This window comes from Myotis nattereri, assembly GCF_964212035.1.
Source record: "Myotis nattereri genome assembly, chromosome: X".
Lineage (NCBI taxonomy): Eukaryota > Metazoa > Chordata > Mammalia > Chiroptera > Vespertilionidae > Myotis > Myotis nattereri.
In genome coordinates, this window is record NC_138078.1 from 106,239,037 (window position 1) to 106,383,215 (window position 144,179).

Below are 144,179 nucleotides of genomic sequence, written 5' to 3' on the forward strand. Positions count from 1 at the left end.
CCACAACATGAGGAACTGTATTAAAGGGTTGTGGCATCAACAAGTGAATCTAAAAACCAAGTGAATAAAAAATCTGATGAACAGAGTAAACTGGTGAATATAATAGAACCAGGGACACAGAAAGGGAGTGGACTGACAATTCTTGGGGGGAAAGGGGTGTGGGGGTGCAGGAAGAGACTGGACAAAAATCGTACACCTATGTATGAGGACAGTGGGAGGGGTAAGGGCAGAGGGTGGGGTGGGAACTGGGTGGAGGGGAGCTATGGGGGGAAAAAAGAGGAACAACTGTAATAATCTGAACAATAAAGATTTAATTTTTAAAAAATAAATAAATAAAGGGTCGCGGCATTAGGAAAGTTGAGAACCACTGCCCTAAAGACAGATTTTGCCTACATTAATTCTACAGACATTTATTGAGCCAGCCTTGTGTTGGCACTGCAAATACAAGAAAAGAGGACTTCCCTTAAAGATTTCACAGTCTAGTTGGGAAGATACATACATGAATTCAAAGATATAGTCAAATCCTCTTTTATTATTTATTATTTATTTTTTATTGCTTAAAGTATTACAAAGGGTATTACATATGTGTCCATTTTATCCCCCCGCCCTAGACAGTCCCCCAGCCTCCCCTATCCCCCAGTGTCTTATGTCCATTGGTTATGCTTATATGCATGCATACAAGTCCTTAGGTTGATCTCTTACCCCCCTACCTCCTGCCCCCCAACCCTCCCCGGCCTTCCCGCTGCAGTTTGACAATCTGTTTGAGGCAGCTCTGCCTCTGTATCTATTATTGTTCAAAAGTTTATAATGGTCTCTATTATCCATGAATGAGTGAGATCATGTGGTATTTTTCCTTCATTGACTGGCTTATTTCACTTAGCATAATGCTCTCCAGTTCCATCCATGCCAAATCCTATTTTAATAAAAACTCTGGCAGACACAGTCTCTTCTTCGTCTTTCATCAAACACGTATTTACTCTATTATACCTATTTCTAACTAAGTACATGGAACCTAGTTAGAAAATAGAGACACAAAATCCAGTAAGGCGGAATCACTGCCCTTAAGGAGCTTCCTATATCTAGTTGGGGAAATAGACAAATCAATAATGTGTTGTTCAGTGTGATGATTGCGAGGTAGAAGAGGGCATAGAGGGGATAAAGGGTGATGGAAAAAATAAAAAACAAATGAAAAAATACCGTGTGTCATCTAGCTGGGGAAATAGACAAATCAATAATATGCTTCTTAAGGGCAGTGATTGTACCTTACACAATGCTTTGAACGCTAGGTATGAGATATTATCAGAGTGCAAAGATAGAACCATTATCTCTGCCTGGAGGGGCTGGAGAAGTCACCTCCAAAGACCTGTCATTGGATGTGGGACTTAAAGGATGGTTAGGAATTTGTTAGGTTAAAAAACGAACATGGGCCCTAGCCAGTTTGGCTCAGTGAATAGAGCGTGGGCCTGCAGACTGAAAGGTCCCAGGTTTGATTCTGGTCAAGGGCACATGCTGGGGTTGTGAGCTTGATCCCAGTGGGGGGCGTGCAGGAGGCAGCCAATTCTCTCTCATCGTTGATGTTTCCCTCTCTCCCTTTCCCGGCCTCTGTGAAATCAATTAAAAAAAAAAACGAACATGGAAGAAGACCACAGAGAGAAACAGAAGACAGATAATGAGGTATTATTTATCAATACTATCATATGTGTTGTATTTGATCCTTCATTCAGTGACAAATAATTGAGCACATGCTTTATGCCTAGCACTATGCTAAAGTGCCAATTCTCTGAATTTACTAATAAGGGTACCAACACACACAGACTTCCCCAGAGCCACACAGATAGTAAGAGATAAATTCAAACCCAGTTCTGACTGTCTACTAAACGTGCATTTTCCATTCCACCACCCCGCCTCCCAAAACTGGATTATATAGGTATACAGTCATATTTGAGAAATGATGAAATATCTGGTTTGGCTACAATAAAAGGGAATGTAGGAGGGGGTGGGAAGTGGTAGCAGAAAATCTGTGGCATGTTACACTAATTTGCATGCTAACATTTACATATCTGATCATTTGCATTCAATTTTAGGAAAGGAGAAATAATTTTTGTTCCTTTCCAAGAAGATGCTGGAACAGGTACAAGGATAACTTTCTAACGTTTTTAGAAACTTATGACCCCACAATGTTGAGGGGCAAAAAAACCCCCACAAGGAATTAAAACTGATTCTCAACACAACCATTTTTTAGTTGCAATTTCTGTAAAGCATCATGAATATTTATTACCTACCTTTCCAGACAATAGCCAGAACCCAAGCAATGCTAAGGGAACAGCTGCCTGAAGCAAATACGGAGAAGAGGACCAAACAAAACTGACAACCTTCATGTTACTAGTACCCCGTAACCATATTGTGTTTATGTTAATTTCTTGTTTGTAGTCCAAAACCCCAAATTGCCCAAATCACCATATATCTTGAAAATTTACTTATCAAATTAAATCTCATTAAATGATCTGAAAATAAGTTAATAGTGTTACAAAATTGAAAAAAGTGTTTTGCAATCAAGACTGAGTTGTTGAGTAGTGCACACCAATAGTCGTTTTATGCGGTTTCTATTATGCCTTCAAGGCAGCAATTGAAATGACTTATCTTAATGATCATGGAAAAGAACTGTAACCTGTACTGAGATTTAAGCCATTGGCTTTAAGTTTGTAAATGTTAATGTTTGAGCAAATATTTAGTTTCCATGGAGCACAAAGCATTATAATTAATTTAATGGCTTTTAATAAGAACAACTAAAAACAGAAATGAACTGTAAGCATGGTACTTTCATTTTATGTAATTTAACATAATTGACAAAAACTACTAATACTTATGTATTTCTTGAATTTATATAATACTTTATCCTTTCATACACGTCGTACACGTCATAAATTATGTATCAATTTCCCTTTTAGAAACTGAGTTTGTACTTCTAATTATTTATAAAACACTGAGACATTTGGAAAAAATTATAATACTATCGATAAGCATACAGTTAGCCCTTTGAAGGCTGAGCTGTTCCAAACCTTCAGAGGATTTCCTTTCCTCCACAAAAAAAGTGGGTTGATATAAATATTAATGAATGTATTGATTCATTTTTAATTTTTTAAAAATATTTTCATAAAACAGAAATGAAAGGATTCCCTAACTTCCTAAAGCAGGTTAATCTCAGTTCAAAAGTAAATAGTATGCCTAGTGTGGAAAGAGTATCTACTAACTCCATTATTAGTAGTATATTATCTTTAAAATTTTCACTGAATTTATTGGGGTGACATTGGTTAATAAAATTACATAGGTTTCAAGTGTACAATGCTATAATACAAGTATTGATTCACTTTTGAAAAAGTTATATTGAATTTAAAATGGAAAATAGGGTGTAGAAAAGACCTTAATGTTCTGAATCATTTCTGGTTTTAAAAAATCGAATATATTACTATTTTAAATGTTCCCAGACCAACTTTTTTTTTAATCCTCATCTGAGGATATTTTTCCCATTGGGAGAGTGAAAGGGAGAGAGGAGGAGGAGGAGGAGGAGGAGAGAAACATTAATGTGAGAGAGACATATTAACTGGTGGCCTCCTCCATGTGCCTCACTTGGGGGCATAAAGCAAACCCGTAACTGAGGTACAGCCCTGCGACCCTTCGTTCTCGAGGCCAATGCTCTAACCACTGAGAAAAACTGGCCAGGGCTCCCAGACCAATTTTAAAGAAGGAAGAATGCTGGACGACCGGTTCTAGTTTTGCACATACATTCTGCGCACCCGAGGAGCCCGAACACATAATCACATGTTGCTGGGAGGCAGGAGAGGCTGATACTCATATTTTGGTTTAAAGGAAGTACTGCCAATACTTTCCAATCTGTTATCTATGCCTCTCTCCTTGGTGGGTTTTCTGCTCTACTAACATGATACCTTATACTGATCCAGAATTATTATGCCATTTTAATGAGCAGTACCTGCTTCAATTAAGGTAAAAAAAAAATTGGAAAGGATAAATAAAACTAGAATCTATTTCTCAGACTTGAAGAAAAAGGATTTCATTAGCCTTTAGCAGAAGAGAAAGACTTTTTGTAGGCTCAACAATAAGGTAAGGAAGAAAGGAGAATTAAGGAAGCAAACCAGATAAATTCTTTCTATTGTTTGGCAGAATGACCTGACAAGTGACCTCTCTGCAGACACTGAATTGTTCCTAATGATGTGAATAATTTACTCCAGCGTCCAAAGGAATAATTTAGGGACTTTTATGCTTCTTAGGATCAGAGTAAATGATTAGAGAGCAGACTCAAAGAGAAGCCTGAATAAGGGATCTTTGTTTGGTGTGATCTGTTCCGGGGCATTTTCTCCAAACTAGCAAATCTCCACAGCTGAGTCTCAGGTTTCCCTTACCTTCCTTTGTCTCCCTGTCAAGCTCTCATCGTGGATCAAGTCCTGAAAGCTTGGATTTTGCATTGCATTTGGTTAGCAGAGTTCCTGAACTTGCTTGGTCAGTCCTGGCCCTACTTTTGCTATCTAGGTGTGATGCTTTGAAGACTCACTTACACCCTACCTGCCATTTGACCTGAGCCAGTACCCGTTTGTTGACTTCCCTTCTCCAGGAAACTGACAGCTGAAAGGGACGCCACCCTCCTACATGGCACCAGTTATGGTAATGTCACTGGAATGCATCATTTTCTGACATATTTGCAAATCCACACTTAAAATTGGATTACATAGAAAGAGAATTGTAATCCCCAAATGCCACATGGTAAAGTAACTTTATAGAAGGACATTGAAAAAAACACACAAAAGATTAGGGCAAGTCATTTCACTCCTGTGGGTCTGTTTTACTTATCTGTAATGTAAGAGATATGATATATAATGTTCCTTCTCACACAAAAATTCTAGAATTTGCATTATCAAATTACTTTAGTTTTAAATGTGATGCTTCAGGAGACCTTATTATTAAATTAAGTTAAAGAAACTGTCAGCCATATGCTAATTGCTATCAATACATTTATTTTAGAATATATTTAACTTGCTTAAAACTGTTTCCCTCACCCAATGATTTCTGTGACCCATAATTCAGAGTTCATCAGGTAGAAGAACAACTTGTGCTGTATTTTCTGGAAAATTTTATAAATTGTCTCTGTCTATATCCTGCTTAGAGGATAAACTTGAAAATCTGTTGTTTTGTATTTGTAACAAACAACTGGTTTGACTAAACTTTTCACTGAAATTATTCTATAATTTAATACCCTGTGGAATATAGCCTGGAAATAAAACACCCCTTTCTTCCAATCTTCATAGTAATAAAAAACTATATTATTAATCCTAGATATCACCTAAAATATTACTAAAGAAAAAGATGGAATTATATTCTTCTTGCTGCCATTGGCATAAATTGGCATGATTTAATCCTTAAACCAATATCGTTACGTGATTACTTAAACCTTTCTAAAAGTATCCAAGAAGAAATATATATATATTTTTACTATCGGGTTCTATTTCTAACTTATCTGATTTGTTTAAAATGTTTTGCCATGTTTAAAACTCTTTTGTGGTCAATTGAAGCACTTTGTCCTTTCAATGAGAGAAGCAAACAAGGAATCATGCAGGCCCTGCTGACTTCTGAGTTTAGTTTGTTTCTTGCAGTACAGATCCTTCCTATGCTTGTTTTCTGCCATCACATGTCATATCCTCATAAGTACGGTTTTCCTGTGCTAAACTGCCTAATTGTGTCCATCTCTCTCTAATACCAGCTTTATTGGAATATAATTCACTATACCATTCAGTGGTCTTTCATGTATTTGCAGAGCAATGCAACCATTAACACAATCTATTTTAAAACATTTTTATGACCCCATAAGTAAGAGAACCCCATCAGCAGTAATTCACCTTTTTCCTCCAAATTTGCCTCCTGCCCTGTCCCCAGTCCTAGTCAACAACTAATCTACTTTCTGTCTCTACAGATTTTCCCTTTTTGTACATTTCATGTAAATTGGATCATACAATATGTAGTCTTTTGTAACTGACTTCTTTCACTTAGCACAATGTTTTTAAAGTTCATCCATATTGTAACACTGTCAAATTCTTTTTAAAGTCACATTTTGCATATTTAGTAGACACAAACTCAAATATGTATAACATTTTAAAATTTGACTATATTTTCTCTCTCTCTCTCTCTCTCTCTCTCTCTCTCTCTCTCTCTCTCTCTCACACACACACACACACACACACACACACACACACACACACGCAAATAGTACTCCTAAACTTACCAAAATCTGGCCTAAAGTCTTTGGGAATCAAGCAAACAGAATAGGCTTGACATGGCTGCTTCTTTAGGAGCTTGATTAGTGGTGTGGAAATTATGGATAATCTTCATGAAGTTTGAAATATGCTCTACACTTTATTCTTAAAGATCTTCAGTATACCTTTAACAGACCCTCCTCATAGGAAACCTCCAATATTTGAAATTGCATTCTGATGAAGGTTTAGGTTGAATATTTCCTCCAAAAGAATGGCTTTAAAATCAGACACACAAAAAGGTGAAGTCAAGCTATGTGCACTCATCTACCTTGCCCCGTAATTTACAGGCATGTTCATTTTTCCTCTGAAAACAAAATGTGATGTGTGCCAGTTGGTTATATAAACCTCATGGGAGGGGGGTTAATATGGCTGTATCTAAAGTGACTAACGTGTTTGTAAGGTAATTTGAATGCTTTAGCAGACATTCAGACTGATATTAACCTCTGACGCTTGAAAAATATTTCAAAGTGCCTATTCACGAAATTAACATTCATGTGCTATACATTTGTCCATTTCAAGTTGGAAACATGAAAACATCCCACACTCAGTAAACAATGGAAATAACTATTCAAATATTTATATTCTGGATCAAAAAAATTTGAGAATTTTCCAAGTCTACCAACATTCCCCAGGCCTAGTATTTTAAGTATAAATTTTTTTTAAAATCATACTTAATTTTTTAAAACTTTCATGTCAGTGGCTATTAAACTGAATTTTAACAAGATGTAGCATATTGACTAAAATAAGGAACTGAGGATCAGTCCCAGAACCTGAAATATCATGACATGGAACAGAATTATCATATAAAACAGAAATGGAAAGAAAAATAGATTGGTTCCTGGAAACAAACTGACACATTAAGAAACAATTAAATAAATAGGTACAGAATTATACATTTAGACAATAAGAAAACAATTATGCAAATTGAAATATATTTTTTTATTTATTTAAATTTTTATTGCTTTCAGAGAGGAAGGGAGAAGGAGAAAAAGAGAGAGAAACATAAATGATGGAAAGAATCATCAATCAGCTGCCCCCAGCACACCCCCTACTGGGGATCCAGACCACAACCCAGGCATGTGGAATCAGTTTAGCTGAGCTTGCATACCGAGCAAGCTCACTGGGTAAGACATCCTGGCCTCAACCAATCACAAGCACACACACACACACACACACACCTCCATGGCTTAAATGTTCCAATCAAAAGACATAGAGCAGCTGAATGGATATGAAAACAAGACCTACATATATGATGTCTACAAGAAACCCACCTCAGAATGAAAGACACACAGAGACTAAAAGGAAAGGGATGGAAAAAGACATTTCATGTAAATGGAAATGAAAAAAAGCTGGGGTAGCAATATTTAGATCTGATAAAATAGGCTTTAAAACAAAAGCTATAATAAGACACAAAGAAGAGTACTACATATGACAAAGGGATCAATCAAACAAGAGGATAGAAACCTTGTAAATATTTATGTACCCAATATAGGAGCACCTTGTTATATAAAGCAAGTCTTGATGTATATAATTGGAGAAATCAACAGTAATATATTCATATTAGGAGATTTTAGCACCCCATTGACATTAATAGATAGGTTTTCCAGACAGAAAATCAACAAGGAAACCGTAGCCTGAAATGAGATCACATAGATTTAATTGATATTTACAGAGCATTTCACCTCAAAACAACAGAATATACATTCTTTTAGATTATACGTGGAACATTTTCTAGGCTAGACCACATGTTAGGACACAAAACAAGTCTCAATAAACTTTGGAAGATTGAAATCATATCAAGCAACTTCTCTGACCACAATGGTATGAAACTAGAAATTAATTACAATTAAAAAACAACAGCACTGAAAAACACACAAAGACATGGAGGCTAAATAGCATGTTACTAAACAATGAATGGGTTAACAATAAGATCAAAGAAGAAATCAAAAGATACCTTGAGAAAAATGAAAACAGGAACACAAGTCAAAATCTATGAGACACAGCAAAAGCAGTCCTAAGAGGGAAATTCATAGCATTACAGACCTATCTCAAGAAACAAGAAAAATCTCAAATAAACAATCTAACTTTACATTTAAAGGAACTGGGGAAAAAACAATAGCAAACAAAGCCCAAAGTGAGTAGAAGGAAGGAAATAATAAAGATTAAATTGGAAATAAACAAAATAGAGTCTAAGAAAACAGTATAAAAGATCAATGAACCAATATCTGGTTCTTTGAAAAGATAAACAAGATTGACACACCTTTGACCAGACTAACCAAGAAAAAAGAGAGAGAACTCAAATAAATAAAATGAAAAAGGAAAAGTATCAAAAGACACCACAAAATTTGAAGGAATATAAGAAAATATTATAAACTACTATATGACAACAAACTGGACAATCTGGAAAAATATATAAAAATTCCTAAAACATATAATTTTCCAAGATTGAATCAAGAAGAAACAAAAAAAATCTGAATAGACCAATTACAACCAATGGAATCAAAGCACTAATGAAAAAAAATTTTCCTGCAAACAAAAGTCCTGGACCAGATGGCTACACAGGTAGATTTTATCAAACATTCAAAGAATAATTTATATCTATCCCTTTTTAAATATTCCCAAAAAATCAAGTGGAGGGAAAACTCCTAAACTCATATTAGGAGGCCAGATTTACCCTGATTCCAAGACCAAATAAAGACATTACAAAGAAAGAAAATTATAGGCCAATATCCCTGATGAACATAGCTGCAAAAATCATCAACAAAGTATTAGCAGACAGAATTCATCAATACATTAAAAAATCCCACCAAGATCAAGTGGGATTTATTCCTGGGATGCAAAGTTCGTACAATAGCTGCAAATCAATTAATGGGAAACATCACATATAAACAAAATGAAGTTAAAAATCATATGGTCATATCAATAGATGCAGAAAAAGCATTTGACAGAAATCCAGCATCAATTTATGTTTTAAAAAACACACCTCTCATCAAAGTGGGAATAGATGAAGCATATGTCAACATAATAAAGGCCATATATGACAAACCCACAGCTAACTAAAAGCATTTCCCTTAAGATCAGGAACAAGACAGGGATGTTCACTCTCAACACCCTTTATTCAACATAATACCAGAAATCTAGCCACAGCCATCAGAAAAGAAGAAACAAATTGGAAAAGAAGTAGCAAAACTGTCATTGTTTGCATATGATAACATATTGTATATAAAGAACCCTAAAGATTCCACCAAAAAACTATTAAATAAATAAATTCAGTAAAGTAGCAAGACACAAAATAAATACAGTCAAACCTCAGTTCTCTAATGTCTCTCATCTCAGACAATTTGGTTCTCCATCAAATTGTTCACAGAAAATATGTCTAGATTGTCAACCAAAACTTCGGTTTTCTACCTGACAACCCTTTCATGCTGATACCTCAGCATGACAAAAAGCGTCTCTCGGGCAACAAAGGAGAGAATGCTTTTATGGCTGGAAATCAATGATTAGCACAATTTTAAAACATAAATAGGCCATCAAGAGTGCTAATGTTAAGGGTGTGATAGTGTGCACAAAACAACAATGATAGGCAACTGAAGAGATAGAAAAACTGTTGTTGATTTGGATAAACGAAAATGAGTTAGCCTGTGATAACACTTGGGAGGCAGTGATATATGAAAAAGCAAAGATGCTGCATGTTGGAAGTGATTCATTTAAGGCTAGTAGGGGTGGTTCAATCAATTTAAGAAAAACAAGTGTTTATTTATAGATTAGACGTGAATTTTATATAAGAAAGGTTAAAATGGGATCATGTGTGGGTCTGGAACAGATTAATTCAATTTACATGATTTCTAATGGGAAAAAATGTTTTGTTTTTTCAAACAAATCGCTCCTTGAACAGCATTCCAGAACGAATTAAATTCAAGAACCGAGGTTTCACTGTATCAAGAAATCAGTTGCATTTTTATACACCAATAATGAAGTATCAGAAAAGAAAACAATCCCATTCACAATTACATAAAAAAAATACCTAGGAATAGCCCAGCCCGCATAGCTAAGTGGTTGAGCATCAACCTATGAACTAGGAGGTACGGGTTTGATTCTTGTTCAGGGCACATCCTGGGGATGTGGGCTCAACACCTAATGGGGAGCATGCAGGAGGCAGCGGATCAATGATTCTCTCCATCATTGATGTTTCTATCTTCCTCACCCTCTCCCTTCCTCTCTGAAATCAATAAAAATTGATATATTTTTTAAATACCTAGGAATAAATTTAACCAAAGAGGTAAAGGACTTGTTCTTGGAAAATTATAAGACACTGAAGAAAGACATTGAAGAAGATACAAATAAATGGAAACATATAACATGCTCACAGATAGGAAGAATTAACATTGTTAAAATGTCCATATTACCCAAAGCAATCTATAGATTCAACACAATTCCTTTCAAAATACCAATTGTGTAATTCACAGAACTGGAACAAATATTCCAAAAAGACCACAAATATCCATAGCTATCTTGAGAAAGAGAACAAAGTTGGAGGTATCACGCTTTCTGACATCAAACTATACTACAAGGCTATAATAATCAAAACAGCATGGTACTGGCATAAAAACAAACATATAGTTCAATGGAATAGAATAGGGAGCCCAGAAACAAACCCACACTTATATGATCAATTAATATATGACAAAGGAGACAAGAACATACAATAAGGTAGAGACAATCTATCCACTAAATGAGGTTGAAAAAATTGGACAAAAAAAAATGAAACTAGACCACCTGGATTAAAGACATAAATGTAAGACTCAAAACTATAGGCAGTAACTTCTCAAACATTTCTCTTAGTAATATTTTTTTCTGATATATTCCCTTGAGCAATGGAAACAAAGAAAAAATAAACAAATAGGACTACATCAAATTAAAAAGTTTTCATACAGCAAAGAAAAGCTATCAACAAAACAAAAAGACAACCCACTGAGTGGAAGAAGATATTTGCCAATGATACAGCCAATAAATGTTGATATCCAAAATTTATAAAGAACTCATACAACTCAACACCAAAAAAAAAAAAAATCCAATTAAAAATGGGCAGAGGACCTAAATAGGCATGTATCCAAAAAGGACATACAGATGGCCAATAGACATGAAAAGATGCTCAATGTCACTAATCATCAGAGAAATACAAATTAAAACCACAATGAAAAAAAACACCACAATGAGATAGCACCTCACATCTGTCAGAATGGATATATATATATATATATATATATATATATATACACACACACATATATATGTATGTGTATATATATATATGTATATATGTATATATATATATATGTGTGTGTGTGTGTGTGTGTATATATATATATATATATATATATATATATATATATATATATGGCTAAGGGTCCATCCGACCGGTAGCTTTGACATGCAATAACCACCAGGGGGAAGACACTCAACGCAGGAGCTTCCATGACGCACTGGCCATTTAAAATAAATGGCACTGAAGACCTGGTGCCGACAAAACAACACCTGGCTTCCCCCAAATGGGACACAGGCCCCCACCACCACCCCGGAATGACACCCCACCAAATCACAGCCAATGCTGCCAAGACCACATGGTGCAAAATGCAGCCCACAGCCCAGCCCAGCCCGGAAATGGTCACTGTGGGTGATGGGTAATGATGTCAAGTAGCAACGCCCAGCTTCCTCTCCCTAGCAACTAGCCTCCTTGCAGTTTCTTCAGCCCAGGAACATGAGTTGCTTTATAGCCAGGTGCAAATATTTTACACTTTAACCAAATGTCTGTGAAGCATTTTCACATGCCTCATCTTATTTGATCCTCCCAGAAGTCCTGGAGTAGGTAGATAGGAGACTAGGTAGAATCCTATTTTCTTTTCTTTAGCTGGAACATGGAGATTTAGAAAGTTTAGAAACTTGATCCGACTGAAAAAAAGTAAGAAATGGTGGACCTTGAAAATGACTTCAGGTTTTTTCACTGCACAGAAAATAGTCAAGCACTGCTGCAGTTAAATATTTTACCCTTTGTTCTCCCTGCGTGATCTACAATAATAATCTGCTGCATGGTGATATTTACTGTACTGCTGTGTTGCTGACAATTACCTAAAAGACAAGTTGGGGTGCTTCACTGGGCTGGAAAAAGTTTAGCTAAATCAGAAAGCAGGACTAATTAAGCAAGTGTATTCTATATATACACTGAGTGGCCAGGTTATTATGACCACCCCATCAGTACTTCATTGACACTTCCAAAAATACTGAATATTGAAAACTTCCTAAGCAAATACTCTCAAGGTTTTATTATTATTATTTGCATAACTAATTCACTTCATTGTACTGATGGGGTGGTCATAATAATCTGGCCACTCAGTGTATAAAAGGCTAAGTTGACTTGCACATGTGTGATACATATAAAGCTCTCAGTGGTGCAAATCGCACTAATGTGTTTCAATCTGTCATTGTCAATCATGAATTTGGTTGACACTTCTATTATAGAGAAAGGGTGATAGCAATATTAAAATGTTTCTTCTAATTAATTTCTTTTCAATGTGCACGAATTCGTGCACCAGGACACTAATCATCAACAAAACAACAAACAACAAGTGTTGGTGAGAATGTGGAGAAAAGGGAACCCTCATGCACTGTTGGTGGGAATGCAGATTGGTGCAGCCACTATGGAAAACTGTACGGAAGTTCCTCAAAAAAAATTAAAAATGGAAATGTCTTATGACCCAGCTATTCCAATTCTGTGTGTATATCTGAAGAAACCTAAAACACTGATTCAAAAAAATATATGCACTCCTATGTTCATTGCAGGGTTATTTATGATAGCCAAGTTATGGAAATAACTCAAGTTCCCATCAATAGACAAGTAAATTAAAAAGTGTAGTATAGCTTAGCTGGTTTTGCTCAGTGGATAGAGCATCGGCCTGTGGACTGAAGGGTCCCAGATTCAATTCTGGTCAAGGGCACATGCTGGGGTTGTGGGCTTCATCCCCAGTAGGGGGTGTACAAGAGGCAGCTAATCAATAATTCTCTCTCATCATTGATGTTTCTTTCTCTCTCTCTCCTTTCCTCTCTGAAATCAATAAAATAATATATTTTAAAAAAATTGTGGTACATGTATACAATGAAATATTACTTGGTCACAAAAAAGAATGAAATCTTACCATTACAACAGCATGGATATACCTAGAGAGTATTATGCTGAATAAGTCAGTCACGGAAAGATAAATACCATATAATTTCACTTATACTGGTATGTGGAATCTAATGAACAATATAAATGAACAAACAAAAGAGAAACAGCCTCATAGAGAACAAACTGATGGATGCTGGAGGGGTAGAGAGAGAGGTAGGGGACTGGGTAAAAAAGTTGAAGGAATTGAGAAGTACAGATTTGTAGTTACAAACTAGTCATGGGGATGTAAAGTACAGCATAGGGAATATAGTCAATCATATTGTAAAAGGTATGTATGGTGCCAGATGGATACTAGAAATATCAGAAGGAGCACTTTGATTGTCTAACCACTGTGCTGTACACCTGAAATTAATACAAAATAATATTTAATATGAACTGTAATTTAAAAATAATAAATAATAAATGATATTCAAATGACACTCTATAAGTAATCATAGGAATATTTAAATAAGGTTGCATTTTAGAGCCAGGGCCAAAAAGAGAGACATAGTGCCACCACTTGGGCACACTGCAGCTTTAAAACTATGGACCAGTGCACTTCCATTAAAATGACATTTCTTGACAAAAAAAATTCTTGCTGGCCCTTGCCAGTTTGCCTCAGTGGATAGAGCGTCAGCCCGCAGACTGAAGGGTCCTGGGTTCGATTGTGGTCAAGTGCATGTACCTTGGTTGCAGGCTCATCCCCAGTGGAGGTTGTGCAGGAGGCAACTGATCAATGTTTCTCTCTCATCGATGTTTCTAACTCTCTATTGCTGGAAGCCAGTCCATCCTTGCTGCTTGACACAGTCGCTGCAGAGAAGAAACATCTGCACAGCATATGTTTCAAGGGACCTGGCGTATATGGCATACTGTTCTTAATATGTTTGCTCACCTTCTTGGCGCTAAGTGTCTTAACCAAGGTCACCTCTCCGAGAAAGGTTGTTTCCCCAGGTAGGGATTTTTCCCTGAAGTTAGGGAGGGAATAAAACCCCTTAACTACATGCCAGCAGGTAGTTAATCACTTTAACTACCAACAATCACCCTTAAGCTACATAATCTTTACTCCCTGGAATGGAGATAAGAAATGCCCTAACCTTTGGAATAGAAATTGACAGGATTAAAATCAACTTGTATAAATACAGATGTAACAAGACAATAAAAGACAGAACCTGGCTAGGCTGCTGATCACCTGAACGCTGTCTCCGTGTCATTCCTTCTTTGCCAACTCCGTCCACACCTTTGGGAACCCCTGGACCTGCTGAGGTTGAACCCCAACACTCTATCCCTATCCCTTCCTCTCTATAAAAAAAATCAATAAAATATATTTTAAAATATATATTTTTAAAAATCTTGCTGAATTATGGCATCCTAATTGTTAGTGATGAATGAAGACTTCTATTAAAGTTTTTATGTAAGCTTTTTTGAATAATAAACAAGAAAGCATAAATAGCATATGTATAGGATTCTTAATTTTTGACTTACTCTAAATTCTACAACTTGAAAAATAAACTAAAATAGAATATGATACATATATCCAATCTGGAAAACTTAGCTTGCAGAGTCCCTTCATGCTAAGTCTGTAAATTTAAATTTAAAAGCAGTGCTGGCCAGGTAGCTCAGTTGGTTAAAGCCTTGTCCTAATACCCCAAAGTTCTGGGTTTGATACCAGAACCCTGTCAGGGCACATACTCCAATCAACCAATCGATGAATAAATGAGTGAAGCAATAAATTGATGTTTCTCTCTCTCAAATCAATCAGTAAAAACCTTTTTTAAGAAGTAGGTGGGCCAAAACCGGTTTGGCTCAGTGGATAGAGCGTCGGCCTGCGGACTGAAAGGTCCCAGGTTCAATTCCGGTCAAGGGCATGTACCTGGGTTGCGGGCACATCCCCAGTGGGAGATGTGCTGGAGGCAGCTGATCGATGTTTCTCTCTCATCGATGTTTCTAACTCTCTGTCCCTCTCCCTTCCTCTCTGTAAGAAATAAATAAAATATATTTAAAAAAAAAAAGAAGTAGGTGGAAGCTCATCATCGGTGACTTACAGGCACCATAAAGGATAGAAAACTGAAATACCATATTTAATGTATCTAGAAATTTTGTGTAAAGAATTAAAGAAACTATACCGTGGGCCAATTATTGAAAACTTGTCATCTCATTTTGGAGTCTATTGTAAATGTCCATGGCATTGTAGTTAACCTAACACCATCATGTTGAAATCTGTATTGTTGAAACTAGTATTTTTGTGCTGACCCAAACCTGACCCAGTACAAAATCTGTCACAACAGAAGTGTAATGTTTCTGAAAGCATGATTGCCCTCTCACTTCTTTTTCACCTTCCTGTGCCTTTCATGAGGTTTTCCAGTTGGTTAATCATTAATTAATATTTAACAAGACTTTTTCCCAGTGCCAAGCCCTTCTCTGCTTGTCTAGCCTTTAGGCCTTATATGAACTGTTCCACTCTTTCCTGTTGAAGAAGTCCTAACCCTGACTACAGGTTAATGTCTCTGAAGAAATTAATAACAGCAAATGAAGTGTGTGTGGGGGGTCGTTTATAAGAGCATTCACCTTTTCAGGCATTTTTCCTGAAATGCATGTAAAGTGGGATGTCATTGAACCAATTTTAAATTGATTTTGGAAATTTCCAAGCACACATTTCCTGAACAAAATGGTTCCTACTGGAACAGGGAAGATTTTATTTAGACTAGTCTTCTCCAGCTGTCTCACAAGCCAATCTCTAGCTCTGCCTGGAGAAACCCTCAAACTCGGGCCCTCTGGACCTGCAGTGAGTCAAAGGATGGAAATGTAGATAAGGAGGGGACACCACTACCTGTGTTAATGAAAGAGGTCAGCTATGGCTTGGAGGCAATCTCGTGGGCTAGAAGAAGTAAAGGTATTCAGGCAACAGGAGCCTGTGTCCAAGTTTTCTCTGGTGAAAGGAGACAGATGAGAATTGATGTCCATTTCTAGTCAAAGAAGTGGAAGCACTTTAGTTCCACCATCGCTTCCCACCGCCACCTCTTCCTGCATGGACATACAGACCGCGCAGGTGACTTTGGTGAACAGTTTACTGAGCACGAAGCTAAACACTTGAGAGCCCCGTCCCATCCATAATCTGCTCCCCAGACCGCCCAAGGAAAGGGAGAATTGCTGATGTTTTCCCTCTGGGCTGACTGGAGCCAATAAAACTACTAGAAATGTCCCTTCCCATACCGAGATTCTCTTCAAGATTTCGGGGAGAAACTGTACCCTCCATAGACTTAAATAGGGGTTTGGTGGCATTCAAACTCTCGTTCCCGACATTCCCATCTTTTCATTTATTCCACAAGAATTTTTTGAACACTGTGGACTTTTCTGATCTCATAGCCAGGGAGAAAGAAGCAGGCGCGGGGGACCAATCTCAGATCTCAGATCCCAGACCCAGCCGCACGGTTCCTGTCCCCATCGCCGCTGCCCGGCGCCCGGCGCGGTGATTATTCTCCCAGCTCTCCACCCAGCTGATGTGACAGGCTCGCGGCCCAATCGGCTTCCTGGTTCCCAGGCCGCCTGCAAGCACCACCCGAACCAATGGCGACGGCCCAGGGGCGGAGGGGCTGGCTGGAGGGGAGGGAGTGCTGGCTTTAGAACCGCAGCCGCAAAGATTCCGAGAGGCAGAAGTTGTCTGAGCGCGTCGGTCGGCGGCAGTCGGGCCGGATCCAGTGCTCTGCGACTTTAGGTAAGTGCTTCTTCGGCACCGGAGGGCACCAGGGTAGGGGTTTGCCGGGGCGTTGGCAGGAGTGGGTCCGGGTAGAGCATCTCCTGGAACCTCAGAAGGAACGTGCCTTGCCCGGGGTGCGGGGAACAGAGGGGGGTGCGGGGCTGCAAAAATCTCTTTTCTAGCCTTTTGGTGCCAAGGCGCTCGTTCCCGTCAGGGATGGGTGGGAGTGACAGTGTTCCCCTCGACCAGCACCCGCCGCAAGCACGTTTTCTGCTCTTCACTCTACAGAGAAGGTTCTTTCCCAGTAGTTGCTTGACTTGTTGCCAACCTTGAGCTGGAGTCCCTGACGCCAACACTTGCCCTTCTTCCCTAACGTGGCCATGGCCCCGAAGTGGAAATCGAGCTCCTAACTTCCCTCTGTCGTCCTTCTCCAGCTACTGCCACCACCCCGCACCCCCCCGCACCCCCGCCCCGCTCCGGATTCAGGAAATCCCGGAGCCCACAGCCCGCGACGCCTCCGGCCCCCGCTCGCCCGCCTCGGGTGACCTCGCGGGCTCGCGCCGCCCCTGGCGCTTGGGGGTACCGTGTCCCCGGGAGGGGACGAGGCCCCGGTGGCCCGCCGTCCGCCTGCTTGCCGTGCCCTTAGCGAAAGCGTTGTGATCGCACCGCGTCTCCCTATGAGTAAGCACTTTTTCTCTTTCAGTAGCCGAACATCTCCCAAGCCTGGGGCAGTACCTTTCTGCTCTCCTCTCCCCCGACTCCCGCCGCCCGTCGGCTCCCTTCAGCAGCTCCTCTGGCTCTGTAGCCCGAGCGCGCGTCGGGACAGAGGCAGCCGGGGACCTCTCGGGGTGCTCTGGAAGGCACAGCCCCAGAGGCTGTGGGAGGAGGGGGGTACTATTCCTCTCCCCGCATCAGCTGCACTTGCCGGTATTTACTTTTCTTCACCCGCTATCCTGAAGCGCTCTAATGAGAGGCTGGGGGACCCCGACCACCCCCGCCCCGGCTTCTCCCCAGTCCCCAAGTTGCCGCCGCCGCCGCCGCCGCCACCGCCGCCGCTGCTACTGCTCTCCTTAGAGGGCGGCTCCCTTGGCCTCACTCCAGGGCCGGAGATGATCCCAGCCCGGGAAGTGGAGTGGGATTAAAGCCGTACACGGTGCTTCTTTCTCTTCACCTGCTGTGCATTACATCCCTACTGCTGCACAAGGTTGAACTTAGTTAGATCTACCTGAGTTAGAGAGCCTCTCCTTTTCGGATCAGATAGACAGGATGCTCTGGGTGCCTGGCCTGCTATGACGGATGGGGGATGGGGAAGAGAGCTTGGCTGGTCACACAGTAGGTAGAAAACGTAGGTGAAGTTAAAAACTACTGAGCGGTAAGCACTACTCCGCTTAACTGGATGTCGCAATGTGATTGGAAGCCTAAGTTTGATCCTGGAGATGTAATTTACAGCGAATTCCAACGAAGTGGTGGGAGTCCCACCCATGCCAGTGGCCATCACGTGCCCAAAGTCTGATACCCCTAGGGTAATGGTCACATGACTTCTTTTGACTTTAAGATTGGAATGTAATGGCTGAAACCCGAATTCCAAAAATTACAGCCTCAGAGAAGGGGAGGGGAGTAGCCTCTAGTCAAGGGAATTCTACTTGAATTTGAATGAGGGGCAAAGAAAGGGAATTTAGTGGTCAGATTTTATCCAAAATAAAAACAGGAATGGTTTTAAAAATAAGGGTTTGAGATAAGTTTGTGCTGGGACATATAGCGCCGCCCCTCCACCCATGAGCCTTCAATCTAGTGATGGCTTTTCTAAATTTAAAAAAAATTTCTTACTAATTATTTTCTAGGAAAATTGTTCTTTTATTCATACCCTATTTCACCTCTAACTGATAGATTTGAAGCTATATCTTATAATGTTAAAAAAAATAAGGCTTTATTCATATTCCTGGGTCTGGCCTATATTCTAATTGTAGAGTTCTGTTTGAAGGTGGTGGATTATCTTTTGACTACAATTAACCATCAGTTGGTTTCCAGAAGGGAGGAATTTGGGGGGCTGGGAGGAAAAGGGGAAGGGATTGAGAAATACAGATTGGTAATTACAAAATAATCACGAGGATGTAAAGTACAGCAAAGGGAATATAATCAATAATATTGTAATAACTATGTATGGTGTCAGGTGGGTACTGGAAATATTGGGGGAAACACTTTGTAAAGTATATGGTTGTCTAACCACTATGCTTTATACCTGAAACTAATACAGAATAATATTGAATGTAAACTGTAATTGAAAAATAAAAACTAATAAAAGGAAAAAAATTAAATTAACCAGTTATTTCTGGTTCGGAATTAATTGGATCAGAAATCAGGAACAGCCCTGGCTGGTTTTGCTCAGTGGATAGAGCGTCAAGCTGACGACTGAAGGGTCCTGGGTTCCATTCTGGTCAAGGGCACATGCCCGGTTGCAGGCTCATCCCCAATGTGGGGTGTGTGGAAGGCAGCTGATCAACGATTCTTTTTCATCATTCATGTTTTTCTCTCTCTCCTCTCTGAAATCAATAAAAATATATATAAAAAAGAAAGGATTTCACTTTCAAAAAAATCAGGAAAAAAACAGTGGACACAAAATTTGACAAGTTAAGTTGGTTGTGTCTTTGCCTGTCAAAAGTTTGGTAGAATAATGAGAGGGCGCAGAAACAACTCCCATCTTGACCAATACCCACCCTTGTGGCCCAAATTATGGTTGCTGTAGGAAATACGTGGCAGTTTTGGTGTTCAAATTATATATTACAGAGTATAGAAATGGGCAGAGGAATCTCTGAGGTCATGAGGTTAAAAGCTTTACTTATTCACCAAAATGGATGCAGCCTTGAAAACAACTAGGGCAGCTAAAAAGGAAACTGGGAACATTAAGAAATTTAAGCTTTGTATGCATTAGCCAAAAACTCTTTGTCCACTGCAGCAACCTCTGATTGACTCCAGCACTTCATTTTCCTGCTGTGCTTGGGTTTCTGAGCCTAAAAACTAGAACTACTTTAAGCACATATTTCTGACCCCAAGGGCTAGCCTTGGGGCACACATTAGCTGGAAAACTCCACCTGCAGTTACTGGAGTTCACTACACAAATAGATAACAACCCTCCCCCACCAGTGGAAGTGAGGTGACAATATAATTTTAGATTGAATTTCTTTTTTTAATTTTTGTATTGATTGATTTTAGACAGAGACATCAGTTTGTTGTTGCACTTCTTTATGCATTCATTGGTTGTTTCCCTATCAAACCCGCAACTTTGGCAGATAGGGATGAGCTACCTGGCCAGGGCTCTAGACTGAGCTTCTAATAAATATTTAACCTTAAAAAGGACAGTACAGCCTGGCTGGTGTAGCTCAGTGGTTGAGCGCTGAACCAGGAACCAAAAGGGAAGATAATTTGGCCATGGTGCTTGAGCACTAAAGTGATTATTTTTGGTGAAACTGACAGGGAAAAGGAAGAAAGTCCACTTGCCATTCATTATTCCATATTCTGTCATAGGCATTATTTCGACTTGCCTTTCCAAGGAATTTACTGACATAATATTCTTAGCACATGTGATACATTCATGAATTTGCTATTGTGTTTGATATAGCATAATCTAGGTGGAATGTGTGTTAAACTGTTTGTTTTTGCTATTTAGTACAGATTCCAAAAGTAGCTGGTATAAAATTACAAATGAACATCTATCTATACATGACAACTTGGGTATCTGTTTTTAGAATCATTTTGTATTTGCTCATATGGTAATTTCTCTTCGTGAAAAGTAATCCAGGGGGTGGAAAATTTGATCTGTGAAAATAATAAAACTCGGTTTAGAAGAAAACAGCTAGATCATGTTCTGAGTCTGTATAAATTATTCTAAGGAGTGATGTAACATGTAACGTATGTTCAATGTGTTGGAAGTTTCAAAAGCTTTTTGGATACATTACAACGTTGGAAGCTCTTTTAGACACCAGTGGTCACGACTAGCTGTTTTTAGTTATGAGAGAACTTTGGTTAAAGTTATGGCTTGGCTAATCATGAAATGTCAGCCTCAGGAAAAGATCGGATAATACTTGAGCCATCTTGTAGGTAGTGATGGAGGTGAGGCAGTTTCAAAACATTTAATATGTTTAATATTGAATTTGCCTTATTTTTAGCACTTGAAGGACAAATATTACTGAGTATAAACTGCTTTAGGGATGAAAAGCATTGCTGGTTAAATGAAAATGAAAATACTGGAGGGGGGAAGTATGTGGGAATTGGCTTCAGAAGAACTGGATTCTAGACACGGCTCTGCCACTGACTCATAGCTTGACCTTGAGAAAGCCACTTAAAATTATTATATTGATAACTAACATTGAGTACACACATGTGCCAGACACCATGAATTTTCTCATTTCTGAAATGAGGGCATAGCTCAAGATTTTTGGTTTCCTGGAATTTTTTTTTCAAATAGTTATAGTCTGGCTTATTTTAGTTATATCTATCACTTGAATTTTCAACTTTCAATGCAACTTTATTGAACCAAGTTAAATAACTTCTGGCAAGTTGATGATCACCACTGGCTTATTCTAGGATTAATGTTAGTTCTTTAAAATATAGAGGTACCTTTTATATCATTCCGTAACAAGGATTTTTTGGCACATTAAACCAACTGATTTTACATTATGAGAAAACTTAATTTTTTCTACCAGTGTAGAAATTTGTTTGATAGTAAGGAGGTAGTGTTGTTAATTGAAAAAGGCATTGAGTGTGGAATCCAGGGCCTTTTAGTCCTCTACAGTTTGGACAGATAGCCCATCTTAAGTAAATCTTGGAAGTTCTCTGTTCATATCTGGATTTTACTTTATTTGTTAGCCATCTGTTTCCAATCTATGTATTTCACAGGCATGCTGAAAGGATAAGTGAGCTATGTAAGCCTTGGCTCTTCAGCAGACAGGTGCTATATAAATTCAAAGTACTGTAGTAGTATATCATAGAAACACTAGAGCTTTAATAAGAGTTTATAGAAATGGTAGAGTTCTCATCACTTAAGTCTTGCCACATTTGTACTTGTCTGTAAAAGTTCTCCAGCCATCCAATTTCACGAGCAAAGGAGAAATAAAGCCAGACATATTATAATGAAAAATAAGAGAAATGGTTGATAACAAGAGAATAAAAACCTATACATAATACTTTCTTATATTTTTAGCCTCTCTACTGTGCCAAGTAGCCTGTGAAAGCCATTAATGTGATGGTGGCTTTTGCAGGCTACCACAGGTGGTAGACCTTTCTCAAGGACTACTGAACAGTGTTTTCATGTTCATTATTAATCACTACAGAATCTATTGGCTAATCATGCTTCATTCTTAGTTTTGTGATTGCCTGTAACAGGAGGTTTTGTGTAAAATTGCTCATGAAAAATCAAGTGTTTCTCCTTATAATTGGGAGGACAACATGCAAGTATGCAAAAATGCATAATGAAGATAATCTGTATATTTAAGGGTCTGTGCCATCATTAACACAGAAAAGGTGAAAAGTTAATATAAATCTTCATTTGAAAAACAAATGTGTTGGGCTAAATGGGTCATTGTCATTCTTTTTATAGATGGGCCATTTTCACCCATTATCCTCAAATCTGTTAATTTGAAATTCATTTTTAAAGTTTATTATAATTTTGCCAATTATATGATGGTTCTTTAACTGTTGCTCTTTTGAGTTATGCATTTTTCCTTTGATTAAAATTATGTTTGATGACATTTGTTAATATATCACTTTTAAAGTAATAGTAGTTAATTAAAATTAAATTGAGTTGCCGAAACCGGTTTGGCTCAGTGGATAGAGCGTCGGCCTGCGGACTGAAAGGTCCCAGGTTCGATTCCGGTCAAGGGCATGTACCTGGGTTGTGGGCATATCCCCAGTAGGAGATGTGCAGGAGGCAACTGATTGATGTTTCTCTCATTGATGTTTCTAACTCTCTATCTCTCTCCCTTCCTCTCTGTAAAAAATCAATAAAATATATTTTAAAAAAAAATTAAATTGAGTTGGTGGAAAAAATTAAAATTTAAAAAAATGAAATAAGCAGAAAGCCCTGGGTTAAAGGACTTTAAAAATAACCTGGTATCATAGGACTAGTTCTGAAAAATAGCTTCTTTTTTTGCTAACAAATCTTTTTTTTTTTTTTTTAAGTCTAAGCTCTAATTTCTACCATCTCTGGTTTAAAATATTGACAGCAAAATTTTTGTTATCTTGTAAACCATTCACTGAAAATATAACTGATTCTCTTAAACTGACACACACACACACACACACACACACACACACACACACATATATATATATATATTTATAGAGAGAGAGAGAGAGAGAGCTTTTACTTTCTTTTAAAGTTTTTTTTAAAATATGTTTTTATTCCTTTCACAGAGAGGAAGGGAGAGGGACAGAGATACAAACATCAGTGATGAGATAGAATCATTGATAAGCTGCCTCTAGTACACCCTGTACTTCTAATGAGCAACCTGGGCATGTGCCCTGACCGGAAATCGAACCCTGACCTCCTGGTTCATGGGCCAACTCTCAACCATTGATCCACACTGGCTAAGCTAAAGTTTTTACTCTTTATAAAATAAAATTGGTGGGGGTAGTATCATAACTTTGAATATTGCTATTATTGCATTCTATATTATATGCTCTGATTACATAGTGTGCATGCAGACATTTAAAGCATATATTTTATTGATTTCAGAGAGGGAGGAAGAGAGAAATAGAAACATTATTGATGAGAATCATTGACTCTGCCTCCTGCAAGTCCCCTGCTGGGGACTGAGCCCACACCCAGGCATGTGTCCCAACCAGGAATCTAGGCATCAAACTGTGACCTCTCCTGGTTCTTAGGTCGAAGCTTAACCACTGAACCACACCAGCTGGGCCAGATTGACATTTTCTTATTCACACTGAATGATACATTGTCTTTTGGAGATGAGTATAATTTGTAAGCTTTTTTCCCGTATTTCTTAATTTGCTTGCACATTTTCCTTTGCCATTTCTTAAGGTCCTTTTTGGTATTTTGGGGACTTATATTTCAGGTCAGGGAGAATTACCATTATAGACTGAACAGTGTTTTCTCAGAGGTGAAAATGACAGGAAATGGTTCCTGGGGTATATTCTGTTGCTATAAAAGTCAGTGTGTATGATTTAGTCATCTAAAGGTTACTAAAGTAAACGAAGACACTGCAAAAGTGTCCTAAGTGGTGCATACTTAAGATGTTTTTAATCACTTTACTTTGGATTAAAGAAATACAAGGCCATTATAAAAATCTTAAAAATGTAACAGGGTTTATAAAGAAGAAAATTTAAATTACTCAAAATTGTACCACCTACCACTTCTTTATATGTTTTATCTATTTCCTGTGTCAAGAGAAAGTTAGGTATTTTTACAATTGGTATCATATGGCACATACAGTTTTATCCCGTTCTCTCACTTATTGCATTCTGAACATGTTTTCACGTAATCAAATATTTTTTTAAAGTTTAAAATCACTGGGTGGTAGTCTATATAATGGACATTTCATAATCTATTTTACTGATTCCAGGTTGTTGGAAGTTTATGTTATTTTCATATCTTCTAGAAAGGGCTTCAGGGAACTTCCGTGGGCAAGAACCATTTTGCGACTGATTATTTCTTAGAGATAAATACATAGAAGAGAAATTGCAAGAAGTTTTGTTTTTAAACATGAATTCCTTTGACAATCTCTGGAAGTTAAACATTGGCTTAAGCAAAAAAAAGCCTTGATTGCAAACAGTGGCACTAAAAGAAAAAAAGGCCATTCTTTATATAGCGTGTCATACTGACCAAACTGGACCTGGTTTAGGTAAAGTATATGCCTTGGAAATATTTTGGTTTCCTCTGATCTAGTTAACAGGTGCAAAGCAGGATGAAGTAGAATCCTGTGCGGTATACAATCATAGGAAGCTCTATTTTTTGAAACGGAACTCTTAGTGGAGGAAGGGAGACAGGTTTGTTTTTCAGTCTCCTGTAGATTTCAAGTTGCTATAAAACTTGGTTCAAGTATATGAAGCTTAGCCCAGCCAGCATGGCTCAGTGGTTGAGCGTCGACCTATGAACCAGGAGGTCATGAGTTTGATTCCTCAGGGCATATGCCTGGGTTGTGGGCTCCATCCCCAGTGGGGGACGTGCTGGAGGCAGCCAATCAATGATTCTCATCATTGATGTTTCTATCTCTCTCCCTCTCCCTCTCTGAAATCAATAAAAATAAACGTTTTTTTAAAACGTTTGTGATCATACACCTTCAGTATTCTACAGAAACTTTTCATCCTGGAGTTGGTTAAATGACTGTTTGTTGATAGGCTTCTTTAATCTCCGGCTATTGATCTCTTGCCATCACTCAATAAACTCAAACATTTTATTTCATTCAGGTTGCTTAAATAATATTACTAATCAAAAATTCAATTGTGGTAAAAATTCTGATGCTGCCACTTACTTTGTACCTAGTTTCAGTATATGGTGACTCCCCAAATTACAAACACTTGTATTAAATATTTTGTTTACTCCAATGGCTCCTTGTACACTGCATATACCTCTCTAAACATGCTGCTTCACAGACCTGCCCTGACGTGTTTCTCCTCCCTGCAGTTCAGCAGTCTCACTAAGGACCATGTTGGAAGGTTTGTTCGACCTGACAACTCTCTCAAAGTCTAACCACCTCCTTTTGTCTTTTCAGGGGAGTCATATACATACTATATTTCATAGTCAGAATGAATTTTAGCATAAAATGGCTTTGTTATTTTATATCTCTGTGACATTGAGGAAGTTCTTTTAAGTCCTCCAAACCTCAATTTCTCCATTTATAAAATGAGGATAATACCTCTTGTCACATTGTTGGCCTTAGAATCAAATAAGAACATTTATAAGGAAACATGCATATTAGTAGGTACTTAATAAATGTCCCCATTTACAAGTCAGTTGTTGCCTTAGATATGATCTCTGTTAGGTGTGTACATCTATCTACCTCTTCATTGTTCTCTTAATTCAAACCCCTTTTCCTTAAGAGTTACCACATAAGATAAATAAGATCGTTTATTATTTTTTCTGTTTTATAATGGCATTGTGAAAATACTGCTTTCAATTGCTTTTCATTGTGAATGTGAAGGATTTTTAACAAAGTTCCAGGTTGGCTTACCTCAGAAAGCTGTTCACCATTTAATTTATTCTTTTGTGAGGACATGCCATCCAAGTCTAAACAACTGGCCCTCAAAGGAAAATTGGATATGACTTTTAATACATTGCAGATACCATTATAAGTTCATTGCCATTATCTAAAAGAGGCTATATTAACAAATATAGCTTAGATCAGGATGAAAAGTAATACTTTTGTGGGGAGGAAAAAATACTTTAAGTTCTTAAGTGTTTCTACAATAGTAGAAATTGTTAAAATGTGAATGTTAAAAAGTTTACCTTTAAAAAAATGGGAGAAAAGATAAAATAAATTAGTGAAAACATAAAAATGCTGGAGATGGCAGGTTATAAATTAAATTAATAGCTTTCTAAGATGACATGTAGCCTTTAGAAATGTATGAGTCCAAAACATATTAATCATAAATTTATGATGTCCATTATTTCGTCCAGTGGAAGTTTTCAAAGGAAAAAAACCAGGAAATGATAAAGGACATTGGCACATTCAAGAAATATTTTGAGGGGGGGCGGTCAATTGGGGAAAAGGGAGACACATGTAAAACTTCAGACAATAAATAAAATAAGACATTTTGAGCAGTTTGTGGGTCTCCGGTTTACAGCTACAGTGAAATCATTTTTTCTTTTTTTTTTTTTTTTTACAGTGAAATCATTTTTGCAAGTGTTTATGAATAATTTAAATTTTGTTTTTTGTATCATGGTAATTAAAAAACAAATATAGGCAAGTTATCATTAAGTGTAGATAGCAAAAAAGTAGTATTGATAGGTTTACATGTTTAAATATATAAACTAACCCATGCATTTGGTGTCTTACCCTAAATCCAAATATTCTAGTATTACTTTGATCCCTGGGGGAGAGGGACAACTAAAGCCCTGGCCGCTGTTTTCTCAGTGGTTAGAGTGTCATCCTGTGCACCAAATGGTCGTGGATTTGATTCCCAGTCAGGGCACATACCTGGGTTGTGGGTTCGATCCCCGGTTGGGGTGTGTGCATGAGGCAACCGACCGACATTTCTCTCTCACACCCATGTTTCTCTCTCCCTCTCTCTTCCTCTCTCTCTAGAATCAATGAAAAACATATAGGGGAATTACAAAACAAACCAGAATATATTCATAAGGGCTAGCAGAAGGGGGAAAACTTTCTTTTTTAAAAAATATATTTTATTGATTTTTTACAGAGAGAAAGGGAGAGAGATAGTCAGAAACATCGATGAGAGAGAAACATCGATCAGCTGCCTCCTGCACATCTCCCACTGAGGATGTGCCCGCAACCCAGGTACATGCCCTTGACCGGAATCGAACCTGGGACCTTTCAGTCCGCAGGCCGACGCTCTATCCACTGAGCCAAACCGGTTTTGGCGGGAAAACTTTCTTAACCACAGAAAATTTCTGTAAAACCAAGCAGAAGACTGATATGTCAAGTCAAGTACCTTGAAATATGTATTATGTAAAAGAAGGCTTGTAAGCCATTTATAAATAGATGTAAAACTCTGGAAAACTTAAAAATATTACCACAGTTCTCAAGTATATATTGAGATAGTGCAAACTGAAAATGGAGTAATAGTTAGCCAAGGATAGTAACACAGACAGCACCTTAGTCTGTGGAATGATTTCATCTATTCAACTAAATAAAAGTTTAATGAAGTCGGTTAGGTGCTAGAGCTACAAAGATCGATGATACTTATGCGGTCTAGTAAAAGAGAAAAACACAAAAGTAATGTTCGATTTCATGAAACCTAAAAATATCCTCATATGCAGAAAATGAAGTTAAATATGGCCTCTACTTTTTTCCTGCACACCCTCTCACCCACGCTCACACCCACGCACACTCCCTCGCGCCCTCTCACCGCCTCTTTTCTGAACATAAAATAATTTTTAAATTTAAACCTTGTGCCAACAAAGACATTCATTTATAACCCAATATAATCAAATCTAAACTAAGAACAAATCAAATTTAAACATTGTTATTTCTTTGCAATAATTATCGCAGCCTAAAAAAGTGCCCACAATGAGTTAATTTTACTTAAATAGAACATTGCTCAGCCTATAAATGAAGGTCAGCAGACACCAGTGTCTTGGAATAAAATAGCCCTTTGGCAAGAAAATGAGCCACACCCCACTTCGTTTTTACAAAAATAAAATTCTTTCCAGCTTTACTAAATTGTAAATGTGTGCTCAGCATGTACTTCTGCAGTAGTTGGCTCTGCAGCTGTGGAAATATCCATGTATGCAGAAGCTCTTAAAAACATTGATTCACCATTGACTTGTACATGTAGCTCTCCTATTTTCTGTAGTACAGTATTCTGTTGTTTCATCTGACTCACAGATAATATTGAGTAACTACAGGTCTAGCTATACCTTAATTTCCAGCCTTGAACTTCTTGAATGTTACAGAATTTAAAATGAGCAGGAAAACCCAGGATTCCAAATCTGATCATTGTTTCATTTTGGTGGGAGAGAATTGAATGAATGTACTGTGCTCGGATGTACTATGTCTGCTGTGCTATATGGTTTTCTTCAAAGACAATAGTATTATATTCCTGCCATGTACCATAGAGACAACCGTACTTGTGGGGGAAAAGGAAAATAAACCCTGCAGGGAGGCCCCATTTTCCTATTTTGCTCACAGTGCACCTGACACACACCAGGTCTCCCTACATACATTTGAAAGAGTGAAAAATAAATGGTCATGAATAGTTTTTTGCTGAATAATAAGTTTAATTCTCTTCTATGGATGAATAATATTCCACTGTATAAAGATTAAATTGTGAAATACTAATCAGCAACTCAGTAACCTATGAGTCCCTTGAACACAATACATAATGATGCAAATCTATCAGAAGACTAAGCAAAGCAAGTGGCTTCCTTGGTTTTCTTTCTCTTTTAGTTACTTTAAAAGGATGGTCATGTGTAAATGGTATGGATTGCACTTTAATTGTAAGAACTGCTTGACTTTAGAGTTAAAGAGGAAATTGGGACATACTAGTCTTTTTTCACTTGACATTTTTTAACTTTTTATTTTTTTAACTTTCATTCTCGGTTACAGTTGACATTCAATATTGTATTAGTTTCAGCTGTACAACATAGTAGTTAGGCATTTATATAACTTACAAAATGATTCCATTTATATAACTTACAAAATGATAACTTACACCTGACACCATGTATAATTGGTACAATATTATTGACTAAAATCCTTAAACTGTATTTTACATCCCCATAACTAATTTGTACTTATAATCCCTTCACCTTTTTCATTCAGCCACATAAGCCTCCTCCTATCTGGCAACCATCAGTTTGTTCTCTGCATCTATGAGGTTGCTTCTGTCTTGCTTGTTGATTTATTTTGTTTTTTTCGGTTATAGATATTAAGTGAAATCATATGGTATTGGTCTTTCTCTGACTGAGTAATTCTACTTAGCATAGTATCTGCTAGGTCCATCCATGCTGTCACAAATGGTAAGATTACATTCTTTTTTTATGGCCAAGTAATATTTCATTGCATATATATAACACTTTATTCATTCCTCTTAATCTATTTAATCTATATACATTTAAAATAATTATTGATATGTATGTAGTTATTGCCATTTTATTGTTTTCTGATTGTGTAGTTCTTCTCTGTTCCTTTCTTATTCTCTTACATGTTGTTGACTTTCTATAATGTTGTACTTCAATTTCTTTTTCTTTATTTCTCATATAGCTCTTGTATATTTTTAGTTTGTGGTTACCATGTGCTTCGTATATACCAAGCTATGTTTATAGCAATCTATTTTAAGTTGATGGTTGCTTAAGTTCTAACACATAATCACCACTGTTTTTACTCACACCCTCCTTATATTTTTGTCATTACTTTTTACTTCTTTTGTTTGTGCATGTGTGTTTGTGTGTATCCCGTAATTTCCTATTGTAATTACACATGATGTTCCTACTTTTGCCTTTTAACCTTTGTACTAGCTTTAGTGTTGGTTGATCCACTGCTTTTATTATGTATTTGCCTTTGTCAGTGAGAATATTTTTTCTGTGATATTTTTTATTCATTTTTTTTTCTTAAAGAAGTCCCTTTAGCATTTCTTGTAATACTGGTTTAGAAGTAATGAACTACTTCAGCTTTTTCTTATCAAGGAAGCTCTTTATCTCTCCTTTGATTCTAAACCATAGCCTTGCTGCTGGGTTGAGTTGTCTTGGTTGTAAGTCCTTGTTTTTTATCACTTTGAGTATTTCATGCCAATTCCTTCTGGCATGGAAAGTTTCTGTTGAGAAATCCCCTGACAGTCTAATGGGAGCTCCCTTGTAGATAACTAATTGCTTTTCTTTTGCTGCTTTTAAGAATGTCCCTTTGTCTTTAACCTTTGGCATGTTAATTGTGTGTTTTGGTGTGGGCTTCTTTAAGTTCATCTTTTTTGGGACTCTGCACTTCCTGGACTTATATGTCTTTTTTCTTCCCCAGGTTAGGAGAGTTTTTCAGTCATTATTTCTTCAAATAGGTTTTCAATTCCTTGCGCCTTCTTTGGACACCCCATAATGCAAATGGTATTATGTTTGATGTTGTCCCAGAGGTTCCTTAAACTATCCTCATTTTTTAAAATTATTTTTTGTTTGTTTTTGCTGTTTCAATTGGGTGTTTTTGATATCTTGTTGTCCAAATCACTGATTTGGGTCTCTGCTTCTTCTAATCTGCTGCTGATTCCATCTAGTGTATTCCTCATTTCAGTTATTGTATTGTTTCTAACTGGTTCTTTTTTATGGATTTTATCTCCTTTTAATGTTACCTATTTCTTTATTAAAGTTCTTACGGAGATAATCTCTTCTTCCCCTAAATTCATTGAGCATCTTTATAACCAGTGTTTTGAACTCTGCATTTGGTAGATTGCTTCTTTTTCTTTGTTTGTTTATCCTCACCCAACAATATTTTTTCCATTGACTTTTTAGAGAGAGTGGAAGGGAGGGAGAGAGACACAGAGAGAAACATTGATGTGAGAGAGACACATCAATTGGTTGCCTCCCACACGCACCCCAACTGGAGACCAGGGATTAAGCCTGCAACCGAGGCACATGCCCTTGACCAAAATCAAACCCACGACCTTTCAGTCTGTGAGCTGATGCTCTAGCCACTGAGCCAAACTGGCTAGGGAAATTGCTTCCTTTTTAATATTTCCTATTTCTTTGTTGAAGTTCTCACTGAGATCATCTATTCTTCCCCTAAGTTCATTGAGCATCCTCATTAACCAGTGTTTTGAACTCTGCATCTGGTAGATTGCTTGCCTCCATTTTGTTTCATTCTTTTTCTGGAGTTTTGTCCCATTCTTTAATTTAGGATATATTTCTTTGTTTTCTCATTTTGGTTGCCTCCCTATGTTTGTATGTATTTAGGTAGAGCTGCTATGTCTACCAGCCTTGGCAGAGTAGCCTTATGTAGTAGGTGTCTTGTGGGGCCCCAAAGTGCAGTTTCCCTGGCCAACTGAGCTGTGTGCTCCAGGGGTATCCATTGTGTGGGTTGTGTGTGCTCTCCTGTTGTAGTTGAGCTTTGATTGCTGTTGGCATGTCAGTGGGTGGTATTGACCCTAAGGCTGACTGACCGTGAGGACTGGCTATAAATTTGGCAGAAAAGCTGTTTTGTGGGGGTTGACCCCCACAGAGGGGGATTTGCTTTAGTGGGGCTCAGGTGCTTGCTCAGTTGACCCTTTGGGTATGTCATTTATGGTGCTAATCAAATGCTGCCTGAAGCCAGCCACCTGGTGTGTTGGTTCTGTGGCCTCTTGGGAGGAGCTCCCGTGCAGGCCAAGGTCAGCCCCTGCTGTGTCCAGCCTGGGGCCACCTGGTAGGAGCTTGAAAGTGACTTTGGTTGGTAGCTGCTTGTGCAAGGCTTGGAGACACTTGAGAGTGGTTATGCTGTGAACCAAGGCCAGCTGCCACTCGTGCCAGTCTTGGGGTCTCTTAGCAAGAGGCACAGGGTATGCTGCAGCCAGCTGCTGCTTGTTTGGGGTTTGTGGACCTTTGAGAGATTTTAGGAATGTCCACAGCATTGGCCCAGGCTGGCCCCCTTTTGTGGGTTAGCCATCCAAAGAGGTTTTGATCTCATGTGTGTAATTGGGTGGGTCTCGGTCTCAGAGATCACTAGGATGGGGTGAGAGCTGGGTTAACTGGGTTAATGGAGACTCAGATTTAGTACCTGCCTGGGCCTGAGGGTGTGGTAGCAGATTGGTGGGGTGGGGGAACTCAACAAAGGGACAAATGGCATCCTGAGCACAGGAGAGAGCTGCCCCGCCACCCTTCGCCCTTAAGCTGGACGATTCAGTTCTTCCCTCTCTGTTCCTGAAGCTTTTCAAACTACTGTCCCTTCACTGGAGCTCAGGGTGACTGTTTGTGAGCAAGTGAGTGTGCATGGACCCTTTAAGAAGATGCCTGGGTCTGCAGCAGCTCTCCAACTCACCCAGATTGAGTCCCTGCATATTTTCACAGCCAACTATTGTGGGGACTCCCTTTTCCCCACTGGTGGTCTGGGCTAGGGAGCCTAGTGTGGGGATGGGACCCCTCACTCTTCAGTAGGGAACCTCAGCAGCTGAGATATCCCTCCCAATTTTTACCTGCCAAACATGGGTGTGAGACCAGCCTACTTCACTTCCCCGCTCCTCCTACCAGTCTTGACATTGCTTTTTCTTTATATCCTTAGTTATAGGAGTTCTATTCTTCAGGTGGTTCTCCAGGGTGGTTGTTCTATAATTTAGTTGTAATTTTGCTGTAGTCGTGGGAGGAGGTGAACACAAGCACAGTGTTTACCTACTTTGCCATCTTGACCAGGAGCCCTTTTTCTAGCAATTTTATTAAGTTGTAATCTATAGACCTAACTGGTTTGGCTTAGTGGATAGAGCGTAGGCCTGCAGACTGAAGGGTCCCAGGTTCAATTCAGGTCAAGGGCATGTACCTTGGTTGCAGGCACATCCCCAGTAGGGAGTGTGCAGGAGGCAGCTGATTGATGTTTCTCTCTCATCGATGTTTTTGACTCTCTATCCCTCTCCCTTCCTCTTTGTAAACAATCAATAAAATATATATTTTTAAAAAGACATAATCTATATTCCATACCACTCATGTAAAATATACAGTACAGTGGATTTTAGTATATTCACAAATATGGTCAAACATCCCACAGTCAATTTTCAAACATTTTCATCACTTCCAAAAGAAACCCCATACTCTTGAGCTATCACTCTCTCGAGCCCTCTACCTCCTCAGTTCTAAATAACTACTAATCTACTTTCTATTCCTATAGGTTTCATGATTCTGGACTTTCATATGAATGTACCATATAGTATGTGGTCTTTTGTGTCTGGCTTCTTTCATTTAGCACATAATGTTTTTAAGGTGCATTCACATTATGGCATGTATCAATACTTTATTCCTTTTTGTAGCTGAATAATATTTCATTGTATGGATATAACATGTTTGTTTATCCATGTAACCATTTATAGACATTTGGGTTGTTTCCACTTTTTGGCTATCTAATCTAATGAAAGAGAAACATGCAAATTGACCTTACCTTTGCTATCCCCAAGCCACGCCCACCAGCCAATCAGAGTGACTATATGCAAATTAAACAAACCAAGATGGCGGCCGGCAGCCACGGAACGGAACAAGCAGGAGGCTTGGTTGCCCCAGTGATGGAGGAAGCCAAGCTTCCAGCCTGCCCTGGCGGGCTGTGACCTCTGCTAAAGGCAACAAAGTTTCAATTATAGAAGATAAATAAATCCCAGATACCTGCTTCCAGCCAGCCTCCACTGGGAGCTTGGGTGGCTGGGGGCCGTGGCCAGCCTGCGAACAGCCACCAGCCCCTCACCTAGGCAGGCCAGGCACCTCAGTGGGACCCCCACCCTGATCTGGGACACCCTTCAGGGCAAACCAGCCAGCCCCCACCCATGCACCAGGCATATAATAAAAGGGTAATATGCAAATTGACCCTAACAGCAGAACAACTGGGAATGACTGGTCACTATGACATACACTGACCACCAGGGGGCAGACGCTCAATGCAGGAGCTGCCCCCTGGTGGTCAGTGTTCTCCCACAGGGGGAGCTCTGCTCAGCCACAAGCCAGGCTGACAGCTGCCAGCACAGCAATGATGGTGGGAGCCTCTTCCACCTCCTCAGCAGCGCTAAGGATGTCCAACTGCAGCTTAGGCCTGCTCCTCGCTGGCAAGTGGACATCCCCCGAGGGCTCCTGGGCTGCCAGAGGGATGTCTGACTGCCAGCTTAGGCCCGATCCCCCGAGGAGTGGGCCTAATTCAGCAAGTGGGCATCCCCCAAGGGGTCTCAGACTGCGAGAGGGCACAGGACAGGCTAGGGGACCCTCCTGAGTGCACAAATTTTTGTGCACCGGGCCTCTAGTTATGAATAATGGGAGATGTTAATATTAAATGTCTAACCACAGGTCAGCTAATGAGTTAGAGGTGGTACTGACAAGATAAGTTTATTTATCACTACTCTGCTATTGATGTAAATCCTTGTTTTGCTTGATTCTGAGCAATATTGATTTCTACACTCAATATAGCTATTTTTTATGGTTTCCTCATGCTTACTACCTTATTATCTTTAACTTGTTCCTAGTACCTTTGTTCCTAGTAGTCTTTTTACACCAGTGATGGCGAACCTTTTGAGCTCGGCGTGTCAGCATTTTGAAAAACCCTAACTTAACTCTGGTGCCGTGTCACATATAGAAATTGTTTGATATTTGCAACCATAGTAAAACAAAGACTTATATTTTTGATATTATTTTATATATTTAAATGCCATTTAACAAAGAAAAATCAACCAAAAAAATGAGTTCGCGTGTCACCTAGGACACGCATGTCATAGGTTGGCCATCACTGTTTTACATGAATAGTGGAAAGCCTATAAACGTTTTATAATCACCTTTTGTAAACCTTATTTTATAGTAGATGTTTGCAAACTTCTTGTTTAAACACAGTTCTTGAACACCTACTCTAAGAAGCAAAGGTAAGCAGGATTAAGTGCAGAAGTAAATGATAAATGCTTTTAAACGCAATGGTTTTAGTAAAACCATTAGTGGGCAAACTACGGCCCACGGGCCGGATCCGGCCCGTTTGAAATGAATAAAACTAAAAGAAAAAAAGACTGTACTCTTTTATGTAATGATGTTTACTTTGAATTTATATTAGTTCACACAAACACTCCATCCATGCTTTTGTTCCGGCCCTCCGGTCCAGTTTAAGAACCCATTGTGGCCCTCGAGTCAAAAAGTTTGCCCATCCCTTTAGTCCATCTAAAGCAGCGGTTCTCATCCAGTGGGTCGCGACCCCTTTGGCGGTCGAACGACCCTTTCACAGGGGTCACCTAAGACCATCGGAAAACACATATATAATTACATATTGTTTTTGTGATTAATCACTATGCTTTAATTATGTTCAATTTGTAACAATGAAAATACATCCTGCATATCAGATATTTACATTACAATTCATAACAGTAGCAACATTACAGTGATGAAGTAGCAACGAAAACAATTTTATGGTTGGGGGTCACCACAACATGAGGAACTGTATTAAAGGGTTGTGGAATTAAGAAGGTTGAGAACCACTGATCTAAAGCATTATTGAAAACATCCAGTATATTTATTTTTAAATTTTACTTTAGAAATATGAAATATATGCACAAAACAAAATTAAAATGGTATAAAGACATAAAGAAAATAAGCCTGGCTGGTGTGACTCAGTGGTTGAGCATCAACCTGTGAACCAAGAGGTCACGGTTTGATTTCTAGTCAGGGCACATGCCCAGGTTGTGGGCTCAATCTCCAGTAGGGGGCAGGAGGCAGCTGGTCAATGAGTCTCTCTCATTGATATTTCTATCTCCCTCTCCCTTTCTCTCTGAAACCAATAAAAATATTTAAAAATAAAAATAAGCCCTAACTGGTTTAGCTCAGTAGATAGGGCTTCGGCCTGTGAACTGAAGGGTCCCAGGTTCTATTCCAGTCAAGGGCATGTACCTTGGTTGCGGGCACATCTCCTGTAAGGAGTGTGCCAGAGGCAGCTGACAGATGTTTCTCTCTCATCAATGTTTCTAATTCTCTATCCCTCTCCCCTCCTCTCTGTAAAAAAATCAATAAAATATATTTTAAAATAATATTAAAAAAATAAAAATAAGCCTCCTGACCCTAATCCTCCACTTCCTTTCCCAGGAGGTAACTATTAGTACTAGTTTCTTATGTATCCATTCAGAAATGATACTGAATACATTCAACACTTTACATTTTCAGAAGAGATTGGTGTTTTACATTTAGAAAGTGATGTGGCATTAAATTTGAAAGAGACTTTACCTTTTGACTTTTTAGGGATTATCATAGGATGGCAAAAAGAACCTTCAGCTCTGGCCCATGTGACTCACTTGGTTGGAGTGTCATCCTGTGCACTAAAGTGTCAAAGGTTCAATTTCTGTTCCGGACACATACCCAGGTTGCAGTTCTATCGCCAGTTAGGAGGCAACTGGCCGATGTTTCTCTCTCTCTCCCCTCTCCCTCTCCCTTCCTCTCTCTAAAATCAATAAAAACATATAATTAAGTGATAAAAAATAATATATATGTCAGTTTGTCAGTTTTAGATCATGGCTTTTCTTTCCAGTACCCCTGACCCCAGGTTCAGCTACATAGCATAGATCAAAATAGCTAAAGACACCTAGAACCCAACTCTGCCACTATCTTCTGAATTCATGTACAGAGAAATTCCTGGCTGCAGCCTTCTTGCTCTTATGGGCAGTCTATACCTTGTAGGCCCATTAGGAAAGGATAGATAAGCTTCTCTGAGAGAGGAGGGCTGTAGTTCAGTCAAGAAAAGATACAATTTCTGGGAGACCCAATTAGAACTTCCTATATAATTTAATTCATTTAATAAGCCTATATTGGTTATCAACAGTGTGCCAGGCACTGGAATCACTAAGATAAATGAAACAATGTCAACATTTGAAGAGCTCAGAGTCTATTCTAGCCACTAATGTTTTACAGATCAGGCAACTGAGTTCTAACTGATTTTGATTTGCCTCAGCACACAGTGCCTAAGACAGTGATAGAGGACAGGATCTCCTGATACCTGATCCATCACTCTTCTCGGCATAAACTTAAAAACCACGTCCAGGTTTCAATTTTGTTTAATAGGAATGAATGCCTCTTAATCCCTGAATCAACTGATACTGACTGGTGTTTTCTTTCAGAGGTTAACAAAAATGGCAGATGCCACACTATTAAAGTTGACATGAACTCCCTGAAATTCATTTCATCTGTAACTTAAGCAGCTTCCAGTTCTTCCATAGCTAATGGAAATTCATTAGCAATAGCTTTGCAGTGGCAGATTCTTTTTCTAGGTCATATCTTTAATCCAAAGGACTCCTTATGCTGACAAAACTGCAGCCCTAATTATTCATCTTAAAGTTTCCTATATTGTAATGCATCCAAAAGATATAGAAAACTCGAATTCTAATACAGTATATTGGATATACGTTATAGGACTTATCACTTCTGAATTCTTCTAAACTGGATTTTATATCACTCTGATAGAGTCAGTATTTGTATTATCACCAAGAAAAAAATTTCCATTTCATTCACGTACTCAAATACGTACTGAGTGTCTACTATAGGTCAGGTACTATTCCAGGCACTGGGGATTATACCTGTGACTGAAACAAACAAAAATGATCACCCTCATGAAATTTACATCCTATTAAGGGAAGATAAAAAGTAAACAATGATATAATATGTTCTATGGTAATGTGTTAAGGAGAGTATTAAAACAGGATTGAATGAATAGGGAATGGGAAGAAGAGCATTGCCATTTCAAATCATATGGTCACAGAAGATTTCACTGAGAGGGAAGTATATGAGGCAAGACATGAAGGAGGTCAAGGAGTGAGCCATGGGAGTAACTAGGGAGAAGTATCACTTAAACAAGTAAAAGATATTTCTAAAACCAGATATCTAAATTGTCATGCACTGATGGATTTTAGACCTGAAGTTCTCTTTATATAAGCTTTTTATTTTGATACTAGTGGCCTGGTGCACGGATTCATTCACGTTGAAAGGAAATTAATTAGAAGAAATATTTTAATATTGCTATTTGTCCTTTCTCTATAATAGAAGTGTCAACCAAATTCATGATCAACAATGACAGATTGAAACACGGATGTGATTGGCGCCAGCGAGAGCTTTATATGTATTGCATATGCGCAAGTCAACTTAGCCTTTTATATATAGAGAATAAACTTGCTTAAATTAGACCTGCTTTCTGATTTAGCTAAACTTTTTCCAGCCCAGTGAAACACTCCAACTTCTCTTTCAGGTAATTGTCAGCAACATAGCAGTAAATATCACCATGCAGCAGATTATTATTGTAGATCACACAGGGAGAACAAATGGTAAAATATTTAACTGCAGCAGTGTTTGACTATGTTTTGCGCAGTAAGAAGACCTGAAGTCATTTTCAAGTTCCATCATTTCTTACTTCTTATCAGCCGGGTCAAGTTTCTAAGCTTTCTAAATCTCCGTTTTTCAGCTCATGAAAAGAAAATAGGATTCTACCTAGTCTCCTATCTGCCTACTCCAGGACTTCTGTGAGGATCAAATGAGATGAGGCACAGGAAAATGCTCCACAGACATTTGGTTAAAGTGTAAAATGTTTGTACCTGCCTATAAAGCAAGTAGGGTTCCTGGGCTGAAGAAATTGCAAGGAGGCTAGTTGCTAGGGAGAGGAAGCCAGGTGTTCTCTGTGACATCATTACCTAGTGCCCACCTGGGCTGGGCTGGGCTGTGGGCCGCATTTTGCACCATGGGGTCTTGGCAGTGTTGGCTGCGATTTGGTGGGGTGTCACTCCTGGGTGGTGGCAGGGCCTGTGTCCCACTTGGGGGAAGTCAAGTGTTGCTTTGTCGGCGCCAGGTCCACAGTGCCGTTTCTATGTAAATATCATGCCAGCTCCTGTGTTAAGCGTCTGCCCCCTGGTAGTCAGTTTGTGTCATAGCGACTGATCAGAGGGACACTTAGCATATTAGCCTTTTATATATATAGATTGAACAGAAAGAAATATGTTTTAGCCAGATCAAATACTCTAGCAGAGTCATGTCAGTAGTTATGTCCATAATGGAATAAAAATAAAGTTTAAAAAGTAATGTTTTGGAAAGATTAATTAGAATCATGTTTAAAATATAATATGGAGTTAATGCAAGTAGATTTTCTTTCCTTTTACCTATGAATTTACTTGTAGTATATTCTTTAATTCCAAATTACATTTTTAAACTTTTTACTTTGCTATAATCATAGACACATTACTTGTCAGAAATGACACAGAGATCATATGTACCTTTTACCCAGTTTCTCCCAATGGTAACCTTTTGCAAAATTATAGAACAAAATCAAGATATTGACATTGATAAAGTCAAAATGCAGAAGAGTTCCATCACCAATAGAATCCCTTTTGTTACCCTTTTATAACAGCAAACACCTGCTTCCTCTTCCTCCTGGAAACCACTGGTCTGTTCACTACTTGTATATTTTTGAATATGTAACTTTTTGAGATTGGCTTTTTTCACTCAGCATAATTTTCTGGAGATTAATCTAAATTGTGTATATCAATTCTGTCAAACTCGTGGCCCACCACAACAAATAAGAATATTTTTGTGGCCCAGTCAATATAACAGTATGTAAGAAACATTTTAATAAAAATTTTATAACTTGATTTTTACACTATCCTATTATACATAACTAGTGGCCCGGTGCACGAAATTCGTGCACATTAAAAGGGAATTAATTAGAGGAAATATTTTAATATTGCTATTTTCCCTTTCTCTATAATAGAAGTGTCAGAGATGAAAGAAAATTAGTAAAATGTATATGAAAATCTTCCTCCTGTCAACGTCTGGGTGCGCCATGGGACCCAGAGTCAAGTCCCCACCCACCTGTACCTTGAAATCGTGTGAGACCCAGACCTGGCTGGCCCCACCCCCATCAAGCCCCACAGGGCGGTGGGGGGGGCGCAGCCTCAGGTCCCCCAGCACACCCTCAGGTCCCCTGGCCTGGTGCCAGGGCAGGGGTTGCGGCCTGAGGTCCCCTGTCAAGCCCTGCCGGGTTGGGAGCACAGCCTCAGGTCCCCCACCCTGGCCCGGCACCACACAGCCTCTGATCTCTCGTTATGGCTTGTTATGGGAACCCCGCCTCTGCTGTGGGTGTAGCCATCTTGTGATGGCATGACAGTGTGAGAGTTAATTTGCGTATTGCCTCTTTATTATATGGGATTATTAATAACAAACTACAACATTTGCTAATGACTGATTACTATAATCATGGTGCATTAATTTCCCTTACATGCCTTACATTCAGGCTCACCATTTCTCTCCACTAATACTAGCAACAAATATTTTAGCAGCCGATTGTCACATCATTAGTCTTGGACTGACTTGTTTGCTGTGCACAACAGGAAATATATCACTTTGGAGAACAAGAAAAATAAGTTTGCATTATGCTTATTAATTTGTGCAGTTATTCAGTATCTGGTAAGTTAATGTTGAAGAAAAAATATTACTTTTTATTAAAATGTTTTATTATTTTATGTTAACAGTGACTCATTTATTTCATCTCTTTGTAAAAGGCGAAAGATTTATGCGATCTGAAGAGAAACCAGAGTATTATTTCAGCCCTTTGTATTCAACATGTCTCTATTGAAATAAACCTACATTTCTATGAAAATTGAAGTTTTTGTTTTTATGTGGTCCACATAAACTTAAACCTTGTTTATTTGGCCCGTATTAGCCTTTGAGTTTGAAATGCTTGGGTGTATATCAATACCTTTTTCCACTTTAATGTTGAGTAGTATTCCATATTGTAGGTATACCACAGTTTATTTAACCATTCACCCATTGAACGATATCTGGGCCATTTCTAGTTTAGGCTATTAACACATTGTTTGCAGGTAGTTTTTATTGTGCGCTTACAGGTGACGCGGGCCATTTTTGCTAATTTTTTGCGCAAATGGCAACATTCAGTAAAATTACGATAACTTTAGTTTACGTATTTATACATTACCCGCATTCTACCGCTAGTCTATAAAAAATGTATTAATACGTGTCCCGCGCTCTACTACACTGGTAGAACGTATAAATACGTAAAACGTATAAATACATTTCCCGCATACAATGTGTTAAAAATAAAGCTGCTATAAACATTTGTGTACAGGTTTTTGTGTGAATGTTAGTTTTTGTTTCTCTGGGATTAATGCCAGAAGAGTGCAATTGCTGGGTGTATGCAAGTTTCATGTTCAGTTTTATAAGAAATTTTCAAACTGTTTTTCTACACCGACTGTACCGTTTCATCTCCCGCCAGCAATGTAGGAGTAGTAGTCTTTTCCCCATCTTTGTCAGCATTTTATATTGCTATTGTTTTGTCTTTTTAACCATTCTGATAGGTGTGTAGTGATATGTCATTTTGTTTTCATTTTGCATTTCCAGTGCCTAATGATGTTGAACATCCTTTATTGTAGATAATCTTTTGTCAGATATGTGGTATACAGCTATTTTCTTCTACTCTGTAGCTTTTCTTTTGATCCTCTGAACAAGCTCTTTTACAGAACAAAACATTTATTTTGATGAGGCCCAATTTATTAATATTTCCTTTTATGGATTGTCTTTTTGTTGTATCTAACACTTCTTTACCAAACCTGGTTCCTGAAGAATTTCTCAAAAATTTCTTCTCAAGTTTTATGGTGTTAACATTTCACAATGTGACCTATTTTTGAGCTTATTTTTGTGTAAAGGTATGAGGTTTATCTCAACGTTATTTTTTTCCTTATAGTTGTCCAATTGTTTCAGCACCATTCCTCCACTACTGTGCTTTTGCATCCTTGTCAAAAAGCAGCTGAGCATAAATGTGTAGGTCTATTCTGGCTTCTCTGATTTGTTCTATTTCTCTGTGTCTATTGTTCTGCCAATACCATACTGTCTTTTTTAATATAGAATATGTTTTTATTGATTTTTAGAGAGAGAGGAAGGGAGAGAAACATTGATGAGAGAGAAACATATCAATCAGTTGCCTCCTGCACGCCCCCTACTGGGAATGGAGTCCACGACCCGGCATGTGCCCTGACTGGGAATCAAATTGGTAACCTCTTGATTCATGGGTGGAAGCTCAACCACTGAGCCAAACCAGCTAGGCCCATGCTGTCTTGATTGCTGTAGCTATGAGTGATTCCACCCAACTTATTTTTCAATATATTTTACCTGTTCTAGGGATCTGTTTTTTTTCCCCCACATAAAATGATCTATGATTACTAAAAATTGTGCCAAGATATTGATAGGAATTGTATTAATAAGAATTTTGAGATTGCATATATAATATTTATTAAGTTAATATGGTAATTCCATTAAGGAAGATAATTTCATTTCTTCTATTGCCTCATGGTAGGTCATATTTTCTAAAGTCGTGCCTATTTTTATGATTTTTAAATTGAACAAATATTAACTGATTGTTTCTCTTCAGATACAACTTTGATATCTTTTTCAATTGCCAAACTTGAAGCTTTTCTCCAAAAAAGAATGGCACATTCTTGATTTAAGTATAGAAGTTTCAAGTTCTAAATTATTCATCTGTCATTTGAAATTGATCACCCATTATATTTCTATTTACAAGAATCCTAAACCTATTGTTCTGCCTTAAGGAAAGTATGGTTACCTCCTCTGTTGTCTCAAACACATGCATTTTCCAAAATAGCAAAATATAATATTCCACTAGCATTGGGATTTAGGGCACTGGCGTTTGGGATGCATTTGTTATTAATGAGCAGTAGGTCAAAGTTTTTAAATTAAAACTTTTGTATATTCTCATGCTTTGATTATGCAAAATAACATTTTTAAAATAGCAAAAATAATCTGGCACGGTCTTCATGGCTCAGTAGTTGAGCATTGACCTATGAACCAGGTGATGCTTCGATTCCTGATCAGGGCACGTTGCCCAGGTTGCAGGCTCAATCCCCAATGTGGGGGCATGCGCAGGAGGCGGCCAATCAATGATTCTCGCTCATCATTGATGTTTCTATCTCCCCCTCTCGCTTCCTCTCTGAAATCAATAAAAATATAGGGTGTCCCATATTCATGCAAGATTTGCATTTGAATTGAAAAGCAAATCTTGCGTGAATTTTGGGACACCCTATATATTTTTTAAAAAGAATCTGATGAAGCTCTTAATTTCAAAAGTACTCTTGGAAACTCTTAACTGTGGGGAAAAAAGGCAAAAAGAACTGTTTAATGATTCGGGATTAAGACACCAAAAAATACATTTTGGCTCTTTTTTCTATCCTGTTTATATTATAAACTAGAGGCCTATTGCACGAACAGATTCGTGCAATAGGCCTTCCCTTCCCCTCACCGCCGGCACCGGTTTTCCTCTGGCACCCAACACCCAGGCCTTCGCTCTGGCCGGAGCCACCTTCAGCGCCTTCGCTGCTCTGCTTCATGCCTACATATGCAAATGCCATCTTTGTTGGTGGTTAATTTGCATATCTTGCTGATTAGCCAATGGGAGGCATAGAGAAGGTACAGTCAATTACCCTGTTTGTCTATTATTAGATTAGATTGGCTTTTATTTCTTTAACTAGGGGCCTGGTGCACGAAATTCGTGCACTGGGTGTGAAAGGGGGGGGGGAGAGTGTCCCTCAGCCCAGCCTGCCCCCTCTCACATACTGGGAGCCCTCAGGCGTTGACCCCCATCACCCTCCAATCGCCTGATCGGCCCCTTGCCCAGGCCTGATGCCTCCGCCAGAGGTGTCAGGCTTGGACAGGGGACTCCCATCTCCCCCCGATCACTGGCTCTGGCCCCCGCCCAGGCCTGAGGCCTCTGGCCCAGGAATCATGCCTGGGCAGGGGACCCCCATCTCCCTCTGATCGCTTGCTCCACCCCCCGCCCAAGACTGACGCCTCTGACCCAGGCTTCAGGCCTGGGCAAGGGGACCATCCTATCCCCCCAATCCCCAGCTCCGCCCCCCACCCAGGCCTGATGCCTCGGCCAGAGGAGTTGACCCTCATCACCCTCCGATCACCAATCACCGGATTGGCCCCTTGCCCAGGCCGGAGGCCTCCGGCAGAGGTGTCAGGCCTGGGCAGGGGACCCCCAGCTCCCCGCGGTTGCAGGCTCCGCCCCTGCCCAGGCCTAATGCCTCTGGCCTAGGCGTCCGGCCCGGGCAGCGGGGACCTGCAGTGGCAGCGGGGGGCGCCGCGATCGTGGGCTTCGCTTTAGGCCCAGGCAAGGGACCCCTAGCTCCTGGGACTGCCAGCTTCGACCGTGCCCAGCTCCCATCGCTGGCTCCACCCCTACTTCCTGCTATCACTGGCTAGGGCGGCAAAGGCACCTGATTCTCTGATCATGGCTGGGGGGCAGGGCAAAGGCGGCCCCAGGGCCGCCTTTGCCCTGCCCCCCAGCTCTTAGCTCCCCCCTGGGTTTCTGATCACTGTCAGTGGCAGGGGGCTTCTTCCTGCTTTCCCTTTCGCCTCCCTGCATTGTGCCTACATATGCAAATTAGCCGCCATCTTGTTGGCAGTTAACTGCCAATCTTAGTTGGCAGTTAACTGCCAATCTTAGTTGGCAGTTAATTTGCATATAGCCCTGATTAGCCAATGAAAAGGGTAGCACCGTACGCCAATTACCATTTTTCTCTTTTATTAGTGTAGATAAAGTTTACAGTAGTTTGTATGGAAAATAATATAATAAGTAATAATACAAGAATAAAGTCTTTCGAGTACTACTTTTGCCCCACCTCGTATATCACTGGTGGCCTATAACATTGGGAATATGGTATTAAGGGGTTAGACTTAGGAAACAGGAATTTGAAAATCACAGTGCAGTTGTACTACATGAAATACAATTAGCAGAATTACTTCTCAATAATGAAAACTTCCCTAAGTTATAGCATATGGTTCATAGTTTCAGTATAATCATTACAGTGAAATTCGCTACCACTAATATCAGCAATGTGTTTCATCTCCATCTACTCCTAACTTTGTTTAGGTAATAATCACAGCTGCAGCAAATGTACAGGTATGTATCCTGTGACTGAAAAAAAAGTGTAATTAAGGAGGAAAGCAATACAGGGGTGGGCAAAAGTAGGTTTACAGTTGTTCATATGGAAAATAATACAATAACAAATAATGCAAGAATAAATTCTGCCTTAGATGGAAAATAATACAAGAGTAAACTCTGACTCCTGTCCTCACAACTGTAAACCTACTTTTGCCCACCTGTGTATCATAAACATATCTCCATTTCTTGCTTCACATACAAGTTATCTGTATTTTTTTTTTTTAATTTGGTCTCTGAGATACTTTTGAAAGCTCATTCTCTAAAGCAGTGAAGTCTTAGAGCCAGTGAGTCTAGGACAGCCTACCTCATCAGAAGAACCCTGCTAGTGGCTTTAGCCAATTTCTGAGATAACATATTACCAGGGAGAGGGGTAAACTGGGAAAGGTAAGAAGTTACTCTTGCATGGATGACTTTTTGCAAATAGTATGATTTTTAGTAAGTGAAGGCCACAAAAGCCACTTGACTTGTGGCAGGATTAATTATAATGAGACTTTATTAGCTGCATTGTACCCCATATTAGCTGCACTGTACCCGCCTCCGTCTGTGGTTTCACTTTCCATGGTTTCAGTTACCCGTGCTCAATTGCAATGTGAAAATATTCAGTGGAAATTTTCATAAATAAACAATTCATAAGTTTTAAATTGTGCACCATTCTGAGTAGCGTAATGAAATCTCACACTATCCGACTCCATCCCACTGGGGGACGTGAATCATCCCTTTGTCCAGCATATCCATGCATATATGCTCCCCGCCTGCCAGTCACTTAGTAGCCATCTCAGTTATCAGATCAACTGTCACAGGATCACAGTGCTTGTGTTCAAGTAACCTTTATAGTAGGTAGCCAAACACTGTGTCACAATGCCTATGTCATTCACCTCACTTCATCTGATCACATAGGCATCACATCTCACCACGTGGGCATTGTTGTTTGAATAGAAAGGGGATTTTACACTTTATGACCCTATGTTATTTTTGCTGCAAGTCTTAAGGATAAATCTACATTGTGTTCAGGATTCTGTGTTGGGCCAAACTTAACAATGACCATTATGTGTAGAAAATAGCAACCATTGTTGTTGAATTAAACTATCTCCGGAGATTAAAAACATTTAAATTGAACTAATAAAACCTTAATGGCAACATAACCAAAGACCAGAGAAGAATGGGTAGAAGTAGAAAACATTGCAATTGTTGAATTATACTGGCAAAGGAACACTAAACCATGTAAAAGGTGGTTACTGTTTACTTGTCTAAAAAAAAATTCAAAATGTATTCAAACACACAAATTTGAATTTTTCAGCTTAGAACTTCAAGTGGACTGTTCGTGACAAACTCCCAATGAAATGAAATGGAATTAAATTTGTGTTGTGTTTTGAAAGTGTATATATGTGTTTGCAAGAGTTACATGGAAGTGAATATTGGCAATCTTAAGGATGTTTTATTAGACAATGAGGCAACAATTTTTTTTCTGGGAACATGTCACCACAGTAATAGCGGAAGTAAAACAATATTTCACATGCAAACATATCTGAACCTCTTCATGAATGCATTTAACACTTTGAAGTGATGGCAACATCTGGTAACAAGTAGAAACCAGGGTCTTATAAACTATGGCTTCATGTTACTACTTCATCTGAATTAGTCATTTAAGTGGTTTTATATGTCTTCTTAGGAACTGACAAGGTTAATTTTGGACTAGGGCAGGCAGGCAGGAAATGCTAAAGCGGCTCTTTCTTTTGAAGGTTTGGTTATTCCTTATGAGGTCAAAAAGCAGTAGTTTTAAAGTTAAGAAAGGTAAAGCAGTGAAATCTCGACAACTAAGTGAGACTTTTCTTTCTTTTTGTGTGTGGCAAGTTTGAGGAAAACTCTATAAATTTCAAAGTTCTTTATATATTCCACCCCACTTCTTTTCTCTGTGCTTTTATTTTCTAAAAGTGAAGAAGTTTTAAAAATCATTTTCACTGCCAAATATTATGGATTTGGTGCCACTAAAAGCCGTGGGCAAACTACGGCCCGCGGGCCGGATCCGGCCCGTTTGAAATGAATAAAACTAAAAAAAAAAAAAAGACTGTACCCTTTTATGTAATGATGTTTACTTTGAATTTATATTAGTTCACACAAACACTCCATCCATGCTTTAGTTCCGGCCCTCCGGTCCAGTTTAAGAACCCATTGTGGCCCTCGAGTCAAAAAGTTTGCCCACCCCTGCACTAGAAAGATGTAACCTATCATTGGCCAGATTAGCTCTCAGAAATCATCCTATTTTGTAAAGTTATTCAGTTGGACTAGAGTAGATGCCTTTTCTATTTATTTTATTTGCATTAAAAATGCTAAAAGTTTGCTCTCAATTATGTAATAAACAACTATAGCAAGTAACAGTGAGTTTAATTCCTTTAGGATGCTATGTCATTACCACGTATTCATTTAACAGATACTTACTATCTACTCTGTGCCAGGCACTGTTGTAGATGCTTCAGATAGATTGGTGAACAAAGCAGACAAATCACTGCCTTTGTAGAACTTAATAAATATAAATAATAAGACAGAGCAATTTAAAATCATTTAATGCTATCACTCAGCTTTTCACGAGTGATGGAGTTAAGTGAGTTTTAAGAACTGTTGCACATTTTCCTGAAGTTTGAATAGAGAAAATTTGACAATTAGTTTGGAATATATGGCAATAAGCTAGAAGCCAATAATTAAAGTAAACATTTGATTTTTAAAAAATTTTAGGTTTTGATTACAGTTTGATTTTGATTCTCACTTTAATTTTTTATCAGTGGTCAGCGTTATCATTAGAGTCCTTAAGTAACTGAGGAATGTTACAAGTTTAACTTGTGGGTTTAGTCGTTAGCCGGGCTTAATTTGGGGCGGGGATGATGGTGAAAGGGTGTACTAGCTCTGGAAATAATGTTAAAGTATGGCATTTGTGAATGTCTTCTGTCATTTGAAGAATTATAGAATACTTAATGTATTTAATGTTCACTGTGGAAAATGAATGTTCTGCTCAGTTATTTTTGCCTGTGTGACTCAAAGGAGATGACATGATGGTTCCTGTCCTGAAGTGAAATGAGACGATGGGCTGTGGTGGAAAAATGATGTGGTCATGCCCATATTTGCTCACATCTCTTATTCGTTTCCTTTTATAGAGGAAAACCAGTCTCAATTCTTATTTTTTAAGTTTCCTTTTTGTATTTTCTTTTCATACCATTCCCCTTTCTTTTTTCTTAAGATTGCATTGCAATGATTTTCAATTCAGTTGGCTCAAGCTGTGCTTTGCAATAATATAAGTACCCTGTAGGATGTTCATAGTGGAGGCATTATACCCATTTTAAGGAATTGATTATTTATATGGACACAGACACACGCAGCCCCTTGAAAACCTATTCTAGTAATTGTATTCTCAGTTTTGAAATTTGTTAAACCCTACAGCCTTATGGTTTTTTTTGTCTCTCTAAAAGCGAATGACTCCATCATATATATCACTGTACTAAGCACCAATTCTCAAAAAGAGTGTGGCATATGGGCCGTTGGCAGTCAAAATTACTTGCATAATAACACTCAAATGATACTTGATTTTTCACTGTGTTGACATTTGCACTGGTGATTAAAACTGCTGGCGCCTTACCATGCAAGGGAGTGGCACCACACTGTATTAGTAGTCATTGTATTCAACACCTTACCCTCCCTTTTAGAAAAAGACCTTACAAAATGGGTTTCACTTACGAATGTTCTTGATGAAGCAGGATATACATCTTTTGAGGATTCTGTGTGATGAAATGGGAAGTACATTAAAAGCATTTCTGCTGCACATGGATGTACAATGGCTATCTTGAGGAAAAGCACTTATGCAACTAGCTGCATTTTTAAAAATATAAAGCCTTTTTTACATAAAAGATTAAATGACACATTAACTAATTATTCAGACCTGAATATATGACAGATATTTTATCAAAAATGAAGCAAGTGCCTGTCACTGCAAGAAAAATAACAGAGTATTTGTTGCCAGTGATAAAGTTAGAGCTTTCAAGGAAAATTTCAAATTTTTGCAACTTGCGTCAGCCACCAGGTGTCAATACTTATATTTTTCCAATGAGATCCATGGTGTTTTTAATGAAAGCAGTTTATTTGATGCTGTAAAAAGAAGTGTGATGACATTTGGAAGATCTGCATTAATCAAACAGTATTGTTCCAAATGCCCAGTGCATGATGTTACAAAATCAAGCAGAAGGAAAAGGTCCCTTTAGAGTGCAAGGTAGACCAATGGATTTTTATGTAACAGAGAATGAAAATTTCATTACTTGGTACCCAGTTCCACATTGTAACTAACATTAAATAAACTTCCACTTCTCGGGTATTGGCATAGTATTAAAAAGAAACCCATAATTATCTGAAAAGGCTTTTAAAGTTCCTTTTTCAACAACATACTAGTGGGAGACCATATTTTCTTCATGTACTTGAACCAAGCAATATATTGTAGCAGATTGAATGCAGAAATAGATATTAAAACCCAGCTGTTATTGTATTAAGTTAAACAGTAAAGCAACAGCAAAAATAAACAATACTACATTATACTCTTGTCACTAAATTTTTATAAATATAGTTATATGTTTTATTTTAAAATGTTATTTATATTAACATGTAATGGGTTTATTTTTGTTTTAAAATAAATAGCTTTACAATTTCCTAGTTGTAATTTCTAATATGATGTTACATCGATAGATCTAACGCACATATCAAAAAACTCTTTGGAGTCTTCAGGTCCTGAGGCCAAAAAGTTTAGGAAGTACTAAGTTAGTAGGGTGTTTTATTTTTGCTTTTTTGTCCTTTCCTATTTTCTTTCCTTTCCTGTCCTTTTTAAAAAATGATATAGAGCATATAAGTTATTACTTTGTATTATTTTATTAGCTATGAACAGAACACAGATGTCTTTTCCCCAGTTTCATTGAGATATAATTGACATGTAACCTTGTATTAGTTTAAGGTATACAACATTATTTGATATCTACGCTAATAAAAGAGAAACATGCAAATTAATCATCACTCTGCCACTCCGCTATACCCACCAGCCAATCAGGAGCAAGTATGCAAATTAACCCAACTAAGATGGTGGCAGCCACAGAGCTGGAGCCAGCAGGAGGCTTGGGTTGCCCCCCGGCGATGGAGGAAGCCAAGCTTCCCACCTGCCCTGGCTGGCCCTGGGCTCCGCTCAAGGCTACAAAGTTTCAATGATAGAAGATAAATAAATCCCAGACACCTGCTTTCAGCACTCCCTGTCCTCCGCTCAAGGAGGCACTGAAAAAAAGGAGAGGCCGGGAGCTTGGGTTGCCGGGGAGCATGGCCAGCCTGAAAACAGACCTCAGCCTCTCACCCAGGCTGGCCACACCCCCATGGGGTGAGGGTTCCCACTAGGGGGCTTGACCAGCCTGCAAACAGCCATCAGCCAGCCCCTCACCCAGGCTGGCCAGATAACCCAGTGGGATCCCCACCCTGATCCGGGACACCCTTCAGGGCAAACCAGCCGGCCCCCACCTGTGCGCCAGGCCTCTATCTATACAAATAAAAGGGTAATATGCTAATTAGACTGGGAGACCTTCCAGACATTCTTCTGGACAAAGCCGTGGTGGCAGGGCCGAGGTAGAGGTGGTTAGAGGCCAAGAGCGGAGGGCAGTTGTGCGTGATCAAGGCCAGGATGGGACAGCAGTTGTGGATGACCAGGCTGATGGGGGACGGGGCTGATGGGGGACGGGGCCGTTGGGGGTAGGCAGGCCAGCAGGGGGGCAGTTAGGGCCGAGCAGGCCAGCAGTGGGGGGGCAGTTGGGGGTGAGCACACTGGCACGAGGGGCAGTTGGGGGTGATCAGGCTGGCAGGGGAGCATTTGGGGGTGAGCAGGCCAGCAGCGGGGGGCAGTGGGGGAGAGCAGGCTGGCAGGCAGAGTGGTTAGGGACAATCAGGCAGGCAAGCAGGCAGGTGAATGGTTAGGACAGCCGTGGACAAACTACAGCTCGTTGAAATGAATAAAACAAAACAAAACAAAAAAAGACCGTGCCCTTTTATGTAATGATGTTTACTTTGAATTTATATTAGTTCACACAAACACTCCATCCATGCTTTTGTTCCGGCCCTCCGGTTCAGTTTAAGAACCCATTGTGGCCCTCGAGTCAGAAAGTTTGCCCACCCCTGGGTTAGGAGCTAGCAGTCCCAGATTGTGAGAGGGATGTCCGACAGCCGGTTTAGGCCCGATCCCTGTAAACCGGCAGTAGGACATCCTTTGAGGGGTCCCAGATTAGAGAGGGTGCAGGCTGGGCTGAGGGACACCGCTCCCACCCCTGCACAAATTCATGCACCGGCCACTAGTTTTTATATATTGTTAAGTGATTGCCACAAATAAATGTAGTTAACATCCACCACCTCATGCAGTTACAATTTTTTTCCTTGTGATGAGACATTTTAAGATGTATTCTCTGAGCAACTTTCAAATACACAATTTAGTATTGTCAGCTATAGTCACTACAGATGGCTTTTAAGCTAAGTTTCTTGCCGCATATATAGTTCAGTTGATAATTTTCGAAGAACTCTTACTTCAGCTTACCATCTATTTCAGTCTTTTGTTTTAATGATTAGGACAAGGTATAATTTAATATATAATAAGGCATTCTATTCTAAAATTTTGACAGATTTGATTACTTATTACACAAATACAGAGCTAATAGAGACTTACTAGGGAGCCATCCCTTGGAATATTGAAATTAGTATAGTTTTTGGCTTGTCTCCCCCTTAAAAATGGAAAAAAATTACATAAACGAGATCTACTTGATTGTTAAAACTGCCGCATCCATGCAACAGAGTCTGTGTTTCCAGTACCATTCCTGCTATAAATTTCCTAAACTTTCCAGGATAGTCCAAAATTACAATAGTGATTTCCTGCATGTTAATTCAGTACCTGTTGTATGTTAGAACACTTTGCTTCAGTGCTTTACTCACTGTGGGTGTTACCTATTTGTTTGCTTTATAAATCATGAAGATGGGTAAAATCCTGTTTCATTAAAGGACAATAGATCAGTGTTGTTGAGGTGTGTCACTAAGCACGTGGGCGAGGCCTCCACTATACATGTCACACATGGAAAGACTATACCCGGTACTGGGTGTGGTGGGGAGCATGACGTTTGAATGAAAGTTGGAAGAGTCATTAAGAATACTATATCTAGATCTTGTGTTCTAACTGTATATTACACTCATGTGTCTATGAAACTCATGCAGCACAGGGTGTGCCTCTCTCCTTCTGCCCCACCCTGAGGGGAGTGTGTGTTCACAGGTGCATGTGTGTGTGAGGAGAGAGAGAGAGAGAGAGAGAGAGAGAGAGAGAGAGAGAGAGATGCAGATAAAACATGGGTTTGCTTCCATTGGCATTCCTCAGCATTCATCATGATGAATTTGAAGTGCAGTGTAAAAGTTGTTTTCATTTTGTGGCCTGCGCATAAAAATTGAAATGTATCACACAACCCTCACCACCATCTTCTATTCCCAAACCCGTTTTCATTACCCATAGTAAAAATAGGAATTCTGTTCATACACAGAGTCACATACATGCACATACACAAATACTACCCCCCGACCCCTCACACCTCACGTACCTCAGATGATGAGTGAAACATTTAGAAGGTTACAAAATGGGACACAGATGGAAACTGGTTGAACTACTGATGTGATAGAACAGTCTTTCAGGAAATGTTGTAGTGGTTAATAATTAGAAGCTATGCATTTGTGAAGGGAGTAGCCATTCCTAAAACTCTGACCACAATATTTTGTAGTTTAAATGAAATCTCTTATGTTACGGTAAACAGATTTTAAAATCAGTGACTTGGTGTTGACAGATTTCACTGTGATCAAAGATTACAGAAAGCTAGAAAACCTATACATTCCAGATGACCCAGAAAGGGAAAGTCAAGGAAGCCATTTCTAGGTAGCCTTATCATTGAAGAAGTTAATAGCACTTGGGACAGACCCATCTAAGTGGTTTGAAGTGACAAGTGTGGCTGAAGAAAAAGTAAGGCTGGGAAAAAAACCCCACATCTCTGGTCCAACGCTGATACCGTCTTCTTACCTGAGGCAATTGCCCGTGCCCCAGTTTTCTCTGGAAAATATATGATGGTGCATACATACACATCCTTCCAGGTAGCTCAAAGTGCTTGGGAGTCACTTACTGTCTCCTATATCCCCCGACAGGCCACAGTCAGTGCTAGGCTTGTTTTACAAATGGTGAAACTGGCACTTGGGAAAGAGGGGGGCTTCACACAGCGAGTCAGCAACAACAACATGGAAAAAACACGTCGTCTGGCTTCTGCCGCTATATTCCTTCCGTTCTGCATTGTGTTCCCTTTTAATATTTTATGGGGCTTTTGTGATTGATGAAATAAATTAAAGTGCTCCTATTAAGGAGATAAAATGTAGCCCCAGTGTCTGCTAATGGCGGTTAGTGATGAGGGCCGGAGAACACTGCCTCCTGACCTGGACTGTCTCGAGCCTTTTTACAAGCGAGTGCAGTGTGAGTTGCCTCCTTATTCTGGAAATTCAATATATTATCATAAAATGCTTCCCTGTGTTTATTTTATATTATTTATAAAGGACTGGAGTAGCTATTATCTCCCTTTCATTCCTATTAGGAAGACAGAGCAGATGATATTACGAGTGTTCTATCCAAGTAGATTATAATCATGGCTGCCACTTACTGAGCACCTTGCTGGAGCCAGATGCTCTTATGTACTTGTATCGTCTCATCTAATCATCAGAGCAACCCTGTGAATTACCTCCATGTTTATGGATATGAACATGGGACTCAGAGACGCTAAATAATTTGTTCGGGATCACACAGACTTCAAATTTGTCAGAGTCCAAGGACCCTGACTCTCCCATTGCGCTACATTTCCTTTCGAATGATGTTCAGTGTTAGACATGGTCTCCTGAGCCTCGTACATCACTCCTGTTGATTTTCTGTTCTCTCCAGTAAGGGCCCTCCCCACAAACCAGTTGCTTAATTTCGCAATTAACTGATTAGATACGTTCAAAAAGCAAATTTCAGTAAGAATAGCAGTGATCAGCCCTGACTGGTTTGGCTCAGTGGATAGAGCGTCAACCTGTGGACTCAAGGGTCTCAGGTTCTTTCCAGTCAAGGGCATGTACATACCTTGGTTGCGGGCGCATCCCCAGTAGGGGGTGTGCTGGAGGCAGCTGATTGATGTTTCTCTCTCATCGATGTTTCTAACTTTCTATCCCTCTCCCTTCCTCTCTGTAAAAAAATCAATAAAATATATTTTAAAAAAGAATAGCAGTGATCATATATCAAATGCTTACCGTGTGGCAGGCTATGATCTAAATGTTAAATCACTTAAGCATCGCAACAATGTACAAAGTAGTTGCTGTTATGTGAAGTAGTTACTGTTATTCCTGGATGAGAAAACAGGCACAAGAGCTTAAGCAACTTGGCTAATTTTTTCATGCCCGGCTAGAAAATTGTGGAACCAGGACTTAAACCCAATCTGGCTCTAGAACTTAGTTCCTATATGCGATGCTGGTAGAAAATAGAGTTCCTGCCCGGCCAGTGTGGCTCAGTGGCTGAGCGTGGACCTCTGAAGCAGGAGGTCACAGTTGATTCCCCATCAGGCACATGCTCGGCTTACAGACTCAATCCCCAGTGGGCGGTGTGCAGGAGGCAGCCGATCAATGATTCTCTCTTATCATCGATGTTTCTCTCTCTCTCCCCCTCTCCCTTCCTCTCTGAAATCAATAAAAATATATTTGAAAAAAGAAAGAAAATAGGGTTCCTAAACTTAACAGCTTACATTTCAACAGAAAACAGGTGTAGTAGATACTCACAATAAATGCTACCACACCTAGCTCATGGAAGGTAAATGCTGCATGAAGATAGGAATAAGTCTGGATCAAAATGAATAATAGAGAACATAAGTGGTCTGAGAGAGTTAGTTTGCCTTTCTAAGTAATGTACTTTACTAAGGTGTAGTGACTTGGGCACTGGGGAGAAGCTGGTTCCTTCCATGTCTTCTAAAATAAGCAGGTCACTTGGCTAACGTTCAGACTCTAAATAGGTATGTGGGTTGTAGCTATTTGACCTGAACCAACTTTAAATTCCCTGGTGTCCTCGCATGATTTCAGTGGTGCTGGAATGAAAAAATTAGCGTTTCTCTAAATGCTGTGAAGTTAGACTTCATTAATACTTGGCAAAAAATACTGTGAGGCCGACAGGAAGGGGATTCGTAAGTATTATATCATTCTTTTGTCAGGGTGTTCTCTTTTCCAAGCAGGAAGTGTTATGACTTGCAATTGTAAAAAGAATGTTGGGTTTCCAGATTGGCGTTCTGAGCGTGGGAGGTGCCTTCTATTAGTGCTGCGAGAAAGAAACAGGTTTGCTCTCGTCCTCCCAGAAGGGTAACTATTTTAATATTACTTCGTTGGGCTCTAACTTTTAGATTACTGAATATGTAAGCAGAAATTTACTTCACAAAGTTTGAAAAATTCTTCTTATGTGTTTTGGTAGTTAAACATTTGGAGACATTTTCTGAATCTTATTTTTCAAGTTGAATCAAATGTAAGAGAAATTTTTGAAGTTTAGAATCTAGCCTGTTCTCTATATGTTGTCTTTGCTTTATTTGGGGGACCATTTTAGCAACTTAGTACTTTTTAAAACTTGGTTTTGATATTCTAATCATATAGCCATATTTATCAAGTTAAATGACCAAAAGGTTTAAGTGACAGAAACTATTACTCTGTATTGCGGGGGGGGGGGGGGGGGCGCGGGGATTTTAAATGGTCTCTGTTAAATGGTTTTTCTGTATTCTATGCAATAGAAGATGAGGTAGCTGTCATGACAACATGTCCTGATTAGACTGGTATTCTATCAACTCTTACAAAATGACTTGTGACAAACAGTTGTCCTAATGTTTTTTTATACTTTACCAAAAAAATGAAAACCATTGGTGGTGACATTTTGGTGGTGTTATTTTATAACATAGTAGTGATAAGTGATTTTGATGTTCACAGAATCACCAGGGTTTTCCATTACATGGTGATCCTGTAAGTTTTATTTCTCCTTATTTCAATATAGCTAGTTATATAAATCCGGAGTCTGAGTTAAGGGTAATGTCTCAGAGTGGTTGTATTAGTATACCTGTATGAAGTAAAAAGTGGAATATGACATAAAATAATCTAGTTTTCAATTAACAAGTTCTATATTTGAGAACCATATAAGCAGCGTATGTAGCACTGCAGAAGGTACTTTCAGTGACTAATAGATAAGTTCTCAACTTAGCTCAAAGTCTAAGCTGAAATTGTATCTCTAGCGATTTCTGAGTTCTACATCATAATATTTGGTTTGAGCATGTTAACTAGCCTGATCCTGCCTTGTGGTGTGTGTGTGTGTGTGTGTGTGTGTGTGTGTGTGTGTGTGTTGCCCTTCGCTTCGTTGTTAATTTTCTAAGGAAAGGAGAATGGAAATACCCCTCAGGTGTGAAGATTAATTAATTTCATCAGCAGCAGATACGTTTGGATATTTTTGGAAAGTGTCAAGATTTATTTAGGAACTATGGAAAGGATTAGACCTTGTTAAAAGGAGAGTGCACTATTTCAAGCCAAGCAATTAATACACCTTAGATTTGTAAAGATGCGGGAAGGAGTAGTAGTATTTATTATCTTTGGGTTTGATATAGTATTCTTCATCACAAGCAAAGGAGCTTTTAGGATGTCATTAAGATGTACATTAAATATCTACAAAATTCTTGTCTGGCAAGAATTTAAAGAATGTCTTCAATCTGACTAAATTGAGTTGAATGTTTCTTTTATTGGAAAAGTTACTAACTTATTTTTAGATAGCCATTGCTTTAAGATCATATCTTTTTTTATATATATAAAGTACAAAATCTGAAAGGAAACTTTACTTAAAATGGGTATTGGATATTCCTCCAGGAAATGACACAGGCTTGGGTGCCCTTTGGGATTTAAGTGACTCATAGGTATCAGTGCTTAAAAAAATCAGTTAGAATCTAGCTTATGATAGATTTTAGAATAAAATAGAAGCATTTCTAGAAAATGAAATACTGGGATGTCTGGGGTTTGCTTTAAAATTATTCAGGATAGGGAAAAGGGAGGAAGGGAAGGGGGTAAAAGAAGACAAGGGACAGGAAGGGAGTATAGAAAAGCAGTTGTGGGAAATTCCTGATAAATGTAGACTTTGGATGATGGGTTTATGGGTGTTTGTTTAATTATTTTCTCTTACCTTGGTATATATTGAAAATTTTCATAATATAAAATTTAAGTATAGCTTTAGTTTGGGACAATTTACATGTATTTCTAAATGTTACTTTTGTCTATAAATTCCAGGCTTGTCAAAACATAATTTGTACATGATTCGTATTGTAACGGTGAAATGCGCTTCTGGATTACCAGAATTGTTGCAAGTAAAAACTGTTTCTGAAAAAATTCTTTCTGTTTGACTTGCAGCTAAATTTTAAGGACAGGTTGCAGACATCTTGAAGAGTTTTGCAGTCGCTTGAAGTATTAATCAAGAGTAGATAGTTAAAACATACTAACAGGCCAATTGCATGGGGAAAATGTGGGAACATTATTATGCCTTGACTATTTTGTTCACAGCTTTCTCTAATAGAGTATGCATTTTTAAAACCATATGGACAGCTATTTCGCCTGCGTAATGTTTAAGTTACGCTCACTTTTCTTATTGCCTCTATCAGAGTTTATTCAACAAACATTTCGTAGGTGCTTATTGTGAGCCAAGATGCAAAGTCAAGGTACCAACACTGCTTTCAAGGAGCTCATACCTTTTTTTTAGGTTGCTTAGTTGTAGATATTCTCTATACACTCCCCCACGCATGACTTTGCAAATAACGGCCATCTCTGCTCCCCTGCCCTTCTTTTTTTTTTTTTAATGTATTTTGATTTCAGAGTGAGGGAGAGGGAGAGAGAAATAGAAACATCAATGATGAGAGAGAATCATCCATCGGTTGCCTCCTGCACGCCCCACACTGGGGATCGAGCCCACAACCGGGGCAAGTGCCCTGACCGGGAATCGAACTGTGACCTCCTGGTTCATAGGAAGATGCTCAACCACTGAGCCACGCGGCAGGGCTCCCTTGCCCTTCTTAATAACCCTTCATACTTCTCAAGCATCCTCAGGGGTTGTCGGAGCGGCATACATGCAGGAGATAACAATCTCTCCTTCGCATTAAATAATAAGCTAATGTTTCATTCTCCTTCAAGTTCTTGGATCAACCCAGGGCAAAAATTGCAGTTATAGGTAGGCTGCTACTTGTGGTTGGATAAAGGGTAGAGTCAGCCTTTAGTCACTGATGGAGCCTTCCCAAGTTTGTTTCTCTATTGATTTGGAATTTGAAACATATTTTATCATGGAAATAGTAGCTAAAGTATTTTAGGTCACTTCACAAATGTCTCTCAAATGGTATTCTATATTAACCTAAAACGTTAGGTTTGTGTGTGTGTGTGTTATTTTCATCTAAATGAGTTGTAGAAACATAGTTGCTAAATATATCCAGACTTATGTTCCATCTGCCAGTTGCTTTAATCTTTAGTCATGAATAGCCTAACAGCATATATAACAATGCCTCATGGGAAAATACTGCTAGTTTTATGTAAGATTATGTAGCAGTGTCCCCTGTATATACTTTTACCAATTTTCAGCTGAAATGTCAAGTAGAACTACCAGATCTAGGCTTGAAAAGCAACCTTGCTGAGGAAAGTGAGCTGTACATGTTGAAGAGTGCTTTCATAGAAGTTTGCTTGTCACGTTGATAACAGTAAGCAATTTTTAATAATGCTGAGGTGCTAGAATAATGAACAGTAAAATCCTTTACCACTTCTTCCTTCTGCTTGAACCTTTCCTAAACTTTCAGAACTAGGAACCCATCACACACGTGTGAAGACATTTAGAATCTGACTCATTTGTTTTGACTTAAGAGTAACAAATCATTAAATTGAGAAAGACATATAACCTCTTAAGCTGTTGCAGTTACTCCTTTTCCAAAAGTCTATTAAAGTTTTCTAGACGGAAACAAACAAAACTTCAAACCACATGCTCCTTGGGAAAAATCAGTTGGTTACGAACTAATCACTAAAAAGGTTTGGGTACCATAGCGATGGCTTATACATGAAAAAGAAATCCTAAAATAAAAGGTAAATCACATAGATACTTGAGTGTTTGGTTATGTTTACAGTACACTAAGTTATTAGCACTGATACAGTGGGAGTGGCTATTCACAGCACTTAACATTTAAGAGGCTGAAATTAAGCAATATTAAGGATAGTGGAGCACGAGCACGTCATATGTAGGAATAAATGTGCCACAAGAGAAATTAAGCATCTGTGCCCTTATTTTTTATTTTTAGTATGGCCTGTTTTATTGTCAGTACCCATTTAACACCACTGTTTTTGAAGAAAGGACTTTTAGACTGTACACAGGGTGGGGCAAAAGTAGGTTTACAGTTCATATGAAAAATACTGCAACAATTAATAAATAAAAACACAAAAATAAATTGTTTTGTGTACTCCAACTGTTAACCTACTTTTGCCCCACCTTGTATATACTCTTTACTAAACCCATTGCCTATATCCTGTATGCTTTGCACAATTATAGTTTTGGTGATTTCAGTTAAAGTATTAAGTGAATCCCTTATCCTTTAATGAAAACAATTTAGTATTAGCTAGAGAGGGGTCACTATCTACATTTCCTGGCAACCATTCATACTTCTGAATATCATGGTCATGTTTGTTAGGAGCTTTTAAATTATCTTTAATAGGCTATAATAGGCATGGGCCTTCTTTCCACAAAGCAGTGGGTATGTGGCGTTTTTGTTTATGTTTTTATGGTAAGAGTAGTTAATTACCTTCTTCACACATACACTTTTGATTTTACATTTGCTGCACAGCTCCATCCTGGGCAAAATCCCTTAACTGCCCTAGGCTCTTGTTTCGTCCCTAATACAATTTTAATAATCATTGGATATTGGGCATGCTGGAAATTATTCAGCCCTCGAAGCTTGGCAGGCAGTTGGAATATTTTTTGAGCCATGCCTCTGTACCCAGCATCCAGCAATGGGTTATTGTGTGTGTACAAGAGAGGAAGATGAAGTTTAGACTCTGTTGTTGGGAAACAACCTTGAAATAAGACTTGCAGATCAAGTGGTTAGACAAATATTTGGGAGCTGTTCATAATAGAATAATCTCTCTTTTCCTAGGGAAGATTATTTTCTTCGACCAAGGCTGAGGATCTGTGTGGAGGAGGCAGGTGAACAGAATCAGATAGGATGGTGGATGTCCCAGCCCCACTGTCCTCACATCCACTTATATAACTAGAGGCAGAAGTCTATAATTAAATTGCTAAATTTTGTGGCGAGATTTTAAATGCTGTGGGAGTTGAAGAAAAAGAGCAGAGCTGGAATCATTGGGAAACATGATTTGGGAGAGGATGAGGCTTCTGCTGAACCTTGAAGTTTGAGTAGAATTTGGATCGGGAGAGAAGAAAAAGAAAGGGGAGAGCATTATAAATGTGAGAGGCAGATACGCAGAGAGGGGGTTATTACTAGGAGAAAGGGAAAGGAGGGGCAGGATGAAATAAAAGGTACTATTGTTGAAAGGTAAAATGGGTTAGATGTGATTAGTAGGACCATTCTAGAGGACCTTGGAATATCATCAGGCAGAGATTAGATGATCTGTTTAGACAGAAGCAATTAAAGCTTCCTAAAATGGGTTACTGACATGATCAAAATGGTTGTAGGCACTAGTTGTGGGTTATTTTTAATTCAAATGATATTTATTGAGAATGCATTGAATCCATACATTACACCAAGTGCTCTGGTGAATACAGGGATGAGTACACTTGTATCTCTAATAAAGTTTATAGTCTTGTTGGTGAAATATGTTCATTCAGTAAGTCTTTGTTGAGGAGGCTATATAGCATTAATGGTTGAGGATACTGACTTTGGTGTCAGGCAGACCTGGGTTTGAGACCTGGCTCTGCCTCTCTATGTGACTTTCTTTATGAAAGTTATTCAAATTCTCTAAGCCAGTTTGCTCTGCTGTAAAACGGGAATAACAATATCACCTGGTTCATAGAGGTTTTCTGAGAAATAACTTGGATAATGTATATAAAGCATTTAGTACAGTCCATGCAAATAATAAGTCCTTCATAAATGTTAGCTGCTATAATATAAACTTACAATGATATGTTATTATAGTGTCTTAATTATTATTATTACCTACTCTGGAGACACTGTGATAGGGGCTGGGAATATGAGGATGAATGGGATATAGTATCGTCTATCAAAGAACTTTGCATAATAGTATTAAATGCTATCATTGTGGTGACTATATTTTCCCATTCAAAAATTGGTACATATGGTCTGAGAGTAAAATGATATTTAAAATTGGCTATAATAGAAGAAAACAGCCAAAACCGGTTTGGCTCAGTGGATAGAGCGTCGGCCTGTGGACTGAAAGGTCTCAGGTTCGATTCCGGTCGGGGGCATGTACCTGGGTTGCGGGCATTTCCCCAGTGGGGGATGTGCAGGAGGCAGCTGATCGATGTTTCTCTCTCATCGATGTTTCTAACTCTCTATCTCTCTCCCTTCCTCTCTGTAAAAAAATTAATAAAATATATTAAAAAAAATAGAAGAAAACACACAATTCTGTGAGAGTATTGGGAGAGAGAATTTTTGTCTCAAATGGGGCAGTCTGAAGAGACTTCCTTAAAGATGCTCTTGAAGAATAGATAGGAGATTGGTGAAGAGCATTCCACAGAGAAGGCCTGAAGGTGAGGAAATACATGGTCTGCTTGGGGAATGGGGTATCTTTATAGAGTGTGATTCAAGAGTACAGTGCATATAATGGGAAATAACATTGGGAAGATTGGCAGGTATCAATATAGAAAGTTTAGGGCCTTGAATGTTGTGGTTTAAAGTTGGGGCTTTTTGGTATGAAATATATCATAGATCTGCTCTTCAGAAAGTTAGCAGTGTCAAGGTTACATTGGAGGGAGACAAGACTATATACATTAGCTAAAAAGGCTTTTGGCGTAAGCCAGACATGAGATGATAAAATTGTATGATGGAAGAATCCAGAATGCTTAGTGATTTATTTCACCCCTTCCTCTTGCTTCTTGTAGCCAAATTTTAGTCCCAAATTTGTAGACCTGGAGACAGAGGAAAGTGGGTAAGGTGAAAAGGAGACCTGGTTTAGCAGGAGAGATTGTTGAAAGTGGGGAAATAATGTAGCAATAAGTTCAATTGTAGACAATCAGACTTTCCTGACTGGAATCCTCCTCACTGAGCTTCCTTCTCCTTTGGCCAGCGGGTCAATTCCAGTTTTTTACTGTAGCCCTTCTAAGTTGGACCTGACTGTCTGCTCCAGTTGTGTCTGTCACAAACCCTAGACACAGTGCTCCAACCACACTGTCTTTCTCCAGCTCCAGAATGGCATCTCCTCTTTGTCTCTGTGCCTAGAATGTCTTTACCAGTGATATCTGTCTCAGGTATTCTTATTTATGTCCTAAGATAAAGTTCAAAAGTTACTTGCTCTGGAAAACCTTTCCTGACACCCACCACTCAGTAAATATGACTGTAATAGCATGAAAGCACTCATATTATGTCTTTGTTTTTCCATCTGTTTTCCCCACTAGACAGCTCCCCAAGAGAAGGGCTTTGGATCCTCGTTTTCTATATCTGCAGCACCCAACACTGCCAGGCACCTACCAAGCCTTCAATTACGGCTTGAGTATCCTATATAATAAAAGCATAATATGCAAATCGACCAAACAGCGGAGTGGCCAGTCACTCTGATGCACACTGACAACCAGGGGGCAGACGCTCAACGCAGGAGTTGCCCCTTGGTGGTCAGTGCACTCCCGCAGGGGGAGTGCCACTCAGCCAGAAGCCAGGCTCACAGCTGGCAAGCACAGCAGGGGTGGCAGGAGCCTCTCCCCGCTCTGCTGTAGGCAGGCAGTAAGAGCTAGGGGTCCTGGACTGTGAGAGCCCCAGACTGCAAGAGGGATGTCTGCCTGCCAGCTTAGGCCCAATTCCCAGGGGAGGGGGGGGGAGCAGGCCTAAGTCCACAGGCAGACATCCACTAAGGGGTCCTGGACTGTGAGAGGGCGCAGGCCGGGCTGAGAGGACCCACCCCCTGCCCCCGTGCACAAATCTCAGGCACCGGGCCTCTAGTAAATAAATAAGTGGGTGAATATGGTAGACATTCAAGTTGAAATCTAAAGTCATTTGGAAACACAGAACTGGAGCTTGAGCAATCATAGTAAGAGTAGGTGAGCTGTAGCTCGGGATGTTATACGCCCATCTGACATGGAGACTAGTGCTGTTGACTTGCCTAACTAGGGAGGAGGCAGGGTGGCAGTTTCTGTTGGTATAGGTAGGTATGTGAAGTGTGGGTGTTCTAAAGCTCTGCCTTTTTTGGATGGAGAAAGGGGATACATACACACCTTTTTTGTAGAATGTTCACATGGCAGTGACTGGTGGTTTTTCTTTTCATTTATAGTAAAATACTGTATTCTTCCATGTTTTATTCACTCTGTTGCTCTCTTCATGATACTAGTGTAAGTACTAGTATGTGTTGCCAGGTCTCTGATTTAAGGAATCAGCCTTGCTTTCCCAATTCTATTTACCTGTCATACCAGTGGTTGGGATAGTCTATGGTGAATCTATCCCCTGCTATTTTCTTTTAGGTGCCTTTCAATTTCAAGGAAAAAAAAATAAAGTTCATGATCAACTCTTAATTATCCTGGGTTGAGTTTTTCAACGTGTGTGCCCAGCCTCCTGGCCCACATGGTAGTGAATGACACAGACTAGTAAATAGATTTCTCAGTCAGCTGCATTCCTAAAGTGAAACACCTTAGGGGAAAACAGGCACCCCCTCCTCATCCCCAGCAAATACCTTTCAGAATTTGAGTAATAGTTTCAGGTATTTATTTGCAGGTATACCTTTCTCAACAAAGATTTGTGTTCAGGGTTAAGTGTAGTTAAATGAGCCAGTGGAGTGGTTTCATAATTGCCGTATTGTTAGTCAAACTCCGTAATTAGGGATGACTTCATAGGCATAAGATTCCTCTATGGGTAACGCCCTAAATTCAAACCCTGTTGTACACCATATCCTTTTATGAAAAAAACAAAAACAAGGTTTTGTTTGCTTTTGTTTTATTGCCTTATTTGAAAATCTCTTTTCCTGTGCCTCAGATGTTTAGGGAGAGAGAGGGTTTGCTTTTTCCCTTTATAGAGGAGGCAGGCTTAGGAGCTAGAGACCCATCAAAGTACTTTGCAGATGAGAGAATTGAGAAAAATTCGGAGAGCCTGGGAGATTTTACTGTTGATTAGTATTTCATTTGGTAAGTTTAAATGGAAGGAAAATATATTTATTTATTTAAAAAAAAAAAAAAAACAGTAGCTCTGTCTCTATGTGTGTCTCTCTCTCCATGTAAATAAAGTTCACTTTTGTGGGGAAAGTCATTTTCTTTTTGCCTGTAAGTCACATACTGTGAATTTGAGGTTGAACTTTTTTATTTAGCAAGTAATATATACTTTTTACCTCTTCACTTTTTATTTTTCATTACTTATGAAAAATGTGCAAATTGTGAGGAATGGACAATATTGACAAGCTGTTAGCTATTTTTAAAAGTGGTCCTGAAATATTTAGAGTAAAATTTGTTTCCTTTTTACTATCTACTGGCCTCTCTTGAAGTTATATTTAGAAACGCCTAATGAAGGAACCAAATGATTCCTGGGTAAAAAGTAGCTGACAGGTTTTCTTTAGACCCATCCTCCTTAAATTACTTTGACTAAAGGCTTATAATTTTTATATATGAAGAGGATCTATTATTCTCTGTAGTCAATAATTATAGGGCAAATGAGATAACTTTTCATAAATCCCATTTAAAAGGTTCTTAGTAGAACTTATGCCTTAAACAGAGTGGGGCAAAAATACATTTACCGTTGTTCGTATGGAAAATAACACAATAGTAATACAGGAATAAACTCGGTTTCACATACTTACAATGGTAAACCTACTTTTTACCTGTACTGTGTTTATGTAACTGCTCACAATTACTTAGCCATTCATTTATTCCCCATTTTCTTTCATTTGTATTTTCTAGTTTTAGCTCACATACTTCAGAGTAGCATTTAGTTATTTACTTTCAAATAATTATAAATAAATACATTTGGATATATTTAAATGAAAGTCTCCTAACTTAAACTATTATGTTATTCTGGACCAAACTTGCCTGGAAATGTTCTGGGTATATACCGTTCCAGTTCTCCCTTTACCTCTTAATGTCTCCTGTGGATGAAAAGTCTGAGAGACGGGTGTAAAGAAGTCACTTTAAGCTTTCATTGAGGCAATTACACAGGACTGAGAAATTAGAAAACTTGCACGTATAGTTTGGGGTTTTTAATGCTGTGTTGTATTAATACATTTTTAAGCATATGGGTGCCTTCAAATCATTTCCATGAGATCTTAGTGTTTCCTACCTGCGTAAAGGGGAACAAAAGTACTGTTTTCCTGGCCTATGTGAGAAGGAATTAACCTTTACAATTTCCAGAGCCTCTTTCCTTCTGTATCTTTTTGTTTTTTTGACAGAATAGGTCTTTTTAAAAATTTATTTGATTTTGAGAGGGGGGGGGGAAGGGGAGGGAGAAGGAGGGAGAGACAGACAGACAGACATCCACATCAATTTGTCGTTCCACCCATCCAGACACTCACTCATTGGTTGATTAGTGTATGTGCCTTGACAGGCCACCGGTCAAACCGCAACCTTGCCTGTCAAACCAACGGAGCTACCCTGCCAGGGCACTTTCTGTATCTTTTATTGCCGCCACTAATTCATTTTGTGTTGAATTGTAGTTGTTTATATGTTTGACTTCCCTAGATTGTAAATACCTTGAGGATAGGAACTAGGCAGCTAACAGATGCCTAAAACATTGGCAAAAATTGTGTGAGGATAGAGGTCTGTGTGTGCTGGAGGGGCATGAAGAGGGAAAGAGACTTCTGGCCTGTTCTGCCCTGCTGACTGCAAAGGGGAGAAGTGGAAGGATTTAGTCAGAAGCCACTGGTCAGCAGGAATGAAGGGTGGGGCAGGCGGTGTTATGTCCAGAACCATCTTTGTCAATTTTCTTCTGCGTGGAAGTGATGTGGTAGTATGAAAATAAAATCAGAAGTCTTTTTTTTTAAAAAAAACCTCACATACTTTAGATTATTCCTGACTCTCAAACTACCCAAACTGGAAAGGACTTTTAGAGATAAAGGAGAGGCCACATGTTTTGGATTTTCAGAGGCAGGCTCACTTTCAGACTTTCTGTGCCCTTGTTCTGTATGCTATAATCCATTGAGATGGGTAATAATTCTGTATTGAAAGCATGCTTACTAAAATGCGCATAAAGAAAATTGGAATAAATCCTCCATAGTATTTTTGTAATCACAAGTGTTGAACCTCATATTAATAAAGTATAGAATACTTTTTAAAAGCATTATCATTGGGTTGCAGCTTAAGAAAAATTTTCTTTCTTTTTATGCTTAATCTATAAAATACCTGACTTCAGAGCTAAGTGAAGATCTTTCTTTACCTTATAGATCCTGAGACCACTCAGAAAAGTGTTTTTACCCAACTTATCTACTGAGAAGTTGTGACATCTTGACATCACAGGTAAGGAAAGTTTGTGAACAGGCAAGTTCTATTTTAGGTTCTTTAAAAGTCTGTTTTTAATTAATTCTTTTAATTGGTCATTATAAGTGTGTATTGCATTATGGTGGAAACTGAGCTAATAGTATAATATGGTCATTTTAAAATTCCCCAAGAATTTAAGAAACCTGTCTTTGAATTCCAGTTCTGTGGTCCCTCCGAGCCTAAGTTATATAATAAGAAAAAAGGCAGTAAGTATATTCACCTCATAAGGCTGTTGTGAGAGTTCAGGGAATGAACATGACTATGAAGTTATCTAATGTAGCGCTTGGTACATAGTTGCTGAATGGATGAATTTATTACAGTACTGTTTTATTGGTGCCTTACCATGTGTCTGAGACTGTGATGAATTCCAGAAATGACAACTGTGGCTGTGAAAAAGACAGATGCGGCCCAGCTCTCTCTTGAGAGCCTCTCTCTACTGAGTATCAGGCTTTAATGTAAAAAAGATGGATTGTGAGTAGTTTTTAAACTTCCAATAAAAATGTCTAACATGGATAAATATAAGTTCTCAAATTTGTATTGTGTACTATAGAGTTTGTGAAATTTAACACATTGAATAACTTTTCTGAAAAGGCAACACATTTAGGGCAGTGAAACTTTTGCTACTTTACTGGTGGATATATGTTATTAGGTATTGTTTGTCCAAACCCATAGACTGTACAACATCAAGAGTAAACCTAATGTAAACTATGGACTTTGGGTGATTATAATGTGTTAATGTAGGTTGTAACAAACGTACCAGTCTGGTGCAGGATGTCGATAATGGAAGAGACTTGTGTATGAGGGCAAAAAGCTACATAAGAACTGAACTCTACTTTGTTCAATTTTGCTATGAACCTAAAGCTATTCTAAAAAGTAAAAGTCCTTAAAAAGATTAAAGGGGGTAAAAAGAGAGGCAAAAAAGCAACACACAATTGTTTTCATTGCCTTGTTTCTAAAAATTGTTAATAGGTTTGTATTTTGGGATTAACCTTGTGGTACACACCCCCTTTATGTATTGTAATTTTTCTGCAAAGGTTCAGATCATAAATATTGTGAGCCAAGAAGCAAAATCAAGAATATTATGTTATTGATATCAAGGATATAACATTGTTTACACAAAATTTTACTGGTGAAATTTAAAATAAAATAATTAAGTACATTTTTTAAAGTAATTCAGGTCTACTGATGAAAAGAATGGAATTTGTGGGAGATAACATTTCACTTAACTGGGGTTCAAAGTTAATGGGCCTTATCATCAAAATTGACTGCAAATGTTTGTTTATCTATACTCAGCCCAGATTTGGCCCAAAGGCCAGAGTTTGCCAACCCCTGCTCTATTGGTGAAATATGTAAAATTATTAGCCAAATCGGAAAGGGGGTAAACTCAAATGATATGTGCATAAAGATATGTTTATTAGCACATGTGTATTTCTATATCAAGGCCAAATGTAATTTGTGCTATTTAAACATCAATGTTAAAGCAGCTTGATGGAAAAATGGTAACTATAAGGTGAAGGACATGTTAATTAACCCTACTGTGCTAATCATTGCACAATGTATGCATATATCAAATTACCAAGTTCTACACCTTAAATTTACACATTATATGCCAATTATATCTCAATAAAGCTGGAAAATGGAAAGAAACAGTAAGATAAATTTAAAAATAAATGGATCATTGGAAAAGTTCTATTTTCCATGAATCTTTGGTCATGTAATTTTGACTTTTAGTTTTGGAAATATTTTTTTAGTAACTTTTGGTAAATGATCAACTTCTCATTTATTTGCTTTCTTTAGCTTGGCTACAGCTACTAATATGGGAATCTATTCAGATGGTATTGGTTTTCTGTTTAAATTATTGCAAAGATGAGAATTTCACAAGAGTACTTATAATATATTTATCACAAAGTTTTTAAAGTCTGAAACCTTTTGCGTTTCTCTTTAGGACTTCTTTAAATAGATGAGATGGCTACCACTCAGATTTCCAAAGATGAGCTTGACGAACTCAAAGAGGCCTTTGCAAAAGTTGGTAAGTTTTTTTTATAGTATAACTATAGTAAAGCAGTCTTTATTGGCCCTAATTAAAGTTATTTCTCTAAAAAATTATATGAGTGGTTAATTTTAAACCTTAGGGCAAGATAGCTAAAATCGATGGGATAAAGTTTTAAAAGCCACACTTAAACTTTATTATTTATAATTATATCTACTATCTATCTAACATGGCCAAAGGTTTTTGGTTCAGGATCCCAGTCCTTAATCAGGGCTGTCGTGGCTCCTGAAATTTTAAACAAATTTTGTGGTGTTATCATATTTGGTGAATCATTTTTCTGAGGAGAGGATTTGGAGCTTTTACGATATTCTCAAAGGGATGTGTGACCCCTGAAAATGTTAAAGGATCATCAGATGCTGCTTTCCCTTTCCCTAATTAGCTTGGCTTTCTTGCTTTTTTCATGTATCTTCAGTGCCTTTGCATAATGCAGGCTGTTCTACCTTCACATTAAATTATAGCATCAATATAGGATGGGAAGGCATAATATGCCATCTGGTTTATCATACTTTAACATCATATAGCAAGTCTTAGAATTTTGCAGCTATGGAAGCAGTTTATATATAGTATTTACATGAAAATCTCAGTGCTCAGGTAAAGTCAGTAGAGATAATGAGAAAATGGTAAGAGCTGACTATTGATGAGTCAATGTGTGCTTAGAGAAGTAAACTATTACTACTTGGTATCTCCTTGATTAAAGTGTATAAAGTTAGATTATAGTGATTTGTTGTTTAAAACAGAATCTAGTCTTGACCTATGCAGGAAATCCCATTAGTGAAAAGTACATTTTTGATCAATATTTTCTATGAAGGCATTTATTAGTAACTAGAGGCCCAGTGCACGAAATTCATGCACGGGTAGGGTCCCTAGGCCTGGCCGGCAATCAGGGTCTATCGGGGCCTTCCAGCTGCCGGCTGGGGCCTCCTTTGTTACACGCTGCCCCATGGTGGTATGCACACGTCATAGCAAGCGGTCAAACTCCCAGTCGGTCCAACTCCCGAGGAGACAATTTGCATATTAGCCTTTTATTATATAGGATGGCATGCCTTGGGAAGAATAATGAGCACCAGCCAGAGTGACTATTCATAATCCCATCAGAATTCTAACTAGAAAAGATTAAATTGTCCAGAATCTAACATGATTTGTGTGTGTGTGTGTGTGTGTGTATGAAAACAAAATCAGCCATAGATACCATTTACTGTAAGACTACTACCCAATCTGATATTAGACTGGTTATGAAAACCCAGCAGGTAAATTCTTGGCTGCAAGATTTTTAAAATCTCATTATTCTATAGAAATCACCTTATAATTGTTTTAGAATTATATTTCATTTGAACTTTGTTTTTTTCAAATTCATCTTTCAGTGTTGGGGACAGCCTAATTTGTTTCTTTATGAATAGAATTTTGGGGTAGGGACCATGACTTATTACTGCTATTTTTTATTCTTCAAGGCCTTGCTGCCTCAAATAAATGTTTACTGTTGAATACAGGCCTTTTTCTCATGTACAGAAATATTTCTGTGAACAATATTTTTTAAAACTTGAAGATAAATTAAATATGTTTACCTGATGGAACTGGAATACCTTTTATCAGTAAAAGAGCTTAATTGTTCCTTAAAAGCTTAACAATATAAAGAGGGTTCACCAATTACCTCCATGGAGGAAACAGGGTTAATTGTACTAAGTGAGGGATCAATTAGAGCTTGGATTACAAGAAAGTCTCATCGTTGGAACTGCTGTTTTAATGTTATATTTAGAGGATTTAGGGTTGGCAAACAGCTTCCCAAAGGCAAGAGATTGGACCATATGGCTTATTGGAGTCCCTACCAGGCATATACATATTCCTAATGTATGCAGACTCTTATTACTCTTACTAGAGACCCGGTGCATGAAATTCATGTGGGGTGGGGAGGGAGGTCCCTCAGCCCGACCTGCACCCTCTCCATTCCGGTACCCCTCAGGGGTGTCCAACTGCCGGTTCAGGGGTTGGGCCTAAACTGGCAGTTGGACATCCCTCTCACAATCTGGGACCGCTGGCTCCTAACCCCTCATCTGCCTGCCGGCCTGATCGCCCTAACTGCTCTCCCCTGCCAGCCTGATCACCCCTAACTGCCTCTGCCTCGGACCCGCCACCATGGCTTTGTCCAGATGGACGTCCAGAAGATGTCCGGTATATTTAGCATATTACCCTTTTATTAGTATAGATATGCTGTACTTAGGAATTCTGGAGTCCAAAATTTCTTCCTGTTTTGCATTTTATTATTTTGTATTCCCCCACTCAGTATCTAGTTCAGTGTTACACACATGTTAGTTTCTCAATAAATATTTAATTGATTGAGTCCCAAGGAATTGTATATAGTCTTTTCATGTAGTAGGACTTTGTCATTATCAACTATAAACCCAAAGGGGCCCTTTATTATGAAGATTTTCATCATGGTGGAATTTATTACTAAAGGTTTTGGCCACTACATTATAGCTCATAAAACTTATATATTTTTTCATCATAATAAAGGCTTATGTGTAGTCTTTGAGAAAAGTGTTTAAAGACCCAGCTGAATCTTTTGATTTTCTTTTAAAATCTTTGTAGTTTTTAGTTGTTGTTAGTTATGGAGCCCTCAGCAATTGTCAAAGTTGTTATGGAAATCCTTTTATTTTTTTCATTCGGGAAAACTTGATTTTTTAAAATATTTTTTTATTCTTTTAAGCACTTTATTTTTTAATTTATTTTATTGTTGAGAGTATTAGAGATGTCCCCCATTTTCTCCCCTTTAGAGGAAGGGAGAGGGAGAGAGGGAAACATCAGTGTGAGAGAGAAACATCCTTTGGTCGCCACCCACAAGCACCTGGGCATGTGCCCCGACCTGGTTTGCTTGGAGCCCGGGACGATGCTCAACCAACTGAGCCACTCTGGCCAGGGAAACCTGATGTCAAAAACAAGCTCCATAACTTATTTTCCTGTCAAGGACAATTATTATTTTGGGAGTAGTGAGGACTACTTGATCTCAGTTCATTTGTGACAAAATATGGAAATCATTATATGATTTTTCCCATCTATTAACAAAAATAGCTTTGATTTTCCTCTTTAGAAATTCAGCAAAATCATAGTGTGTGGGGAAAATCTCTGTAATTATTACCACTAGTCATGTGTTTTGTTCAATCAACTTATAGTGCTTTGAAACTCTTTACTAGCAATAAATAGAGTATTAGGGTTTAAAGTTCTCCTTTCACTCACTTTCTGCACCTGCTTAGTGTTAAGCTCCCAGCAGTATATTTTCATTTCATTATTTAAATTTTCTCAACATTTGTTTCCAGTATTTCCCACTGGGATGGCAGAAGCCTTGGCTCTCACTTTGTTCCTACTTCATGATGTTTCTGTTTGAATTGAAATGCTGCAATGCTGCATAAGTTCTTCCTAAAGAAGAATAATTTAAAACTTTCAGAACACTTAGGAAGTTAATATTTACCAACTAGAATGTCTTTTACATTCTGATTTTGCTAGATCATTTGGATGATTACTTGGAATAAAGATCAATTTATGGAATGTAAGTCTTTTCTGATTGGCCTTTAATCCTGCAAACACATCTGACTTTTTCTCTCCTAAGCAATCACTAGCTACTGTGCTTTTAAAAAAAATGAATTCAGCAGTTTTGAAATAAAAGAATAATGGGGTTTCTTAAATGACTAGGAATAGTATGGCTATATTCCTTTGAGGTTGCACACCAAACTAAGCCAAGAAATGTTGGTTATGGTGGTTGTAGCTATAGCAGATTTTCTCATCTCAGGAAGTTGAGTTGTTTCAAGTTACTTGATATTCTCTAGTATATAAAAACCACATCAGGGTGATGCCACAAAAAAACATGGTGGTTTAGTTTGATTTACTTTTAGTATTCAATAAAACTACACCAGTGCATATTTGTTTAATTATGACTTAAAAAATAAAACTATAGCCCAACCAAAGAAATAAACTGGCCAGTACTCTTTCACGGTGCCATCTGGTTAATTACAGATGGAATATTAGAAATGGAGGTCTTAGAATCGCTTGAAAAACCATGTTTTGACAGTATGGAAGATAGAATAAAAGTGTGTAAAAAAAAAGTCATCAAAGACAATAAAAATTCTGCAAATGCTAAAAAGGTGTGTGAGTATGTGGGGGGGGGGGAGAGCAGGAGCACATGTGTGTGAGAATGCACTCATGAGAGCATGTGTGTAGCTGTGAACTAGTATGTGTTTTTAAGGTGGGAGAATGGCAGCAAGTGGAAAATGATGGTCCTGCTAGAAATTTTGAGTTGGAAAAGAATTGCTAGACAACACTTTTGATTGTCTGTCTCAACTCTCTAGCCTTGTTCAGCCTTCAGCTGTACTTGACCTCCACCTTAGGGGATCCACTATTAGTATGAACTCTTGGGTAGGAACCTTCATTCTACCTTTAGCTGGGACGCATTAAACTACCTCATATATTTGCTAAACTGAGCTACCTCAAAAGGTATAAGCTGGGAAAGGCAAAATTCATGTTCAGCTAAGCATCTGGAGATGTTTAGCAGCTGCCTTTTCTAAAGTTTTAATGCCAATGAAAGCTTGACTTTACTGCTTAGATTTTAGGGTGGAATATAATCTAAATTCTTCTGCACAAGTCTTTTGGCTGAGTATTTTAAATGAACATATTGTGTGCTTTCATGGACATGTAAGGTCACGTGTGTATGTGTGTAAATCCATTATTGTTACATTCCTTTTGTCTTTTTTAGTGCAAAAATTTTGTGGAATATATTGGTTAAACTAAATGGAACTTTTAAACCAAGCTTTTCGGAAAGGAAGTGCATCTGCACTTGATTGGTTTTCTTCTTTAAGTCCTAAAGAGCACTGTCCAGGGTGGGTTAGTAAAGAGGTTGCATCTGTGTGGCAGATGAGGACCCACATATGCATCCTCTTTACAAAGAAAGATGCTAGATTTAGACAGAGACAAGGATGGTTAAAGCAACACACACACACACACACACACACACACAAAACCTGGGGGTCAAAGGGAATCCCAGTCTTCCTTACTGTCAGGTTTATAAGACGAAGTAGCACCCCAAAAGATGCGTCTGAAGTGATAGATTGCTCCACATACCACCTGAACATGGGCAGTGTAAAACAGCAGCTAAAATCAAAACCACTTGAATTCTGGCTCAGCTTTCTCCAGACAAGTACTTAAAATAGCTTAAATAACAGGATGCAAGGGGAGGGAAAACATTTCCTTTTAAGGATATGCATTCTTGGTGTGATTCAAACTTCTGCAGGAACATGGCTGCATAATAAGTTTATTTACTTTAAGGTTACTTGGGGGAGGGTGTTGGGAGAGTTAGCTGGCATTGAAAATAATACTTGGTAGAAGAGCATAATGAGGTTTCTTTTCAAACAGAATGCAGATGTGAACCTACATGTGTCACGAAAGAGAGAGGAGGCACACAGAGAGAATCTGTTGTTACAAACAGTTGGTTCCTTCCTGATAATTCAGTAGCCTGCGTGAAAGATGAGCCTTTCTGGTGCCGCATGGGGGCCTCTTAGGGATTATTTTTTAAGTTTAGTAATTTTTCTTTAAAAATCAGAACACTTGCCCTGACTGGTTTGGCTCAGTGGATAGAGCGAAGGCCTGCGGACTGAAGGGTCCCAGATTCGATTCCGGTCAAGGGCATGTACCTTGTTTGCGGGCACATCCCCAGTAGGGGGTGTGCGGGAGGCAGCTGATTGATGTTTCTCTCTCATCAATGTTTCTAGCTCTCTATCCTCTCTTCCTCTCTGTGGAAAATCAGTAAAATATATTTTTTTAAAAATCAGAACACTTGGTCAGTTTATTGAAATTTAGCTCTACTCTCTGTGAGAACTTTGGTCAGTGGGTAGGTGGAGTTTCTTCTTTCCTGCCTCCCATTAAAGTGTACCCATACTGTCCAAATTTTCTGGACCAACGAGTTGAGACATATGCTTACAGAAACATTGAGAATACTCTAGGCGATATAGGTCATATGATAGTATCTACTTTATTGGGTGGTTGACTATATGTTGCTGGAACAGAAGTCTTCAAAATGCAGAACCTGTCTGACCCCATGCCAATGTATAGTTAGTGAAGAAGTGGGAAATGTGTCAGAAAAGGGTTCCAGAGTACTTACACCTTGAATGAGAACATCAAGGATGCCATTATGCCAGGCAGTTGTGATTTTAGTTTTTAGTTGTTAAAACTGTTTTCAGTCTAGGTCTGTGTATTTTGGGTCAGGTTATTATTAAATCTTACGTTTATGTCAAACCCAGAAAAGGAAAAGTTCACCATCAAACTTAGTTCTGAGCTCCTGCTTAATAATGTCACTGATGATGGGAGCTTTCTAAAATGCCACTGTTCTATCTCATTTCCTGCCCTTTCAAAGTACAGCATGTTACATCTCTGATATTGTTTAAGGGTGTGTGTGTGTGTGTGTGTGTGTGTGTGTGTGTGTGTGTGTGTGTTGGCTGGGGATTAGCATAAATTAGCATAAAACTCTTTAAAAATAATTGCACCCAATTTTGTCTTTCAAGTACTTTAGCAGCTGGGATATGTTGTAAAATTAATTGCAAGCTGCCTTTTTAGACTTCCTCTGCCTTCTTATTGAAATTGAAATTGTTTTCTTCAAAAGATGTGATTTAAGAATTCTAGGCACACAGTGCAATATATAGATCATGTATCATAGAAATGTACACTTGAAACCTATATTATTTTATTAACCAATGTCCACAAATAGATTCCATTTTTTAAAAAAAGAATAAAATATGAACAGAAAAAAATGCCTTTGATCACAGGAGGTAGTAAAAGCTAGATATACTGATAAAATAGGTGAAGCTTTTAAAATATGTAAAACTAAATGACACATGTTCAGTGACTCTTCTCCCATCTCAGCAAAGATATAGGGTAGATATTCTAAGTGACTCAAAAGTTTTGCAAGGATTTTAAAGCCACGGTTTCAAGTACAAACCAGGATGTTCTGTCTGATTAATTTCTGTATCTGGTATGTAGCCCAGTGCCTGCCACAGAGTAGGTACTCAATTTGCTCTGGAGGTTTGCTCATGCTAAACAAGTGTCCATTGTCTTTCTTAATACAGTAAAGCAGGTTTCCACATTTAGAACAAGAGAGGTCCTGAACCTGACAACCATAACTGGTTGTCTACTTGGGTACTCCTCAGTGGGTGTGTTCACTTAGAAAACCAAATTACAGATCTGAAGGCTTCTGGGTGGGGACAGGATTAGAACAAAGTAAATGAGATTGAATGTTATTTAAGGGATATTTCTGTCGTTATTGCCATTCAGTCTGGTAGTGCTATTTCTTTTTTGTTTTTTTTGTCATTGTTGTTTAATTTTGTTTTTAAAATGCTCATTAGATTAGAGCATTCTTTTCCTGGTTAATTACTTCGGAATCAATGATTCTACAGAAATCATTTTTTTCCATTGCTTATTATATGCAAGGTACTGTGCTATATATTGGGGTGGGAGGTAAAAAAAAAGATTAAGAAGAATATCAAGGGGTTTGCAATCTAATAGGATTGTCATGAAATGACAATTCTTGTTCCTCCAACCCTCCCCCTTTAAAATGTTCCTGTCAGTTACTAAAGCATCTGTTATTACTACTCTTACTTTGAAATGGAGTTTCCACATGTGGTTATTTTATGTTAGTTATATTTTAGGGTGGCTACTTCCTGGCATCTTTTAATCACATCAGTGAGCTTCTAATTAATGCTCATGAGAGGTTATTTCAGAGGGGGCTCACCCAAGTGGTAGTTCTCCCCTTTGCCTACAACTCTATTGCAAATAAACTGCCAGATAGACTAGACCAGGGGTGGGCAAACTTTTTGACTCGAGGGCCACAATGGGTTCTTAAACTGGACCGGAGGGCCGGAACAAAAGCATGGATGGAGTGTTTGTGTGAACTAATATAAATTCAAAGTAAACATCATTACATAAAAGGGTATGGTCTTTTTTTTCAATAGTTTTATTCATTTCAAATGGGCCGGATTCGGCCCGCGGGCCGTAGTTTGCCCACGGCTGGACTAGACTCTCAGGTAGCTTTGAATTCATTATAGTTCTCCAATATTTATTTTAAAGCATTTCTACCTTCTACTTTTATTATATCTCTGAGAATACAAGGACAGTTAAGTACCTGTTATATGCTAGGTATAAACTGGATATTAAATTAAACTCCGATTATGTCATTTCAAACGTCAGAGGAAAATAGAATACATTTTACAATATTTTCTATCAGAAATTGCTAAAGTGGACAAAGTTTTGATAGTTGCACAGAATAAGCTACTTCCTTCAATAAAGGTGTCAGAAAAAAATGAAGGAAATTTATTTATATAATGAGGTATAGTAATGGTCAGAATATTACTCCATATTTTTTTAATATGTATTATGATTTTATCTCATTAAAAAAGGTATGTGTGGGGGTGTGTGTGAGTGTGGTTTGTGAAGTCCTGCGTGTATTGAATTTAGAGTCAGGGTGTGTTAGAGCTAAAAAGAGACCTTAGAGAGAGAAGACCTGGAGAGAGAAATTGTGTAAGCTAGTAGCCAAGGTGAAATTTGATCCTGTATCACAGCACTCCCTCTGCTGTGTCCTTCCAGCTATGCTATGTATCTCTCACTGTGCCACACTTGCAGTGAGCTCAGTTCTAACTTTTTAAAGAAATGGGAGGAAACACATCAGTATATGCATGGGAGAAAGGTGTATTGAAACCCAAGAATTTCATTCATCAAAGTTGCTAAAATCCTGCCACAGTGCCTTGTGGATTACTTTGTTCTTTTTAGTGACTACAGATGTTGCTGGATTAACTTCTACATATAAACACTTTACTAATAAAGTGTTTGATATATGACCTTTATAAATTCAAATCAAAGAGAGTGAAGATGTGCCCTAGCGTTACCTTGAAAGAAATAAGTGATTTTCAGAAGTGTTGAGTGGTTTGGGGATGATGGGTTTTTTTGTTTATTTGTTTGTTTTTAAAATATTTATTGTTGAAAGTATTACACATGTCCCTTTTTCCCCCATTGACCCCCTCCAGCCCACCCCCTACCCCCTGCCCGGGGATGATGTTTTAAAAGCATAGAGATTTTAACTGATAAATTTAAAATTTTATCATCTATTTTTATGAACATTTGTTTGACTCTGGAGTATACTTCATTAAAACTAAACATAGGCCCGGCTAGCGTGGCTCATTAGTTGAGTGTCAACTGTGAACTAGGAGGTCACGGTTCGATTCCTGGTCAGGGCACATGTCTTGGGTTGTGGGCTCGATCCCCAGTGTAGGCATGCAGGAGGCAGCCGATCAATGCTTCTCTCTCATCGTTGATGTTACTTTCTCTCTCTCCCTCTCTTTTCCTCTCTGAAATCAATAAAAATATTTTTTTAAAAAAACTAAACATCGAATTTTATCAGGGGAAATGGTTTCATAAAGGATATTTAATATTTTAATAATTGGCCAAAAATGGCCAATATGAAGTACACTGAGATAATACTTAGGATAAAGTCCAAACTATGTTTCATGGCCTTTAAGAAGTTTTATGATCAGCTACCTAACTTCATCTCTCACTTTCTCCTTTGCTTACTCTGCTCAAGTCATACTGGATCTTTTCTGTTCCCTAAATAAACTAGACACTCTTCCACATCAGACGTCACATTTGCTGTTTCCTCTTCCCGCAGTCTTTTCCCCCAGATACCCACATGATTTGCTCCCTTACCTCACCTATGTCATCATTCAAATGCAACTTCCTCAAAGTGTTGACCAAAAATGTCTCTAAAAGTTTCTGAATGTCCCCTGGGAAGAGGGAGTAAATTAGCACCCAGTCTAACCCCTTGCTTTATTTTTTCTTCGAAGCACTTACATTACATTATATTTTATAGTCATACCTCATGTTATATTTGCTTATTAGTTGTCATTGGAATGTGAGCTCTTTGACAGCAAGAATTTCTTTCATTGGTTGCAATATCTGCAATCCCAAGAACAGTACCTGGTACAGAGTTTTTAAGTAATGGACCACTAGATTAACTATTCACAAAACATTGTCTTGTCTTGAACAGTGCCATGATCATCTTGGGGCATTTCTCTATTCAGATTGTTTCCTTTTATTATAATAATTCAATATACATGAAAATGACTGGGGAAATAAAGAATAAAAATAAAAAGCATTGTTAAACAGTAGGTATTTGAAATTGCTGGTGAAAGTCCAACTTTCTTTTTTTAAAATTTTGTTTTATTGCTTAAAGTATTACAGAGAGTATTACATATGTCTCCTTCCCCCTACCCCCCCCCCGACATTCCCCCAGCTTCCCCTACCCCCCCCCCCAGTGTCTTGTGTCCATTGGTTATGCTTATATGTATGCATACAAGTCCTTCGGTTGATCTCTTACCCACCTCCCCCAGCCCTCCCCGGCCTTCCCGCTGTAGTTTGACAGTCTATTCGATCCTGCTCTGCCTCTGTATCTATTTTTGCTCATCAGTTTATAATGGTCTTTATTATCCATAAATGAGTGAGATCATGTGGTATTTTTCTTTCATTGATTGGCTTATTTCACTTAGCATAATGCTCTCCAGTTCCATCCATGCTGTTGCAAATGGTAAGAATTCCTTCTTTTTTACAGCAGCATAGTATTCCATCGTGTAGATGTACCACAGTTTTCTAATCCATTCATCTGCTGATGGGCACTTAGGCTGTTTCCAGATTTTAGCTATGGTAAATTGTGCTGCTATGAACATAGGGATGCATATATCCTTTCTGACTGGTGTTTCTGATTTCTTGGGATATATTCCTAGAAGTGGGATCACTGTATCAAATGGGAGTTCCATTTTTAACTTTTTGAGGAAACTCCATACTGTCTTCCATAGTGGCTGCCCAACTTTCTTTACTAAAAAAAAAAAAAAAAAAAAAAAAAAATGCTCAAGTGATCACAAACCTCAGTACATTAGCACTCTCCTTTTAAATAAACTTTTGGTCATTGATCAGTTTTTGTGGGTTTTTCTTTTTCATTTAACAGTTTCAGATTAAGCATCATCAGTACTGAGATATATACTCTGCTAAAACTCTAGTAGCACACACAAAAAAAGTTATTTATAGAGTCATGGTAGGCACTTGCATTACTCAGAGCGGCAATTATTTTTATGAACTTTATATTTGTGTTGGACTAATGTTTATTTACATTAATTTAAGAAATTGGCACTGAAAATGGTAACTTAATTTGAGGTGTGATTTGTAATATAAACAGCATTAACTCATAAAACTATTCTATTAGACTAATGGAAGAAGAAGGAAAACACCCAAATAGCTACAATAAAAATTATTTTATACCATGTCAGTGTTTTATTGGTGTACAATGTATTCTTTTAATAAGTTCTATTAACTTCATTATTTAATTCTGATTTTATTAAGCAACTGTGCTTTCTTAATATTTGGGTTGCTATTTTAATAAGCAAAGCTACTTATACACTGTTTAATATACAGGATACATGATGTAAAACCCTAATCTTTCTATTAAAATTTGCTTTTCCCTTTCAAACAACCGTAGGTACTAAACAGTATGAAAGAAAAAATTGTATTTAGGCAAGTTCATAAACTGAGCCTCAAATGGAGAAAAATAATAGGTTTACTTCTTTCTTCTAAAAGTTTTTTCCTATTTTGTTTGCTCTTCCTTTTTATAAAGATCTCAACAGCAATGGATTCATTTGTGACTATGAACTTCACGAGCTTTTCAAGGAAGCTAATATGCCATTACCGGGATATAAAGTGAGAGAAATTATTCAAAAACTCATGCTGGATGGTGACAGAAATAAAGATGGAAAGATAAGTTTTGACGAATTTGTTTATGTAAGTATGAAATGAAAATCCACCATTTTTACAACTGATTGTTCCTTTGTCTAGTGCAGTGGTCGGCAAACTCATTAGTCAACAGAGCCAAATATCAACAGTACAACGATTGAAATATTTTTTGAGAGCCAAATTTTTTTAAACTTAAACTATATAGGTAGGTACATTGTTATTAGCTTAATTAGTGTACTCCTAAGCTGGCCTTTGCTAAAAACGTCCTCAATCTGATTGAGGCACGTTCACTGAGGTCGACCCCTTCCAACCCTCCCATCCACACTCGTCTTGTATACTTGTTTCAGATAGATCAGTGTGGATGGGAGAGTTGGAAGGGGTCGACCTCAGTGAACGTACCTCAAAACAATGTACCTCCCCCGCGCCACCTCTCCCACCGCCCGACCGACCCACACCCCCCACTTCTTCTAATGCCTCTTCAAAATAGACTCCCCCAGGCCGAAAACCGACTTCTGCGCATGGGCCACGAAGTCTCAATTGCACTGTACGTGCGCGCCCGCACGTGGTATTTTGTGGAAGAGTCACACTCAAGGGGCCAAAGAGCCGCATGTGGCTCTCGAGCCGCGGTTTGCCGACCACTGGTCTAGTGGAATTATGGAGTCATAAGTACCATCTTGCTAAGTTCCTAGATATATTGTATTAGTGCTGGTGTAACTAATGAAATTTCTCTCATCCTAGCCACTAAATTTAGTTAGCTCTTTTAGCCATTAAATATCTTAACAAAAGAATTGAGAAAACGGGCACTGACAAAGATATAACATACTGCTCACTTTGTAAAGTGAACAGTCCCTTTTAGGGCTTCATTAGAGGGCATTTTCCAAGGTGCTAAATGACATCCTTGAAGTCCTCTTTCTCTCTCCCTCAGTGAACAGTGTGCTCCTAAATTTTAATAATACACCCTGACTCACAGTCTTGGAAGTTTCCTGAGTTGAACATTCTGATTAAAAAGATGTTTGCTACTCTTGCAGTAGTATTTAGCCGTACCATTTTCTCTAGGATGATAATTTTAACAATTAAAAGTTAGAAGCATGTCTTTTCAGTTCATTGGAAGAGGCATTTAAAATTCTTGTGTTCTTCTCTAGTATCATAAAATAATATTCAGTGTTAGGACTTGGTTTCTTAATTTTTTGACCCCCAAGCACCTGGTTTATTGTTCTGTACTCGGTGCTTGGAGAGTGTATGTGTAGCACTCACTGTTGATTTTAGCTGCTAGCGAGTGAGGTCTAGATTTTCTGGACATAGGCTATTTTTCAATCCGTATTCATTGACAAAGTATTTGAGATATATGTTAAAGAATAAATGTTACCTCTTCCCTCAATTAAGGACACCCTTAAGAATATAGTCAATAATATTGTAATAGTTATGTCTGGTGCCAGGTGGGTACATGAATTATCAGGGGATCACTTTGTAAATTATATAATTGTCTGATCACTATACTGTACATCTGAAACTATAATATAAAATAATATTGAATGTCTAAAGAAAACACTCTTAAGATTTTTATTTATTTATTATTAATTTAAGACCAAGTTTGACTAGATCTAATTAGACATTCTTTGCAGTATTTGCAAATAGCTAAGCAGTGCCAAATATTTATCACAAATTTCCTAGCACTCCTAGCCTCTTTTTTTCTTTTTGCCCCAAGACACCTGAAATGACAACATATACCCATCAGTAACCACAGCAACTAAAATTCTGATATGTTCTCTCCAATTAGAATTATCCCCTTTTAAATGCACCAAAAGAGTTCAAGAAGCAAGTTGACTAAGGAATGATGTCTACTTAGCTGATGGCATTTTGGGGAGGAGGGTTGTTATTGTTTTAAAAATGCAAACATGTTTCATAATTAAAATGATATAGTTCTTACCACCTTTTTTTGAAATACTGATTTCCTCCCCACAGTTTTTGTCTCCAGTTATTGCCAAAGCCTTTTGTTTTGAGTTCTGTGTCCAATAGTAAGTGGCAGTTGACTTGCAATATGAGCACTTGCATGTCCTCTGCTGTATAACTTGCTCACCTTGTAACTGCATGTTTTATTGTGAATTTAAAGCAGCTTAGAGCAGTTGTTAACTGTGATTGGGGTTTTTTAAATATAACTTGCTGTTCAGAATTTTTGAATCTAGAAAGAACAGACTTAAGTCATTAAGATTTGCAGTGTGCGGGTATTGTTAACGATAAAGTTATGAACATGTCTTTGAGAAAAATTGTCTTGGGGAAACAATTTTGTTCATTTTGAAACGTTGCAGATTTTGCACAGCTATTTTTGGCCTTTATGTGAATATACCTTAGTATATTCTTTAAAAGTTACATGCCTAATAATTTTGGCATCACCAGGGAATTTTTAAAGTAAAATATTAATAAGGACATTTTCACTTAAAATGTACATTTTAGAATAGGAAGGAATCGATACGTTTATACTCCATTTTACAAATTAAAAAAAAACCAAAACAAACAAACCTGGGTTCCTGAAAAAGGAAGTGACTTACCCAACTTTACAAAGGGGATTAATGGCTTTTTTCAGTTATCTTCCTTCTATTCAAGAAATTTGAAATATGAAGGACAATAAAAATAACCTCCCTAAAGTTTCAGAATGACAACACCATGACTGTACTGAAAGTAATGGGCGTTTAACCAGATGTCTGTTCACTCCCATGTGCTTTGTCATCAATGAAATGGCTTACAAACTGCCCTATGGGTAGATCTCAGTTATCTGAGAAAGAGGAAGTTATACCTATCAGGTATTAACATAAGCAAATAGAAATGAACTTGTTGATGCATGTTAGCATTTTGTTTTTCATTTAAATTGCTGTTGTTACTAGGTTTAGGCCTACAACAAATCCCCCCCCCCCCCCATGTAAACCTGCTACTTTGAAAACAAGCCTCTAACCCTGGAAGCCAATCAATATACAGTATATATATTTGGTAATTCTTTCTGAAATATTTCCTTTTTAAATTCTATGCCTCTGGATTTTTTGGGGGGCGGGCGAGTGGCCACTAATTCTGTGCTGAGCTAGAAAGGAGGTGGGACTTTTGAAAGGAATAAGAAACATATATATTCCATAAAAGAGACTGGAAAAGATGTATAGATTGAGAGTGAGCTGTGCACACCAGGAGTTTGTTCACACCCGATAAAGCAAGTCCTTCCTCTTGGAGGGAAAACAGTGAGCTCATTAGTATCACAATGGGCAGCTTTGAAAATATTCATTGAGAAGTCTCCAGCACAGTAGTTGGCCTTGTGTTATCTCTGATTTCAGAGATTCTTGTTAAACCAAGGCTTATACTCAAATAGCTTTGTCATCCACTGGAGCAATTTCTTTTCTAAAGTCACAAACAAAATGCAAATTCTCGAGTTGTGAATCAGTTTAATAGATGCATAAATCTTTAATTATCTTTTATCTTTTGATTTTTTTAAATCTAAAGAACAGAGAAAATAATATAAAACTGAAAATGTGAGCTTGGCTGTAATAGTTTTTTAAAAATATTTAGAAAATGAAGGTTATGTAACTTCTAAAACAATTAAAAATTAACTAATTTAATTGCAAGTTTGAATGTCATTCCTGAGCATCAGGAGTTTAGAACTATTCAGTAATTGCATCACAATATTGTACAGCATTTTTATTATTACTACTATTTGTTTCATTTCTCTTTTCCATGGTGTATATAAATTTAGATTTTTTTCCAGCTGAAATTGTGATCATGGCAACAACCTAATTTTTAGAAGAAAATGATCCTTGAAGCAAAAACATTTGTAATAAGAAAAATAATTTTTCATAAATCATTCTGTGGCAGTAACATTTTGGATATTTTTTGTCATTCCAGTGATTGATGATATGTCAGTCATGAGGAAACTTACACATTTTAGATTTTAATTTATTGGACAATGTTTTACTAAATGAAGTAGAGTTCAGAATGAGGTAGAATAGTGAATATTGTTTTTTCACTGAGCTGATATATAATTATTGAAGGAGGAGATACGGGGACAAAATGCATCACAGTTAAGATTGCTACATTCCCAGGTAACCGTTTTATTGTATAATCTTGGCTTAGAAGTTAAAGGTAAATTGGATCAAATTAAAGTTAAATGGAAAAAATCAGTATAAGTAAAAATAATTTTAATAATTTGAAAATTACCCAGAATGCATGAGTTAGGTTCACACTACAGGAATCAAGGAGTCAAGGAATCCAGAGAGAAAGGAGAGTGATTTCGCTGGCTGTGTGCAGTATTTAGAGTAGTTAGTGTGCATGTGGGTGTCTATGTCTACCCCCATACACACACACACACACACACACTCACACACACACATGCATCTATTCTAAAATTCTACCTCTGAAATTACAGGTATAGCACAAAATCCCAGCTATAGAAATTGAGTAAGCTTGATATTGTAAAACTTACTGCTTACTATTTTCCTATATAAAATTGGGTTTATAAGTCCAAGGAAAGTAGGATTTAAGAAAGATAACAGGCCCTGGCTGGGCAGCTCAGTTGGTTGGGCATCATCCCACGCACTGAAAGATTCCTGGTCAGGACACATGTCCAAGTTGCAGGCTCAATCCCCGGTAGGAGGCAGTTGATTGATGTTCTACTCTCACATAGATGTTTCCCTCTCCTTCTCCCTCTCTCTCTCTAAAAATCAATAAAAAATTGTAAAAAACAAAACAAAACAAAAACACCCAAAATTCTTTAAAAACAAAGAAAAAGAAAGGTAACAAGAAAAGATGACTTTGTGATAGGGCCGCTGACAACACCAACAGCAACTTTTCTACCAGTTATAAAAAGTCACTCTCTAGGTGGATTAATCACAAAAAGGTGCCCCGCCCCCCCCCCCCCAGACCTTTTCATATTTAGAAAAGGTACTCCTGCTTTCTGCCTTACACAGTCTAGTGCAGGACATCAAGTAGGCCTGGCTAGTGGAGCATGGGCTGGATTTCAGCTTCTTCTCATGCTCGCTCTCCCAGATACAACCTGGATTGACCCTGTTCTATGAATTTCAAACGTAGGCTGCACTTCCTGAGATGAGTGTGTGTGTGAGAGAGAGAGAGTATGTACTTGTCCGTAATGCTAAAGGCCTTTGAGTTACTTTCTATTTGTTCAGTAACCTTTTCATTAGGACCTTATGTTTCTTTTGATAAGTGCACTTATGTGTTCTAAACACCTTTTAAAGAAATTTTTATGGAGATGCCACATCTTGTTCTTGTTTTACTGGCAGTGACTAATTTAGCCATGCACATTGGTAGATCAGGAACAAATTCAGAGTTAGGTCAATTTCAGTATTTAAGGAATATATAGACAGTCCTTTAAATTGTCCATTCATTCAGCCAAGTAGGCTGTGACATTTGCTTTGCTACAGCCTGCTCTTGGGCAATTAGAATTTGCAAGTTAATTTAGTTAGCCATGTCCCTTGTTGTGCAGAGACTCTGGACTTCCTAAATGTACAAACAAGACAATCACTGAAAAGCCTCTTGTCTGTGTTTATTCACAATAGTCATATATTGCTGCCAACTAATCACATTTTTCACCTTATTGTTCTATACATTTTGATTGAACAAACTCCTACTGAGCTACCCTATTACACCAAAAATCGGTTTTTTGGTTGAGTCATAAATTTTCATCTTTCTTTGCACTAAGAATTGTGGTTAAAGAAGCGGGGATCCTTTAACCTCTTCTCTCCAGGAAAAGAGCAAAGCCTCCCTTGTTCATAGAACATGAACAGGTTTCCCTACACCTTTGTCGCACACTAGTTTTCAGCTTGAAGTGGATTCACTGCATGTGGCACTTAATGTTTTGACAAGTGTGTGCCGTTTCCTTTCTGGTGCTTCGTTTTCAGTAGCAGTGTTGTAGTACTCGGTTACCATTTAAAAACCCAAGTCTGGCCCTGGCCAGTGCGGCTAAGTTGGTTCGAGCATTATCCCAGGCATGTACACTGAAAGGTGGCGGAATTGTGCACATGCTTGGGTTTCTGGTTCAATCCAGTTTCGGGGCGCATATGGGAGGCAACCAATCAATGTTTCTCTCTCCCCCCCCCCCCTCTCTGCCTCCCTCTAAAACCCTTTTTTTATATTGACGCTCAGTTCTCCTTTTTTAGCGCTCATCTATGGGGGAAAATTTAAGTGATCAGCGTATAGAAGAAGTTAACTATGCTTATTGTTCTGCCTGATATAAAATTGTGAATTGACAACATATTTCAATTAATAGATTTTCCAAGAGGTGAAAAGCAGTGATATTGCTAAAACCTTTCGCAAAGCCATCAACCGGAAAGAAGGGATTTGCGCTCTGGGAGGAACGTCAGAGCTCTCCAGTGAAGGAACACAGCATTCCTACTCAGGTAACAGTTTCACGTGCAGTAAGTTAACACAATGAACTCAGTAGGGTGCATGCTACAAGGTCAAGGAGGGTCTCTAGAACAACATTGCCTCCTAATTAAGAATACAGGAGTCCTTTGCGACATATATTTGGACTTGGCGACTAATACTTGCTGTAAAGGCATTACAAGTATTGTATGGCTTTGTTCGCTTGCAAGAGATATGATACAATATGTGTAATGACAAGCTTCATTATGGTAGAGCTCTATAGTAATATAAAAATGTACAACATTTTTGTAACTAAATTCTCTAAGAATCAATTAACTCTGCTCTGGTTTTTGTTGCTGTTGGTTTTATAATTCCTAATAGCCACTGGGTTGCATTCAAATGTCTGGGTTTCCAAAGCCGATGACCACATGTGTGTGACACATTCACGTTCGGCATTACTGAACAACTCTTTTAGGCCTTAAAGCCATATTTAACACAGAGTATGAACTAACTTCTTGTTATTCAACATAATTTTAGAGGAAGAAAAATATGCTTTTGTTAACTGGATAAACAAAGCTTTGGAAAATGATCCTGATTGCCGACATGTTATACCAATGAACCCAAATACCGATGACCTGTTCAAAGCTGTTGGTGATGGAATTGTGCTTTGGTAAGATGTTGGCTTATTTTATACCCAAGTTTCCAAAGATAGTGTTCCAGCTTCATCTTGGGAAATAGTTAGAATTGAAAATTGTACTGGTTCTGCCCATGTCATTTCATCTCTAGGTCTGTCCATAAAAGTACCACCAAAACAGGGAATCTAAAACTCAGCCATTTAGACTGGGAGCCTCTTTATAGGGAAGCTCTCAGCTTCAGATTTCTTGTCATCATTGAGCAGGTAGAGCATTATAACTTTGTTGAACTTAAGTATGCCAGTAATTTTTTATTCTAAAGTACCATTGCTTCCAAAAGAAACAAAAAAGCTACAATTCAGCCCTAGCCGGTTTGTCTCAGTGGATAGAGCATTGGCCTGCAGACTGAAGGATCCCATATTCGATTCCAGCCAAAAGCACATGCCTGAGTTGTGTGCTCAATCCCCAGTAGGAGGGTGTGCAGGAGGCAGCCCATCAGTGTTGCTCTCTCATCACTGATGTTTCTATCTCTCTTTCCCTCTCCCTTCCTCTCTGAAATCAAGAAAATTTAACAAATAAAAAGCTACACTTCAATTCTCACTCTCCAATTACTTATTTTTGAAAAATTCATTTCTCACTGCTGCTACCCCAGAGCCAACAGTATCTTGGCAGAAATGACATAAGATTATCAACACTTTGTCAGTTGATGCGCCTATTTATAAAGGCTGTGTAGCACGGGAGTTAAAAGCATACCCTATAATCAGCCTGCCTGGGTTCGTATTCAGTCTCTGCCATTCAGTAGCTATGCAACTGTAATCAAGATTCCAGCCCATTTGCATTTCACTTTCCATCTGTTATGATTTCTATATTATACTTTCCTCACAGGGCTGTTGTGAGCATTAAGTAAATGACTACTTACATATAGAGTGCTTAGAACAGTGGATATATTTTCTATGATAGTATACAGTAATAAAATTCCTTTTTGTAATAAAGGTCTCGGGTTCAATTCCCAGTCAAGGGCATAGTACCTGGGTTGCAGGTGCAATCCCCAGCCCCCAATCTGGCAGTGAGCCAGAGGCAATCAGTTAATGTGTCTCTCTCACAATGTGTGTCTCACATGGAAGCTCTTCTCTTTCTTCTCTCTCTCTCTCTCTCTCCCTCTCTCTCTCCCAACCTTCTTTCCACTCTCTCTGAAAATCAATGGAAAAAATGTCCTTGGAGGAGGATTTTAAAAAGTAAATAAAATGTAAGATATCCCCTATTTTGTCACTTATGGATACTAAAGAAATAGCTCCCCATGTGTTTTAATAGAGAGAAATAATATGGTACTATTTAGTCAATATTTAAATTTTGCATGGAAAGTAGCATCAGTTTTCTTATGCAGAAAAACATGTTTTAGGGCAATATTATAAACACCTAAAGTTTTAGAGTCTAACTCAAAATTTTACCAAATGAGATTCTTCCTAATAAGTTACAGATTCTAGCCTAATTAACACAACCTTTCTTTCTCTCACCACTGTATTACATGCATCAAATACAGTGTGCTGAGCTCATCATTTAAGCACTCAATAATTATTTGGTGAATGAAAGAATTTCATGCTCACCTAATTTTACCTCTTTGTGAATAAATGGCATTTTTAATTGCAAATTATATAATTTAGAAGAGACTCAATTTCTATGTGGGATTTTATCCGTTTTTTTAAAAAATATATTTTATTGATTTTTTACAGAGAGGAAGGGAGAGAGATAGAGAGTTAGAAACATCGATGGGAGAGAAACATCGATCAGCCGCCTCCTGCACATCTCCCACTGGGGATGTGCCCGCAACCCAGGTACATGCCCTTGACCGGAATCGAACCTGGGACCTTTCAGTCCTCAGGCCGACGCTCTATCCACTGAGCCAAACGGTTTCGGCGGGATTTTATCAGTTTTTAACATTTATTCAATAAAGTTTTTTTCAATATCCAAGGTATTCATTTTTATAAAAGAATGTGGAAAATACAAAAATAAAATAAAATGAGAAAATAGGCCCCAATCCCCAACTCAGAAGTACCCAACTAATGTAAACATTTTGGTCTTTTTTTTAATTTGCATTGTTTGTAGTTTTTTTTTATGATAAACATGATAAAAGTCATATATTGCATTTATTTTTTTCAGATTACAAGAGAGCTATAATAAGCTTTAAATATTTCTTTTTAAAACATATACTTTTTATTGTTGATAGTATTACAGATAAGCCTTAAAATATTTCTGGATATTTACAAACTCTTTAAAATAAATCAACTCTGTATCATAGAATTGTACACTTGAAACCTATATTATTTTATTAACCAGTGTCACCCCAATACATTCAATAAAAGAAAGAAAAAATAAGTCAATTCATTTTTTAATTTTGTTTCAGTAAAATGATCAACCTTTCAGTTCCTGATACAATTGATGAAAGAGCAATCAACAAGAAGAAACTTACACCCTTCATCATTCAGGTATGCATTATTCTCCCCTCTGTCTTCTATGAAACTACAATTTAAGGATTTGTTCTACAGACCATAGGCTCTGTACTTGTATCTTCTCATTTAATTCTTACAACTCTGAGTTTAGGATTGTTATCCAGATTTTACAGAGAACAGAACTGGAACTCAGAAGTGTTTCTGAACTTTTCCGAAATTAATGTTAGAACTGAGGTTCCAACCCAGTTCTAATTCCAAGGCATATGTTTTTTCATTACATATTGTGGTTCAAATATGCAGAAATAAGCAAACATATAGGGTAGGGCAAAAGTATGTTTACAGTTGTTTGTATGGAAAATAGTAATATATATATATATATATATATATATATATATATATATATATATATATGCCTAAGTGACCGTTGCAACCAAAACAACCGAACGGACGACCGACCGAACAGGTTGTGTGGGGCGACCAGGACGGCAGGGTGGCTAGGCAGGGGGGTTAGTGAGGGACAACCAAACGACTGAGCAGCAGGCTGCATGTGGTGACCAGAGTGGCGGGGGGGCAGTTGGGGGCAACCAGGCTGGCAGGGGGGGCAGTAAGAGGAAACCAAGCCAGCGGGGGCGGCAGTTAGGGGGACCAGGCAGGCAGGTGAGCAGTTAGGAGCCAGTGGTCCTGGATTATGAGAGGGATGTCCGACTACCAGTTTAGGCCCAATCCCCAGGATCGGACATCCCCCAAGCAGTCCCTGATTGGAGAGGGTGCAGGCTGGGCTGAGGGGACCCTCATCCCCTGCACAAATTTTGTGCACCAGGCCTCTAGTCTATATAGTAAAAGCCTAAGTGACCATTATGTTGGAACAACCAGAACGACTGGTCACTATGATGCACACTGACCACCAGGGGGCAGCTCCTGCATTGAGCATCTGCCCCCTGGTGGTCAGTGTGTTCCCACTGGGAGCGCCACTCAGTCGGAAACCAGGCTCATGGCTGGCGAGTGCAGGGGCAGTGGCAGGAGCCTCTCCCGCCTCCGCTGCAGCGCTAAGGAGCAGCAGCTGAGTGGTAAGGAGCGAGGGGTACTGGACTGCGAGAGGGTGCAGGCCAGGCTGAGGGACGCTCTCCCCCCTCCCCGAGTGCATGAATTTCATGCAACAGGCCTCTAGTTATTAAATAATAATACAAGAATAAACTCTATTTAGGTATTCACAACTGTAAACCTACTTTTGCCACACCCTGTATTTAAGCTCTTAATTGGCATATTTAAGGAATGGAGCATTTTTCTCTTCCATTAAGTAGGTAGTAGACAGATAGCAAAATTTCCTCAGGCAAGAACACCTCTTCAGATGTGGGTATTGAGAACTTCAAGAACTCTTTCAGCTATATGTAATAGACCTCTCATTAGACATTTTTAGAGATACAACACTTAATCTACATGGATATACTTACTTTAGTAACTTAGCCTTTTCCTTTAGTATTTCCAAAGGGATCAAATAAAAATACCAAGTTAACTTCCCATGGAATTCTGGAAAAGACAATAGCAATAAGGCTGAAATTTGTTTTAGCTATGCTTTTAATACTACTGTCTGGAATTTGTTTCCTGTGGATCATGTGTGGCTGAAACTAATACAGGGTTTTAATTTCCTGGTTGAGTATTGTTTTCAGTGAAGGGAGAAATAGACTCTTAAAAAATGTAAAGGTCAAGAATCAAGTGTGTAAATTGGCTTTCTTGCAGGAAAACTTGAACTTGGCACTGAACTCCGCTTCTGCCATTGGGTGTCACGTTGTGAACATTGGTGCAGAGGATTTGCGGGCTGGGAAACCTCATCTAGTTTTGGGACTGCTTTGGCAAATCATTAAGATCGGTTTGTTTGCTGACATTGAATTAAGCAGGAATGAAGGTAATGGAACACAATCATTATTTTGGTTATTTTTTTTCTAACCATGCAGACTGTCATACTGTCTGTCTTGAGGTGATTAGATGATAGGATTAACAAGGTAATGCTATAAAGTTATTCAGGAAAATAGCCTACTTATAACTTCCTTCTTTAGTAATAATTAACATTTGCCTGGCACTTTAGAATTCATTTTTCAATAAAGACACAAAGCACAGAATTTAAGGAACTTTCCAAGATCCCCAGACTTGATATCTATTCTTTTCTGCTTTGTCCACACAAACCCCACCCCTTCATCACCCTCAGCTCTACCACTGTGCACCATCTCCTATTATTTTTTATTCTTTTTATATTGTATCATAGGCTTAGACCTCTTAAAAATATTCTGACCTGCCCTTGATGGTCTCCTGTTTCCCAAACCAGCAGAAACATTGTCCTTCTTACAGCATAGGTTTTTAAATCACATCACGCAGTTGTAAGAATATATAAGTGTGTGCAATACGCTTGTGATGGAGTCTAAGGAAGTACTACATTATTCTCTCCCTATAAAGTTTAAAATAGTAAGCACCACTGCAAATATTCATATTTTATTCCAGAAATCACCATTTCAACCCTCAGTTACTTTTGGGGAAGAATATATATTTGGGGTTCTCAGTATTTCAAGGGCTCATAATGTTTATCAAGAATCTTATTTTGCACATTTTTATCCATTACAAGACTTGCACTTTAAGAATTTATTGTACTTTCAGTCCACTCACATGTACCTATATTTGAACAAATACAGTTTCTGTCATTGCTGGCCATCTTCGCAATGGTGTTTGTCTAGTTAAAGGAGTCAAGGTCCATTGAAAAAGGAAAAGGAGACAACAAAATAAAATTATATTGGCTCATGTAATAAATCAAGTGATTTATCTTTGACAAGGTCTTAGGTGCATAGATGTCAGGCTGTTTGATCCTTTCTAGCCTTTGACTTTGCAGAGATGGGGAGCAGCAGGAGGGGTTCTGTACAAATGATCATGCAGCCTCTTTCCTTGCTTAAATGTCTCAGTGCCAAAATGACATGGCATGAAGCGAAGCCCATGAAAAATGAAATTTGCCTTATAGGTCTGGCTTAGACCATTTCGGAAATCAGGCACTTTCAGTCTTGTTCAATATAAATCTCTTTTATTTAATGGGAATTAATTATTGCATAAGGATTACACAACTTCTTCATAAAACAATGCTTGAATTTAGACAGTTCTCTATGCCAGCAGTTTTCTACCAGTGTGCTGCGAGAGGCACACGGGTGTGCCACAATAATTTTTTTAAAATATGTTTTATTGATTTTTTACAGAGAGGAAGGGAGAGGGATAGAGAGTCAGAAACATCGATGAGAGAGAAAAATTGATCAGCTGTCTCCTGCACACTCCCTACTGGGGATGTGCCCGCAACCAAGGTACATGTCCTTGACCGGAATCGAACCTGGGATCCTTGAGTCCACAGGCTGAGGTTCTATCCACTGAGCCAAACCGGTTAGGGCAAGAATTTTTAAAACTATTTAGTCAGGGGCACTGGCCTCTTTTCCCTTAGATTGTCAAATAAAATGACAATGGCCAACGTAACAATAGCCATCAGGTGTGAATGGATCAAAATTATACCTTATTTTTGGTCATATCAGCAAAAAAATATAGTTTTTGGTGTGCTGCTGAATTTTAGTAATTAGTTTATGTGTGCCAGGAGATTAAAAAAGGTTGAAAATCACTGCTCTATGCAAACATCCAAGCTCTACTTATTTTCTGTAGAAATATTTACACACACACACACAAACCCCTCTGCTTCTTCCACACTTGATGGAAGAAGCTCAAAACTCAGGCTGGCAGAAAATCAACAACTTTAGTGCTGACATCAATTTAACAACAAAAACTATTGAGCCGCCTTTACATGTTAGGTGCTATGGAAAATGGAAAGTTGAATTGTATTCCATTAAAAATAGGTTTAACTCTTCAAGAGTTAATTAATTATACTTAAATGTAAATACCATAATGTTTGTATGTTCCTTTAAATAAAAAGTTAGGTGAAAGGCTCCACTATTTTAAACATCATCCCCCAAATCTGTAATTTTAATATTATTAAACAAGGACAATTTATGTTAATATGTGATATAAAGTGAACATGCTCATCTTAAAAGCTTTAATTTACTTGGTATTTTGAATACGAAGAATAATAAAAAAGGAAAAAACTAATACTGTATATTTGTGTGTATTCTCATAAGACAATGTCTTTATCTGTCTCATAATTATCTACTTATATATTTCTCTTTTATTAGACTCTGAGTACCTGGAAACCAGGAAGTAGATCATGCTGGTTTTTGCATCTTTATTATTTAACAGTGTCAAAAGACTGAATGAACTTATAATTACCATTATCGTTATAACATATGGGTCATGGCTTTGTATTGTTTTTCTTGTAGCCTTGGCTGCTTTACTTAGAGATGGTGAGACTTTAGAGGAGCTTATGAAATTGTCTCCAGAAGAGCTTCTACTTAGATGGGCAAACTTTCATTTGGAAAACTCAGGCTGGCAGAAAATCAACAACTTTAGTGCTGACATCAAGGTAATTGTAACTGTGCAAATAACCATAACACTTTGGGGGGCTGTAGGGACTTGAGAGATTTCACCCCAGCTTAACAGAGGGAAAATCCTACCAGTTTCTCACCGAGCCTTGTTGCCTCTTGACCCCATGGTAGATTTCAATAGAGAGGTGGAGCTAAATAAGGAGCATGGGCACCAAGTCTAGCTTCCATTTTGTGGAAAAAAGGAAAAGTATTATAGTCCTAGCATTTTATATTCTGCTTACTGTTACACATGGAGTATAAAAGGATGGGCCATAACTGTTCTATTCCTAACTGCCTTTCCCAGGCCTCAGTGTACCTATTAGGAAAGACATAGAAGAGAGAGAGGACCTCAAAATTCCCTTTCCCCTTTCTTATATGCCTCCTCTCCTGTCATGTGCTCCTACCTTTAGACATTGAGTTCTTGAGAGTACTGATGAGCTCTTATATAAGTCTGGCTCCTACTTCAGCCCCTGCCCCAGTGCCCTCCTACTAAGTCCACCTCTGACACAACACCTGGCATATAAAAGGCCCGCAAAGATTCCTTGTGTTGAATCGAATTCTAGGGCTCACTGCTCCACATAAACAGTAGGGAAAACTAGCAAGTGAAGGAAGACATCGGTAGCATTCATTTGCAGCACGGTGCCCTTGGCTACTCAAGGAGAGAGAACCAAAATTGTCATAGCAAATATCATGAAGTTCTCATTAACTGACTGGACTGTCTCCCAAGTCCAGATGTTGGGACACAGGGAACAAACGCAAGGATCTTTACCAGATGTCACTGACCAACAGGGCTATGAAAACAGTAGGCTGTGATCATATCAATTTGTTCAGCGGTGAGAGGAAGTAGCGGGCTATTTGCACTACTGATTTCATCAGTGAAAATTGTGCCCCGCCCCCAAATTATCAGAGCGCTTGGCCCCGTCCCTTCTTTTCATTTACACAACATGTGTGGCCCAGTATATTTTACTTATGCATCAGATGTGTTCCTGAAAACCATTCATAGGTACATTTTATGTTCTAAGACTTATTTTAAATGCACAAAAGGAAATATCATTTTTAAATGAAGCCTGTTTTGAAAATATTTTTTAAAAGCAAAGAGTTGTTCAGTCATGTGAAAAGGAATTTCCAATATATCTGTATTCAAGTTCAATTTTTTACCTGCAAAACACTTTTCAGTGTAGTCAATACAGACTCCGCTGGGTCTGTTCTTAACCTGTTCCCCTCAAATGCATAGGATTAAGTTATGTATTCTCTCTGCACCTTTTGTGGGTAATTGTAAATGAAAGCACTAACACAACTGCCATGCACTATTAGAAGGAGGAAAATCCTGTGTCCACTAATGATAGGACCCGGGTTTGCATTTCATGAATTGCTTTGAAATGACTTTCACTCATCTGATTTTCCCCATGCTTAGAATAATTTAGGGTACTGGGGATCAAACTCTCTTGGGCAGCTTGTTTACCATGCAGTTTTCTGGGCAGCTCCCAGAGAGTCATCATATTTGGTAGGAATGGGGTTGAATCCAGTAATCAGTATTTTGAACAACATCCCAGGGGATCACGATGCACATAATCTGCAGAGCTTACTGTGAGAAACATTCCTTCAGAGCCTGTCTGGACTGTCAAGGCCCAGTAATAGCAAACTATCATACCTGGGAAGGTGGTCTTCAGATACAGCAGGATTAAGGCTGCTTCTGCTTCTTCTTCTTCTTCTTCTTCTTCTTCTTCTTCTTCTTCTTCTTCTTCTTCTTCTTCTTTAAATTGATTTCAGAGAGGAAGGGAGAGGGGGAGAGAGATAGAAACATCAATGATGAGAGAGAATCATTGATCGGCTGCCTCCTACACGCCCCACACCGGGGACCGAGCCCACAACCTGGGCATGTGCTCTTGGCTGGAATCGAACCTGGGACCCTTTAGTCCGCAGGCCAACACTCTATCTATCCACTGAGCCAAACCAGCTAGGGCAATTAAGGCTTCTTGACTCCAGTTCCTGTCCTCTGGTATTCCAGAGAGGCAGAATTTTTCTTGATATGTGTGGTGAAGACCCCTATTAAGTGTTTGTGCTAACCTAATGGTTTTCGAGCTGTGTTCTGTGGAATGTCCACACAGCCTGAATTCACTGGGCCCATCCCCCCAATATGAGCAATGCCACTTTGTTTTAGGAACTGGGATTTCAAGGGAAAATGTTCAAGTGCCGAAAGAGTTCAGGAGCTCACTACAAAAAGAGAGGCTTTTTTGGGTTAAGTATATTCAGATCATAAAGGGGTAAATGTTATTTTGCCACTTGAGTGTTGCTCATTTTGTTAAAATTTCATTTAAATTTACAATTAAATACATCTTTAACACAGCTAATCTCTTTTTCATAGGGTACGGTATGTATTGTGCTTCGTAATGATATAACCTGTTTATTTTATCTTTCCCTATGCTTCCTGGATTTCTACTCTCCCACTGATTTTTCTTGCTTATTTTATCTACCAAGCTTATTGACTTCAGTAATTCAGTGAAGGTACAGAACTAGTTTTGTGTTTACTAGCATTATTGTGTTGATTACTTCAAGAAATTGTAAAATTGTGACAAAATCCAGTTCATCTATTTTCAAGGCAGACATAAGACCAGATAAATGAACTTTTCGGGGGAAAAGGTCTGTTAAATTAGAAGACAGATGTTTGTGCCATATATTCTTTAAAACTTCAGTGCAAATATTCTTCCAAACATGGGACAATAGGATGCATTCATTCTTTGTGAATGTGATCTCACTGACATTTTCAATTCATCCGTAGGATTCCAAAGCCTATTTCCATCTTCTCAATCAAATTGCACCAAAAGGACAAAAGGAAGGTGAACCACGGATAGATATTAACATGTCAGGTTTCAATGTAAGTATAGGTGCTTCTTTTCAACTTTACAATCTTACAAAATTATTGTCAATTTCTTATAAATACAAGAGTGTTTATAATGATATATGTAGTGGTATTGACAGTTTTAAGTATTTAATTTTAATTGCTATACTTATCATTCAGAGGCAGAAAGACTTTATTTTGAGAGTTCAGTAGTGAGTTCCATAATTATGGCGGTAATGGTTTATAATGAATGGCATAAAATATTCAAAGCAAGCATGGGGAAATAAGTACTAGAGACTGACCTTTCCCAAATGTTTGGATTATAACCACAGTGACAGATGTAATGACTACATATTTTTATATGCATCTGTTATCCTGTTTTGAGAATAATATGAATATGTTTACAAACTCCTGATCCATGAAATACAATTGGGGAATTACTGACATGAACCATGTTCCCTGGTTACACCATTAATTTGTTCAATGATCAGGGACTATTTCCTTCCCAAAATTGGATCTCACTTTGTTCATACACAAAGTAAGGAGCTGGACCAGCCTGTTTAATGTCAAGTTTCTAGGGTCGTCATTCTTTATACCCATTAGATATAGAATGCATGTACTAATCTTAAAAATCCACATTTCTAGCCTATTATGCAATAGGATTGAGTGGATTGCACTGGCTAACCCATTTACACTGCCCTTATTAGAAATGAATTTATAACTGACTTGTTTGCTTATATTTCTGTCTGTATGTTAAATATGAAACTCCGGTTCAGGTCACTCTTGATACAAATGAGGCACCATCCTGTGCACTGAGGAAGCCAGATGCCTGGGTAAATGGCACCAGTATACTAACTGATCCTGATTCTGATAAAGCTCTTCAGCCAATCCTCCCTGAGTGATCTTCCTAAAACACTCCTTTCTTTGTCTCTGTCCTCCTCAGAATCCTTCTAGGATTCCCATTGACTCTAGAGTTCAGTCTGAAACATCCTGCATAGCATTTTAAGGCCACCCTATCTCTCCTACCCAGTGTTATTTCCCACTAATCTGTACCCCCAAACGCTCATTTTATTTATCTCATAGCCTTTGCTTTTCCTTTTTTTGCAGGGTCCTTCATCTTTTAGCCTTACACCTTCTCTAGGACCTACTTTTCTGAAAAGTTTTAGCTTTCTCTTGATGGAGTTTAGCAGATGTTATTTCAGTTGAGGTTAATGTATTCCGTCCTTCGAGCTATGATCTGGTGCCATCTAGGGTATTTTCAAGGTACTGCAAATCCAGCAGGGCCAATTTTTTTTTTTTTTCATTCAAAACAATTTATAATAAGTACCATATGTTGGGTAAGAGAAAGTAGAATTTTATATACAGCCTATCATTATAAGGAAACATTTTTGTATTTTGAGTATAGCCTCTTAAAAATGTCTTCTTTTACTTCAACAGGAAACAGATGATTTGAAGAGAGCTGAGAGTATGCTTCAACAAGCAGACAAATTAGGTTGCAGACAGTTTGTTACCCCTGCTGATGTTGTCAGTGGAAACCCCAAACTGAACTTAGCCTTTGTGGCTAACCTGTTTAATAAGTATCCAGCACTAACTAAGCCAGAGAACCAGGATATTGACTGGACTCTATTAGAAGGTAAAATTCTAATGACTGGTACTACAGAGCGGAAATATGCAGACCACAATGATTTCATAATCTTGACTTAAGATTCCTTATCCACTTTCATTTAGCAAACATCTGCTAGAAGTAGACTCAAAGACTGAGTTAAAAAAATGGCAGCTGACAGAAAGGGATGATACAAGGGAACTTTTATTTTTTTATGTTTTTATTTATTTTTTTAGAGAGAGAGAGGGAGGAAGGGAGAAGGATAGAGAGATAGAAACATCAATGATAAGAGAGAATCATTGATCGGATGCCTCCTGCATGCCCCCCACTGGGGATCGATCCCGCAACCCAGGCATGTGGCCTGACTGGAATCAAATCTCTTGGTTCATGGGTCAACATTCAACCACTGAGCCACACCGGCTGAGTGATATGAGAGAACTTTAAAAATTAAAGTAGTCTAGCTTAAGTCCCTTTAGTAAACCAATGTTTTATCTTAATATTTTAAAATTAGATCACATTTTTAATGTCTCACAAGACAAATGTGCATCTGCATAAAATTTGATCTATAAATTTACAATACTTATGTTTCATTCTTCCACAGTCAGACTAACTGGAACTAGACCCCCCATTTCTTTCACACGTATCTACTCAAAAAAATAGTAATAATGTGTAGTAATTATTTGTTTAACTTTGGGGAAAGCAGTTTACCTTTTCCAGGTCATTCATATATATATAAAGTATAGTATTGAAAAAATAACAAATGTAAATAGCAGTTGTTGAATTTCCATTGGCATTACTATAAAATATTTAAATTTTATGCTTTTGACATTTCAAGTAATTTGTTGCTTTAATATAGGTGTGTAAAAAGAAGCAGTCGTGTAGTTTAGTGAACATACAATACAATATACCAGTGATGTATTATAGAATTGTGTACCCGAAACCTATATTTGTATTAACCAATATCATCCCAATAAATTCATTAAAGTTTTTTAAAAGTTAAAAAATAAAAATGGGTAGAGGAAAGGTGTAAATTAATATGAATATAGATTCATATGACCAGAGCAAATTTTTAAGATTCAAACTACACTTGATAACATCAGTTACTTTGAAGTATGGTGACTTGAGCGACATTGGAGAAGAATTAAAGGAGAGTGGGAGTTTATAAAAAGTTCCTAAATGTCTAAATTGCTTAACTGGTTATAATAAGGTCCTGTTCTTTCATTTTAAAGTAAATGAACAAATTTTAAAAATAAGCATGTGTCTAGACCAGGGGTGGGCAAACTTTTTGACTCAAGGGCCACAATGGGTTCTTAAACTGGACCGGAGGGCCGGAACAAAAGCATGGATGGAGTGTTTGTGTGAACTAATATAAATTCAAAGTAAACATCATTACATAAAAGGGTGCGGTCTTTTTTTTTTTTTCGTTTTATTCATTTCAAACGGGCCGTAGTTTGCCCACGGCTGCTCTAGAGGATGTACTTAGAATGCTTAGAAATTCATAAGGAGAAAACCTTTATATCTGGAGAGGAACTAGTCTTATGTATTGATTGACATTATATGCACATATACAAGGAGTTTAATGAATATAAAATTTGTTAATATTCTTAATAGGAGAAACTCGTGAAGAAAGAACCTTCCGTAACTGGATGAACTCTCTTGGTGTTAATCCCCATGTAAACCATCTCTACGCGTAAGCCTTCCTACTGCCATTATAAATAGTAATGAACATCATGAATGGGTGCTACACAAATAATTACTGCTCTAAAAATTTTCTAAATATTAATTTATAGTGGTTATTTATATTGGAAAATGTTGAGTTGTGATATCATCAACTGTAAGTGATAGAATGCATTAATGTCTTTCTGGAGAGAAGATACCCTAATTTGAGACAAAGATCATCAAGGAACACTTTAAGTAGACCATCCATGATGCCTGGGGGCCTTTGTGCTCACTGTTCTCTCAGCCTAGAATGTTCTTTTCTACATCTAATGCCTCACTCCCTTACTGTATTCACACCACTGGTTCAGATCAACAGATTCAGGTGTTGACCACCACCGGCCACTCTCTAAACTCTAACCCTAGTTCTGTTTTTCTTCATAAGAGTTGCATGCACCCCCAAATCATATCCATGTACTTGTTTATTCTCATTCTCTCTCTCTCTCTCTCTCTCTCTCTCTCTCTCTCTCTCTCTCTCTCTCGTAAAGCCAGGGATTTTTCTCCTATATGCCCAGCTTCTAGAGTAGTGCCTTGCAAACAGTAAGCTCTCAACAAATACTTTTAAGTGAATCGGATGGTCTTAGCTCTATTTTCGGCATGGATTGATAGAATATATGTTTTGGGTATTACCTCTGGTTTTATATGTCTTGTTTGACAGTGTCATGTTATTGGTTTTAAGGAACAAAAGCCAAGTGTTTGAAAATACTAATTAAATCATTTTTAAATTATTAGTGACCTGCAAGATGCCCTGGTAATCTTACAGTTGTATGAGCGAATTAAAGTTCCTGTTGACTGGAGTAAGGTTAATAAACCTCCATACCCAAAACTTGGAGCCAACATGAAAAAGGTAGAAAATTAAATTGCTACATATCTTTGTTACCAACTATTTTTCTTCTAAATTTGTTTCTTTTGTTTGGAAATCTCTTAACTCAGAGCTTCTTGTGGACAGGAACTGTGTCTTATTTACTGTTGTGTGCTAAGCGTCTGACATCACACACATGTACAGACTAAACAAATGAAAATCTTTAACCATTTACTTTTGTGTGTTTGCAGCTAGAAAACTGCAACTATGCTGTTGAATTAGGGAAGCACCCTGCCAAATTCTCCCTGGTTGGCATTGGAGGGCAAGACCTGAATGATGGGAACCAAACCTTGACTTTAGCTTTGGTCTGGCAGCTGATGAGAAGGTATGATACACAATTAGGGCTGTTTAAGCTTCACTCTGATACAGGTCTGTAAACTAGTTGTTATTTTTAAGCAAACACATCAATGACTACACCTTTGAAATGTTTGTATTTAGACTCTGAAATGAGCTTAAGTAATGAGTATGTTTGATGTTCCGTGGGAGATGATGCCTCCTTGAGAGTTGGGCAACAGAACTGTGAACATTTTCTTATAAACCTGACACATACACTTGAGCCTCGCCTGAAGTCAATGAATATAGAAATAACCAGAAGAAATTATGAACATCCCATGTATCCATTTAAAAAAGATCTCTTAACTATAATGCTGAAAAACATTTGTTATGACTGGGTGCCAGCCAAAGCAGGACTTATTTTAAGATTTTACCACAGTCAGACTAATACCAAATGTGCCTGCTGTGGACGGTTGAGCTTGCTCATTAAAACACTGAAAATCTGCCGAGGCCGGTTTGGCTCAGTGGATAGAGCGTCGGCCTGAGGACTGAAGGGTCCTGGGTTCGATTCCGGTCAAGGGCATGTACCTGGGTTGCGGGCACATCCCCAGTGGGAGATGTACAGGAGGCGGCTGATCGATGTTTCTCTCTCATCGATGTTTCTAACTATCTCTCTCCCTTCCTCTCTGTAAAAAATCAATAAAATATATTTTGAAAAAACCAACAAACAAAAAAAACCACACTGAAAATCTTAAGTCCCACTGTCACCTCCACTACTGCAAAGGGTAAATCACTAGCAACCCACTTCTACTTGAAACCTTTAGTTTCTCAGACCTAAGGAATAAAAGAAATGGAAGCTGAAGCATCTTCCTAAAGTTTACATTTTTACTCATAAAGTAGATTGGGACCTTTTCTTCGGCTTCTTCTTTTAGATATACCCTCAATGTCCTGGAAGATCTTGGAGATGGTCAGAAAGCTAATGACGACATCATTGTAAGCTGGGTCAACAAAACATTGAGGGAAGCTGGCAAATCAACTTCCATTCAGAGTTTTAAGGTAAGGATTTCCATGTGTGACTATTAAACATTATGTTTGTTAGAAGGTCTCTGTAATTTTGGAAGGACAACCTTTGGCTCATTGTGAGTGAGAATTATGATTGGGCTAATGGCAAGATTCTCTTTGAATTCTCTGGCCTTTTGTTTTGGGAACTTTATGTAAGTAATCTCATGTTTTACATATTGAAATTTGTACATATTAAAATTCTCAGATTTGTTCTCCTTTTACACTAGGACAAGACGATCAGCTCCAGTTTGGCAGTTGTGGATTTAATTGACGCCATCCAGCCAGGCTGCATAAACTATGACCTTGTTAAGAGTGGCAATCTAACAGAAGATGACAAGCACAATAATGCCAAGTAAGGGATGCCACCTGATGTCCTGCAAGAGCCAGGCAGATCTTCATTCTCAGTCAAATTCTACCACTTAAGAATTGTGTCACCTAGGGGAAACCTCTTTGAGCCTGAGAGTCCTCATCAGTAGAATGGGAACAATAATAATGAACTTGGAGATTTTGAAATGAACAAAATACATAAGAGCCTAGCATTGTGCCTGACCTAGCAGGTGCTCAATCAGTTGTTGCTTCAGGGAATTAGAGAAATAATGTAGTGTATGCTTTAATGCAACTCGGCTACAAATTTACAAGGGAAAAATGAGCTAAGGATAATCTGCCTTAGATGAAAGTATTCTTCTGTCTCACTTTTTAAAAACACAGTATCCTCTGATACCCTTTTTACTATGCATAGATCACTCTGGCTGTGTATGTTGAGCTCATTATCTTGGTCCCTAAATGGGCAGGATGCTTAACCCTCAGCTGAAAATATGCTTTGGAAGTTTCTTGCATTTCAACAGCATTGAGATCTTTTCCACCCGTCTCTTCCCTTCTTCACCAAAGACCTTGACTGTGACCTGGATTTATGGGCAACCCATGAGAGCTTTATTAGTACATTGAAAATCACCCCAGAGCAGGGCTTCATAGGGTAGCTAAGGAGCATTACTGCAAAAAAAATTCCTGTTAATAAACGCCTAGAAATGCCACCTATATTCATTGTGGTGTGCTCCTCTGCAGATTTCTCTAGCTGGGCATGTCAGTTCTTTCCTTCCTTCCTTTGTCTGCCCTTTCTGTTCCTTGCTCTAGTCACTCTGGCCATGTGCCATGTAGAAATTTGGAAGTATTCACTGCATCTACCAAAGCAACTTGGATTTTGCATCTGGTATAATTTTCCACCCCATATCTCTAAGGTCACGTGAGAGTGTAAAAAAAAAATTATGTAACCACATGACCTTTAAAAAAAGCATTGATTGTGCAGCCAATCTGGTGATTTTGTGTGTGTGTGTGTGTATTTTTTATTTTCATATCAAGTCAGTGCTCCAAAATTAACTATAAGTTTGTATTGGAGAAAATAAGTGAATAAATGTTATCAGTCCCAAATGGCAGAGCTTAAAAACCTGGTGTCCCTTAAGAGTAACCTCGAAAACAAAACAACAAAAAGTGAAATGGTTCCGATTTGAACTTTCAATGTGGAAGCCAAATGATTATAGAAAATAGATGTCTCATATTGTGTGCTTGACTGACAAGATTTTCATCTTAATTTTCGTTTCCTCAAAAAATAGGTATGCCGTGTCAATGGCTAGAAGAATTGGAGCCAGGGTGTACGCGCTTCCTGAAGACCTTGTGGAAGTAAAGCCCAAGATGGTCATGACCGTGTTTGCATGCTTGATGGGCAGGGGGATGAAGAGAGTGTAAAATAACCAATTTGAATAAAAACAGTCTCGCTCCCAGGTGCATGATTAGCAAGTCAGCTATTTCCAGGTGAAGTGCTCATGGCTTAAGGAACTGTTGGTCATTTAAAGGACTTTTCATTTTGATTAAGAAGACTAGCTCCTCATGAGAGCCCTCAGGGGAAAGAGTTTTCAGAAAAACAAGTCCTCTTTCCCCTAGTCCTAGTTGGATTGATCGGCACACCTGAAACGTGCTCATAGCCAAATCATTTACTCTCCTTCTAGATTGCTGCCTTTGACATTTCCCCTCGTTATATGTTATTTCTCTCTATATATCTTTGTCCCTCTTAGAATGTCCACCTCTTGAGACTTCCTTAGACAGTTGGATACGACTATTATTAGACAATAATTTTGCTTTCCATCCGGTATGCTAGTTCTTAATCAAGAACTGTGGTCAGAGGGTATTTGGTTGTGAGTAGCCTTTGCTTATCTTGATAGTACTGAAAATTTGCGGAAGTAACTGGCTGTGCAGAATGTAATAGAAGCTTTTCATATTCTTTTATTCTTAAAATTAGTATCTTTTTACAGTATTCTTTCTACATGATCCTTTTTTTGTACATTTAAGAATATTTTGATTACATTAAATAAGACTGCTGATTTTGCTACTTTTTTAAAGGGGTCTTCAAGTAAGTAAAAAACATAAGTAGAGGAAAATGTACCTTAAATTTGCATCTTCCCCCTCATAACCAAGCTGTAAACAGTTGACATATATTTTGTCTTAAAACACTTGGTTCAATTTCGGCTTATTTGTTTTAAAACCTGTATCATCAAACTCTCTTTAGATTTAAAATGCTGTTGAATATGACACTTTCAAGGAGAGAGTATGCTCAGAACTTAGGTAGGATGCAGTAGGCCAGGTATGCTAAGTGTACAATAGATTTTCTAATTTTACACCTAAGACAAGGAGATGTGGTCACTAAAACATAAAAATTATATATGTAGGACTTATGTACTCTTGCTTTGTCAAGCTGTTTGCTATAGTTTCCAAGATTATAATGTTACTCTAACTCTGAAAAATTATGTAATCTGATAGCAATGTATTAGTTCAAATAAAGGCATTTACATAATAATTAGTCTGTTCATGCTTCTGTCCCTTAGTAGTATGTTAATGATGTTCACCAGTTTTTTTTCTCCCATATTTTGACTCTTTCTCTGTTGTATTGTATAAAATAATGTTTGTTAAATTTAAGCTTTTGGCATAACCAATGGACACAGACACCAGGGGGGTGAGGGCATGAGCCGGGGAGGGGGGTGCAATTGGGGGATAAGGACACATATGTAATACCTTAATCAATAAAAAAAAAAAAGGAAGCTTTTGTCAGTGAATTGCAGGGACTGAATTAAGGATAAAACCAATGAGAAAAGATGGTTTTCTCCAGCATATGAAAATTTCCTTATCCAGATCCTCCCTTTTTCTTTCTTTCCCATCTCACTCAATCTTTTCAATATTCTATGATATTCAGAAGACTAAAACAATGGGGAGCTGAACAACCAGGAAAGAGAGGTGGTTTATAGATTTTTTCAACTTCATCACTATTGACATTTTGAGCTGGATAACTTTTTGTTGGAGAGGTGGCTATTCTGTGCATTTTAGGATATCAGTAGCACACCCCCAGCGTGTAGGCAAATGTCCCATGTGGGGCAAAAGCATCCCTAGTTGACAACCAGTGGTTTATGGTACCATTAAGGCTTTGTGTGAATGAGTACTATGAAAGCAGTCCAATGAGGGACTGCATGGTGATGTTATAAAATATTTTATATTTATAGTCTAAGAGTAAGACAGACCTAAGTATGATACTAACCCCAAAGACGTAAAATAAGAGAATGCTAAATTTGACAATTCTGCTTTAGCAAAAATATCTAAAGAAATACAATAAAAAAGTCAAACTAGAGATAAACAAGACAAATAGTTAAGTCCCATTGTCTTAGTCTATTTGGGCTGCTATAACAGAATATCATAGACTATACTTGTAAACAAGAAAAATTTATTTCTCACAGTTGTGCAGTCTGGGAAGTCTAAGATCAAGGTGCTGACAGGTTCAGTGTCTGGTGAGGGCCTACTTCCTGGTTCATAAATGGCTGTCTTTTAGCTATAACCCAACATGGCAGAAAAGGCAAGGGAGCTATCTGGAGTCTCAAATAAGGTCACTAATCCCATTCATGAGGGCTCCATCCTTGTGACCTAATCACCTCTAAAGACCCCACCTCCAAATACCATCACATGGGAAATTAGGTTTCAACATAGGAATGGGGGGAGACAGAAACATTTGGTCTATGGTACCCTATAATAGATTGATTTTCTTAATATAAAAACAGTTTATTAATAAATAAAAGACAAGTCTAATGCAAACATACACATACCAGGGTAACTAATGAGGTTAGGCCAATCACATCTTATGACCTGTCTTCTACCTTGTATTGTCTATGCTTATCCATCTCTCTATAACTAAGTAGGCCCCTAATGTCTTTTTTGAATTTTTAATTAAATTTGTTGGGTTGACATTGGTTAATGAAATTATATAGGTTTTTAAGTATGTAGTTCTATATTATATCATCTGTGTGTTGCATTGTGCATACCACCCAGAATCAAATCTTCTTCCATCACCATATATTTGGCCCCCTTTGCCTTTTACTACCTCTTCCCCACCCCCCTTTCCTTCTGGTAACCATACTGTTGTCTGTGTCTGTAAGTTTGTCTTGTTTGCTCATTTGTTGCTCTCAGCCTAATGTTTTGAAGCAAGATAGAAAAGGTTTATTCCATCTTGCCCTTTCTTCAAAAAAGGAGCTGATTTCTTGGGTGGTTCACTGTATAAAGCCTACAGTATATAGAACTGTACCTTAAATGTTTGTATAAAAGATAGTTAAGTGTTCGTATAAAGCAGTGCGCCTGAAAACACCATTTCTCCCTTCCTCCAATAATGGACTAAAATTGCTAATAGATTCATTAAGAGGTCTAGCAAATCTATAAAAGAGAAAGTTCCATTATAAAAATGGGCAAAGAAGATGAATATTCAGTGCAAAACACTGTAATTAACCAATAAACATAAAATTGGAATGCTGATTATCAAAAGTAATGAAGATTATGAATTTAAGCCAACCAAGAACTGTCCTTTTTTAGTAGACTTTATTTTTAGAGCAGTTTTAGGTTCACAAAAAAATTGAGGTATAGAGATTCCCACATACCTCCTGCCGCCACCCATACATAGCCTCGCTCACTATCAACATCTGGCTCCAGAATAGTACATTTGTTACAATTGATGATCCTCTATTGATACATCATTATTTTTTTTAAAATATATTTTATTGATTTTTTACAGAGAGGAAGGGAGAGAGAGAGAGAGTCAGAAACATCGATGAGAGAGAAACATCGATCAGCTGCCTCCCGCACATCTCCTACTGGGGATATGCCCGCAACCCAGGTACACGCCCCTGACCGGAATCGAACCCGGGACCCCTCAGTCCGCAGGCCGACGCTCTATCCACTGAGCCAAACCGGTTTCGGCTGATACATCATTATTACCCAAAGTCCATAATTATATTAGGGTTCACGTTTAGTATTGTATATTCTATGAGTTTTGACAAATGTATCCATTAGAATAGTTTCACTGCCCTGAAAATCCTCTGCTCAGCCTATTAATCCCTCCTTATCCCCTAACGCCTGGACACCACTGATCTTTCTACTGTCTCCATAGTTTTGCCTTTTCCAAATAAAACTCCATAGCATATTTAAAATTGCTAAGAGAGTGAATCTTAAAAGTTTTCACCACACACAAAAAATTGTAACTATGGTGACAGATGTAAACTAGACTTACTGTGGTGATCATTTCACAATCTATGTAAATACTGAATCATATTGAACATCTGAAACTAATATTATATGTCAATTATACTTCAATTTTAAAAAACAAGAGGTAGAAAAGACTACATAGTGAGAAACGTGACTTTAAAAAACCAGGAAATTACAAACACGTGCTGGCAAGGGCATGGTGAAAAGGGAACCCTTGTGTATTATTGGGAATGCAGACGGGTGCAGCCACGGTGGGAAACAGTATGGAAAAATCTCCAGAAATTAAAATGAAACTGTCTTATGACCCAGTGATTCCACTTCTGGGTATATATCCAAAGACATCCAAAACACTAATTTGAAAGAACATATGCACCATATTTACAATATCCAAGTGGATAAAGAAGTGGTGGTACATAATCAATGGAATATTATTTGGCCATAAAAAGGAATGAAATCTTACCACTTGCAACAACATGGATGGACCTGGTATGATAAGTGAAATAAGTCAGTCAGAGAGAGACAAATACCACATGATTTCACTTATAGGTGAAATCTAAAGAACACTATAAATGGCCCTAACCAGTTTGGCTCAGTGGATAGAGCGTCGGCCTGCGGACTGAAGGGTCCCAGGTTCGATTCCGGTCAAAGGCATGTACCTTGGTTGCGGGCACATCCCCAGTTGGGGGTGTTCAGGAGGCAGCTGATCGATGTTTCTCTCTCATCGATGTTTCTAACTCTCTATCCCTTTCCCTTCCTCTCTGTAAAAAATCAATAAAATATATTTTAAAAAATAAAGAAAGAAAGAACATTATAAATGAACATACACAACAGAAACAGACTCATAGATACAGAGAACAGACGGATGGTTGCCAGAGGAGAGGGAAGTTGAGGGACTGGGTGAAAAAGATGAAGGGATTGAGAAGTACACATTGATAGTTATAAAATAGTCATGGAGATGTAAAGTACAACATAGGGAATATAGTCAATAATCCTATATCGCTACGATGTGCACTGACCACCAGGGGGCAGATGCTTCGACTGGTAGGTTAGCTTGCTGCTGGGGTCTGGCCGATCCGGATTGGGCAAGATGGCCCTGGAGCCCTCCCGGGGTCCCTCCCCAGCCCCAATCGTGCACCGGTGGGATCCCTCACCCTAGCCTGCACCCTCTGGCAATCTGGGACCCTTAGGGGGATGTCAGAGAGATGGTTTCAGCCTGATCCCCACAGGCCAGGCCAAGGGACCCCACCAGTGCACAAATCTGTGCACCGGGCCTCTAATATTGTAATAACTATGTATGGTACCAGGTGGGTACTAGAAATATTGTGGGGAACACAAAAAGTATGTGATTGTCTAACCACTATATTGTAACACAAAATAATATTGAATGTAAACTGTAATTGAAAAATAAAATTTTGGACCAAGATGGCGGCATAGGTTAACGCCGGAGTTTGCTGCTTTGAACAACTACTTCAAAAGTGAAACTAAAAGACGGAGGGACATCACCCAGAACCACTGGAACGCTGGCTGAGTGGAAGTCCTACAACTAGGAGGAAAGAGAAACGCATACGGACACTCAGAGGAGGCGCAGTGCTGAAGTCAAATTCTGAGGTGCGGAGTGCGCGGAGCAGGCTGGCGGCGGAGGGCGCGGTTGGCGTTTTCAATCGGGAGGGAGTCGCAGACTCTGAGCTCCAGATCCGGGCGAGTCTTTAGGGACCCAGACTCAAACGGGAGAAGCGGGTCTGCCTGGCTTCGGTCAGAGCGAGTGCAGCTTTCTCTCCGAGCTTTGCAGCGGGTGCTGGGACTCAGAGAGGCAGAGCCCCTGGGGACAGGACTGAGAGCCGCCATCACTGCTCTCTCAGGCCCACCCTGTTGATCCTGTGCGACCCGCCCAGCCCAAGCCCTGCACAGAGGCATTTGCCAGATAGCCTCAGGCAAACGCCAGATTAGCACCTCCCTAGAGGACAGAAGTTCTCTCACTGCGGACACAGCTGATTCTCATAGCCACTTGGCCTGGAGGTCAAACCCTCCCTGGAATTAGCTACAACAATCAAAATTTAACTATAAGACCACGAACAAAGACCACTAGGGGGTGCATCAAGGAAGCATAACAAAATGCGGAGACAAAGAAACAGGACAAAATTGTCAATGGAAGATATAGAGTTCAGAACCACACTTTTAAGGTCTCTCAAGAACTGTTTAGAAGCCGCCGATAAACTTAATGAGATCTACAAGAAAACTAATGAGACCCTCGATGTTATATTGGGGAACCAACTAGAAATTAAGCATACACTGACTGAAATAAAGAATATTATACAGACTCCCGACAGCAGAACAGAGGAGCGCAAGAATCAAGTCAATGATTTGAAATGCGAGGAAGCAAAAAACACCCAACTGGAAAAGCAAAATGAAAAAAGAATCCAAAAATGCGAGGATAGTGTAAGGAGCCTCTGGGACAGCTTCAAGCGTACCAACATCAGAATTATAGGGGTGCCAGAAGATGAGAGAGAGCAAGATATTGAAAACCTATTTGAAGAAATAATGACAGAAAACTTCCCTCACCTGGTGAAAGAAATGGACTTACAGGTCCAAGAAGTGCGGAGAACCCCAAACAAAAGGAATCCAAAGAGGACCACACCAAGACACATCATAATTAAAATGCCAAGAGCAAAAGATAAAGAGAGAATCTTAAAAACAGCAAGAGAAAGAAACTCAGTTACCTACAAGGGAATACCCATACGACTGTCAGCTGACTTCTCAACAGAAACTTTGCAGGCCAGAAGGGAGTGGCAAGAAATATTCAAAGTGATGAACACCAAGAACCTACAACCAAGATTACTTTATCCAGCAAAGCTATCATTCAGAATTGAAGGTCAGATAAAGAGCTTCACAGATAAGGAAAAGCTAAAGGAGTTCATCACCACCAAACCAGGATTATATGAAATGCTGAAAGGTATCCTTTAAGAAGAGGAAGAGGAAGAAAAAGGTAAAGATACAAATTATGAACAACAAATATGCATCTATCAACAAGTGAATCTAAGAATCAAGTGAATAAATAATCCGATGAACAGAATGAACTGTTGATTATAATAGAATCAGGGACATAGAAAGGGACTGGAGTGACTATTCTTGGGGGGGAAAGGGGTGTGGGAGATGCGGGAAGAGACTGGACAATAATCGTGCACCTATGGATGAGGACAGTGGGTGGGGAGTGAGGGCGGAGGGTGGGGCAGGAACTGGGAGGAGGGGAGTTATGGAGGGGAAAAAGGAGGAACAAATGTAATAATCTGAACAATAAAGATTTAATTTAAAAAATAAATAAATAAATAAAATAAAATAAAATTTTGCCTGGCCGGTAGCTCAGTGGTTAGAGTGTTGGCCCATGCACCAAAGGGTCCTGGTTTTGATTCCCAGTTAAAGGGAAGTACCTGGGTTGTGGGGTTGCTCTCAGTCAGGGTGCATGCCAGAGGCAACCAGTAGATGTGTCTCTCTCACATTGATGTTTCCCTCTCCCTCCCTTTCACTCTTTGAAGAGCAATGGAAAAGATATTCTCAGGTGAGGATTAACAAAAAAACAAAAAAGAAAATTTAAAAATGACCTGTTTGAAAAAAATTTTACTTTGCAAAAAAGAAAACCGAGGAAATTGACATTGGTACAAGCCACAGTGCTTAGTCATTCTTCACCAGTTTTTTATGTACCTGTATATATACCTTCCTTGGAACACTGCATGGGAAAGTATGCTTGAAGGACCAACAAAATGGACATGACAACCACTTACCGGGAAACATTTTTATGTAAAACCACTGAACAGCAGGCATAGGGACTTACAGCAAGTCATGATGAGGAATGTATCAAATTTGTTTATTATGAAATGTCCCTCAGGGAAGAACTTAAGGCTTTAGTCTTCCTCTTTTGTCACTTTTTATTCAGCATACTCCCAGTGAATGGAGAAATTTTCACGGTATGTTTTCTGTTGAGTCTTCTGTTAAAGTAGTTTTCATTAATAATTAATTAATCAATTAAACCATATTAAATAACTGCTTTGTCCCAGGCTTTGGTCGAAGGTCTGAATAAGATGAGTGAGAAATCCTTCTCCTTGAGTTCTATGGTTGTCTATCTGGGACACAAACACTCATAAAATCATGTGTAACAATGGAGTTTGTATCAGGTAGTGGCACCAAGTCAGAAAGGGTAGATTGAGCAATGGTAGACAGGATGTGTTTGGTTCGGGGGAGGGGGACGGTGGTCAATAAATCCTCCAACGTGAAGCGATGCTTTAACTGGTGATTAGTTTCAAGTTTGACTGGAGATAAAAGGGCCCAGGTAGATTTTTTTTTAATCCTGCAAATAATCTTTCTTGAGGTGCAGATTGGATCTATACTTGCTCTCTGATTTCAAAATCCTATTTCAAAACTGTGCTATGCTCATTAGATTTCATGGGAGGGCCTCTTTGTAACGCTTAACAGCTTAGACTTAAAATATATGTAAGACATTTAAACAGCATCCCCAATTTCCCCTCTCACTGTCCCATATTACTGGTGAGAAAGAATAGTCCCTGACATGGGAGCTGGCCTTGCCCTCACAGCAAGTCCTATGCAGTTCTCCTGTGATCAGAAACAAATTCACAGAACAACATCCAACGAGGCTCCTCTCATAGTGATAAAAGGAGACAAAAAGACCACTGCGTTATCTTGTATGAAACACAAAATATGAATGAATGTTGTCCAAGTCTCAGAAATGAACAAATATCCCCCGCTCCTAGCTAATATGAGGTATAGCTGCTGCTCCACCTCCAATACAGCTCTAGATTGGTTATAATCTAGTACGGTTTTGCAATGTTAACTATAAATATATCTTGTCTTAGATACGTATGACTTATACTTGTCTCCTCTAATAACAATTCTCAATATTGTCTATCCCAAATCCAGAATAATAAAACTATTAAAATGTCTTTCATGCCTAAACTATCTTTAGGTTTCCTGAAATGGCCATTAGGGAATACAAACATTTGCTCTTCAATCCTACAAAAGAAAGGACAATAAGAATAAATTTTTCTGCCCTACCTGGTTTAGCTCAGGGTGGATAGAGCATCAGCCTGCGGACTGAAGGGTCCCAGGTTTGATTCCAGTCAAGGGCACATGCCCGGGTTGCAGGCACAATCCACAGTGGGGGCATGCAGGAGGCAGCCAATCAATGATTCTCATCATTGATGTTTCTATCTCTCTCGCCTTCCTTCTTCCTCTCTGAAATCAATAAAAATATATTTTTTAAAAAGAATAAATTTTTCTAACTTTTAATTTATGTCATATGATCAGAAAAAAACTAAAGAAAATTAATAGAATTCTAGAATTATGATTATCAAAGCTCTCAAAAACCCTCGAACTTCCTAGGTCCAAAGTACTGACATTAGCTCTGATGACAATAACATCAAACCTCTCAAGGACCCAAATGTTAATAAAAGGTTGCCTCGTGCATTTGGAAATTTCACTTCCAATCCCAGATTCTACTCAATTACAGGCTAATGTGACTGAGTATTTCAGGAGACTCATAAAATATCTCCAGTTACGTGACAATCAGAAACAAAGTACATTTTCAACGATCCTGTCCAGGACCCGCCACCTTGAGCTTTGGTCTTCTGAAACAGGCAACAGAAGTAAACCTTCCCTTGAGACTTGATAAATATCTTGTCACTTGGTACCTTTAACAAGTGACATATCAGTAAAACTCCAACGTATTGATACTTAGATTTTTTTAACGTGTATAAAAATTTTACTTAAAAGATGCCATCACTTCCTCCCACAACTACTGAACATCCATTTCATCAGAATACCTTAAACCAAGCATGTCAAACTCAAAGGCTAACATGGGCCAAATAAACAAGGTTTAAGTTATGTGGGCCACAAAAAAAATGAAGGCTTCAATTTTCATAGAAACGTAGGTTTATTTCAATGGAGATATGCTGAATACAAAGGGCTGAAATAAATGAGTCATCGTTAACATAAAATAATAGAACATGTTAATAAAAATTAATATCTTTCCTGAACATTAACTTACCAGACACTGAATAACTGCACAAATTAATAAGCGTAACGCAAATAAACCTATTTTTCTTAATCTCCAAAAGCGAAATATTTCCTGTTACGCACACCAAACAAGTCAGTTTAAGACTTTAAATGATGTGGCCATCGGCTGCTAAAATATTCACTGCTAGTATTAGTGGAGAGAAATGGTGCACCTGTGTGTAAGGCACATAAGGGAAATGAATGCAACACAATTATAGTAATCAGTCATTAGCAATTGTTGTAGTTCGTTATTAATAACTAGGGGCCCGGTGCATGAAGACTCGTGCACACGAGGTGGGTCCCTCAGCCTGACCTGCATCCTCTCCAATCTGGGAGCCCTCAGGGGAGCCCTCTCCAATCCTGGAGTTTCTGTCTGTCTTTGCAATCATGTGAGTGAATTGTCTGAGACCACAACCCGGTTTGGTTTGGTGTTCACAGAATAGTAGAGGTCTTTTTTTATTCTTTGCTCCATTGGTGGAGATTTCCTAGAAGTTGCAGGATATCTTCCCTTTAACTTTTCCTAGACACTCTGATTTTCCTTATGTCTCTCACCTTTGCTTTCCCTCCATCCCCCACCCGCAACAGTAACTTGCTCCAGGCTCACTGTGCTCTAGAGCAGCCATGGGCAAACTACGGCCCGCGGGCCGGATCCGGCCCGTTTGAAATGAATAAAACTATTGAAAAAAAAAGACCGTACCCTTTTATGTAATGATGTTTACTTTGAATTTATATTAGTTCACACAAACACTCCATCCATGCTTTTGTTCCGGCCCTCCGGTCCAGTTTAAGAACCCATTGTGGCCCTCGAGTCAGAAAGTTTGCCCACCCCTGCTCTAGTGTCTAGGACAGTGGTTCTCAACCTTCTGGCCCTTTAAATACAGTTCCTCATGTTGTGACCCAACCATAAAATTATTTTCGTTGCTACTTCATAACTGTAATGTTGCTACTGTTATGAATCATAATGTAAACATCGGATATGCAGGGTGGTCTTAGGCGACCCCTGTGAAAGGGTCGTTCGATCACCAAAGGGGTCGCGACCAACAGGTTGAGAACCACTGGTCTAGGAGATTCCACAATGCATCTGCCACCAGAACTACGATTCCCAGCATTCCTGGTGCTCCCCATGCTCTGGGCTTCCGCATCCAGTCCAGGGGCTGCCACCAGAACTGCAATTCCCAGAATTCCTGGTGCTCCCTGAGCTCTTGGTTTTTTTCGCTGTCCCGCGCTGCCCCCTGGTCACTCAGCGCATATGCGGTGCCCACAGGCCCACCACGGTGACACGGAGGGCATTTCTGCCCCACCCCCGGCTGCTCAGTGCCTGCGCATGTAGGCCTGAAGTGGCCAGGGGTCGTTCCGGGACCCCAGCTGCTTCGGGCCTACGCGTGGGCCTACAGGTTCAGAGCGGCCTGGGTCCCAGGGACAGGTGTCCCTGGGACCCAGGCTGCTTGGTGCCAGCGTGCGCGCAAGCGGCCACCCTGCCCTCAGCTGCTCGGCGCCTGCATATGCAAATTAACCTGCCATCATTGTTGGGTTGATTTGCATACTCACTCCTGATTGGCTGGTGGGCATCGCAAAGGTACAGCCAATTTGCATCTTTCTCTTTTATTAGTGTAGATCAGGGGTCCTCAAACTTTTTAAACAGGGAGCCAGTTCACTGTCCCTCAGACCATTGGAGGGCCAGACTATAGTTTAAAAAAAAACTAGTCGGCTGCTAAGCAACAGGCAGTGGTGGCAAAAATGCCCAGCGGGCCGGATAAATGTTTTTGGCAGGCCGCATGTGGCCCATGGGCCATAGTTTGAGGACCCCTGGTGTAGATTATGCATAACAGGATTTTGTAAAAATTAAGTTACAAAATTTATATTAAAATGTTTCTTACATACCATTATATTGGCTGGGCTGCAAAAGTATTCATTGTAGGCCTCATGAGGCCCACAGGCCGCGAGTTTGACATGCTTGCCTTAATCTGAAGATTCTTAGGAATCCTGCAGAAGTCACTGACTGCAAGTAGACAGCTTCTGCCCAAGACAACAAAACAAGCTGCTGACTTCAGAAGTGGATAGTTTCCAACCAAGATCACGGAATGAGATTTTTTTTCAACATCCTGTCCCTTTGACCTGTAATATCACCTAGTATTACACTTTTATACCTTAAAGAACACTAATGTCATCTCCCTTATCTTCATCCTATTATTTTTTAACCTCTCTGGTCCTCTTCTGCCACATATGGGGGAAAAATTATCCTATATGTTTTTTTCCCAGGCCATAGCTATTGCTCTGAATTTAACTAATTGCTGGATCAAACAACCTCCACCAGACCCTGCTGACAGTAATTTAATATCAAAAATACCAAGAAACCTCCAAATTACTGCCCCTTAAACATCTCAGAAGGCAGAATCCCTTTTATAGGCCCCTTCTGGTATCTAAGCTTCCCTCATATATCATTAATCCTAACCTTAAGCCCTTTAGAAATGGAACATGACCTTAGATTATGGGAATGCTTCTTTTAAGATTATTGTAATACAATTGGCAAGACCTAGCCCATCAAAAGTAGACAATAATATTGAGCCTTTCCCACAACAGTCAATTCATTCTCTGCAGAAAACACATCATCCTGTTTTGCTGAATTTTTAGCTTCACCCTAGAAATTCACCCGGAGGGACAACAGACTGGCTTACTCCTGTTGCAATAAATGATACTTATACTCCCAATACAGTTTACCCTCAACTAGGATACTACATTTTATATGGATAGGCTTACACCCGTCTGCCATACACAAATGTATCCTGTGTATTCAGGATAATTGAGAGCTCCCCCCTCTTTGTTAGAGGAATTGTTCTGTATTCTTTTAAAAATTAATTTATTTTCCACTTACGGTTGATATATAATCTTATATTAGTTTCAAGTTTACATTGTGTGACACTTTTAGTTATTTAAAAGTACTGTCACTTCAGTGGATTATTTTTCTCTGGGAAAAATACCCAGAAACCTCCAAATTACAGTACACAGAATCTTATTTTTTTAAAAAAACACCAGAGGCATAACTGATTCTATTGGCATGCACACTACATAAGTTAAAATTCCCCTGTTAGGGATAAGATCACTAGCAAATATGGCCCCAAACTTGCCTCAGACCCTAACAAAAATCATAAGTAACACAACTTCAACTCAGAAAAACAAACTAGCGTAAACCCATTACTTAGGATTGTTATGGGCAATCCCATAATCCTTGATTACCTCTTAATTAGCCAAGGGGGAATTTATGCTACAACAAACACTCCTCGCTGTACCTATTGTGAAAGTTAACGCATGTATCAGTCCCCACAAAATGGAGGCTGCCCTGTGGCCTAGCCTGCATCACAAATCTAAACCTAAGTCACCCTGCCCTTAAGAGAAACACCTGTCAAAGAAACCTAACATACTCCAATCATAACCCTGCAACTCAGCTTTAGCTATTTACCCTAGGAAATAGAGCCTGCTAGCTCTATAAGGAAATCCCTGACCTCCTAGCCCCGTGGTCAGCAAACTGCGGCTCGCGAGCCACATGTGGCTCTTTGGCCCCTTGAGTGTGGCTCTTCCTAAGCCTTAGGACAGTGATGGCGAACCTATGACTCGCGTGTCAGAGGTGACACGCCGCGAACTCATTTTTTTCGTTGATTTTTCTTTGTTAAATGGCATTTAAATATATAAAATAAATATCAAAAATATAAATCTTTGTTTTACTATGGTTGCAAATATCAAAAAATTTCTATATGTGACACGGACCAGAGTTAAGATAGGGTTTTTCAAAATGCTGACATGCCGAGCTCAAAAGGTTCGCCATCACTGCCTTAGGAGTACCCTAATTAAGTTAATAACAGTGTACCTACCTATATAGTTTAAGTTTAAAAAATTTGGCTCTCAAAAGAAATTTCAATCGTTGTACTGTTGCTATTTGGCTCTGTTGACTAATGAGTTTGCCGACCACTGTCCTAGCCAATCCTTCCCCATGTCCACATCACCTCTTCCAACATTCTATAAACTCACTCTTCCAAAAGCCACAGGAAGAGCCCTCTGCTGCTACTGCTGTGAGAACTGTACTCCCCAATCGTTACTAAATTGTTTCACGTTAGTCATTTGATAGTTTTGGCAATGAGGTGACACTCAAAGACTCCTGAAGACTCTGGGAACCACTTCCAGATGCAGGTGAAGATACCCCCAGAGCCCTCTTCAGTTACTCTCCAGGATCAAAGGTTCTCAGATGGAGCTCCCATATTTTGCATTTTGTGCTATTCGAGTTTCTTTGTCCTAATCCTTCCAGGTGGAAACTTGGGAGTGGGACAGACTTTAAATTTTGACATGGACTTCACCTACACCAGCGGTTCTCAACCTGTGGGTCGTGACCCCTTTGGGGGTCGAACGACCCTTTCACAGGGGTCGCCTAAGACCATCGGAAAACACATATATAATTACATATTGTTTTTGTGATTAATCACTATGCTTTAATTATGTTCAATTTGTAACAATGAAATTGGGGGTCACCGCAACATGAGGAACTGTATTAAAGGGTCGCAGCATTACGAAGGTTGAGAACCTTCACGGTCAGCACCTTTGGGCTGTTGTTGGTTTGTTGGTTTTTCTACACATAAGAGAAAGTTTATTGCCAGAGGGAAGGGGGCAGGGTCTGGGTGGAGGCGGGCAAGTGGTGGGGGGGGGATGGAGACATCTTTAATAGTATCAACAATACAAATAAAGTTTAAAAAAAGAAAGTGAGAGTGACGTCAGAGGAACGGCAATGTGAGACATCCCCTTGGCCTCTCTCCCTGACATTTCAACCAGTTAACCAGCTATAATTCAACACAGAATTCCCTACTCAACACAGAGGTATGGGCATTGAAACATTTACTGGTGGGCAACCGGGAAGTAATGGGGGGCTGAGAAGAGAGAAAACCTCAGACAGCCCATAGACACAGCCCTGCACCAGAAGCTCGAGGCTCGGCCTGGAGAGGGAAGAAAGCCAGAAGTAGCAGGCGCTTCCTTGGGCAGGGAAGAACAGAGAGCTGGGGAGGGAGGAGGGAGGGGCTTTCAGCAGGGCAAGCTGAGCCAGCAGACACCTAACAGAGCATGGGGTTCTGCCATGTGGCTCTCCACTGTTGGGCTGGGCAATGGTGTTTCAGACAAAGAAATGGAACCACAGAGCCCTGCCACCATTAGGACTGCCAAAACGCAAATCCTGTTGCCCTTGGTGTCAGGTAGAGGAGCATATTATCTATAAACCAAGAGCCATTACAGTAGAACTGCTGTTTCCCTCTGTGACTGATCCCCAAGTTGGGTGCTTGGGGTGGGACCCCATGGAGGTCAGGGGTCCCATCATGGTGAGGACAAAAACAAACCCTACCCCCAAACAGCATGGCTGTACTGTCTTATGGAAGCAGTGGTCAAGTCTGGGAGATCACAGAGATTTAAAAAATCAAATCTTGTGATTCAGCGCCATCTACTGGAAAACAGTAGAAAGACCTCTTCAGAGAAAGCTGCTGTATACCTAGCAGGCCATTAATATAGGACCATGGTTGGCAAACTGCGGCTCGCGAGCCACATGCAGCTCTTTGGCCCCTTGAGTGTGGCTCTTCCTAAGCCTTAGGAGTACCCTAATTAAGTTAATAACAATGTACCTACCTATATATTTTAAGTTTAAAAAATTTGGCTCTCAAACGAAATTTCAATCGTTGTACTGTTGATATTTGGCTCTGTTGACTAATGAGTTTGCCAACCACTATATAGGAGAACAGCAAATACCATAAATAACCATGGTAACAAGGATGATCAGAAAGAAAATGAAAAATCCCCATAAAGCAAGCCGGAACACATGGAAATATGTGATATAAGTCAGCAGTCACCAACCAGTGGTCTGAAAGGTTGGCGACTGCTGGTTTAAGGAAACCTTCGGAGCAACCAGTGGTCCACGGACTGGTGGTCCATGAAGTCTGGAAGGTTGGTGACCACTAATATAAATGACAGAGGTTTCAAGATTGCAGTACTGAAAGTACTCAATGAGATGTGAGAAAAATACAGACAAGCAATTCAATGCACTTAAAAAACAAATCAACAAACAAAACGAGTACTTTACCAAAGGTACTGAAACTTTAAAAAAGAACCAATCAGAAATCCTGAAAATGAAGCATACAGTTGAGACGATTAAGAGTAAAGTACTAGAGAACCAATTTGTTCCATATCCAAGTCAGCTGCCAGAGTGATTAGAGGGTGAAAAGGAATAACCTGGCAGAGTTCAGAATAAATTTTAAAAAGCAAAAGAAAGGAGGAAGGAAAGGAAGGGGGAGAGAAGGGAGAGGAAGAAGGAAGGAGGAAAGAAGAAAGAAAGAAAGAAAGAAAGAAAGAAAGAAAGAAAGAAAGAAAGAAAGAAAGAAAGAAAAAGAAAGAAAGGAAAATGGAAAAAAAGAGATTCAAGGAATAGCAAATTTGCTAGTTACCACTTCATCATACGTCAGAAGTTCTGAATTAAAAGACATTAAGCTAATAGTTATTCTCTCAATGAAGCTCTGTTACAAGTAGTTAAAATAATATTCTTCCCCATTTTATGGTTTAGTTTCAAAAGGAGAACATTAACATACTAGGCAGGAAAGGATGCGAAAATGGCAGCCAAATAGTCAGACATGTTATGCACATCATCCCAGAGCCAGACTGAAAATACAATGGGGCCTTGACTTACGAGTTTAATTCGTTCCGTGACGGAGCTCGTAACTCAAATTACTCGTATGTCAAATCTTAAAGTGAACGAGTGAGACACGTGATGCTGGGCTGATGTTGTGGCGTTCACTGTGATGTTCGCTGCGCCAACTAGTGGTGGGGTATCTGAAGCTGGCTCATAACCTGAATTTTAGCTCGGAACTCAAAGAAAAAAATCGGCCAAGAGACGGCTTGTATCTCGAAAAGCTCATTAGTCGGGACACTCGTAAGTTAGGGCCCCACTGTACAATTAAATTGGAGAACATTCACCTGGAATTACCAACTGGGGGCCAGCTGAGGATGAGCTATATCAAGGAAGGACAGAAAACACCTGGAGACCAGTTAGGTCGGGCAAGGTCACAAAAGGAGCTGAGCCAGCTTCCAGGGGCAGCAAGCTGAGAGCGAGGAGGGAGCTCCTGGCTACCGGAGGGTCTGTTCCCTCAGAAGATAGAGGCCTGGAACCCAGGCTGGACTCCACAGCCAGAGGCACCAGAGCCTAGACCAGCTGCCCACAAAATATCCAGCCAGGAAAGGCTGCAGGACTGCTGGTCGCAGGAGAGCCTAGAGCCTGTAGACACAAGGCTATAGGAGAGAAAGCCACAGTTTTGTTTTTTTAGTTTTGTTTTTAAACCCAGAGATCAGGAGTTTTCATTTGCAGCTACTCACCCAAGGCTTTGGTGCAGGGAAGGAGACGCGAACTTGAGGTGCCTAAGGAGAGGCTGGGGTGGGCAGCATTGTGGGAAGATGTGGAACAGCAGCAGCCAGGATCATAGGATCCCAAACCGAAATGGCTATTTTTCCTGAGAAGAGCTAGCCACTCCCAGTAGCCACAGATAGGAAAAGAAAAAAATCCTGCCCTAGGTGATACAGCCCGTCCTACCCTCAGGAGCCCTGCATGCCACTCCCTGCATTTTGACCTTTTCAGAGAAAACAAAAGCAGAGACAAATCCTATGGGTATGAACCATCTCAGGAGTGCCTGGGACTGGATTGGGGGAAGAACCATCCACCTCACTAACTTGGGAACCAGACTGGTATTTTCCACGCATGGGAGAGCTGATAAAAACTTCAGATTTCCAGCCAACCACACTGGTCTCCATACAAGGATCTATGTCCAGCCAAGGGCAGAATATATTTTGAGCCACTCATGGAGGAGTAGCTCTGGTACAGGGAAACACCTACCACACTCTCTGAAAGCTAAACAGCACCCACCCCACATAAAGCCCTTTTAGAAACATACTTTTGAATGATTAATATTGACAACTGGCTAGCAAGTGAAAGTGAAGCCTGGGGAAACATTGGAAGTTTGCTGACCCAGCCCTGGGCCCCATGCTGCTAACACGCATACTTTAGCGGAGACAGACACAAACTGTGGATCAATGGATCACATGGAGCTTCAAGAAGGTTGCTGAAAGCCAAAGGGGGACAGTTCCTGACAGTGGTTAGCACCTAAGTACCTCACAAGAAGCCCAGAATTGGCAGAGAGAAGGATAGGATCCAATGGGAGCTCCCATGGGACACTAAACTGCTGAAACAAATGCTACTTTACTTTTTTTCTCTTTTTCTCCTTTTCACTTTTTTCTTCCTATTTTTTGATAATTTTTATATATTTTTTCTCTTTCCTTTCTTTTTTGACCTTTTACAATTTATCTGCTTTATTGATTTGTTATTGTTCTAGTCTTGGTTTTTTGCTCATATATCTAATTTTCTTCTTTCGTTTACTCAAATTTTTTCTTTTTTTCATTACTCAATTTTTTTCTTGATTATATCTTCTCTTTTTCTCCTGCTTTTTCATCTCTCTGCTTTCTCCTCTATTTTCTCTTCAATCAATTTTTTTCTTCTTTTCCTTTCGTTGCTTTTCTTTGAATTTTGTCCTCTTTTATTTTAAACCATTTTCCTTCCCCTACTCCCCTAAGTCTTTATTCTTATTTTCTTTATATCATCTCTGCATCTATATAGTACTTTCCCACCCTTTTATGTGGTTTTTTTGTTTGTTTGTTTGCGCAATTTTTTGTTTCTTTTGTTTGGTCTTTCTTTTTTTCTATAGTTTTTGCTTTCTTTTCTCTTTGCTGATTCTCTCTTCCCCAGTAGTGGCTTTTGTTAGTACTGTAAGGGTCTCGTGTATGTTTTTGTTTTGTTTCCTGTTTTATTGTGTTGTATTTTGTTCTGTTCAATCGGCACCTCCACAACAGCTCACACAATATGGTCAGAGGTGAGCCACAGAGCCAACGTGAGAGGAGACTCCATCCATGAATGGGACAATAACATTCAAGACCCAACTACAACAGGAGAACCCAAATACCTAAAGTTAATGGCTGCCCTAGAGCACCAGCTCAGGATATCTAAAAGACTGCACCACTAGGTCCCACAAAATACCTACTACAAAGCCACCCAACAAGTCTTGGAGAAATAGCAGTTTGATCTGCTACAACGAAACAGTACCAAAGGGGCAGCAAAAATGGGTAAACAAAAAAACAACCCCAAAATGAAAGAAAATGAGGAATTTCCAGAAAAAAATAACTAAATGAAATGGAAGCCAGCAATTTGTCAGATAAAGAATTCAGGAGGGCTGAAACCGGTTTGGCTCAGTGGATAGAGCGTCGGCCTGAGGACTGAAAGGTCCTAGGTTCGATTCCGGTCAAGGGCATGTACCTGGGTTGCGGGCACATCCCCAGTAGGAGATGTGCAGGAGGCAGCTGATCGATGTTTCTCTCTCATCGATGTTTCTAACTCTCTCTCTCTCTCCCTTCCTCTCTGTAAAAAATCAATAAAATATATTAAAAAAAATAAAAACATAAATAAAAAGAATTCAGGAGAAACCAAGATAGCAGCACAGGTAAACGCCTGTACTTGCTGCCTCCCACAACCACATCAAAATTACAACTAAAATACACAACAACTATCATCCAGAACCGTGGGGAAGCTGGCTGAGTGGAAGTACTGCAACTAGAGAGGTAAAGAAGAAAGCGCATTGAAACTGGTGGGAGGTGTGGAGGCATGGAACGGGCTAGTCTGGCACCCAGATGTGCTGCTTTTTTAATCAGGAGGGAGGCCACCTCTGCAGAGGCCACCTGGAGGAGCAAGGGTTCCCAGCATGACACCAGACCCCGAGTCCAGGGTCCCAAAGCTTGGGAAAGAAGTCCCTACTGGCAGTAAGAACTATGGGCTCTAAAAAACCAGTGTGTATTGGGGCTGAGTGACATACTGGCTGCTGGAGACCCAGCTGCTCCTCTTAAAAGGCCAGTACCACTACCTGAACTTAACAAGCTCCCGCTTGTTCTGAGCTCCAGTACTGGGCAAGGCCCTGGGGGACCCAGACACATATGTGGAGAAACTGGACTGTCTAAACCAGGGCAGGAACTCAGGGGAGGCTTTCTTTCAGATGGAGGTGCTCACAGAGGTCATTGGTCCTGTGCTGGGACCTCCCTGGTGCAGTGCTGACTGGCAGCCATTTCTGTTTGCTCTGCCCTGGAGATTCCCTGAGACCCACCTCATCCAATTTACAACCCCACCCAAGCTGTGCTCAGCAGCTTTTGTGTATGAATGGCCTGTCCTTTCTCAGCCTAAAACCTGTCAAACAAGCTGCAGCTGGGGCAGGGAGCCCCAAAGCTATCAATAACAGGCCCAAGGCCAGCACAAGCACGAGCCTGCCTTGCTTCACAGCTGAGCCTCATCTGGGCAATTCCAAACCCAATACAAAGAGGAGGAATCTTCAGATCTCTCTGTAGCGCCTGCTGGGTGGCCCCAGGCAGTGGCTGACTTTGCACTTCTCTGGACACCCAAGAGCCAGTGTACTGAGTGATCAGTGTGAGACCATACCAGATTACAACTCTTCACATCCATAAGCGACACACTCAAGGGGCAGACTCAGTGAGCACCAAAGCCCCACTGAAGCAAGTCCTGCCCCATAAGGGTGTCTCCTGCACAGCTGTCCCATTGTAGGCACAGCTGTCCCATTGTAGTCGCAGCTGATCATCACAGCCAATTGGCCTGGAGGTCAATTCCTCCCAGTGATACCAACAGCAATCAAGGCTCAACTACAAGACTGTGCACACAGCCCACAAAGGGGTGCACCAAGAGTGTCCACCTCAGGTGACTGGGGAAGCTGAGCCACTGGGCCCTATAAGGACACTTACTACACAAGGCCACTCTATAAACTCAAGGAGACTTTGCAGCTACCCAATACATAGAAACAAACACAGGGAAGCAGCCAAAATATGGAGACAAAGAAACATATCACAAATGAAAGAAATGGAAGAAAGCAAACTACTGGATATAGAGTTCAAAACCACATTTATAAGGTTACTCAAGAATCTTCTAGAAACCTCTGAGTTACTTAGTGAGATCTTTAAGTATCTTAGTGAGAATGCCAATAAAATGGAAAAGGACCAGTCAGAAATTAAACATACACTAACTGAAATAAAGAGTAATATACAGGAATTCAACAGTAGAGTAGAGGATCCCAAGAATCAAGTCAATGATTTGAAATACGAAGAAGCAAAAAACACCCAACTGGAAGAGCATAAAGAAAAAAGAATCCAAAAATATGAAGATAGTGTAAGGACCCTCTGGGACAACTTCAAGCATACCAACATTTGAATTATGGGGTTGCCAGAAGAATAGAGAGAGAGCAAGATATTGAAAACCAATTTGAAGAAATAATGACAGAAAAATTCCCCTACCTGGTGAAAGAAATAGACTTATAAGTCCAGGAAGTGCAGAGAACCCCAAACAAGAGGAATCCAAAGAGGAACACACCAAGACACATCATAATTAAAATGCCAAGGGCAAAAGACAAAGAGAGAAACATAAAAGCAGCAAGAGAAAAACAGTTACCTACAAGGGAATACCCATATGACTGTCAGCTGATTTCTCAACAGAAACTATGCAGGCCAGAAGGAAGTGGCAGGAAATATTCACAGTGGTGAATAGCAAGAACCTACAACCAAGTTTACTCTCCCCAGCAAAGCTATCATTTAGAATTGAAGGTCAGATAAAGAACTTTACAGACAAGAAAAAGCTAAAGGAGGTTATGACCACCAAACCAGTATTATATGAAATGCTGGAGGGTATTCTTTAAGAGGAAGAAGAAGAAAAGGGTAAATATAAAAAATTATGAACAACAAAGTGACAACAAATACATATCTATCAACAAGTGAATCTAAAAATCAAATGAATAAAAAATCTGATGAACAGAATAAACTGGTGAATGTAATAGAATCAGAAGCATGGAAATGGAGCAGACTGATAAATCTTGGGAGGAAGGGGCTGTAGGAGGTTCAGGAAGAGATGGGACAAAGATCTTATATGCATGTATGCAGTACCTATGGACGTGGACAGTGGGGTGGCAAAGGCCTGGGATGGGGTGGGAACTGGGTGGAGGCGGGCTATGGGGAGAAAAAAGAGGGACATCTGTAATAATTTGAACAATAAAGATTAAAATAAAAAATAAATAAATAAACAAACAAAAATGTTTTGCAGGTGTAATATATTCTGTCACAAAACTTTCAAGAAAGTTTAAGAAACTAATACCTGAGTCTTTTCCAGACATGAAAATTATTTATTATCTTGGAAAATAAAATCTGCAGAGCCTTATAAATGAAAATGACAATTTGCCAGGAAGTCTGCTTCTGTTCACATTTTCCTTCCATCTAACAAAATAATTTTCCATCATAGAACTCACTGTGATAAGACAGTATATACCTAGTTTATTACCTGAACTCAACATTGCTGGACTTCTGTTCCAAGCTCTTTGATCTTTTCTTCCTTTTTGTGTATTTTGGCTTGAGCTTAGAATCAAGTTCTGAATTTTCCTTTTCCTGCAATGATCACCACCATTAATGTACACCTAAAAATATATTTTTACAAAAGCTTCAAATAGTATTATATAAATCTCAGGCCCTCAGTCATGATTATTTTCATGACAATTAAGTACCCATGTGGAAATGAAGCTAGTGGTGGTGGTGATAATCCTATCTAATAAAGATGGAATATACAAATTGACCATCACTTCGCAACAAAGATGGTGGCGCCCATAGCCATAAGATGGCGGTGTCCAGTCCCCTCAGAACCACCAGAATCCCCCAGTCCTTTAAGCCCTCACCACGGGGGTGAGGTGCAAGCAGCGCCCCAGTCCCCCCGGCGAGCAGACAGCAGGGCCCTGCTTGCCCCTCGCCATGGCACCAAGGGGTAAGCAGGCCCCCGCAGAGAGCAGAGAACCACGGGGAGCAGGCCTAAGCCATCAGTAGGACATCCCCTGAAGGCTCCCAGATTGGAGAAGGTGTAGGTCGGGTTGAGGGACCACCCCCCTGCAGTGCACAAATTTCGTGCACTGGGCCTCTAGTGGTTGTAATGAAGAAATATGTCCCCAACCAAAGGCAAACAAACCCATTTTTCACTCCTGAAAAAGAAAAACAATGTGTGAACCAAGCAGTTTTTTGGGGTTTATCATAGACATTTTTACTGTTTTTCTGTTGAAATATTGATCTTAAAATTTGTGTAATTTTTAATGTTTCATGCTATATATTTAAGTTTAATGAATTACAAAATTAGACCTAAAATAAGATATCCTCCTGATGAAAAGGGACTGATCCAAAGACTGAGAAACAGCGATCAGGCTATCAATCCCCAGAAGGAAAATAGGGGAGGGCGGGGATAAGGGGAAGAGATCAACCGAAGGACTTGCATACATGTATATAAGCCAAACCAATGGACATGGACGACAGGGGGATGGGAGCATGAGTGTGCGGGGCAGGGGGGGAGGTTGGAGGTTAATGGGGGGGGGATGAGGACACATTTTGTAATACCTTAACTAATAAAAAAAATAAAAATAAAAAAACATAAAAAAGATGTCCTCCAATAAGTGCATAGATAAATAAACTGTTATATCCACACAATGGATTAAAATAGATCAGTATTAAAAGAAATGAGTTATCATGTCAAGACATGGAGAAACTTTAAATGTATATTGCTAAATATAAGAAACTATATAATATTCTGGAAAAGGCAAACCTGTGCAGATAGTTCAAAGGTCAGTGGTTGTGAGGGGTTCAAGGTAAGGAAGAGCAATGAATAAGTCAATAAAGCACAGAAAATTTTTAGGAAAGTAAAACTACTGTGTATGATACTATAATGGTAGGCACATGTCATCATATATTTGTGAAACGCAGAATTTACAACACAAAGAATGCTAATGTGAACTAGGACTTTAGTTCATTATAATGTATTAAATGAGCTCATTAATTGTAAAAAATATATCATATTAATTCAGTATATTAATAATAAGGGAAACTGGGAGTGGGGTGAGGAGTATATAAAAAATTTCTGTACTTATTCCTAAAAAGTCTAATAATTTGTTAAAAAGCTGTCAAGCAGTTCAACTTCACTATATTAAATCTTGATAAAAGATTGTATTTCTAGACTACTCAATGTGATGCACATTAACACAAATGAGAGTCTTTCTACTGCACTGTGAATTGTCTGCCATGCAAAAAGAGGTGTTCTACAAAATCAGACATCAAAATGACATATTTGCCATAAATGCATTGTCCTTGACATAGCTAACCAAAATACTCGAATAAAATGTTAAAGGTGAGACTGTGAGCAGTTAAGATGCAGTGTTAAGAGAACATCTGGATGGTAGACATTCTTCTGTGATGACCTGTTTAGCCACAACTTCAGTCAAGCAGGCAGGACTCTAAACAAGTCCAATCAAGCTTGAAGTCTTGGAATGAACACTGTCCAGTCCAGCCATAGAAAGATGACATTTATATATTGTTTGACCTTTGTTGTCAATGTCTTTTCAAGCCATTTTAGAATGTTATACACCCATCTGGATGATGCTATTATGTTCCTATCTAGAATTGTATTTTATATATATATTCATAGAAGAAAGGGAGAGGGAGAGAGAGATAGAAACATCAATGAGAAAGAATCATTGATTGGCTGCCTCGTGCATGCCCCACACTGGGGATCAAGCCCACAGCCCGGGCATGTGCCCTGACCGGGAATAGAATCATGACCTCCTGATTCATAGGTGACGCTCAACCCCTGAGCCACGCCAGCTGAGCTAGAATTGTCGTTAGAGTTTTCAGAACAACCAAAGCTACTTTCACTGTCAATGTATGTTAATCCACAGAGTAGATTTGACCTTTAAAATTTTTAAATGTCATTCATATCCAACTTTGAGGAAAAGATGTGAGCGATCTGGATAATGATAGTGTTTGGGGTCAAACCTGAAATACTACTTTCTTATTCGTTTATTCATCCTTACTTGAGTGAGTCCTGGAAAATATCCCACAGCAGCTGATCCAAAACTTTTCTAGTCTATTTAAGTGTCCAACATACCCAAGAGCCTTCAGGGACAATAAATGAACTTATTTGCTAGCTCACTGAGAAGATGGAGATCCTCCAATGTGAGCTTGTTCTGGTTGAATGTTATCTACACGAAGATTTCTCTACTCCATACTCTCACCTCACTTCCTAAAGAGATCTCTATGTGTTTTGGGTGTTGTTGTTTTTTAAATTTTTTAACTTAGTGCCCATACAAGTACATTCTCCAGTTTCCCTCTGAATATGGTTCATTGGTACATTTACAGAGAGGCACTCAAACTTTCTACCTTTAATTTAAATTAGCTAAATAATCTATAACCACATATAGAATCAGCATGACCCAAATCAGAAATGTGTGATCTAAAAGAGGTCATCTCAGAAGACCACTAATCTTATCCTGTTAATGATGAAGAGACTGAGATCCAAGGAGTGTATCTTCCTTAAAGCCACAGCCAATTACTGAAAAAGCTAAGACTTCTTTTTATGACTTCTTTTACCTACTTTATATTGGCAGGGAGTCACTGGAAAAACATATATCCTTTTGTTTTAATTTGTAATGAGAAAAAAAATCATCACACATGGAAATTTTTGTTATTATTTTTCAGTGTTCCTATTCACAAAAGATATGCTTACACTCAAGCAGTGGTTCGCAACCTTCCTAATGCCGTGATCCTTTAATACAGTTCCTCATGTTGTGGTGACGCCCAACCATAAAATTATTTTCGTTGCTACTTCATAATTGTAATTTGCTACTGTTATGGATCATAATGTAAATATCTGATATGCAGGATGTATTTTCATTATTCGCGTCCCACAGGTTGAGAACCACTGGCCTTACAGAAAGCTGTGAGGGATAGTCATCATTTGCTCCATTCTTGTATCTGGTGACAGGGACAGCCCCAGATTAAGTGAATTCTAAGATTCTCAAAGGGAAATTTGAATGTGCTCCTTAAAAAAAGAATATTAAATGCATAAAAGTTTATTAATCAAAAAGCATGTAATTTATTTCACCGACAAAACTGACAACTTCATGCAAACATTTTATACTCAAAATATTAGAATTTATTCTAGCAACAGAAACAGTAAGGAAATCCTGAAGTAACTTCAATGATACTCTACAATTTCTGGAATGATAGAAACCTTGATTACCTCCAAGATAAGTCATATTCTAAAGAGACAAAGTATGCAAGCACTTTATCTTGCTATCAGAAGCTGAAAACAAGAGGTTTCAGACTTGTGCTTCTCTCTTCTATGACCAGAAGAGAATTATTGTACTAAAGTTTCATAGAAACAAAACAGTTGGTAGAACCTAATGTAATTGCAGTTATGCTTTCATGAAAAAAATCTAGATATAGTAAAATTCCATGTTTATTTAACATCCATTACATACAGTTTATTGAAACCAGATTTTGTAAAGACAAGTAGCATTTCTTTGTTTTTCAGGATTTTTTTATTTTAAGAAAAATTTTTTTAAATATAATAATGTTACATGCAATAAACCTTAATATTTCAAGAAAAATGATCTTAAATATAATGTTACATGTATAAACATTACTATCTCAAGAAAATGATTTTAAATACGATACTGGAGGAAACCAAGATGGCGGCATAGGTTAACGCTGGAGTTTGCTGCCTGGAACAACCACTTCAAAAATACAACTAAAAGACGGAACGGACATCACCCAGAACCACAGGAAGGCTGGCTGAGTGGAAGTTCTACAACTAGGAGGAAAGAGAATAGCATACCAAGACCCAGAGGAGGCACAGTGCTGAAGTCAAATACTAAGGTGCGGAGGTGGGTGCGGAGCAGGCTGGCGGCTGAGGGCGTGGTTGTCTGTTTCAATCGGGAGGGAGTCTCAGACTCTGAGCTCCAGATCCAGGCGAGTCTCTAGGGACCCAGACTCAAACAGGAGAGGCGGGACTGTCTGGCTTTGGTCGGAACTCGAGGGCAGCTTTCTCTCCGAGGTTTGCAGCAGTTGCTGGGACTCTGAGAGGCAGAGCCTCTGGGAATGGGACTGAGAGCAGCCATAACTGTTCACTCTGCCCACCCTGTAGATCCCCTGGGACCCGCCCCGCCCAATCCCTGCACAGAGGCATTGCCGGATAGCCTCAGGCAAAAGCTAGATTAGCACCGCCCTAAAGATCCAGCACAGAAGTTCTGCCACTGCAGACACAACTGATTCTCATAGCCAGTTGGCCTGGAGGTCAAATCCCCACCAGTATTACCTACAACAATCAAAGCTTAACTACAACAAGACTGCGCACAAAGACCACAAGGGGGTGCACCAAGAAAGCATAAAAAATGCGGAGACAAAGAAACATGACAGAAATGGAGGATATAGAGCTCAAAACCACACTTTTAAGGTCTTTCAATAAGTTTCTAGAAACTGCCGATAAACTTAATGAGATCTACAAGAAATCTAATGAGACCCTCGATGTTGTGATAAAGAACCAACTAGAAATTAAGCATACACTGACTGAAATAAAGAATATTATACAGACATCCAACAGCAGACCAGAGGAGCGCAAGATTTGAAAATGCGAAGAAGCAAAAATCACCCAACCGGAAAAGCAAAATGAAAAAAGAATCCAAAAATACGAAGATAGTGTAAGGAGCCTCTGGGACAGCTTCAAGCATACCAACATCCAAATTATAGGGGTGCCAGAAGATGAGAGAGAGCAAGATATTGAAAACCTATTTGAAGAAATAATGACAGAAAACTTTCCCTACCTGGTGAAAGAAATAGACTTACAGGTCCAAGAAGCGCAGAGAACCCCAAACAAAAGGAATCCAAAGAGGACCACACCAAGACACATCATAATTAAAATGCGAAGAGCAAAAGACAAAGAGAGAATCTTAAAAGCAGCAAAAGAAAGACAGTCAGTTACCTACAAGGGAGTACCCATACGACTGTCAGCTGATTTCTCAACAGAAACTTTGCAGGCCAGAAGGGAGTGGCAAGAAATATTCAAAGTGATGAACACCAAGAACCTACAACCAAAATTACTTTATCCAGCAAAGCTATCATTCAGAAGTGAAGGTCAGATAAAGAGCTTCACAGATAAGGAAAAGCTAAAGGAGTTCATCACCACCAAACCAGGATTATATGAAATGCTAAAAGGTATCCTTTAAGAAGAGGAAGAAGAAGAAAAAGGTAAAGATACAAATTATGAACAACAAATATGCATCTATCAACAAGTGAATCTAAGAATCGAGTGAATAAATAATCTGATGTACAGAATGAACTGGTGATTATAATAGAATCAGGGACATAGAAAGGGAATGGACTGTCTATTCTTGGGGGGAAAGCGGTGTGGGAGATGCGGGAAGAGACTGGACAAAAATCGTGCACCTATGGATGAGGACAGTGGGTGGGGAGTGAGGGTGGAAGGTAGGGTGGGAACTGGGAGGAGGGGAGTTATGGGGGGGGGAAGAGGAACAAATGTAATAATCTGAACAATAAAGATTCAATTTAAAAAATAAATAAATAAATAAATAAATACGATACTGTTACATGCAAATAAACACCAATTGCTCAAGAAAAATGATCTTACATATATTACGTGCAATAAACATTAATATTTCTTTTTTAAACATTAATATTTCAAGAATAAAAGGATTCTAAGTATAATAATATTATGAAAACTGTCCTATCTTAATAAAAAGGGAATATGCTAATTGACCCTCGTGGTGTGGCAAAGATGGCGGCACCCACAGCAATAAGAAAGGAATATGCTAATTGACTGCCCCACCCTCAAAGATGGTGGCACCCACAGCCAATAAGGAGGGAATATGCTAATTCACTGCCCCACCCTCAAAGATGGCAGCACCCACAGCCACAAGATGGCCGGCAGAGGAGGGCAGTTGCGGGTGACCGGGCTGGCAGGGGAGGGCAGTTGGGGGCAATTGGGCCAGTAGGGGAGCAGTTAGGCATCAATCAGGCTGGCAGGGGAATGGTTAGGGGTGATCAGGCTGGCAGGCAGAAGCAGTTAGGGGTAATCAGGAAGGCAGGCAGGCAGGCAAGCAATTGGGAGCCAGCAGTCCTGGATTGTGAGAGGGATCTCAGATTGGAGAGGATGCAGGCCGGGCTGAGAGACATCCCCTCCTCCCCCAGTGCACGAATTTCATGCTCTGGGCCTCTAGTACTAATATAGTATGATATCACAAAAGTTGTAGGAAATATTAAAAATCTGCAAATAACAGGATTACTTCTATTATATTCTAGTATATTTCCCCCCCACTCTGGCTCTATTTTTGTTCAACAGTTTATGTTGTTCATTATATTGCACAAATAAATGAGATCCTGTGATACTTATCTTTCTCAGACTGGGTTATTTTGCTTAGCATGATGCTTTTAAAGTATATTTTATCGGATATGAGTATTACTACTCAGCTTCTTTATTTTCTTTTCCATTTGCTTGAAAAATTTTTTTCCATCCCTTCACTTTCATCCTGTGTGTGTGTTTTGTTTTGAGGTGGTTCTCTTGTAGACCGCATATAATTGGGTCATATTTTTGTATCCATTCAGCTACCCTCTACACCTTTTGATTGGAGTCTTTAATCCATTTATTTTAGGGTTACTATTGAAAGGTACTTATTTATAGCCATTTTAATTCTGTATGGCTAGGTTTCTTTCTCTGTTTCTGCTTCTTAGTAATCCCTTTAGCATTTCTTATAGTGCTGGCTTGGTGGTGATGAACTCCCTTGGCTTTTTTTTTTTTTTTGTCTGGGAAGCTCTTTATTTAACTATCTATTTTGAATGATAGTCTTGCTGGATATAGTAATCTTGGTCTCAGATCCTTGCTTTCCATTACCTTGAGTACTTCATGCCATTCCCTTCTGGCTTGTAGAGTTTCTGATGAGAAATCAGGTATCAGCCTTATGGGAATTCCTTTGTAGGTAACAATTTTCTCTTGCTGCCTTTAAGATTCTCTCTTTGTCTATAATTTTTGGCATTTTAATTATGACGTGTCTGGGCATGGGTCTGTTTGGGTTCTTGTTGTTTGGGGTTCTCTGTGCCTCCTGAACTTGAGTGACTTTTTCCTTTACCAGGTTAGGGAAGTTTCCTACCATTATTTCTTCAAACACCTTCTCTATTCCATTCTCCATTTCTGCCTCTTCTGGCACACCTACTATTCTAATATTGTTACATTTCACATTGTCCCACGTGTTTTTAAGCTGTCCTCCTGTTTTTTTAATTGTTTTTTTCTTTTTGGTTCTCTAATTGAGTGATATTTTCAACTCTGTCTTCTAATTTACTGATTCAATTCTCAGCTTCTCCCAATTAGCTGTTTATTCCTTCCAATGTGTTCTTTATTTATGTTATGTCATTTTTTATCTCAAACTGTTCTTTTTTCATAGTTATTATATCTTTTTTCATACTGTTGAGCAACAAATAGCATTTCTGATTAACATAAACAGTACCATATAGTTGAAATTTATTTTGTATTTGGACATGAATAAAGATGTCATTATGCAAAAAAGAAAGAAAATCTAGGTATAAATAACATTAAGATATTAATAAAGCCATCATGTGTACAGAGGCATTTATGTAAGTCATTCACATGGAGAGAAAAGCCAAACTCAAATGTCAGCCACTGTACATGGAGGAGCACTATCATTTGAATTTTTAATTAGAAACTTCAAAGAAGCCAAGTGGGTTCACTCTAAGCAGAAAAGGGAGGAGCAATTGCACCATTTTGTTGTTATCAAGAAAAATGACTTTACAATAGTATTGCAGTAACTATGTATGGTGCCAGGGGGAACACTTAGTAAAGTATATGATTGCCTGACCACTATGCTGTACACCTGGAACTAATAGAAAATAATATTGAATGTAACAAAAAGTGACTTTAGAGACTATAGCAGATAGAACTAGGTAACTATCTCAGTTCTATCAGAAACTACCTATAGTAGTCATAAGGAGCTAACATATAGCATACAAAGCTGATGTCTTCTGAATGCTGACCTGCTTACCTTACCATGTCAACAGGAGAGAGTGTGACAACAATATGGTTCAAAAGCCAGCACAACTATTGTAGAAGAGTACCTTTGACACCCTCATCAAACTTGTATAACTTTCTAAATCACCTACATGTGTATTACTACTAAAATAACAACAGAATAATGCATCATAAACGGCATACGCTATTGATCTTTGAATGTTATTCTGAGCCTCCGTTTGATCTAGACCAAAAGAATAATATAGAATTGGCATTTGATAGCTGTGCTTTTCTTCCTGTTAAGAAATGACAAGTGAGGTCATGCTGTCTCCTTCCCAGTGGAGATTTCCATGAGGAATAAATAAAACCACTTAACTAGAAGGCCCGTTAGCAAAGTACCTTTCCCAAGGGAAGTTTCACATGATCCTGTAGAGATTCCAATGTGGGATGATAGAAGGTGCTCTCCTCAGCCTTTAGGGGGACAAATCAGACCCCCTTGAATGCTTTCCTAGCTCTAGGGCTTCTGAAAATATTAGGCTAGTCTGATAGCTTCAAAAGGCCTCAGGCTACTGAAATACCTTGTCTTGTCTTCCTTTGCTCAATTTTGGGCACTAAGAACATAGCAATGTAATACTTGTCGAAGCCTAACGTACACATGACTTCTACCAAGCCTCCCCAGCACTAGCATAAAGTGGATGAAAACATTGCAGAAAGTCATGCTTGTAAAACTCAAGGGGTACAACATAGAGTTTGTACAACTGAGAGATAGAATCCATACCTTTTAGACGTGTGAAGTCAGTTCTAGTAAAATAATGGCCTCTCTGGGCTTCAAGTTTCTGGGACCTGAAAAGGAAATAAAGTATTGTGAATACCTTTGCCTCAAATACAAATCAACATCTCTAAGTAAAGATGATCATTTAAAAAAGAAAACAAGCCTGGCTGGTGATGTTCAGTGATTGAGCGTTGACCAATGAACCAAGAGGTCACCGGTGTAATTTCCGGTCAGGACACATGCCCGGTTGTGGGCTTGATCCCCAGTAGGAGGCGTGCAGGAGGCAGCTGATTCAATGTTTCTCTATCATTGATGTTTCTTTCTATCCCTCTCCCTTCTGCTCTCTCTAAAATCAATAAAAACATATTTAAAAAAGAAAACAAGTACCAGTCTCTTCCTTGGTCTGTAAAAGAAACCCTTCCAGCCACTGCACACGCTGAGGAGAAATAAGCCTAGGTGTAAAAATGGTCTGGACTTGATCCTGCAGACCCATTGTGATGTAATCAACTGTGACCATGTAGTGACATCACAAAGTACATTGCTGGGGATCAGGCTTGTGGCCAATATACTACTCAGCCTTTCTCCTTATTTTAGCTACTGTCCATGAGGTTAATGAAATAAAGAACCTGTTAGCCCTACAACCAGGGATACAGAAATGCTCTCGGAACTCATTGATTCCAGAGAGAGATGAGTGTCCTGGCACTGGGTGCCAAGTGGCCGTTGGGTTTTGTACACCACTGGCGCTCAAGTAGCTATGAACAGCTTACCAAACTAGACAGGGACACTTAACATGCCAGGCAAGGACCAATTTCTACACATATTCCAAAAAGATCCATTTTACAGAGGCACACAGTACCTGTGACTAGAGCAGGGGTGGGCAAACTTTTTGACTCGAGGGCCACAATAGGTTCTTAAACTGGACCGGAGGGCCGGAACAAAAGCATGGATGGAGTGTTTGTGTGAACTAATATAAATTCAAAGTAAACATCATTACATAAAAGGGTACGGTCTTTTATTTTTGTTAGTTTTATTCATTTCAAACAGGCTGGACCCGGCCCGCGGGCCGTAGTTTGCCCACGGCTGGACTAGAGCCTCAATTTATTCAACGTGAAAAAGGTCTTATACCATCTTAAGTATGTAAACTATCAAAGTAATTGTAGCCTTAAACCTGACTGATTCCATACCGCCAAAATACAACAACGGCCCAGAACCTCTTGCATCAAACAAACCTGGCATGGAAATGACTATTTGTCAGTGACTCAAAAATGTAACAAAACAACAACAGTCAGTAAAAAGCACAGGATATTCCCTCTCATTACAACTTTCATCCCCAGATCTCCACGGGGCTCTCCCTTCCCCTCACTTCTTTTTGGTCTTTATTTCACCTTCTCAGTGAGACCTTTGCTGCACAACACACCTGAAGATGCAAATCCCCACACCTTCCCCGTGCCCTGTTCCACCTCCCTTTTGATTTGCTGCATAGCATGTGTCATTATCATGACGTTTGTGTCTTTTTAAAAAAGATGTTTTTATTTTATTTTTAGAGAGACAGGAAGGGAGAGGGATGGAAACATTGATGAGAGAGAAACATCGACTGGCTGCCTCCTGCACGCCCCCCACCTGGGATCGAGGTCACAACCTGGGAATGTGCCCCCAGAATCTAACTGGTGACCTCTTGGTCCATGAGTTGATGCTTAATCGCTGAGCCACACCAGCAGGGTGATGTTTGTGTCATGTTGGTCTTATTTTTCAGCCTCCCTCACTGGAATGTGAGCCCATCTGAGCAGGTACTTTTTTTGTCTCTTTCATGGCTTTAGGCATTTCCAGCATTAAGAACAATGTCTGACACATATGCGGTAATCAGCAAATTAATGGAAGTCACCTTTTCCCACCAGCCATGATGTTCATGCCATTTCCAGAGGGCACCATGTTAAGTGTACAGTGTACATCTTTCAGAATTTTATACCACATATTAACATTTTTGTAAAAGGGATCACTAAAAATAGATACGCTGCACTTTGATTAAGCAGTTAAATATTTTTACAGTACTTCAAACAAATATCACTTGTCTCCAGTCCTAAATGGAGACACAACCAAATACAGATCTGTAAATGTAACTGTAATCAACTCTCTTAGGTGGTATTTTCACCTACAATCTCAATAACATACTCAAAATAGATTTACTTTATCAGTTTTGGTTTGGCATAGTTGTTTTTATTCATCTTTTTAGTTCTTTAAAATAGATAATTTTAAACAAAGCAGACTAAACAATATATAAATCTAAGTAAGTAGCAGTTGTCTTCAATAATAGTCAGCATTTTCCCAGTGATTTATCTTTGTATTTTTTGCTGGCATATTTCATAGCATATGCCAGATATATAAGTTATTTCCTCTGCATGCTCTACTGTACCATAAATGCTAACAAATAGGGCTTTGAAAAAACATCACCAAAATACCATATTACATCTAACAAAAATTACAATTATTCCCTAGTGCCCCATGGAAACATCCATGTCCAATGAATATGCTTCATCTGTAGATGTCTCTTAAATTTGATTTGTTTTTATTAGGATCCAAACTTGTACTATACACAGAATTGGCTGAAATATTACTTCATCCTCTTTTAATCTATAACTGCCCCTCCCCTTTTTTCTTTGCCATTCCTTTGACAAAAAGATTGGATTATTTGCCCTGTAGAACCACTCACATGCCGGATGGCCCCGTAGGTATCCTTGGGCTGACCATGTTCCATTAGAAACAGAATGTCCTATAGTGAGATCTATGGACTTGGGTAGATACAGGCTCAATTGCTTTAGCGAGAACATGTCATAGTTGATGCTTTGTACTTTTATAGCATCATATCAAAAGCACCTGATATCTGTTGCTCACATTTTTCATGATGTAAAGATTGACCAAATGGTTACAGAATTCTTACCTTGATTCACCCACCCTATAACATTTCCCACTTGTCTTTTACCTCAATTGTATTGAAGTCATGTGCTGGTTTACATTTTTATTATTGATATGCTACTCACTTATCCTATAAGTCACCATATTAAAGTATACAAGTCACAATACAAAATAATATGGAATGTAAACTGTAATAGAAAAAAATAAAATTTAAAAAAGAAATGTGATAGGAGACAGAAGATGGCGGCGATATAGGCAGACGTGTCCCAGGTCGTGTCCCGGAGCAAATGGAGTGAGCAGCTGAAACTAATAGCACCCACACCGAATTGGCGAAATTGCTCAGCTGGTGAGACGGTTTGCAGCCGGGAAGAGCAGAACTCCCCTGGAAAGGTAAAAAAACCAGGGATTTGGGAAGGAAAGTTTGCCAGACCTCTGAGCCCAGAGAGTCGGAGGGAGACAGTGTGGCAGACAGCCGCATCCCTTGGGACAGGCACAGCCCCTGACGGGGGAAAGGAGAACTGCAGGATTCCTGGCGCCGCCGGGGTAATTGAGAGCTGGGTTCTGTGATCACGGAGGACTGAGCCTATTTAGGGGGCAGCCTGAAGAGCTGAGCAGACCATGCAGTCCCGGTAAGAAAAGAAGCTTACACAAACCAAGCCTTCCCCGTTTCCGTGGCCGGCGTTTGTTTGTTTGTTTTTACTGAATCCTGTTCATGGGACATTTCGGATACAGACACTCACCTGTGCTGAAGAGAAGGAGAGTGTGCGGGGGAGTGGAATCTGGGGAGAGACTGAGGAGAGGGGGGGGGCCGGGAGAGTTGGCAGCGAACTGAGTGCTGGGACACCCCTGAGCCCAGGACTGGGGCAGCCATTCTCTCCAGAGAGTGAGACTCCTCCCCCCAGCCCCCAGGCAAGGAGCACAGCCACACCCAGATTCCACCCTGTAGGAGATCAAGGATTAAAATAACCTGATCAGTCCCTGGGAGTTAACAGGGTCTGGCCTATAGAGGGATTTTCAATCCCAGCAACAACACAGCGCCAGTAACTAACTATTACGCAGCCAGCTCTGGGCAGTGAACTTCCACTGGACAGAGAGGCCCTATAGCCTCAGAGGCCAACCCCAGAACACTGCCACCCAGAGGCTGACCCACAAACTGACTCTTTGCTAAACACAAAATAAGGCAGTCTGGGAAACAAATGCGGCCTGCTTTAAAATAAGGACTGTGGTTTACAACACAGAGGAACAGTGTATCGCAGGGAAACTCAACACTCTCCTGAATACCTGGCAGGTCTAAGGCGAGCCACACTGAAGAATAGAAGAACCGAAGGACCTTCACTACGGCAATTTTTTTTTCTTTTTTCACCTTTTAACTAAGAAACCAATTTTCTTTTCTTTTCTTTTTTTTTCTTCCTCTTTTTTTTCTTTCTCTTTTTTTTCTTTCTCTTTTTTTTCTTCTTTTTCCATCACCTGATTTTACCCTTTTAATTACTACCTTCTTATTTTTAACCAGTATTATCACTGCTACCATTTTACCATTTTTTAAAGTGCCATTTTATTTTCTCTTTATTTTATTTTGGGATTAGTGTTCTCCATTCTATTTTCATCATTATATTATTGGTTCTTTCTAGTTGGCATTCATCTCCAGGGAGCTGTTGCTGGAATTTGTTGGGATTAGTGGCTGTTCTATAGGAGTATTCTCCTCATTTAAAAAAGTCTCTTCCCCTCTTCCACTTCATTCTCTCTTTTTGCTCTTTTTTTTTCCTCTTTTCTTTTCTCGATTTTATTTTCCCCCCTCCTTTTTCCCAATTTCATTTTTGCACTCCTTTTTTTGGTCCCTACTTTTCTTTTCTTTTTTCTCTTTTATCTTTTTCTCTTCCTTCTTCCTTATCCCCTAATTCTCTTAATTCGGGTGGTCACCTTTATTTGGGGTTATTAATATCGTGAATATATTTGTGTATAGTGCCTGGTACGTGGTGCCTTGTTGTGTTGTATTTTGTGCCTTTAAATCAACGCAGCAGATCCAAGCAACAGCAACCTCCTGAGCACCACACCCTCTGCTGAGGAATAGCAGCTGTATGTGAAACCTCGCCCCACCAGCCAGAAGAGCCACCACAGCTGTGAACAGCACCCACCAGAGGAGCTGCTGTCAACTGAAGAGCAGCTGCTACCGCAACCGACCGAAGAGCAACCACAGACCAAGGAGTCACTGCCACCAAGGGAGCAACCACTGAACGACTCAACGTCTAGATATGTCAGTGAGATCAAACATGGGTAGACAAAGAAACCCCCAAAGGAAAGAGAAGGAGGACTCTCCAGAAAAGCAGCTAAGTAATACAGAGGCTTGTAACATGACAGAAAAAGAATTCAGAATAAGGGTCCTAGAGTGCATAAACCGGATGGAGGAAAAAATCGACAACCTCTGCAAGAAGCAAGAAGAAACAGATGAAAAAATTGATAACATATGGAAGAAGCTAGAAGAAACAGATGAAAAAATCAACAACTTAAGTAAGACCCAAGAAGAAATGAACAGTGATATAGCTGCAATGGAAAACTCCATTGAAAGTATCAACAGTAGACTAGGAGAAGCAGAGGACCGAATTAGTGAATTAGAAGACAAGGAAGCAAAACACACCCAAAATGTACTGCAATTGGAGAAAAAAATTAAAAGACAGGAGGAGAGCCTAAGGGAGCTTTGGGACAACATGAAACAAAACAACATACGGATAATAGGGGTACCAGAACAACATAAGGATGAACAAGGATTAGAAGACCTATTAGAAGAAATAATATCAGAAAACTTCCCTGAGGTGGCGAAGAAAAAAGTCACACAAGCCCAGAGAGTCCCAAACAAGGTGAACCCGAAAAGACCCACACCAAGACACATCATAATTACCATGGCAAATGGTCAGGACAAAGAGAGAATCTTACAGGCTGCAAGAGAGAGACAGAAAGTTACATACAAGGGATCTCCCATTAGATTGTCAAATGATTTCTCAACAGAAACACATCAGGCCAGAAAAGAATGGACAGAAATTTACAAAGTGATGCAAAGCAAAGGACTGAATCCAAGAATACTCTATCCAGCAAGGCTATCATTCAAACTTGAAGGGGAAATAAGAAGCTTCACAGACAAAAAAAGGCTAAGGGAGTTTATCACCACCAAGCCAGCAATGCAAGGAATGCTAAAGGGACTGGTATAAAAAGAAGAAATAAAAAGCTCAGAAAGAAAACAGCCGCACACAAAAAGAAATGGCTACAAACAAGTACCTTTCAATAATAACTTTAAACGTAAACAGACTAAATGCTCCAACCAAAAGACATCGAGTGGCTGAATGGATAAAAAAACATGACCCATACATCTGCTGTCTACAAGAGACCCACCTCATTAGAAAGGACTCACACAGACTGAAAGTGAAAGGATGGAAAAATATCTTTCAGGCAAATGGAAAGGAAAAGAAAGCTGGGGTAGCAATACTTATATCGGACAAAATAGACCTCAAAGCGAAGGCCATAACAAGGGATAAGGAAGGCCACTTCATAATACTAAAGGGATCAATACAACAAGAAGATATAACCCTGGTAAACATATATGCACCCAATGCAGGAGCACCCAAATTCATAAAAAAACTCCTGGAAGATATCAAAGGAGAGATCGACAACAATACAATCATAGTAGGGGACTTTAATACACCACTGACAACACTGGATAAGCCCTCTAGACAAACAATCAGCAAAGATACAGCAATCCTAAATGACTCACTAGATCAGATGGACTTAATAGACATCTTCAGAACACTTCACCCCAATGCCACGGAATATACATTCTACTCAAATGCTCATGAGACATATTCAAAAATAGACCATATATTGGGTCACAAGCAAAGTATCCCCAAATTCAAGAAGATTGAAATCATAAAAAGCGTCTTCGCAGACCACGATGGTATAAAATTAGAAATAAACTACAATAAAAACAACCCAAAATACTCAAACACCTGGAAGCTGAATAGCATGCTATTAAATATTGATTGGGTTACCAATGAAATCAAAGAAGAAATTCAAAACATCCTGGAAACTAATGACAATGAAAACACAACAATCCAAAACCTATGGGACATAATGAAAGCAGTCCTGAGAGGGAAGTTTATAGCTCTACAGGCCTATCTCAAAAAACAAGAAAAAATGGTAGTAAATCATCTAACTCTACAACTCAAAGAATTAGAAAGAGAGCAACAAGAAAACCCCAGAGTGAGCAGAAGGAAGGAGATAATAAAGATTAGAGCAGAAATAAATGACATAGAGACCAAAAAAACAATACAGAAAATCAATGAAACCAAGAGCTGGTTCGTTGAAAGGATAAACAAGATTGACAAACCTCTAGCCAGACTCACCAAGAAGCAAAGAGAGAGGACCCAAATAAACAAAATCAGAAACAATAGAGGCAAGTGAAATAAGCCAGTCAATGAAGGAAAAATACCACATGATC

General features: G+C 39.0%; 1 protein-coding gene across 2 annotated transcripts; it reads left to right on the plus strand.

The window, feature by feature from the left end:
• Positions 1-17,104: 17,104 nt before the first annotated feature.
• On the plus strand, positions 17,105-106,467 carry PLS3 (plastin 3). Of its 2 annotated transcripts, XM_081081241.1 has the most exons (18): positions 17,105-17,233; positions 67,183-67,255; positions 69,222-69,305; positions 81,010-81,173; positions 87,382-87,511; positions 88,014-88,146; positions 90,510-90,591; positions 92,293-92,458; positions 94,902-95,044; positions 97,524-97,550; positions 97,825-97,920; positions 99,322-99,517; positions 101,099-101,177; positions 101,936-102,050; positions 102,257-102,390; positions 103,271-103,394; positions 103,628-103,752; positions 105,008-106,467. In XM_081081241.1, exons 3-18 carry the CDS (start codon positions 69,242-69,244, stop codon positions 105,138-105,140), a joined length of 1,911 nt encoding a protein of 636 aa, XP_080937367.1. In that variant the 5' UTR covers positions 17,105-17,233; positions 67,183-67,255; positions 69,222-69,241; the 3' UTR covers positions 105,141-106,467. The 2 variants fall into 2 exon arrangements, with proteins under 2 accessions (XP_080937367.1, XP_080937368.1); XM_081081242.1 differs by lacking the exon at positions 97,524-97,550 and having other exon boundaries at positions 17,141-17,233.
• Positions 106,468-144,179: the final 37,712 nt, after the last annotated feature.

Bases quoted from the DNA above. Each gene is read 5' to 3' on its own strand.
- PLS3 (XM_081081241.1), top strand. From the start codon at position 69,242: ATGGCTACCACTCAGATTTCCAAAGATGAGCTTGACGAACTCAAAGAG. The intron at 97,921-99,321 runs GTAAGTATAGGT...TTACTTCAACAG, and splicing joins TTAACATGTCAGGTTTCAAT to GAAACAGATGATTTGAAGAG. The intron at 101,178-101,935 runs GTAAGCCTTCCT...TTAAATTATTAG, and splicing joins CATGTAAACCATCTCTACGC to TGACCTGCAAGATGCCCTGG.